We start from the raw sequence: 144,179 nt of genomic DNA, 5'->3' as shown, positions 1-144,179 counted from the left end.
ATACAGTGTGACCTAGTTGTCAAGCACTTTCCAAGTGATGCTAATCGCCTGGAAAGTGCTTGTCAGTCCGCATGCGGAAACGCATGTGTTAACGCATGTGAATCCGCATGTATTCTGCAGGAAAAACGCATACACAATCTGCATGCGTTTTTTCTGGCAAGGGAGATACAGAAACGCTGCAGAAATTTTCTGCTTCATTTCTGCATCGTGGGCACATAGCCTTTCTGGTTTTTTTTTACGGAAAAAAATGCCAAAAGCAGGATAATACAGAGATTTGAACCGTGGAACTGCAAAACCACAGTTCTAGTTATCTGGCCTACACCAGACTCTTTTAAACATATATATTGGTGTCTGAACAGTCTCAGACACACTAATTTTTTTTTTTTTTGGGGGGGGGGAATACCAAAAGGTTAATAAGACGCGTATTTGTACAGTCTGACTGAGGAAAAAAAAAGACAGGATTTAGATGAAAAAAAAAGGATTTTTCCTGGTCCCTGAGCCCCGGAGACCAGGGAATAAGTCTAGCAATTTGACCAACAGGAGCAGCACACGGGACTGTAATGCAGCGTTTGTTGGTATAACCACTGCGTCTCCTATACAGCCTGCCTGCCTGATATCTGGGATGGATATTAGTCCTGAGAAGGACTGTTTGTTTGATTTGGCAGGCTTTAGAGACCCTACACTAACTATTTCGGAGTATAAGTCTCTCCCTAGCTCAGCAGCACTGACCCTACACTGGCTGATCCGGAGCGACTGTGTCCAAGATGGCGGCGCCCGGTTTTAAATACTCGAGGTGATGCTGTGCGGCCAGCCAATTACTGTAATGGCCACAAACAGTGACTGGCTAGCTATCCCTGCATGTTCATTGGCTCTGTAAAGAGTGCCAAATGTGCAGGGCGGAGACCCGAGCTCCCGCCCGAGTAACCCGGAAATGCTCGGTGCTCGCTGAACATCCTGAGTAGTGAGATGCTCGGGCGAGTACCGAGCAGTGTCGAGCATGCTCGCTCAACACTAGTAATCACATACCGCACACAGACTGCACACTGATACCATCCGTGCTGTCTTACTTTTATGGACCCATAGACTTGTGAGGGTAATTTATATATTTTTTTATAGAAAGTTCCAGCTCACTCTCCACCAGGTGCACGGATCACACGGTCTGTATGCAATGAGAGGAAAATGAAGAAACATCCAGCTCCCACAATCCAAATAAAATAATGGATGACTTTATGGAAAAATCCACAAAACATGAAAAAGACACAGAGTGTAACACGTTTCAGATCAATTATTATCCTTCTTCATGGCATGAATCATACACAAACAATGACGTTTAAATATACACCAAGCCTCATGTTCATTGGGTGTCAAAACCACATGGAACAATTCAGGTGCGGATTTAATGAACAAGCCAATGAAGGGAGTGTGCAGTCATAGTACAAACAATCACAAACAAGTAAAGCACCACTCCAGCTATTTGTTTTGTTTAAAATTATCAGTGCTGGAATGGCACTTTAAATGTAAACCCCCTGACATGTATTGAGAAGTGACCTCCAGAGCGCTCCATGAAACACCGGAACAGCCGGCAGGTCATTTTTCGCCTGAGACCGACGGGAACGACGCTGGGAAAGGATGAAATTGGCGGCAGGTGAATATAAAACAGGGGGCAAGGGATTATCATATAAAGCACCACTCCAGTGGTGCAATAAAAACAAATGCTGGAGTGGTGCTTTAAAATACAATATAAAAAACATGAGATCGAAACAAAAAGAACATATACGCTGTTGTAAGTAAAAAGCAATAGTGCATTTAAATAACATATTGTACTTAGTAAACACTGTTTTTGATTTAAAAAAAAGCATAAAAGCCATCGCCCCAGCGACATGGTGTACCCAATTGGAACGGTCCTACCCTCTAGCATTAAAACCTTACCAAGTGACAAAAATGACCTCAATGTGAATAAGGGCCAAGCAGGACCGGGGCCCAACTATGGACACCCAGCAATGGTAAGCTTAGCTATATAAACGTAATGTCCAGCTCAAAGAAACGGAGGCAGCGCCTTTGTGTGTACTGACTGCAAGAAACTAAAGCAAAACAGAAAGAAATGAACTGGAGTATAACTTGGTATACATGCAACGTGTAGGAGCATGTTCACACTGGCCATTAAACAGACAAAACCTAGGATAGAAAGAAATGAACATATATCCTGCTGTAAGTAAGCAAAAGCAACAGTGCATATAAATAACATAGGGTACTTAGTAAACACTGTTTTTGCTTAAAAAAAAAAAAGCTTATAAGCCACCAGCAACAAGGTGTACCCAATTGGGACGGTCCTAACCTCTAGTATTAAAACCTTACCATGTGTCAAAAATGAACAAAGCAATTAAAATACAAAACAGTACTAAAACAAGAAACATACAATAACTCCAAAAAGGCAATCCAATTAATAATGTAATAATAGATCTTGTTTTTGATTTAAACAATAGGGTGTCTTGTTCATTTTTTTTTTGTGGATTATTCAATACAGCCATCCATTATTTTATTTTGATCGTGGGAGCTGAATATTTCTTCGTTATCCATTAATTTACATCTGTGACGTGGATCAAAAACGACCATCTCTCTGTGATTATTTTGTAAACACATAGTTTGGAAAAAAAGGACAAAATTAAGACAAATTTATAAAAAGTATGTGCCATTTGGCCATGCAGTAATTAGCTTTGTGGTACACTACACCAAGCTTCTTTAATGAGACCAGCCAAAAAGATTGTATATTTGAGTTCCATATTAAAAAAATCAACAATAGACTTGCTTTTCACTGGGAATTTTAGCAAGTTTTTATTGCAAATTTAAACCACAATTCCAAAAACTTCATCAGTACACACTAGAAATACACTGTATATATGCATTCTATTTTTTAACAAGATTTAACAAAAAATGTGTTAAAATCACTATAAGAAAGTTTAAGCTTGAAGCTTGCACATCTTTAGTTTTCCAAACATATAAGTGGGTTTTTCCACAGAGAGGTTGGGTAGAATCAGGTGTAAACCCATTGGTTGTTCACTCTGCTAACACTTGTCTGTTGTTACTGTCGGTAATCACTATGTGGCATATGTAAAGATAAGCCTGGCTCACTCAGATCGTCAAACATTGATACTGGCAAGTGCCAAGTGAATAAATATGAAATATTTGTGAATGAATGTAACTTGACTGCATTGTCCAGCCATGAAAATCTGTAACCAGTATTCTCAAACCTTTGGAGTTGCAGTCACCCTAGACTTGCCAATGGATTCTGGCATAGCAATCACTATGCTTTCTACTGTTGTTAATGTGGTTTTGTAGTGTACGCACATATGAATAGACCTGATAGGATTGTATACATCAAAGGACTTGTTTAAAATCTGATCAACATTTTTTATCTTGACTACATAAAACTTTGTTTCATAACTTATTTTCTTCTCAGCAAGATCAGAACATTTTGCAAACAATATTCTAAACATTTAGTTCCACAGACTACAGTGATGTGAAAAAGTGTTTGCCCCTTTTCTGATTTCTTATTCTTTTACATGTTTGTCACGCTTAAATGTTTCAGATCACAAAACAAATGTAAATATTAGACAAAGATAACACAAGGAAACACTAAATGCAGTTTTTAAATGACGGTCTTTATTATTAAGGGAAAAAGTAATCCAAACCTACAGGGCCCTTTGTGAAAAAGTGATGGCCTCCTGTAGCGTCGGCATCCTCTGCTCCTCTGGCTGTGCGTGCCCGGGGTGCGGGCACCATGCGCAGATACCCGGGCACTGAGCTTAGGGTGTGCGCGTGCTCCCTGCTTCTTAAAGGAGTCACGCGCGCCGTCCTAATATGTCCCTGGCCAATGGCCAGAGGACAGTCGATATTTTAGGCATCGCCTCCAAAATGGAGGTGCCTGTGCAATGTTGTAGTTTGTGTGCTAACACTCTCTCCAGCCCTCAGGTCCCAGTGCTGCCCGCCAACCTGTCTATCAGCCGTGCCCGTCAATCAGCCTGCCAGCCAAGCCTGTCCGTCAGTCAACTCCATCCGCCTGCCTACCAGCCATGCACATCTGTCTGCCCATCTGTTGTGCCAGTCCGCTTCGGCTATCAGCCCCGTGGGAGTCGCCTGCTCTCACATGAGGTTGGTCCCAGAGTGGCACCTGGTTCACCTTCCAGGTCCCTCCTTGGTTCACGGAGTTGACTAAGCCGCTGTGTAGCCAGGGTCGGTCCGTCTAGGCACCTAGTTACGCCCCTCTGGTCCCTCCTTGTACCATGGCACAGTGGCTCCACCATCCGGACCCGTAACCCCCCCCCTTACACCTAATAACTGGTTGGGCCATCCTTAGCAGCAACAACTGCAATCAAGTGTTTGCGATAACTGGCAATGAATATTTTACAACGCTCTGGAGGAATTTTGGCCCACTTGTTGTAATTCAGCCACATTGGAGAGTTTCCGAGCATGAACAGCTTTTTTAAGGTCATGTCACAGCATCTCAATTAGATTAAGGTCAGGACTTTGACTAGGCCACTCCAAAGTCTTAATTCAATTTTTCTTAAGCCATTCAGAGGTGGACTTGCTGGTGTGCTTTGGATCATTGTCCTGCTGCATATCCCAAGTGTGCTTCAGCTTGTGGTCACGAATATATGGTGGAACATTCTCCTTCAGGATTTTTTGGTAACATAGTTTTTAAGGTTGAAGGAAGACTAAGTCCATCTAGTTCAACCCATAGCCCATGTTGATCCAGAGGAAGGCAAAAAAAACTGATATGGCAAACACTAAGCTCCACATTGGGGGAAAAAATTCCTTCCTGACTCCATACGGCAATCAGACTAGTTCCTTTTCAAGAAAGGCATCCAGGCCCTTCTTAAATTTTAGCAGTGAATCACTCATTACAACATCATGCGGCAGAGAGTTCCATAGTCTCACTGCTCTTACAGTAAAGAATCCGCGTCTGTGATTATAATTAAACCTTCTTTACTCCAGATGTAGAAGATGCCCCCTTGTCCCCATCACAGGCCTCAGAGTAAAAAGATCAGGAAAGGTCTTTGTACTGTTCCCTCATATATTTGTACATAGTAATAAGATCACCCCTAAGCCTTCGTTTTTCCAAAGTAAATAACCCCAAGTGTAATAACCTGTCTTGGTATTGCAGACCCCTCCAGTCCTCTAATAACCTTGGTCACTCTTCTCTGCACCCGCTCTAGTTCAGCTATGTCTTTCTTATACACCAGTGACCAGAACTGTACACAGTATTCTAAGTGTGGTGACTAGTGACTTGTATAGAGGTAAAATTATGTTCTCCTCATGAGCATCTATGCCTCTTTTAATGCATCCCATTATTCTATTTGCCTTTGCAGCAGCTGCCTGACACTGCCCCCAAACGTGAGCTTGTCGTCCACCAATACACCCAGGTCCCTTTCAGTGACAGTTTTGCCCAGTGTTTTACAATTAAGCATAGAATTATACATTTTATTTCCTCTGCCCAAGTGCATTACCTTACATTTATCCCCATTATAGCTCATTTGCCATTTATCAGCCCAAGCTTCTAGTTTACATAGATCCTCCTGTAATATAAAATTGTCCTCCTCTGTATTGATTACCCTGCAGAGTTTAGTGTCATCTGCAAATATTGAAATATTACTCTGTATGCCCCCTACAAGGTCATTAATAAATATGCTAAAAAGAAGCAGGCCCAATACTGACCCCTGTGGTACCCCACTGTTAACTGTGACCCAGTCTGAGTGTGTTCCATTAATAACCACCCTTTGTTTCCTATCACTGAGCCAGGTCTTAACCCACTTACATATATTTTCCCCTGTCCCCATTATTCTCATTTTATGTATCCAGCTTTTGTGTGAAACAGTATCAAAAGCTTTTGAAAAGTCCATATACACAACATCAACTGCATTTCCTTGGTCCAGTCAGCAGAATTCATGGTTCCATTTACCACAGCAAGTCTTCCAGGTCCTAAAGCATTAAAACAGCCCCAGACCATCACACTATCACCACCATTTTTTACTTTTGGTATGATGTTCCTTTTCTGAAATGCTGTGTTACTTCTACTCCAGATGTAATGGGACATACACCTTCCAAAAAGTTAAACTTTTGTCTCTTTAGTCCACAGAATATTGTACCAAAAGTCTTGGCGATCATCAAGATGTTTTCTGGCAAAACTGAGACGAGCCTTTATGTTTCATGGTTACATAGTTACAAAGGTTGAATAAAGACCTAGGTCCCTCAAGTTCAACCTTCCTTCCCCAATTGTACAATTTGTCACTAATTTAACTATAGATGTATCAATGAAATCATCCAGCCCTCTTTTAAAAGCTGTTATAGTGTCAGCCATTACTACCTTTTGTGGTCGGCATTCCACCGTCTGACTGCTCTAACTGTAAAGAACCCTTTCCTTTTTAGTTGCTGGAATCACCTTTCTTCCACCCCTAATGAATGCCCCCTGGTCCTTAGTGTGGTCTTTTGAAGGAATAAGTCATGTGCTAGTACTTTGTACTGACCACATATATTTGTACATGTAAATGAGATCTCCTCTGAGGTGTCTTTTATCTAAGCTAAACAAGCCCAACTTTTTCAACCTCTCATCATATGAGAGGCCTTCCATCCCTTGTAATAATCTAGTTGCCCGCCTTTGAACTGATCTAACTTTTGAATATCCTTTTTAAAATGTGGAGCCCAAAACTGGATCCCATATTCTAGATGTGGCCTCACCAGTAATTTATAAAGGGGTAACTGTACGTTGGGATCGCGGGATTTTATTTCTCTTTATATACATCCTAAAATCTTTTTTGCTTTTGCGACTGCTGCTTGACATTGAGTACTGCTGCTCAGCTTATTAGTAACCAGAATACCCAAGCCCTTCTCTTCTTCTGTAGTACCAAGTATACTTCCATTTAATATATATGCAGCAATATGATTACCCCATTCTAGGTGCATTACTCTATATTTATCTACATTAAACCTCATTTGGCAAGTGCATGCCCATTCAGACATCTTATGCAGATCGTTTTGCAATATTGTAATGGCAAGATTCGATTTTAATATCCTACATAGTTTGATGTCATCAGCAAAGACTGACACTTTACTCTCAATCCCATCCACAATGTCATTAATAAAGAAGTTAAAAAGAATTGGTCCTAGCACAGATCCCTGCGGTACCCCACTGCTGACTATATCCCATTTAGAGAACATACCATTTATGACAACTCTTTGTTTCCTGCCATTTTGCCAATTCCTTACCCATCTGCGTATAGTTTCCCCTAAGTCCTTGCTTCTGTAGCTTCAGTATAGGCTGTTATGTGGTACAGTATCAAATGCCTTTGCAAAGTCCAGATTAATCACATTAGCTGCATTACCAACATTCAGATTTGCACTTACCTCCTCATATAAACCCCGAGTTTGCGGCGGTGGAGGAGTGGTGGCACCCGCAGTAGCCGCTGCCGCAGCTACCACGTGTGCCCGCTGCTAAAGGGAAATGAATATTCCCTCTTCTCCACTCCCATGGGCATGGAGAAGAGGGAATACTCATTCTCTTTAGTAGCGGGCACGGAGGAGCGCTGAGCTGCGGCTCCTGCTAACAGTGTCCGCTACTAAAGAAAATGTATATTCACTCTTCTCCACGCCCATAGTCCCGGTGTGGAGAAGCGTGAATATGCCGGCAGCAGCAGCTCACCTCGGCATCTGAGAGCATGCGCTGCTCAGATGCTGACATGAGCTGCCTGGCAGAAAGGACAAAGCATCGCTGGAGCAGAGGTGAGGAAGGAAGGTGAGTATAAGTGTTTATTGTTTTATGTGTGCAGTGATTGGGGGATGAAGGGGCCACACATACCAGGATTGGGGGATTGAGGAGGCCACACGTACCAGGATTGGGGAATTGAGGAGGCCACACATAACAGGATTGGGGGAATTGAGGAGGCCACACATACCAGGATTGGGGGATTGAGGGGGCCACACATACCAGGATTGGGGGAATTGAGGAGGCCACACATACCAGGATTGGGGGATTGAGGGGGCCACAAATACCAGCATAGGGGATTGAGGAGGCCACACATACCAAGATTGGGGGATTGAGGGGGCCACACATACCAGGATTGGGGGATTGAGGGGCCCACTCATACCAGGATTGGGGGATTGAGGAGGTCACACATACCAGAATTGGGGGATTGAGGGGGCCACACATACCAGGATATGGGGATTGAGGGGGCCACACATACCACGATAGGGAAATTTACCAGTAGCTGCTGCATTTACCACCCAAGGCTTATACTCGAGTCAATATGTTTTCCCAGTTTTTTGTGGTAAAATTAGGGGCCTCGGCTTATACTCGGGTCGGCTTATTTAAAATATACAGTATTTTAAAATCAGTGAGTAAGTGGTGCCCATAATACTGCAGAGCTGTGGGGTGCATTATACTAAATGGAGGCTGCATTTTACCCTATGGTGTGGCTAATATACTGTATGGAGGACTATGTAGAGTGCATTATATTCTATGGAGGTCCATGGGAAGTTCATTATACTATATGGAAGATTATGGGGGGCGCATTATACTATATGGAGGATTATGGGGGGTGCATTATACTATATGCAGAATTATGGGGGGGCGCATTATACTATATGGAGGATTATGGGGGCGCATTATACTATATGGAGGATTATCAGTGGTTTATTTTACTATATGGAAGGCTATGTGGGGCAATTATAATATTTTGAGGGCCATGTGGGGGGCCATTATACTGTATGAAAGCAATTATATAGTGTGAAGGTTTGTCCATTATACTGTTTGGAGGGCTGTGTGGGGGCCATTATACTGTTTGGAGGGCTAGTGCGGGTCATTGTACTGAATGTAGGCCCATTATACTGTATGGAGGGCTAGTGCGGGCCACTATACTGTATGTAGGCACATTATAGTATATGGAGGACTCTGTGGGGGTCACAGTTGGGGATTATATTGTGTTGGGGTCACTATACTTTGCCTTGGGAGTTGAAGTGCGGTACAATAGGGTCATTATACTGTGCATGTGGAGGCCAATGTGGAGGAATGCACCATGGGGGTATCATACTGTATTTGGGGGGCACTTTTGTTGGCATTAAACTTTATGGGGCAATGAAAGAGGAATCTAGTACTTCAGCAGGAGGAAAATTACTATGTAAAGGCTGGAAAGTTGTGAGATCTGCTCTTCTGTGACACAGACAAATATTTATTTATTTTTTGTGGGGGGGCCCAATTACAGTTTCTGCTATGGGGCCCCATGTTTTCTATGTACGCCCCTTATAGGATCAGTAGGGTAGCTTGAAACTCTTGGGCCCCTAAGCAAAATCTCCAATGGAGCCCCTATCTATAGATCTTTAATAGTATTTATCTCTTCATATGGAGCAAAGTGGTCTGTTGGGTTCTCCTAGACTCCAGGGTCCATGTGTGACTGAAATCCTGGCATCAATTATAATTACAGTACTGTCTGGGAATTCCTAAGAAGTGGAAGTGCAGAACTGTACTTTAAAACATATAAACACCTTTAAAGTCATTTTTACTTAAACGCATGTATTTTTGTATAAAAATGTGAAACCGTTTTGGCTTCTACAGCCTTTATGTGTAAGTGAACATAGCAAACTGCAAAATGAGTTGACAATCAAATCCATCAGCTTAGAAGATTGTCTGAAACTATCGAAACACTCTTATAAAATGCTACCGCAGAAATGCTTTTTAATCCAAAAATATGCATTTAAGTAAAAAAAGCCCCCCCAACGTGTCCATATCCTTTATCTTGTTGCCAATGTATGTCGAGTATGCCAATATGCCATGTTTAAAAGATCTAAGCTAATAATAACTATAAGGAATGAATTTAAGTAAAATACATTTTCAAAAAGTAATGTTAAAAAGTAACAGCAAAATAAAACATCTATAACCATTTTCTTTTTGCAATTAATAAGCTTAACATTATACACATATTGGTATCGTCACACCCATAACCACCTACAGAAGGTGAATGGGACAAAAATTTGCTACATATGAACCTACCCTGAAACTCCCATACACTATAAATATGTAAAGGTGCACTGTCTGTGGAAGGCTGGCAGCTCTTAACAGAGCTTCTATGGACAGGCTATGTATCAGCCACTTTGGACAATCCTTATACAGTGATCTGAACTTAACCAGGTCCCCCGGGTTAAATTCACAAAGTGGCTGCAAGCAAGTAGACAGCAAAGAAAAGTGGTGATGTTGAGTCAGTATCTAAAGATCTAGGTCAGGGACAAAATGGTGAGCCAGTTGGGAGGTCAAAATAACAAGCCAATATCAGAAAAAAATAATAAGAATGCACAAGAGGATGGAACTAAAATAAGCAGTAGACCACGGTAAGTAAACTTTATAACTGGCAAATCTCGCAAGCAGCAAAATAAATAGAGAGTGGCTCAACCCTCTATTTAACAAAGGATCTTAACAAATATTTATGTTGCCTCTTGATTCTTAAAAAACTTAGAATGTAGAATCACAATCAAGAAATCCATATGATCAATCATACAGTATTTTCCATTCTTTGAAGGGCATATCCAAGAGGGACATACAACCTAACAACGTCTGGAGAAAAAAATCTCAATTGGTTGCAGTTTCCTGTAATACCATACATTACATCTCTTCCTACACAAGTTTTGATAATTAATCCTAGTTTATTTTTATTATAATTCTGTAAAACATCCTTTATAAAAGTGCAATAAGTGTATTTTCTGAGAAAAAAAATGAACTTTTTAGAATTTACCAAATGGCTGCAATGAAACAAAGAGTGAAAAATTTAAAGGGATCTCAATACTTTCCGGAACCACTGTATATTGTCATTTTAATGGTGTTATGGACCTAATGTTATTAACAACATAACATTGACCACACACCTAACATACTGTTACAAGTGTAGTCATACCTAAAGCCAGAATATTTAAAATTTAGGGAATGTGATGTCCAGACTCACAGACAATCATATCATACCCAGAAGCTTTTAGGAAGCTTTGCAATTGGACGCCTTGTGGCTGCCTCAATAACTGGATGATTGGTAGTTTGAAAAATTGTGGTCAAGCAAGCAACTGAGTGGCATTTCTACCAGTACGTTTCTCGGTAGTTGAGTAAGTAGTATCCTTGCTGCTTAGACGTAGGTCTCATTGAGAGCCTTGTAGAGGCTGTTGTAGGACAAACATGAGTAAACACATAGATATTTATAAAGGGCATTATACGTATTAAACAACCTCTTTAAATCCAATTTATCAGACCTGGGCGGACATTACAGCAGCCAATTTCAGTGTTTGGTGGCCCTAAAAATAGAAGTTGTTGACAGGGCATCTTCTCATGCTGCTGAAAAAATGTTTAGCCCTATAAAGCCATTTACGCTTGCCTCAGCCATGTAAAAAGGTCTTAACCCCTTTCCAACACAGGACATACTTGTAAGGCTCAGTCTAAGGAGCTGAGACGGCTCCACACACAGCAGATGTGCCTGTGTTATACAGTCGGCACCTGCCTCTAACAGCAGCGATCGGTGCTAGTTCCATTCACTGCAGCTTAACCACTTAAATGCTTCTGTGAACTCTTGACAGCAATATTTAAGTACCATAACCCTGTTTTCTCCAATTAAGTGTGTATCCTAGGGGTCATGTATGGTTTGTTTCTACAAATAACTGTTTCGCATTCTTCTTTTCTGTGCCAAAAAAGGGGTCTAAATGATGTGGAAAACGACAGATATTCCTCCGTTGTCTCATTAGCTTAAAGGGGTTGTCCACTACTAGAACACCCCCTTCTCAATCAGCACATTTGTCCCCGCAAAATAACAACACTTAGGCCAGGATCACACTAGCGTATAACACGGCAGAGTGCTATGCGATGTTTTATAGGTTAGCACTCAGCCCAATTTTATACTATGGGGCAGAGCACATCAGCAAATATTTTCTCATGCCGAATTGGCATAAAAGAACAATCGCAGCATGCTACGAATGTCAGCGAGACTTGGCTCACATGCACCCATAAAACTGTATGGGTGCGTGTCAAATAATGGACTGCACTTGGATGTCATCTCAGTGGAGTCAGATATATGCTGAGACAGGCAATGAAGAAGATGGAGAAACAAATTTTAGAGGGTATAGTGTCTGGCTTGTGTCTGAGGCTTTAATTGCTGTTGCATCCCCTTTAATTATTAGCTAACTGGCTTTATTGAAGTTATTATTTTACTTATTGCACTACTTTCGTCTAGGTTGGAAGTGGAGGAGTGAAAAAATTAGTGGGTGTTAGTGTGTGGAAGAATAGATGTCTTTGAATTTTTCTGAGCGCCTTTAGAAATGTTAGCTCTTGAATTACACTGTGGTAACTGTGAATCCTCCATTACTCCTGGATTACTTTAATATTCTCCTCTGGATGGTGGCCTACGTGTTTTCAAGATGTATATTTACTCCATTTGTCTATATCTTGCTGATTACATTGAGTTCCTATGAAGATCTGAGGTTGTGAGTTGTAATAATCACTTAGGCAGGTTAATGATGTAACTATTTTATACCTTAAGTCCACGGTCTTACGGCAACTCCGGGTAGATGGCCACAATGAGATGCCCGCAGTCCACAAGATCCCAATCAGGGGCCAGTAGTTCCACTGCCCCCGTACCAGGTGATACACACTTTCTTCCAACTTTTGGTTGGCCCACAGCTTTTGTATCTCCTGCCGGTATAGTCTGCAGTCACATCCCATGATCCTCCAGACAATGGATACCATGACCGTGGCGCATATATCCAGCTCCAGCCAGCAACAACATATTGTACAGTCCCAACCTGGATGATCCCATGTCTTCATGGGTTCAGTAATGGGCAGTGGAGCAGATCTGTATTCTACCAACTGGAGCTGTTGTTCCATGGGCTGATCTCCTGTAGAGCCTCTCTGAAGAGGGAGACAGGCCCCTTTTATACCCACAGCTTTCATTCAGGGCATTCTCCAACAGGATTAAGGAAAGGTGCGGAGAGGTAATACCTCATTGTTCAATTAAAGCTTCATATTTGTCCTTTAAATTGTGCAGACAAGTAAACTGCAGAGGCTATTACAACATGTAACTAGCTAGTATTCCACAAGTTAACAAACACTGATTGTTCAATTAACCTGCGTATTTTTCCTCATACAACAAGACTCAAATTACAGGCTCAAATGAACAATGGCTCATTTCCTTTGACCTGATGAACAATACGTCTGGCATAATTAAGAATGAACACTAAGTCGTCACATTCCTATTACCATACTGTTAAAATGACAAATCAGGCTTTTGTAGTTAATTCATATCTATGTTTCACTTTTTACCTCCTTGTTTTATATATATTATAACAAATAAAGACTTTAAAAAAAAGTTAAATTATCCCATTGGGGTGTCTATTTGGGCACCCATTGTCCCCCTAACCTGCAATTGCATGGTGCCAATAAGTTGCCTTTGCAGCCAGGGACTCTGTTGCCATAATTTTGGTACTCCTGTGAAGCTCAGCCCCAGGATAAGCTTCATAAAAGACTATGATTTTCACTGCAATACTGAAGTTGTGTCCATAAAAGTCTTATATATACAGTACAGACCAAAAGTTTGGACACACATTCTCATTTAAAGAGAACTCCTTCAAGATTGTTGGAAGACCATTTCCAGTGACTACCTTTTGAAGCTCATCAAGAGAATGCCAAGAGTATGCAAACCAGTCATCAAAGCAAAAGATGGCTACTTTGAAGAACCTAGAATATAAGACATATTTTCAGTTGTTTCACACTTTCTTGTTAAGTATATAATTCCACATGTGTTAATTCATAGTTTTGATGCCTTCAGTGTGAATGTACAATTTTCATAGTCATGAAAATACAGAAAAATCTTTAAATGAGAAGGTGTGCCCAAACTTTTGGTCTGTACTGTATATCTACATATAAAATTATTTTTTCCCTTATGGTAAATGCCATTAAGAAAAAAAAATGAAACCTTAAAATTGTCTTTTTTTTGTCACTGCACCTCGCTAATAAAAAAGAGATCAAAAATCTTAATAACCTTAAAATCGTGGGGGATGTGGGGGGGGGACTTGAAAGTGCAAAATCTAAAATTGGCCACTGTGGGAAGAGGTTAAACAAGCTCCAGTCAACCTGCATATAGTCGATCTGCACAACTTTACAGATTCCACCTTAATATATTGATCTTATTTCATGTATACATTCCTTAAATCAAGACATGGCACTCAGATGAATGATTGATTATTGAGTTTTTTTATTAAGTGACTGCAATCCACAAACTTAGATGTTTTGGTCTATACGCCAGACTTTCATCAGTAAATGGATTGCCCAGAGAGAAACATGTCAGGAAAGTTAAGTGTGGCGCCCCTGAGGGTTCGACCGCCACAGGGATGCTGCACTTCTCTAATGGAGTGTAGTGTTCCTCCTCTGAGGTAAGGCCAGTGTGATAGTCGTGACCCAACCTTTGCATCCAACACCACACTTCTCCACCAGAGGGGGCTAGTATGCACTAGGTGCTGCTCCCCTGGTTACAGGGAGACTGGGGAACCAAGAGTTAGGGGAACCAGTTAGTGAGTGAGGGTGGATGACCTACAAGTTAGTTACACTTTAAATTTCATATTTAATAAAAAGCCATCTTTGATCTTGGTTCTTTGGCTGTTCTCTGTGCTGTCAAATACTGTGTGTAATGTGACCTCCCTCCCGGGGCGCAGATCTTGTGTGGGCCTGCACCGGCAAGGGACACAGCCCTCGTACCCCGGCCTTGGGTCGAGGGGCAGGTTGTAGATCAGGAATGTCTCAACCCGGCCAAGGACCATGACCAAGAAGGCCCAGAGCTTAAGATTGTGGCTCCACAGCAAATGGATCCCAGGCAGGATGCAGACGGAGCGGTGTACTCCACCTGTCCTCGCCATGCTGATATATTCAGAGGGATTCCGGCTGCAAGAGGGGTACCAGCCCCCGACACCCGACCTTGCTACTCTATGTCCTGGACGGGAAAGCCCGGTAGGCCCAGAGGATCTCACCGGGTATCGGACGGAGCGGAGCTGCCACCCGTGCCCTTGTTCTGAGAGGAGCTCAGAGGGAGTCCCGGCCTATTTGCACACACACGGACAGGAAAGGATTCGGTCTGTAGTTTAGGAACACTCTGCAGTAGGGTCCCGACTGAATGCTGGACTTACTCGGAGGTTGTCGGACCCCCGTCCCTGGTGACCGCATGACTCCGTGGGGAGCAGGGAGTCGCCTTCCTTTGCCATCTATGTGAGTAAAGCCTTGGAAGTTCACCCCTCTGGCCTCCGGACTGTTCATTCTATGCCACACTGCGAGACGCAAAACCCGCAATCCTCTACTACTACCCCCTCCATCCTGTCCCTCTGCCCTGAGGCCACGGTCTGCCTGTGGGGAGTAGTAATAACTTTGGCCGCCATAACACCATGCCTCAGCGGACTGCAGCGGCGCTGGTGGCCCTTCACCAGGCACCACAGGTGGCGTAGTCGTTAATTAGCCACTCAACCCGGATAAGCCCACACCATCTCCTTTTAATGTGACGGCCCTGAGCACGAGTCGGGTCCGGATCACGGCTGCATCCCATCTCTCCATCACAGGACCCGACTCCGAGTCCCCCATCACCCAGGGTAAACTAAAGGGCTTCCACCGGAGAGGACGTCACATAAGCACAGAGGTATGTGAGCAGTATGCACCGCTATAGTCATGAGAAAGTGCTTTATCCTGACTGTTGCAGTGGATACCACTCACATACCTAGTTGCACAGGATCCCTGCCTTTACCTCTTAACCCCTATGAAGGGATGTGGACTTAAACAGGGGCCCTGGGTTGAGTCCTCGGAGTAGTCACTGGAAGGTGGTGCAGGCCAGTAGGAATTGTCAGATCACCTGTTCAGAGCCAACAGGTATTGATAGGAACAAAAATGTCAGGCAGAAGAATGGTCATTAAATGAGCCGAGGTCTGAAATAGGAATATCAACCAGAATTGCTAGAGCTGAGAAGAACGGGAGTTAACTGGAGCTAAAATGGGCAGCACAGTGGCTCAGTGGTTAGCACTGCAGCCTTGCAGCGCTGGGGTACTGGGTTCAAATCCCACCAAGGACAACATCTGTAAGAAGTTTGTATGTTTTCCTTTTTTTGCATGGGTTTCTTCTGGATTTTCTGGTTTCCTTCCACACTCCAAAGACATACTGATAGGGAATTTAGATTGTGAGCCCTAATGAGGACAGTGATGATAATGTCTATAAAGCGCTGTGGAATATACAAAGAAAAACAAATTACATGAGACCAATCAGCTCACTGAGGGAAAAGGAAAATTAGATTGAGGGACACAAGTCCCAGCAGAACCAGAGTTGAACAGAAACAGTGGCAACTATGATGTCAGTGTCATGTCACCCAGTGACACGGGCAGACGTGGCAGGAGCATGTCCAGACAAGTATGTTACAAGATAAAAGTGAAAACTTTTTTACTACCCATTATGCCTAGTGCAAATCAGATATTGTGCTCCACATCAAGAACATCTTACTATAATGAGGGAGTGTTATAGTGTGGGGATGCCGTGCTCCTCACGATCTGGACAAATCATCTTTTCATAAAGAAATCCTCCTATCAGTTGAAACTATTTCAGATTAATATTATGCCCTATGTAAGGGTAACACATTACATCTACATATCTGTACTCCAAGTAGCTAAAATGGCTAAAAATAAATTCCGTAAACTCATAGTCTCGAATCTGGTAAAGATAAGTGTGGCACCCCAGGAGTCCGGATGCCACATTGGCCTTGCCTCCCTCACAGGGGTTGATGCCATGCCTGGAAGCAAGGAGGGGTCCCCTTATCAGGTAACACCAGCATCCAACACATTTCACAGCTTCAGACCAAAAGTGGGAGCTCCTCCCCTTTAAATTGGAGCCTGGAGGTGGAGTTTAGAAAAAGTCAGTTGGAGACAGGAGAGTGACGAGGGAGAACCTGGGGAAGGGAGCTGTGACTAAGCTCGCCCCAGAGAGAAGCGCAAGAAACAGGACTGCAGAGTCCGTGGTTGTTCCGGTACTAAAGTCCTGACAGATAAATCCGGAGGGCAGGAGACTGCAGGTCTCCAGGCTCTACCGTGTGCCGGCGGCTCAGCAGCATCCTAGGGCCCATATAGCCACATACAACGGGTGGTGTCACGAACATTATCCCCAAACCTTTATTTCCACAAATTGACTTTTACTTTTCCTTTATTTGACCGCCCGGGGCCACGGACCGGGTCACTGCCACCGTGACTACCCCGGAAAAGGACCGGCCCGGCTACCGAGTACCCCACGGCCCCAGGGGGCGCATCAAACTTCGCGTCACGAACAGGATTGTCGTAGCCCTTTATAACCGAGTACTGTGTGCCATAGACTTTGCTGAACTGTATAATCACGTCATTTGACGTCAGCTGAGGGGAAGAAGGAGGCCCTGATATGGAACCGCCGGGTAAGTGTCGCGCCCAGGGGATGGGGACGACTCGGCGCCCGGGCCTTGTTGTTGCCTGATCTCGGGGGATGTCGCGGTGGTCGGCTCCCGGGCCCGTACCCTGGGGTCACTCTTAAAAGAAGGGGGAAGTTATGTGGGATAGGGGAATGTTCGTGACGTCACCCGTGGTGTCTGGTGAGGATCACCAGTGCTGCGACAGTCCTCTGAGGCCGGTGTTAAGGCCGCTTAGTTGGTACGACTCCCCATAGGTGGAGCGGGGCCTCAGGGCAGTGTAGGAGAAGGGATGCAGGACAGAGGGGACTCAGCCGGGTCAGAAGAAGGATAGAAGAATTGACACGCACACCAGAGTTCACTTCAGTACCTTTACTGGTGGTGTTTCAGGCACGATCCAGGGCACTTTAGGGTGAAGGGTGCATGTCAGGACTCTCCGCAGTGAGCGGGTGTGGGGCCTCCTGTTCCTTGCCTTTCCTTGATAAGTTTCTGACCTGCCTAGAGCTAGGCCTAACTTAGTCTCTGTCTTGCACCTGCTGACCTGTTTGTAGGGCCTTCTGTTGGAGATCACACTCCCTGGTCTCTTGGGCCTCCGTGACTCCTGACCCTGGTACGTAATCAGCTTTTGGTGTTCCTGGGACATATAGTTCGCCAGGGGTTCCGGTTGTTTCTGCTGGATGTAAGGAATCCCTGCAGACGCGGACCCGGTGTCTGGTAAATGGTTTTGGCGTGAGCTGGTTAAGTTCCTATGCCCCCTATGATGCTTGCTTACTCCACTCGCCTTCGGCCATGCTCGGGGCCCTCACTAAACTTCACATGGGCGGTAGGCCTCACTACTCTTCACCGCTCTTTTGGCGTCGGCACGCCCTAGGCTCACTAACTCGAGCTCTCTGAGTGTGGACTGAACTGACTGAGCTCCACTGCCAGCTAGCTTTTGCAGGAGCTCCTCTCAACAGACTGACCGCCTAACTCCACCCTCCAGTATATATATCCCTATCCGGGCTTCCTGTGGTGGTCTTAGGTGGTAGGGTGGAGGTGTGTGAATGCTATGAGGGCCTCTTGTGGAGAAGTCCGTCAATGCACCTCTCTGGGATCTGTGGTACCAATGCGCAGCAGGGCGCCACATTCCCCCCTAGCAAAGCTCAGTACTCCCGGACTGAAGTAATTTTTATAACAGGTAACAACAATAACTCTTCCCTTTATGGGAGGCACTTTGCCTGAACGTTGCATAATAAAACTTATAAATAATAAATATATACATACATACAATAAGCAACCTCAGAATTTAAGTCTGTTCCGGTGAGGTCCCCTGACAGGGTGTCCATCTCACGGGTAAAGTACAAGGTAGCTTGAGGGACCTGTCCAAAGCAAACCCTCAACGTAGGCCCTGGGGTGGCTGCAGGGCATGGCAATCCTGAGCTGGACCTCCACTTCTGCCACGCCAGACAGGTTTTTGTTCAGAGGTCACCTAAAGGGGCACTCCAGGGAGTGCAATTATTTACAGCACACAGTTTTTGGGCTGCACACAGTCCTCAGCCACAAAGTTCTTTATACACCCTTATGGGTAACTAGAGATAACAAGGGAAGTGTCCATATGACTTAAATTGTCCATTAGTAAGGCAAAGCACATATCAAGATACACATACATGAAAATACACAAGACAATACCCCAGGGGCAACTATCTACACTGTCAGAGTTTTCTTTTCTATTCTCTGTATCTGACAGGGGTCTGACCTCGTGTGCTACGTGTCGACCTACGTGGTACTGGGATGCGTGAGGCACTAGTGTTTGCACTACCTCCCATTCTGTCAGTTCTAAGTGTTGGGGGACTGCAGGGTTGCCTTAACCTCTCTACGGGACTGGCAAGTATACCATTGGCTGGGCCTTCTTGCTCTGCTCCAACCGGGGATCCTTCTTTCAGGGATTCTTCTTGAGCAGGCTCTTCTGAAGCACTTACAGATTCTACTTGCTGTGGAGGGTCTTCTGGCTGTTGAAAGAAGTGTATCACAGGTATTATTACTGCTCCTCCTAGTTGAGGCCAATCTGCCGGGAAATCTCCTAAATCAGTATGGAGTACTGCTTCTTTAGGCTCCTCCGGTACGGTGAGAGGCACTTCTTCTTGGGGCTTTAGCAGGTCTGGACACAACTTAAGATGGTCTCTAGATACCGTTGCAGTCGTTATTCCTCCGTCTTTTCTAATCAAACAAGTCTTCTTGTTATCAAATCTTGAATTTAACACAGTGTAGGGGTCTCTCTCCCACTGGTCATCAAGTTTGTGGTTTCTCCTTTTCCTCTTTAACACCACTTCTCCTGGTGTGAAGGGTTCTGCGGGCGCATTTTTATTGTAGTGGGCTTCCTGCTTGTCCCTTACCCGAGTGAGACTGTCTTCGACACAGGCCTGTACTCTTCTGTACTGCTCCTGTCTGGTCGTGTCCCAGTCCTCAGTGGACATATCTGATTCTGGTTCTACTACACCAAGCTCGAGGTCCATGGGCTACTTCCCGGGTCTTGCTCGCATGAGATATGCTAGAGTACAATTGGTGGAACTCAAAGGTATGTGGTTGTACAGATCTACCAGGTCAGGTACTAGGTCTGGCCACTGATTTCTCTCCTCTAGTGGTAAGGTCTTCAGCAGGTTGATGACGATGTTATTCATCTTTTCACAGAGACCGTTGGTTTGGGGGTGGTACGGTGTAGTCCGGATCTTTTTACACCCGTACAGATGGCAGAACTCCTTGAACAATTAGGCTTCAAAGGCTGAGCCTTGATCTGTCAGCACCTGCTCCGGGTATCCATGGGGCCTGCAGAAGTACGCCTGAAACATCTTCGCCGCAGTTTCTGCGTCAGATCCTTGACGGGGGCGACCACCAGCAACCGGGAGTAGTGATCCACCATGGTCAGGACATAGGAATATCCTGACCTGCTGGGTGACAGCTTGACATGATCCAGGGCCACGATCTCCAAGGGACGAGTCGTCTTGTTGGGTTGCAGGGGTGCCTTCTGGCTGCTGTAGTCATTTCTTCTGAGGCTGCAGGGTCCACAATTCCGGCACTACCTCTCAATGGAACTGCACATTCCTACCCAATAAAACCGACACTTCAGCAGGGTTTCTAGCTTCTTCCAGCCAAAGTTCACTGCCTGATCGTGGTAGGCTTCCAACACCATCTGGATGTCTGTCTTGTGCACCACTATCTGCCATATCATCTCATGGGTTTTGAGGTTGACGTACCTCCGGCACAGTTTCTCTGTATAAATGAACAGCCGGCTTCTCTCATTCCACAGTTGCTTGGCTTGTGGAGACGCGTCCTTCTCCAGGGAGGAACCTTCCTGGGTTATCAGTTCTTTGATACGGCTGACAACCGGGTTGCTGTCCTGGGTCTCCTTCCAGCTATGGTGAGGCAGGAGGTTTAACGTCTTACCGCGATACCTCCTGGAGGCTCGTTGCTCGTGGACCATTCCATTCCGATGAAAGGCAGGTAGTTCGATCTCCTCCAGGTCATCCACTTCTTCCTCAGTGTCCGACTGGTGAGGCATCCTAGACAGGGCAGTGAATTGGTAGTTTGACAGCCGAGCCATCCATCGTTGTTCCATGGCTCCTAGCTTGGCTGTTTCCAGATGAGTCAAGGTGTTGTTATCAGTGAAGGCAGTGAACTTACTGGAGGCTAGGTAGTGCTTGAATTGATCAGTGATGGCCCAGACCAGGACCAGGAACTCCAACTTGAAGCTGCTATAGTTCTCTGGGTTCCTCTCGGTCGGGAGCTTCCTGCTTGCATAGTCGTTCACCTTTTCTCCACCATTCTGCTTGTGACTTAACACAGCTCCTCATCCCTCGTTGCTGGCATCAGTGTACAGCAGGAACGGTTGGCTGTAGTCAGGGTAGGCTAGGATCTCTTTGCCGGTCAGGATCCCCTTCATTACCTAAAAGGATTCAGCTTGCTCCTTACCCCACTGGAACGGGGGGCTTCTGCCTCTCCCGGACTGTCCTACCAGGAGATCGTGCAAAGGCGCCGCTTTCTTGGTATAGTCCTTCACAAACCTCCGGTAATACCTGACTAGTCCCAGGAACTGATGTACCTCCTTGAGGCTCTTCGGCTCCAGCCATTTCTGGATGGCAGTGACCTTCTCCGGGTCTGGTGCTACTCCCTCTGGACTAACGATGTGCCCCAGGTACTGTACCTTTCGCTTGAGCAGGTGGCACTTTGAGGGCTTCAGCTTCATCCCATACCGGGAGAGCAACTCAAATACCTCCGCCAGGTGCTTCAAGTAGTCCTCATATGTTTTAGAGTACACTATCACGTCGTCCAGGTATAGTAGTACAGTCTCGAAGTTGCGGTGTCCCAGGCATCAATCTCTGGAACATTCCGGGGGTGTTGCAGAGTCCAAACGGCACACTATTGAACTCGCAGAGTCTCATCGGGGTGGTGAAGGCCGTCTTCTCCTGATCCTCCTCAGCAACAGCTATTTGCCAGTACCCACTAGTGAGGTCAAGGATGGAGAAGTAATTTGCAGACTTTAAGGCAGCCAGGGATTCCTCTATACGTGGTAAAGGGTATGCATCCTTATGTGTAATGCGATTTACTTGTCTGTAATCTACACACATTCTCATGCTTCCGTCCTTTTTCCTGACTAGAACTAGGGGAGCTGCCCAGGGACTACAACTATCTCTTACTACCCCTGTCTTCTTCATGTCGTGCAACATCTCCTTCGCCTTCTGGTAGTGTGCTGGTGGTATAGGCCTGTAACGTTCTTTGATGGGTGGATGGTCACCTGTGGGTATATGGTGTTGTACCCCTTTAATCCTCCTAATGTCAAGTGGGTGTATACTGAATACCTGCTCATATTCCTGAACCACCCGGGATACACCCTGCTTCTGATGGGCAGGAGTGGTGTCTGTCCCAACATGGAGCTGTTGACACCAATCCTCCACCTGGGTTCCCGGGTCATTATCCTCCACTTCGTCTGGTGAGGTTAAGGACTCCGCCGTGTGTATGGAGTTGTTATTTACTGTGTACAGCTTGGCAACAGTGGCGTAGCGTGGTAATCTAACCTCATCCTCCCCATAGTTTAGGAGGCGTATGGGCACCCTCCCATTGCGTACATCCACTACCCCTCAGGCAGTCAAGAGTGTAGGTCTATGCTCCGAGCTAAGGGGCTCTACTACCGCCTGGTAGCTTCGTCCTTTGAGACCTATTGCTGCTCTACACCAAATCAGCATCTCACTCATCGGGGGAATCACAATGGGTACTGGGTCTGTCACCCGTACATTACCAATTTCATCGCCTGTTAGCTTTACCTGTTGCTGGTACATAAGGGCTCGGATCTCTTTCTGGAGCGCCCTTCTCTGCCCTGGTCGGGCAGTGTCAGCTATCTGTTGGAGCAAGAACAACACTTCTCCCAAACAGTTACTAATAATATTTGTGCCAAGTACCATATACAAGTCTGTATCATCGGGATTAGTCTCTACTACAATTAGTCCCTGGTTCTTCAGCTCCACTCTTCCCACCTTTACTGCCACATCCTTAACCCCAACTAGGTTAAGGGGGAGGCCATTTGAGCCGTACATGGAAAGATTTGGATCTGGTGGGTGAAGTTCGTCTATGGACCAAAACCTTTTGTAAAGGACATCAGGCATGATGGTTACCTGGTATCCTGTGTCCAGCAGAGCAGGTGTCGCGATGCCGTACAGCACAATGGACAGGAAAGGTCTTCCTCCCATGAACCGGCGGTACCAGTTTGATGGGCCTGAGGGGTCTACTCCTGGGTGTCGGCCCTCGGCCCCAGGGTTTCCTCATTTAAAGGACAGCTCCGGATGGCGTGACCTGTCTTGTGTCAGCAGTGGCAGACAGGGTCCTTCAGTGGGCGGCGTTGGTCACTGGTCCTCCCAGGGGGTGGCGTTGTCCTCCTCCTCCTTCTCATCCAGGGGACATCCTCAGGGCTGTCGGCTAGCAGGACCCTCCCTTCCTCCTCGGCTATCTCCGCAGCTGCAGGGCAGTGGTCAGGGTTTTGCTCAACTGACGCACTTCAGAGCGCAGGCTGTCCAGCTCACTAGGGGACGTTGCTGGAACCTTGGCTTCAGCAGCCACCGGGGAAAAGATGGACCCTGCAGGCACTCGGGTGGCCCCACCCTGGTAACATTGGATAGCAGTTGTTTCCAGGGGCTGCAGTCCTTTTATTAGGTGGCATCTGGATGATCCAGGGATCACTAACGCAGAGTCCTGCTCTCCTCTTGAGACCTCAGTCCCTGGATAAACTGTTCCTTCAGCATTTTATTTTCATTATTGATGCTGCTTGGACTAACCTGTTTCAGAGCTCGCAGGGCCCCTTGTAAACGCCAGGCATAGTCCCGAACACTGTCCTCCAGTTGCTGAGAGCAGTTGTAGAACCTCATCCGGAGGACTGTCTCAGTACGATCCTCAAAGACAGTCTGTATCTTTTTAAAGATTGCGTACACTGACTCCTGGTCTGCGGTCGACCAGGTTTCTACTTCTCGCTCCGCAGCACCAGTCAATTGTCCCAATACAACAGCGGCTCTTTGCTTGCTTGTGTCACGGGTGTGTCGCCACGAAGATCGTCACGATTACACAGCCTGACTTCTCGCAGCTGAGTTTTTGGTGTTTTGTGTTTTTCGGCAGTGAGGGAGTTAACTCTCTCTCTCTGTGCTAGACGAGGTTCAGCCTCGCCCAGCTGCAATCAATGCTGCAGTAGTGGGACTCCTTCATATGCCTGCCAGTCTGTTAGGGAAGTGTCGGTGAAAGCATTTCATACAGACTAACAGAGCAGATCGTGGTATTTTGGAGTTCTAAGCTAAGTGTATTTGGTGTGGCTTTTCCCTTCCTCGCTTTATCATTTATCTCCTTTCCCGGTGGTGTTCCCTCTGTAGTTGTGGTGTAGTTTTTGTATGCAAGGTGGTTTATGGTTTGACCCTTGTACTGTCTCGTTCGTCTAAGTACTGAGTGTTGGCATATTATTTCCTGTCCCCTATTGTTGTGATCGGGGTCCTTCTCAGGACTAGATTACTGAGGTGCAGGGATCCTCAGGAGGTAGGGGTTAAGCTAGCGGCCTGGACCTCTGTACCTTTAACAGTACCTCCAGGTAGAGGGATTAGTCAGGGCCCCAGCTTAGGGTCAGCTTAGGCCCCTGACCTCCTGTACGCAGAGTCAGTGTGACATTTTCACCGACCCACTAAGATTCTCTCCAGCTGCCATGGATCCAGTAGCCAGTCTAGCTCGGCAGTTGCAGAGTTTGTCCATGGAGCTGGCGGACGTTAGGTCCAAGGTTTTGTATCCCCAGGAGCAAGCCGGACCAGAACCTAAAGTAGCTCTCCCTGACAGGTTCACTGGGGGGCGGGACAAGTGTTTTGTTTTCCGGGAGGCATGCAAGTTGTACTTTCGGCTGCGGCCTCGGTCGTCGGGGAGTGAAGAACAAAGGGTGGGAATTGTCATCTCGCTCCTACAAGGGGACCCACAATCTTGGGCGTTCTCTCTTCCCCCAGGCTCCCCGGCTCTCCAGTCAGTGGATAGGTTTTTTGCAGCTCTGGGTCTCGTATATGATGACCCGGATCGGATCTCCCTTGCTGAATCTAAGTTACGTAGGATCCAGCAGGGAGATCGTCCGGCGGAGGAATTCTGTTCGGAGTTCCGTAGGTGGGCCACGGACACCCAGTGGAATGACCCGGCTCTTAGGAGCCAGTTTTGTCAAGGTTTATCCGACAAATTAAAGGATGTGTTGGCTCAGTATGACCCTCCCGTGTCACTGGAAGCCGCTATGGCCCTTGCTATTCGCATTGACAGACGGCTGCGGGAGAGGTGCGGGGCAACTCCGCCCCCTGTGATGTCTCCATCTTCTACAAGGGTTCCTTATATGGAGGGTCCCCTGGTCCGTCCAGAGGAGCCTATGCAATTAGGAGGGACATCATTTCGGGGGAGGGGACCGGTGGTGCGCCATAAGACAGGAAGGTGTTTCTTCTGCGGGAGAAAGGGACATTTTATTGGGGGCTGTCCATCCCGTCCCTTGCAGAGTGAAGAGTCGTCAGAAAAATGTTGATCCCAGGTTGTGTGGTGGACGGCAATCTGGGAGTAGGTATTTCGTCCCTAGGTTCATCTCAGTTTCTTGTACCGGCGGAGGTGGTGGTGGGTACGAGAACTGAGAGGATATCTGTTCTTCTGGATAGTGGGGCCGGGGCTAATCTGGTGGATGCTCGGTTTGCCCGGGTTCAAGATATGCGATTGAGTGAGTTGGCTAAACCCATCCCCATATTCTCGATCGATGCCAGGCCCCTCGGTCAGGGAAGTTTTTTGCAAGCTGTGCATAACGTAAAACTTCAAGTGGGGGCGATACATAAAGAACTGTTGTCTTGCTACGTGTTGGAGGGTCTTCCCACTCCTATAGTGTTGGGCCTTCCTTGGTTAACTAAGCATAACCCGGTTATTAATTGGCAATCTAGAGAGATAAGCCAATGGAGTAAATTCTGTAATAAAAACTGCATGAATACGGTCATTGGTGCGGCTACTCCTAGGGTCTTACCTCCGTTTCTGGCGGACTTTGAGGATGTATTCTTGGAGAAAGGGTGTCAGGAACTACCTCCTCATCGCGAGTATGACTGTTCTGTAAAACTGCTCCCTGAGGCCAAGTTACCTAAAGCTAGGTTGTATAACCTTTCTGATCCTGAGAGGCAGGCCATGAAGGATTATATTTCTGAAAGTCTGGCTAAGGGGCATATTAGACCTTCATCTTCACCGGTGGCCGCGGGGTTCTTCTTTGTGAAGAAGAAAGATGGAGGCCTACGCCCTTGCCTGGATTTCCGCGAACTTAATCGGATAACGGTCCGAGATCCGTATCCGCTCCCACTTATTCCCGATCTCTTTAATCAGATCGTGGGCACCAAATGGTTCTCTAAGTTGGATCTCAGGGGGGCGTACAATCTGATTAGGATGAAGGAGGGGGATGAGTGGAAGACGGCGTTTAACACTCCGGAGGGGCATTATGAGAACCTTGTCATGCCATTCGGTCTGACTAATGCCCCAGCGGTGTTCCAACACTTTGTTAATGACATTTTTCGCCGCCTGGTGGGACAGTTTGTTGTCATATATCTGGATGATATCTTAATTTACTCGCCGGATCTGGTGTCTCATCAGGAGCACTTTAGGCAGGTGTTACAGATCTTGCGGGATAATAAACTGTATGCCAAATGGGAAAAGTGTGTGTTCGCCGTACAGGAACTCCAGTTTTTAGGCTTCCTGGTTTCAGCGTCCGGTTTTCGTATGGACCCTGGGAAAGTGCGGGCAGTTCTTGAGTGGGATCGGCCAGAGAATCTTAAGGCACTACAAAGTTTCCTGGGGTTTGCTAATTATTACCGGAAGTTCATTCGTAATTTCTCGTCCATGGTTAAACCTCTCACAGACATGACAAAAAAGGGGACGGATTTTTCTAGGTGGTCTGGCAAGGCTTGTCAAGCTTTCTCCTCCTTGAAAAAATGTTTTGCCTCGGCACCCATACTCATTCAACCTGATGCGTCACAGCCATTCATTGTAGAGGTAGATGCTTCCGAGGTAGGGGTGGGAGCAGTATTGTCACAAGGTTCGTCCCCTGGTAAGTGGCATCTGTGCGCCTTTTTCTCTAAAAAATTGTCGTCCGCTGAGAGGAATTACGATGTCGGCAATAGGGAACTCTTGGCCATTAAGTTAGCTTTTGAGGAGTGGCGCCATTTTTTAGAGGGGGCAGTCCATCCGGTCACCGTCATCACCGATCACAAGAACCTGCTTTATCTGGAGTCCGCAAAACGTCTGAATCCCAGACAAGCCAGGTGGTCGTTGTTTTTTACCAGGTTTAATTTTGTCGTTACATATCGTCCTGGGTCAAAAAATGTGAAGGCGGATGCCTTATCTCGTAGTTTCCCTGGGGCCGGGAATACGGATGATCCGGTTCCTATCCTTCAAGAGGGGGTGGTGGTGTCGGCAGTATGCTCTGAGCTTGAGGAGGAGGTATTGGAGGCTCAGGGGGATGCCCCTGTTGGACCTCCAGGGAGACTGTTTGTTCCAGATCAGCTACGACAAAAGGTGATCGAGGCACACCATAACTCAGCTTTGGCAGGACACCCGGGGAGTAAAGCAACTGTGGATCTCCTCTCGGGTCGGTTTTGGTGGCCTAACTTACATAAGGAGGTGGTAACTTTTGTTGCGTCCTGTGGGGTTTGTGCGCGCTCTAAGACCCCACATACCCGTCCGTCTGGGGCCCTCTTACCTTTGAAGATCCCGGAGCGTCCTTGGACTCATCTGTCTATGGACTTTATTACGGACCTCCCGCCGTCTTCGGGTAAAACGGTCATACTCGTTGTAGTGGACAGGTTCAGCAAGATGGCACATTTTATCGCTCTTCCTGCTCTTCCTAATGCTAAAACTCTTGCGCAGGTGTTCATTGGGGAGATTGTGAGGCTTCACGGGGTACCCTCCGCTGTGGTGTCAGATCGGGGGTCTCAGTTTGTGTCCAAATTCTGGAAGGCATTTTGTACACGGCGGGGGATGCATTTATCGTTCTCATCGGCTTTTCATCCTCAGACCAATGGTCAGACGGAACGTATGAACCAGAGCTTGGAGACATATCTCCGGTGTTTTGTGTCAGAGAACCAGGAGGACTGGGCTTCTTTCTTACCTCTGGCAGAGTTTGCTCTTAATAATAGGCGGAGCGAGTCCACTGGTATGTCCCCGTTTTTTGGGGCATATGGTTTTCACCCCCAGTTTTGTACTTTCAGTAGGGGGGGCTCTTCGGGGGTTCCTGAGGAGGAACGATTTTCCTCATCACTCGCTTCAGTATGGAGAGGGGTGCTGAAGAATCTGAATACTATGGGGAACCGATACAAACGTATGGCTGATAGGAGGAGAGTGTCTGGTCCGGACCTAAGTGTGAACGATTGGGTATGGTTGTCTACCAGGAATATAAAACTTAAGGTTCCCTCCTGGAAACTGGGTCCCAGGTTCATCGGGCCGTACAGGATCAGTTCTATAATTAATCCGGTGGCATTCCGTCTTGACCTCCCCCCTACGTTTAAAATTCACAACGTGTTCCACAGATCGTTGCTTAAGAGGTATGTGGCGCCGGTGATACCGTCACCTTTACCTCCCCCTCCAGTGGTGGTCAATGGTAACTTGGAGTTCCAGGTATCGAAGGTCATCGATTCACGCTTTAATCGCCGGTCCCTTCAGTACCTGGTTCATTGGAAGGGGTATGGTCCTGAGGAGAGGATGTGAGTTCCTGCGTCGGATATTAACGCAGACCGATTAGTTCGGGCCTTCCACACGACTCACCCGGATAAACCTGGCCCTGAGGGTCCGGAGGCCCCTCGTAGAAGGGGGGGTACTGTCACGGGTGTGTCGCCACGAAGATCGTCACGATTACACAGCATGACTTCTCGCAGCTGAGTTTTTGGTGTTTTGTGTTTTTCGGCAGTGAGGGAGTTAACTCTCTCTCTCTGTGCTAGACGAGGTTCAGCCTCGCCCAGCTGCAATCAATGCTGCAGTAGTGGGACTCCTTCATATGCCTGCCAGTTTGTTAGGGAAGTGTCGGTGAAAGCATTTCATACAGACTAACAGAGCAGATCGTGGTATTTTGGAGTTCTAAGCTAAGTGTATTTGGTGTGGCTTTTCCCTTCCTCGCTTTATCATTTATCTCCTTTCCCGGTGGTGTTCCCTCTGTAGTTGTGGTGTAGTTTTTGTATGCAAGGTGGTTTTTGGTTTGACCCTTGTACTGTCTCGTTCGTCTAAGTACTGAGTGTTGGCATATTATTTCCTGTCCCCTATTGTTGTGATCGGGGTCCTTCTCAGGACTAGATTACTGAGGTGCAGGGATCCTCAGGAGGTAGGGGTTACGCTGGCGGCCTGGACCTCTGTACCTTTAACAGTACCTCCAGGTAGAGAGATTAGTCAGGGCCCCAGCTTAGGGTCAGCTTAGGCCCCTGACCTCCTGTACGCAGAGTCAGTGTGACAGCTTGTCATAAAGTACATGTCCAGTATACCGCATATTTTCCTTTTGAATCCAGACAGGGTATCTGGTTTGCCACTGTACTGGGGGAGCCACCTCGCTCCAGGGATGTACGGTAGGGCCATGGGTATGACAGGGGTTACAAGCCCTGCTGGTGGATCGGCTGCTCCGGCCTGCTCGGCACCAGTCGCGGGTTGATCATCAGGGTCATTAACCGGTACTCCGGCGTTGTGCTGTTCTTCGGACATTCTGGCGCCCCCCTAGTGAACCTTGGCCTACCTTCTTTTCTTTTCTTCCAGTAGGCCGCAGGTCCGCCAGGTGACGGTCTTCCTTCAGGACCTTGCGTCGCTTGCGTCCTACGTCAGAGCGTTCACCGGGGCTCCTTCCAGGACCTGGCGCTTCCTGGGTTGACGTCGAGGCGTGGGGCGTGTCCGGGGCTTCGTGCGCTTCAGCAGGTATGCCTCTCAGTTTCCCGCGGTTACGCCCTTCTTCCTGCTCGGCGGCACAACAATGGCGGCGGTCTTCGCCACAGTTAAATACACAGTTCTGATTAAAGGCGCACAGTACCCGGTGGCAACGAGCACAACACTCCGTCGTTGCAGCAGGCACGGAATCGTGTTCGTGACGCCAGGAAGAGATGACTCACCCAGGGGATGGGGACGACTCTGCGCCCGGGCCTAGTTGTTGCCTAATCTCGGGGGATGTTGCAGTGGTCGGCTCCCGGGCCCGTACCCTGGGGTCACTCTTAAAAGGAGGGGGAAGTTATGTGGGATAGGGGAATGTTCGTGACGCCACCCGTGGTGTCTGGTGAGGATCACCAGCGCTGCGACAGTCCTCTGAGGCCGGTGTTTAGGCCGCTTAGTTGGTACGACTCCCCACAGGTGGAGCGGGGCCTCAGGGCAGTGTAGGAGAAGGGATGCAGGACAGAGGGGACCCAGCCGGGTCAGAAGAAGGATAGAAGAATTGACACGCACACTGGAGTTCACTACAGTACCTTTACTAGTGGTGTTTCAGGCACGATCCAGGGCACTTTAGGGTGAAGGGTGCATATCAGGACTCTCCCCAGTGAGCGGGTGTGGGGCCTCCTGTCCTTTGCCTTTCCTTGATAAGTTTCTGATCTGCCTGGAGCTAGGCCTAACTTAGTCTCTGTCTTGCACCTGCTGACCTGGTGGTACTGCCTTCTGTTGGAGATCACACTCCGTGACTCCTGACCCTGGTACGTAATCAGCTTTTGGTGTTCCTGGGACATATAGTTCGCCAGGGGTTCCGGTTCTTTCTGCTGGATGTAAGGAATCCCTGAAGACGCGGACCCGGTGTCCGGTAAATGGTTTTGGCGTGAGCTGGTTAAGCTCCTATGCCCCCTATGTTGCTTGCTTACTCCACTCGCCTTCGGCCACGCTCGGGGCCCTCATTAAGCTTCACACGGGCGGTAGGCCTCGCTACTCTTCACCGCTCTTTTGGCGTCGGCACGCCCTAGGCTCACTAACTCGAGCTCTCTGAGTCTGGACTGAACTGACTGAGCTCCACTGCCGGCTAGCTTCTGCAGGAGCTCCTCTCAACAGACTGACCGCCTAACTTTACCCTCCAGTATATATATTCCTGTCCGGGCTCCCTCTGGTGGTCTGAGGTAGTAGGGTGGAGGTGTGTGAATGCTATGAGGGCCTCTTGTGGAGAAGTCCGTCAATGCACCTCTCTGGGATCTGTGGTACCAATGTGCAGCAGGGCGCCACATTAGCGATCCCTCTCGCCTGCAGAGCAGCAGACTGGTACGCCAGCAGAAACCCAGGACCTGGCTGAGGTTCACTAGGGGGAAAGGAAGATGCCCAACCTGGAAGAGGATCCAGCTGCGTGCATGGCCACTGCCACTGTAATGCCTTTATCCATGCCGTATATTCCAGAGGCGGCGTGGTTGCCCCAGTACTCAGGGGAGTCGCACACCCTGAGCGAATTTGAGGAGAGACTGCGCAGTTTGTTCCAAGTATACCCCCTGTCTGAGGAGCAAAAAGTCAGCATCCTTATAGGCCAGCTAATCGGTGCAGCCCAGAGGGAGGTGAAGTACTGGCCGGGCAGGGACAAAAGCACTGTTAAGCAAATTCTGGCCAGGTTGAAGGATACCTTTGACACCCGTACAGCAGTGGAGATTAAAATGAAGTTTCACGGGTGCACACAAAGGGTGCAGGACAGTGTACGGGACTATGCTTTAAACCTGCAGGAGGCGCTGCGGGCCATTAAACAGGTAGACAGTGTGAGAGACGAGGACAGATTGATAACCGAACAGTCTATCGAGGGGCCCCTGTCTAATGTTCACTGGACACAGCTGTGCATTATGGCTCTGCAAAACCCTGATTTGGACTTTGCGCAATTTAAAGACTGGGCCATCCGGATGCTGCGAGAATCAACCCCAAGTGGCACTGCATCCCTTCGGCGCCCAGCTATCACATACCACCAGGAGGCGGCGTTCTTTTCCCTGGCACCTGTGGACGCTGACGTGCAGACCCTAGATAGTGACCCCTCTGCCGACCTACGCCTTCCGATCCAGGAGCTGACCAAAAGTGTGGCTACACTAACCAAAACCGTGCAGGCCATGCAAGTGTCTCGAAAGGAAAGGATCCAGCTGGTTTCCAGTCCAGATGACATCCCGTGGCGACGGCAGAGAAGAATTCCACCGACCAGAGGGAGAGACAGAGATCGCTACGGCCAGAACGGACAACCCATTTGCCGCCGCTGTCAAAAGGCGGGGCACTTCGCAAGATTCTGAAATTTAAACGAGCAACCCCTGGGGCAGAGGGTCAACCCCCAGGAGTAAGACGACCAGGCCCACAAAGCAGGAGAGACAAGTACTTGGAAGGACGACTGATCCTACCTGTAGTGCTTGATGGCATCCCGATGAATGCATTACTGGACACTGGTTGCCAGATGACAATGATGCCATATATCCTTTTTAAACGATAACTGGGCTGATTCAGACATTACCCACAGTACAGATAAACACTTTAACATCTTTGCCAGCCATGGTCAGCCCTTGCCTCAGGTGGGGTATAAAGAGGTGACCATAAAGGTTGGTCAAGTAGAATTGCCATCACAAGGGTTGATTATTGTAGATATTGATCGCTGAGAAAGCCACGCTATGATAACCTTAGGCACCAATGTGATAGAGAATTGTCTTGGGGAAATTATCGTTTTGTTGCAACAGGTCGCGGAGACTGCCAGTTCCATTCAGCAGCGAGTTCTGCAGAATGAGATCAAAGCCCTGATGCAGAGACAACAGGTAGAGCTGTCTGGTGGAGACGTCGGCAGTGTCAGAGTGAGTGATCCATTCCCCATTGCAATGCCCCCTAGGAGTGAAATGTTCATATGGTGTCGGACAGCAATAGGTCTCAGGGGTCAAGATTATCAGGCCCTGGTAGAACCTGTATATTCTGATAGTAGGCCCACCATCTAGATGGCCAGGGGGGTAATCGATGTCCGCAAGGGGAGAGTACCGATACGCATCCTGAATTGTGGGGAGAAAGAGGTCCCGTTACCCCGGTATGCCACCCTTGTTAAGCTGTTCACTGTCAGTAACAACGCAATAAAGGCAGTGGAACCCTTGCCTTTGTCTGAACAGGCCGAAGACAATGGATCCAAGGAGCAGAAGGAGGATTGGTGTCAGAAGCTACACGTACGCACTGGCTCCACCCCTTTGCACCAAAAGCATGGGGTGTACCGGGTGGTCCAAGAATATGAGCAAGTATTTAGCAAACACCCACTAGACTTTGGGCAAGTAAAAGGGGTCCAACATCATATCCCCACAGGAGATCATCCACCCATTAATCCCTTTCTGACCCAGGGCGTACTAATATCTTTCTGTGCCCTGGGCCTTATGGGCCTGATACGTATTGGTACGCCCTAGCAATTTCGCCCGCACACAAGCAGTGCGGGCGAGATCGCCGCCGGGTGTCAGCTGATTGTTACAGCTGACACTCGGTGCTATGTGCAGGGAGCAGTCCCGCACCACTCCCTGCACATTAACCCCCGAAACGCAGCATTCCGGTGGCAAGAGGAGGTAAGCGCTATACTTCCCTTCTCTGTCGGCGTCCCGCGGCGTCTGAGTCCGGTCCCGGGTGTTGCCATGGTGACCCGATGTCCTCAGAAGGCATGAAGTTGCTTTGGTCATGTGCAGTGCATGACCAAAGTAACTCCTCCCGGTGCAGCGCTGACGTCCCATAGTGGGACAAAGTGTAAAAGTAACAAAAGTATCAGAAAGTGAAAAAAAAAAAAATTGTAAAAATCTAAAAAAAATGAAAGAAATAATAATAAAAAAATATATATATTGTACCCATAAATAAATAATCTTATGAAAAAAAATAAACCAATAAAAGTACACATATTTGGTATCGCCACATCCGGAACAACCTGACCTATAAAACTGTCATGCTAATTAACCCCTTTAGTGAACACGGTAAAAAAAATAAATAAAAAACGAAACATAAAGCAATGTTTTATCATCATACTGCCGAACAAAAAAATGGAATAAAAAAGTGATCAAAAAGACCAATGTAAATAAAAATGGTACCGCTGAAAACGTCATCTTGTCTCGCAAAAAACAAGCTGTGATACAGCTCCAATGGCCGAAAAATAAAAAAGTTATAGCTCTCAGAATAAAGCGATGCAAAAACAATTCTTTTTTCTATCAAATAGTTTTTATTGTGTGAAAGCGCCAAAATATATAAAAAATATATAAATGCGGTACCGCTGTAAACGTACTGACCCAAAAAATAAAGCTACCTTATCAATTTTACCAAAAAAACAATTCCTGAATTGTTGTTTTTTGTTTATTCTGCCTTCTAAAAATCAGAATAGAAAGCGATCAAAAAAATGTCACGTGCCCGAAAATGGTACCAATAAAAACGTCAACTTGTCCCGCAAAAGACAAGCCATCACATGACTCTGTCGGCCGAAATATGGAAAAATTATAGCTTTCAAAATATGGCGATGCAAAAACTAGTCTTTGCAAAAAAATGCGTCTTTTAGTGTGTGACAGCTGTCAATCATAAAAACCCGATATGAATCTGGCATCGTTGTAATTGCACCGACCCGAAGAATAAAGACGTCTAATCACTTATACCGCACGAGGAACGGCGTAAAAAATAAACTTTAGGGTTAGAGTTGTGCTAGGGTTAGGGTTGTGCTAGGGTTAGGGTTCAGCTAGGGTTAGGGTTGGGCTAGGGTTGTGCTAGGGTTAGGCTAGGGTTAGGCTAAGGTTAGGGTTAGGTTAGGGTTAGGCTAGGGTTAGATTTGGGCAAGGGTTGGGCTAGGGTTAGGGTTGGGCTAAGGTTTGGGTTGGGGTTGGGATTTTTTCAGAAGTAAAGAGAAAAAAATGACGACGATATGGTGACTAATGTTGAGCGCAAGTCCGCGCTACTTGATTTTGCATTGGGTGCTCAGGTATGCACTGAGTATAGCGGGTGCTCGAGTGACATGCTCGAGTCTCCGCCCCAAATGTTTTGCTGCTGTTATACAGCCAAAAAAACCTCGCGAGGATTGCCTGCCATGCACGAGCGATCCCCGCATGTTTTTTTTGGGTGTCTAATAACCGTGGAACATGCGGGGAGGGGACTCAAGCATGTCACTTGAGCACCCGCGATACTTGGTGCATACCCAAGTACCCTATGCATGCTCAAATAGCGAGCACTTGCACTCAAGACTAATGACAACTTATTCAATATGATGACCTAATGTTATCAAATTCTGTGTCGTACCTCTGGGTTCAAAATATTCACTAAACCCCTTGATAAAATCCTGGAGGGGTGCAGTTTCCAAAATGGAGTCACTGGTGGTAAGAGGAGGGGTGGTTTACACTATTTAGGCACATCAGGGACTCCCCAAATGCAACATGGCGTCCACTAATTACTCAAGCTAATTTTACATTCAAAAAGTCAAATAGCGCTCCTTCCCTTTCGAACCCTGCCGTGCGCCCAAACAGTGGTTTTCCCCCACATATGGGGTATCGGGTTACTCAGGAGAAATTGCACAACAAATTGCATGGTGCAATTTCACCTGTTACCCTTATGAAAATGCAAAATTGGGGGCTGAAAAACATTTTTGTTGAAAAAATGTGAAAATTTCATTTTTATGGTTCAATGTTATAAACTTCTGTGAAGCACCTGGGGTTTCAAGGTGCTCACCACACATCTAGATAACTTCCCTAAGGGGTCTAGTTTCCAAAATGGGGTCATTTGTGGGGGGTTTCCACTGTTTAGGCACATCAGGGGCTCCCCAAACGCAACATGGTGTCCGCTAATTATTCAAGCAAATTTTACATTCAAAAAGTCAAATGGCGCTCCTTCCCTTCCGAGCCCTGCCATGCGCCCAAACAGTTGTTTTTCCTCACATAAGGGGTATCTGCGTGCTCAGGGGAATTTGCACAACAAATTTTGGGGTCCATTTTTTCCTGTTAACCCCTGCAAAAATAAAAAAAATTGGGTCTAAATAACATTTTTGTGAAAAAAGTTAAATGTTAATTTTTTTCTTCCACATTCCAAAATTCCTGTAAAGCACATGAAGGGTTAATAAACTTCGTAAATGTGGTTTTGAGCACCTTGAGGAGTGCAGTTTTTAGAATGGTGTCACTTTTTGGTATTTTCTGTCATGAAGGCCCTTCAAAGTCACGTCAAATGTGATGTGGTCTCTAAAAAAATGTTTTTGTAAATTTTGTTGTAAAAATGAGAAATCGCTGGTCAACTTTTAACCCTTATAGCTCCCTGATAAAAAAAAAATTTGGTTCGAAAATTGTGCTGATGTAAAGTAGACATGTGGGAAATGTTATTTATTAACTATTTTGTGTAACATATCTCTCTGATTTAAGGGCATAAAAATAAAAATTTTGAAAATTGCAAAATTTTCAAAATTTTTGACAAATTTCTGATTTTTTCACAATAAAACGCAAGTGATATCGAAGAAATTTTACCACTATCATGAAGTACAATATGTCACAAAAAAACATTCTCAGAATCAGCAGGATCCGTTGAAGCTTTCCAGAGTAATTACCTCATAAAGTGACAGTGGTCAGAATTGTAAAAATTGACCTGGTCATTAACGTGCAAACCACCCTCGGGGGTAAAGTGGTTAAACAGAGGTACCGCCCTGTACCCCAAGCTCACTATCAATGTGCCAAGGGAATGTTACGGGAGATGAAGGAGGCTGTGGTGATCAGAGATAGATGTAGCCCCTGGGCAGCTCCATTAGTCCTCGTTAGAAAGAAAGATGGTACAATGAGGATGTGTGATGATTATAGGCAAATTAACCACATTACATATAAGGACGACTACCCATTACCCAGAATTGAGGAATCATTAGCTGCACTGAGATCCGCTAACTATTTCTCCACTTTGAATCTCACCAGTGGGTATTGACAGGTTCCTGTGGCAGAGGCGGACAAAGAGAAGACCGCGTTTACGACACCAATGGGCCTCTGTGAGTTCAACTGCATGCCATTCGGGCTCTGCAATGCCCCGGGAACATTCCAGCGGTTAATGGAGTGTTGCATAGGACACAAAAACTTCGAAACTGTTCTTCTGTATGACGTAATCGTCTACTCAAAGACATACGAAGACCACCTGGAGCACCTGGCCGAGATGTTCGGGGCCCTATCTGGTTTGGGCCTGAAAGTAAAGCCGTCCAAGTGCCACCTGTTGAAGCCCAAGGTGCAGTACCTAGGCCATGTGGTAAGCGCCGAAGGTGTAGCACAAGACCCTGAAAAAGTCACCGTGATCAAGGACTGGCCAAGACCCTCCACTCTCAAGGAAGTGCGACAGTTCCTCAGGCTGGTAGGCTACTACAGGAGATTCATCAAAGGTTTCACCAAGATAGCGGCACCCATGCAGGACCTCTTAGTGGGCCAGTCCAAGAAGGCCAAGAACCCGAATCCTCCGTTCGAGTAGGGTAAAAAAGAAGAAGAATCCTTCACCCAGCTGAAGGTGGCTCTTACGGGAGACGAAGTCCTGGCCTACCCTTTATACACTATACGGATGCCAGCAACGTGGGATTCGGAGTGGTGCTGTCCCAGGTACAGCAGGGCAGAGAGAGAGTGATTGCCTACGCCAGCAGGAAGCTCCGTCCCACGGAAAGGAACCTCGACAACTATAGTTCCTTCAAGTTGGAAGTTGGAGTTTTTAGCCATAGTCTGGGCTGTAACAGAGTGCTTCAAATACTACCTGGCTTGAGCGAAGTTTACAATTTTCCCAGACAATAATCCGCTGACCCACCTTGAAACGGCAAAGCTAGGTGCGCTGGAGCAGTGCTGGACGGCCCGGCTGTCCAACTATGAGTTTACCATCAAGTATCGGGCGGAGCATAAAAACGCTAATGCTGATGCGCTGTCCAGGATGCCCAACTTGCCAGATGGGGGAGAAGACCCGGAAGAGCTAAAGGAAATAGAGCTACCGGCTTTCCATCATCAGGGGGTGACCCAGCTCTCCCACTGTGTGAGGGACAAATGCTCCGCCAACAGAGAGGCCACGTTTAACCCATTGCCCCACCATGGATGGGCAGAGACGCAGGATAGCGACCCGGCTGTACACCTAGTAAAGGAGTTGCTGACGCAAGCTGACTCGCACCCTGGTCCCGATCCTCCACAGGAGACCCAACAGTTTTGGAAGGAGAAGGGCAAGCTCTTCATCTATGAGGGAAAGCTGTGTCAGAGGAGCATCAACTCCCGGTCACACAAACTGGTCTGGCAGGTGGTAGTCCCGAAGCGGGATGTGCACGATGGAGCAGGACACTTCAGGTGGAAGTAGTTGGAAGTTCTGCTATGTGAGCGATTCTACTGGGTTGGCATGAGAAAGGCAATCGAGAGATGGTGTCGAGAATGTGGTCCATGCAACCTGAGACGGAAAGACCATGATAGCCAGAGGGCTCCCCTGCAGCCCATAATCAAAAAACAACCACTTGAATTGGTAGCTTTGGACCACTTGAAGCTAGCCCCATTCTGGTCAGACTATGTATAAGCTCTCACCATAGTAGACCACTACTCCCGGTTCCTAGTAGTAGTGCCAGTGAAGGATCAGGCGGCTAAGACGGCAGCCAAAGAGTTTCAACAACACTTTTGTCACCTGTACGGTTACCCTGAACGAGTGCTTATTGACCAAGGCCCAGCCTTTGAAGCAGAAGTGTTTCAGGAATTCTGTAACTTGTATGGCTGCAAGAAAATAAGGACGACGCCGTATCATCCCCAGACCAACGGGTTATGCGAAAAAATGAACCAGGTAGTAATAGACCTGTTGAAGACGTTGCCCCTTGATGAACGTAGCCTGTGGCCAGAGAAGTTACCGGATTTGGTAGACCTATATAACCACATCCCGGTGAACTCCACCAACTGTACACCTGCCTACTTGATGAGGGCAAGACCTGGCAAGTTACCCATTGACTTAGACATGGGAGTTTTAACACATGAGACAACATCACCAGGTGCAGATTGGGATACGGAGCGGTAGCAACAATACCACAAGGTGCAAGAATGTGTAGAGAGAAGTTTGTCCCAGGCGAGACAGAGGCAGGGAAGAACTTATAATTAGCACACACCTGCAGTTCCCTTGTCACCTGGAAAACAAGTACTCAAAAGGAGGAGACGAGTTCACAAATTAGACAATCAGTGGAAGATTGCGCCATACACCGTCTTACCTTCAATTTCGACAACATCAAGGTATTGTTATGATCTGCAACATGTACTAAGGAAAGATAGGGGAAAGCTGTCCCTACAGTAAGACTAAGCTGAATCCCTACGATGTAGCGGGCTGCCTGTTCCTAGTGAACAGACCCGCCTTAGTCCTCGGCTAGTCTGAACGAAGACCTATAGAATAAATGGAGGGGTCCCTAAAATAACTAAGGACTGGGACAAAAATGGGACACCTCCTACAAAGAAGTAGTTGCAGAACACAAAAAGACAAACTGACAAAAAGTACTAAAGGTCCCAGAGGACCAAGCGAACTTGACAGAGAAAGGCACAGAAGCACCTGGCTAGAGAGACAGTAAAACACTGAAGTCCAGCACAGCCAGAAGGGTGGAGCTGGAATATAAAGGCAGATGGTCACGTCACCGCAAAACACAAGATAGAAAAAACAAACAGGAGGGTTCTAACAGGTATGCCTCATCAGTAAAAATGGAGGAGAGACTTCAGCGGCAGTCTCAAGAGACCACCTGAAGATGTGCCCTGATCAATTGAGACACAAAGAGGAGGACCAAAACAGCCCCCATCACACAGAAAAGGTGGAAGAGACGGTTCAAACCATCCTTGGAGAATTTCCCCGGTCTTGGACGCAGGTGAACCAAGCAATCGTGGTACCTGTCCTGATCTTCCCCAAGTAGCCTTACCGGAAGCCGCAGAGACTCCAGAACAGCTGGGAGACCAGACGCCCCCAGCAACAGATGCCACAACCGCAGTGGAACAAGTGAATCCACCCCCTGCTAGCGGTGAATCTGTCGTGCCCATGGTGAGTCAAAGAGGTCGTAGAAGACTACCAAGCCTATCGGTGTTACGTCAGACTAACTGTAGTGTAGTCCATAGTGCTCCCACCACACCAGCGGTAGACACTAGAGACCCGGGTAGGTCATTGGCAATAACTGTACTGTGTAGGTCAACCTGTAGTACCAGAGGTCAGATCCCTGCCCATTATAGGGACTAAGGTGTAATAAGATAATAGTGTATAGTATATAATTGCAACCGTTAAGCATGAGAGCCTACAGAGACTTCCTGTAAGAACCTTTAAGCAATTGTGAGTGTATATAGTTATTATATTTATGGCAAATGGACTACAGGACTAGATGTGGTCAGAACAATGTTGAGAAAAGTTAATTGTTGGCCTTGAAAATAAACCGCAGGCGTGGGTGAAAACCAGGCCCACCAACAGAGTGCCCTGAAGCCACGCCCAGGGACGATACACAAAGTGGGTTGAGGCAGTTCCCACCAAGCAACCTTCAAGTACCGGGAAAAAGACAATTCCCGGATAGCGGCGTAAAGACTAAGCGCCGCAATGACGGCTCCCAATTTTTTTTTTTTTTTGTTCTGCAATTTTTGCCTTTCTGAGACTTTGTAATTTTTTTGGAATATAAATCATTATTGTTGTTAATTGTTTAACTCCAAAGGGTGTCCTCAGTCCGGGAGTACTGAATTTAACTAGGGGGGAATGTAGCACCCCAGGAGTCCGGATGCCACATTGGCACTGCCTCCCTCACAGGGGGTAATGACATGCCTGGAAGCAAGGAGGGGTCACTTATCAGGTAACACCAGCATCCAACACATTTCACAGCTCCAGACCAGAAGGGGGAGCTTCTCCCATTTAAATTGGAGCCTGGAGGCGGGGTTTAGAAAAAGTCAGTTGGAGACAGGAGAGCGACAAGGGAGAACCTGGGGAAGGGAGCTGTGACTAAGTTCGCCCCAGAGAGAAGCGCAAGTAACAGGACACCGGAGTCCGTGATTGTTCGGGTACTAAAGTCCCGACAGCTAAATCCGGAGGGCAGGAGCCCGGAGGGTCAGCAGCATACTAGGTCCCGGCGCTGCCACGAAGGAGCAACACCTGAAAAGGGCTTGAGCCGCCTGCCATACGGGTGAGGAATAGACGTTTGCTCAGGAACGAGGGCCGGAGCATAGCTTTAAGCAGCAGGGCCAAAGAGGATAGTGCAGAGGGAAGGCCTACAACTCCACCTGGCGAGGTGGATCCCCAAATTGCTTCTAGGCCACCCGGATCTCCATCACCAGCTATTACCAGTGTCCCGGTCTGCTCCGTCAAACCTCAAGTGAAGGTAGAGGAAGCTGCCATTAATGTGTTGTCTGGACATTATCTGCGCCCTCAGCCCTGCACGACACTGTCCCTGCCGACAACATCTACCTCATCATCTACACTGCCCTGGAGCTTAGCTCTGCCCGTGGAGAGCTGAACCAACTCTGCTGCGTCACCATCAGCCCCAGTGGATCCTCACTGCAGTGGCGGCCCCATATAGCCGCATACCACGGGTGACGTCACGAACATTATCCCCAAATCTTTATTTGCCCAAATTAACTTTTACTTTTCCTTTACTTGACTGCCTGGGGCCACGGACCGGGTCACTGCCACCGTGACTACCCCAAAAAGGACTGGCCCGGCTACCGAGTACCCCACAGCCCCAGGGGGTGCGACATAAGCAAAAAGATTCAAACTACCCTGACAACCAGACCAGGGCAAATGTTCATTTTTCCTCTGTCCAGCAACCTAGTCTCCTCCGCAGATTACTATCTCCCGTAATGTCATGACCATTAAGTGACAGAATTGAAATGAAATGGTCCAGCTGCCATGGAGGACTAGATTCTGGATCTGAGTAGTTTGAATCCTTCTTCTCACCTCTTGTCTGGTCTATTTAAGAGGGCAGCGAATACCCCTTCTCTATTTACTCTGAGCTCAATGACATGATCCTGTGCGTGCAGTTGTGACTTTGACTCCTCTGTATACTTTCGAAGCTTCTATGAGCTAAACAATACAAACAGTTTTGCGCCATTTCGCCTACCAAGAGTATAGACCAGTACCTGTGACATGCTGCATTTACACAAGTCAGCATATTGGACTCATGGATTTGCTTTAATGTGAATTTCCAGACGTCCATATGTAAAATGTATCGAAAACCTAATAGAGTAAAACAATTCATATCAATACGAAGAGGAAACTCCCCCACCATAAAAAGGCACGCATTAGATAAGTGTTCCATTGAGGTATTTGGGATTTTTTGGTCTCCTCTCCATTCTTCCCTTGTTATTAATGTGATGTAGACTTAACAATCTTTGAGTCGCATAATGTTACTCAAGTGCTGCCAAATTTCAAAGTCTATTTGGCTGGCACCAAATTATAGATAAAGACTTGCCCATAGCCTGTATGTCTATCCCATCACTGCTCTCGCGCCTATAAATTACCATGTAAAGGGGAGTTTTTACATCAGAACCAGGGAGGTAAGTGACGCTCGGTATTTGCAGCAGGGACTGACCATTGATTGACTTTTCATACTTTCATGACTATTCCTACTTTTTGTATTTCCAGATTTCTAAAGATGAATTTTCTACATATAAGTACAGTGTTATTAGTATCAGTGATATTGATACAGACAAGTGCTACTCCCAACCAAAGTAAATTACATAATTACATTATTGTTAGTATTAGTATGAAGAGAACACGTTACCAGCAAATTAGGAAATACAATGTATTTGTACAATCTCAGTATTGGAGCCGCTCTCTTTCTTTAGTGAATTATATCTTTCCTAACAGGATTCTATCATTATAATGAATTGTTTTAAACTATTGTTGCTCACACAGGGCTATAACCTCATAAGAGTTCATAAGGGAGCTATATACATCGTAGAACTGCTTTAACCTTTGTTTTACCTGTCTACGGCATGGAGGAGAACTGTGATAATTCAGCAATTGCTTCAGCGATTATAAACACCTCTTACGCTCCGTGACATGCATCATAAAAAAGGTTAATAATATTTATAACATATTATATATACTATGTGCAGAGTTGTGCACAACAGACAATTAGGTTCCTGTGGCCCCACACTGCAGAGCTGTACAAACTGTGTATGTATGTATATATAAATCAATATAAGTCCATAATAAGTATAGTGTCATAACTAGTGTTGAGCGATACCTTCCGATATTGGGAAATATCGGATTGGATCGGACCGATACCGAAAAAGTATCGGATATCGCCGATTCCGATACCAGAAACCAATGCAAGTCAATGGGACAGAAATATCGGAATGAAAATAAACCCTTTCTTTCCTTGTAGGTTAATTCTACTTGAAGGAAAATAACTAAGAATAATGTAGAATATATTGGGGGAGGTGGGGGAGACAATAAAGGCATAGAGGTTTAGTACAATCAAATGGAATAGCAGGAATTTATATTTTTTTTAAGACGTTCTGAGTTACGGAAATATTGACTATGTTAAGTATTTTTATATTTTGTCAGATATTTATGTTTCACTACTTCCATGCTCTTCACCTTTTTTTTTACTTCTCCCACACTTTCTCCTTAATCATCCTCAGCATCTTTTTCATCCACTTCTTCTTCACCTTCTTTATCTTCTTCTGTCACGCTGTCTCTGTATACTGGAGGTAGGGGGCCTAAGCTGACCCTAAGCTGGGGCCCTGGCTAATCCCTCAACCTGGAGGTACTGTTAAAGGTACAGAGGTCCAGGCCGCCAGCGTAACCCCTACCTCCTGAGGATCCCTGCACCTAAGTAATCTAGTCCTGAGAAGGACCCCGATCACAACAAAAGGGGACAAGTAATAATATGCCCACACACAGTACTTAGACGAACGAGACAGTACAAGGGAAAAACCAAAACCACCTTGCATACAAAAACTACACAACTACAACAGAGGGAACACCAACGGGAAAGGAGATAAATGATAAAGCGAGGAAGGGAAAAAACTCTCCGAATACACTTATCTCTGAAACTCCAAATACCACGATCCGCTCTGTTAGTCTGCATGAAATGCTTTCACCGACACTTCCCTAACAGACCATCAGGCATTTGAAGGAGTCTCACTACAGCAGCATTGATTGCAGCTGGGCGAGGCTGGACCTCGTCTAGCACAGAGAGAGAGAGAATTAACTCCCTCACTGCCGAAAAACACAAAGCACCAAAAAGTCAGCTGCGAGAAGTCAGGCTGTGTAATCGTGACGATCTTCGTGGCGACACACCCGTGACAGTACCCCCCCTTCTACGAGGGGCCTCCGGACCCTCAGGGCCAGGTTTATCCGGGTGAGTCGTGTGGAAGGCCCGAACTAATCGGTCTGCGTTAATATCCGACGCAGGAACCCACATCCTCTCCTCAGGACCATACCCTTTCCAATGAACCAGGTACTGAAGGGACCGGCGATTAAAGCGTGAATCGATGACCCTCGATACCTGGAACTCCAAGTTACCCTTGACCACCACTGGAGGGGGAGGTAAAGGTGACGGTACCACCGGCGCCACATACCTCTTAAGCAACGATCTGTGGAACACGTTGTGAATTTTAAACGTAGGGGGGAGGTCAAGACGGAATGCCACCGGATTAATAATAGAACTGATTCTGTACGGCCCGATGAACCTGGGACCCAGTTTCCAGGAGGGAACCTTAAGTTTTATATTCCTGGTAGACAACCATACCCGATCGTTCACACTTAGGTCCGGACCAGACACTCTCCTCCTATCAGCCATACGTTTGTATCGGTTCCCCATAGTATTCAGATTCTTCAGCACCCCTCTCCATACTGAAGCGAGTGATGAGGAAAAACGTTCCTCCTCAGGAACCCCCGAAGAGCCCCCCCTACTGAAAGTACAAAACTGGGGGTGAAAACCATATGCCCCAAAAAACGGGGACTTACCAGTGGACTCGCTCCGCCTATTATTAAGAGCAAACTCTGCCAGAGGTAAGAAAGAAGCCCAGTCCTCCTGGTTCTCTGACACAAAACACCGGAGATATGTCTCCAAGCTCTGGTTCATACGTTCCGTCTGACCATTGGTCTGAGGATGAAAAGCCGATGAGAACGACAAATGCATACCCCGCCGTGCACAAAACGCCTTCCAGAACTTGGACACAAACTGAGACCCCCGATCAGACACCACCTCGGAGGGTACCCCGTGAAGCCTCACAATCTCCCCAATGAACACCTGCGCAAGAGTTTTGGCATTAGGGAGAGCCGGAAGAGCGATAAAATGTGCCATCTTGCTGAACCTGTCCACTACAACGAGTATGACCGTTTTACCCGAAGATGGAGGGAGGTCCGTAATAAAGTCCATAGACAGATGAGTCCAAGGACGCTCCGGGATCTTCAAAGGTAAGAGGGCCCCAGACGGACGGGTATGTGAGGTCTTAGAGCGCGCACAAACCCCACAGGACGCGACAAAAGTTACCACCTCCTTATGTAAGTTAGGCCACCAAAACCGACGCGAGAGGAGATCCACAGTTGCTCTACTCCCCGGGTGTCCTGCAAAAACTGAGTTATGGTGTGCCTCGATCACCTTTTGTCGCAACTGATCTGGAACAAACAGTCTCCCCGGAGGTCCAACAGGGGCGTCCCCCTGAGCCTCCAATACCTCCTCCTCCAGCTCAGAGCATACTGCCGAAACCACCACCCCCTCCTGAAGGATAGGAATCGGGTCGTCTGTATTCCTGGCCCCAGGGAAACTACGAGATAAGGCATCCGCCTTTACATTTTTTGACCCAGGACGATATGTAACGACAAAATTAAACCTGGTAAAAAACAATGACCACCTAGCTTGTCTGGGATTCAGACGTTTCGCGGACTCCAGATATAGCAGGTTCTTGTGATCGGTGATGACGGTGACCGGATGGACTGCCCCCTCCAAAAAATGGCGCCACTCCTCAAAAGCTAACTTAATGGCCAAGAGTTCCCTATTGCCGACATCGTAATTCCTCTCAGCGGACGACAATTTTTTAGAGAAAAAGGCGCACGGATGCCACTTACCAGGGGACGAACCTTGTGACAATACTGCTCCCACCCCTACCTCGGAAGCGTCTACCTCTACAATGAATGGCTGTGACGCATCCGGTTGAATGAGTATGGGTGCCGAGGCAAAACATTTTTTCAAGGAGGAGAATGCTTGACAAGCCTTGTCAGACCACCTAGAAAAATCCGTCCCCTTTTTAGTCATGTCTGTGAGAGGCTTAACCATGGACGAGAAATTACGAATGAACTTCCGGTAATAATTAGCAAACCCCAGGAAACGTTGTAGTGCCTTAAGATTCTCTGGCCGATCCCACTCAAGAACTGCCCGCACTTTCCCAGGGTCCATACGAAAACCGGACGCTGAAACCAGGAAGCCTAAAAACTGGAGTTCCTGTACGGCGAACACACACTTTTCCCATTTGGCATACAGTTTATTATCCCGCAAGATCTGTAACACCTGCCTAACGTGCTCCTGATGAGACACCAGATCCGGCGAGTAAATTAAGATATCATCCAGATATATGACAACAAACTGTCCCACCAGGCGGCGAAAAATGTCATTAACAAAGTGTTGGAACACCGCCGGGGCATTAGTCAGACCGAATGGCATGACAAGGTTCTCATAATGCCCCTCCGGAGTGTTAAACGCCGTCTTCCACTCATCCCCCTCCTTCATCCTAATCAGATTGTACGCCCCCCTGAGATCCAACTTAGAGAACCATTTGGCGCCCACGATCTGATTAAAGAGATCGGGAATAAGTGGGAGCGGATACGGATCTCGGACCGTAATCTGATTAAGTTCACGGAAATCCAGGCAAGGGCGTAGGCCTCCATCTTTCTTCTTAACAAAGAAGAACCCTGCAGCCACCGGTGAAGATGAAGGTCTAATATGCCCCTTAGCCAGACTTTCTGAAATATAATCCTTCATGGCCTGCCTCTCAGGACCAGAAAGGTTATACAACCTAGCTTTAGGTAACTTGGCCTCAGGGAGCAGTTTTACAGAACAGTCATACTCGCGATGAGGAGGTAGTTCCTGACACCCTTTCTCCGAGAATACATCCTCAAAGTCCGCCAGAAATGGAGGTAAGACCCAAGGAGTAACCGCACCGATGACCGTGTTCATGCAGTTTTTATTACAGAATTTACTCCATTGGCTTATCTCTCTGGTTTGCCAATTAATAACCGGGTTATGCTTAGTTAACCAAGGAAGGCCCAACACTATAGGAGTGGGAAGACCCTCCAACACGTAGCAAGACAACAGTTCTTTATGTATCGCCCCCATTTGAAGTTTTACGTCATGCACAGCTTGCAAAAAACTTTCCTGACCGAGAGGCCTGGCATCGATCGAGAATATGGGGATGGGTTTAGCCAACTCACTCAATCGCATACCCTGAACCCGGGCAAACCGAGCATCAACCAGATTAGCCCCGGCCCCACTATCCAGAAGAACAGATATCCTCTCAGTTCTCGTACCCACCACCACCTCCGCCGGTACGAGAAACTGAGACGAACCTAGGGACGAAATACCTACTCCCAGATTGCCGTCCACCACACAACCTGGGATCAACAGTTTTCCGACGACTCTTCACCCTGCAAGGGACGGGATGGACACCCCCCAATAAAATGTCCCTTTCTCCCGCAGAAGAAACACCTTCCTGTCTTATGGCGCACCACCGGTCCCCTCCCCCGAAATGATGTCCCTCCTAATTGCATAGACTCCTCTGGACTGACCAGGGGAACCACCATATGAGGGGACCTTGTAGGAGGTGGAGTCATCACAGGGGGTAGAGTTATCCCGCACCTCTCCCGAAGCCGTCTGTCAACGCGAATAGCAAGGGCCATAGCGGCTTCCAGTGACGCGGGAGAGTCATACTGTGCCAACACATCCTGTAATTTGTCGGATAAACCTTGACAAAACTGGCTCCTAAGAGCCGGGTCATTCCACTGGGTGTCCGTGGCCCACCTACGGAACTCCGAACAGAATTCCTCCGCCGGACGATCTTCCTGCTGGATCCTACGTAACTTAGACTCAGCAAGGGAGATCCGATCTGGGTCATCATATACGAGTCCCAGAGCAGCGAAAAACCTATCCACTGACTGGAGAGCCGGAGAGCCCGAGGGAAGAGAGAACGCCCAAGATTGTGGGTCCCCTTGTAGGAGCGAGACGACAATTCCCACCCTTTGTTCTTCACTCCCCGATGACCGAGGCCGCAGCCGAAAGTACAACTTGCATGCCTCCCGGAAAACAAAAAACTTGTCCCGCCCCCCAGTGAACCTGTCAGGGAGAGCTACTTTAGGTTCTGGTCCGGCTTGCTCCTGAGGATACAAAACCTTGGACCTAACGTCCGCCAGCTCCATGGACAAACTCTGCAACTGCCGAGCTAGACCGGCTACTGGATCCATGGTAGCTGGAGAAAAACTAAGTGGTCGGTGAAAATGTCACGCTGTCTCTGTATACTGGAGGTAGGGGGCCTAAGCTGACCCTAAGCTGGGGTCCTGGCTAATCCCTCAACCTGGAGGTACTGTTAAAGGTACAGAGGTCCAGGCCGCCAGCGTAACCCCTACCTCCTGAGGATCCCTGCACCTAAGTAATCTAGTCCTGAGAAGGACCCCGATCACAACAAAAGGGGACAAGTAATAATATGCCCACACACAGTACTTAGACGAACGAGACAGTACAAGGGAAAAACCAAAACCACCTTGCATACAAAAACTACACAACTACAACAGAGGGAACACCAACGGGAAAGGAGATAAATGATAAAGCGAGGAAGGGAAAAAACTCTCCGAATACACTTATCTCTGAAACTCCAAATACCACGATCCGCTCTGTTAGTCTGCATGAAATGCTTTCACCGACACTTCCCTAACAGACCAGCAGGCATTTGAAGGAGTCTCACTACAGCAGCATTGATTGCAGCTGGGCGAGGCTGGACCTCGTCTAGCACAGAGAGAGAGAGAATTAACTCCCTCACTGCCGAAAAACACAAAGCACCAAAAAGTCAGCTGCGAGAAGTCAGGCTGTGTAATCGTGACGATCTTCGTGGCGACACACCCGTGACATCTTCTTCTTCACCTTCTTCGTATTATTCTTTTTTTTTACATTCTTCATATTCTACTTCTTCATCTTCTTCATATTCTTCTTCTTCATCATATTCTTATTTGTGATTATAAAAGATTGGACATTACACCTTTCGTTCTGCGCGTCACAAAAGATTTACAACAGGATTTGTCCGCGTTCAGTTTGGCCTGCAGCAGCAGGTCTTTTCCAGGGGCACCACAAGGAGGAACGGACTCACCCCCATACACTGCTTAGTCATCTTCTGCTTATAATTTAGATATTATCTTTTGCTCTGATTTTTAGTCTTATGCTTAATGTTCTTCCGCTTTTTGTTCTGCAGCTTTTTGTATTTCTGCTTCTTGGTTTTCTGTCTCTTGTTCTTCTGTATCTTGGTGCTTGTCTTCTCTTCTTTGTCCTCTTGGTCAACTTCTTCAGGGTCATCTTCTTGGTCTTCTTCGGGGTGGTCTTCAGGGTCGTCGTCTTCGGGGGTCCTCGTCTTCGGGGTCCTCGTCTTTTTTGGGGTGGTCTTCAGGGTCCTCGTCTTCTTCGGGGTGGTCTTCAGGGTCCTCGTCTTCTTCGGGGTGGTCTTCAGGGTCCTCGTCTTCAGGGTCGTCGTCTTCGGGGTCATCGTCTTCTTCGGGTTGGTCTTCAGGGTCCTCGTCTTCAGGGTCCTCGTCAGGGAGATCCAGAGTGATTACCAAGAACCATTTCAAAAAGCTTGAAATTGGAAATGTAGCAGAAGGTACAAGAAGGCTGAGGAACTACCGAGGACCAGCTGACGGTACTGGAACCCGGATGGGTAGCAGAAGGTACCCATGTAAAAAAAAGTTTCAAGGCCGCGAGCCGGCCGCAGTTACCAAAACCCACAGTCCTACAGGGGGTGCTTGTCCTATTGGCACTATGGAACCAGCCTTCATTGCCAGATCCCGCAGCCCACATAGTAGTCACCTAAACTGCAGGCACCATAGAGTCGGCTAACCCGACCGCAACACGACAGGACAACGCATTGGAGGCAAAGTGACGTTGACACTACCCGGAAACAGCTGGCGTGCTGGAACCAGGCTGGGCAGGAGGGAGTACCCGTGCCAAAGACACTCCCGAGAACCAGCTGACGGTACTGGAACCCGGATGGGTAGTAGAAGGTACAAGAGCAAATGGAACTACCGAGGACCAGCTGACGGTACTGGAACCCGGATGGGTAGCAGAAGGTACAAGAGCCAATGGAACTGCTGAAGACAAGCTGACGGTACTGGAACTCGGTTACTAAGCAGGAGGTACCTGTGCCAGAAAGCACTACCAAGGACCAGCAGACGTTGGTGGAACTTGGATACTGAGAAGGAGGCACCTAATCCAAAGGCACTGCCGAGAACCAGCTGACGGTACTGGAACCTGGATGGGTAGCAGAAGGTACCCATGTAAAAAAAGTTTCAAGGCTGCGAGCCGGCTGCAGTTACCAAAACCCACAGTCCTACAGGGGGTGCTTGTCCTATTGGCACTATGGAACCAGCCTTCATTGCCAGATCCCGCAGCCCACATAGGAGTCACCTAAACTGCAGGCACCATAGAATCGGCGAACCCGACCGCAACACGACAGGACAACGCACTGGAGGCAAAGTGACGTTGACACTACCCGGAAACAGCTGGCGTGCTGGAACCAGGCTGGGCAGGAGGGAGCACCCGTGCCAAAGACACTGCCGAGAACCAGCTGATGGTACTGGAACCCGGATGGGTAGTAGAAGGTACAAGAGCAAATGGAACTACCGAGGACCAGCTGACAGTACTGGAACCCGGATGGGTAGCAGAAGGTACAAGAGCCAATGGAACTGCCGAAGACCAGCTGATGGTACTGGAACTCGGTTACTAAGCAGGAGGTACCTGTGCCAGAAAGCATTACCAAGGACCAGCAGACGTTGGTGGAACTTGGATACCGAGAAGGAGGCACCTAATCCAAAGGCACTGCCGAGAACCAGCTGACGGTACTGGAACCCGGATGGGTAGCAGAAGGTACCCATGTAAAAAAAAGTTTCAAGGCCGCGAGCCGGCCGCAGTTACCAAAACCCACAGTCCTACAGGGGGTGCTTGTCCTATTGGCACTATGGAACCAGCCTTCATTGCCAGATCCCGCAGCCCACATAGGAGTCACCTAAACTGCAGGCACCATAGAGTCGGCTAACCCGACCGCAATACGACAGGACAACGCATTGGAGGCAAAGTGACGTTGACACTACCCGGAAACAGCTGGCGTGCTGGAACCAGGCTGGGCAGGAGGGAATACCCGTGCCAAAGACACTGCCGAGAACCAGCTGACGGTAATGGAACCCGGATGGGTAGTAGAAGGTACAAGAGCAAATGGAACTACCGAGGACCAGCTGATGGTACTGGAACCCAGATGGGTAGCAGAAGGTACAAGAGCCAATGGAACTGCCGAAGACCAGCTGATGGTACTGGAACTCGGTTACTAAGCAGGAGGTACCTGTGCCAGAAAGCACTACCAAGGACCAGCAGACGTTGGTGGAACTTGGATACCGAGAAGGAGGCACCTAATCCAAAGGGACTACCGAGAACCAGCTGACGGTACTGGAACCCGGATGGGTAGCAGAAGGTACCCATGTAAAAAAAAGTTTCAAGGCTGCGAGCCGGCCGCAGTTACCAAAACCCACAGTCCTACAGGGGGTGCTTGTCCTATTGGCACTATGGAACCAGCCTTCATTGCCAGATCCCGCAGCCCACATAGGAGTCACCTAAACTGCAGGCACCATAGAGTCGGCTAACCCGACCGCAACACGACAGGACAACGCATTGGAGGCAAAGTGACGTTGACACTACCCGGTGTAGCGCCGGCGTCCCTGCCCTCTGCTAGGCAGGGACGCTGTTCCCCTCACCTCTCTGCTCCGTGCCCGGCGTCCTCCTCCCGCTCTGCTGGCAGCGCGCGCTCCTTCCCGGCCACTTTGCTTAGGGCGCGCGCGCGCGCTCCCCCTCCCTCTTAAAGGGGCCGCGCGCGCCGTCCTAAGGAGTCCCCGGCCAATGGCCGGAGGACTTCACCATATATAAGGCACCTCCTCCAAAATGGAGGTGCCCGAGCAATGTTGTTGCACTGTTCACTACTCTGCTTCAGCCCTCAGGTCCCGTTGCCAGTTACCTGCCAGATACCTGCCAGATTCCTGCCAGCTTGCTGTCTTATTCCTGCCTGATATTCTGCTACCTGCCTGCTAGCCTGAGGTCCGACGGTCTGCCTTACAACTCCTGTCAGTCTGTCTAAGGACCAGCTTGCCCGCTCACCTGGGAGCGCACATCAGCTACCTGCCTGCTTGCCTGAGGTCCGACGGTCTGCCTTCCAACTCCTGTCAGTCTGTCTATGGACCAGCTGGCCCGCTCACCTGGGAGCGCACATCTGCTACCTGCCTGCTAGCCTACCTGGAGGCTCCGCCGTCACGTGCTGTGACCACCTGCCTGTCCAGTGACTCCTGCCCGCTCACCTGGGAGCGCTCATCTGCTGCCTGTCTGCTAGCCTACCTGGAGGCTCTGCCGTCACGTGCTGTGACCACCCGCCTGTCGAGAGACTTCTGCCCGCTCACCTGGGAGCGCTCATCTGCCGCCTGTCTGTTGGTCTTCCTGGAGGCTCCGCCGTCACATGCTGTGACCACCCGTTTATCCAGAGACTCTCGCCTGCTCACCTGGGAGCTCACGTCTACCATCAGCTGCCACAGGTCGTACCAACCCTTTACCCAGAGACTGCCCCGGTCACTTGCCGTGACCTCCTGCCCGTTCATCCAGAGACTGCCCCGGTCACTTGCCGTGACCTCCTGCCCATTCATCCAGAGACTGCCCCGGTGACTTGCCGTGACCTCCTGTCCGTTCATCCAGAGACTGCCCCGGTCACTTGCCGTGACCTCCTGCCCGTTCATCCAGAGACTGCCCCGGTCACTTGCCGTGACCTCCAGCCCGTTCACTCAGAGACTGTCCCGGTCACCTGCTGTGACTGCCTGCCCGTCTTCCCTGGTCGCCACCCGCTCCCTTACAAGGACCGCCCCTTTGTATAGTAGCTCAGAGGTTCCGCCACCCAGACCCGTTACACCCGGAAACAGCTGGCATGCTGGAACCAGGCTGGGCAGGAGGGAGTACCCGTGCCAAAGACACTGCCGAGAACCAGCTGACGATACTGGAACCCGGATGGGTAGTAGAAGGTACAAGAGCAAATGGAACTACCGAGGACCAGCTGACGGTACTGGAACCCGGATGGGTAGCAGAAGGTACAAGAGTCAATGGAACTACCGAAGACCAGCTGACGGTACTGGAACTTGGTTACTAAGCAGGAGGTACCTGTGCCAGAAAGCACTACCAAGGACCAGCAGACGTTGGTGGAACATGGATACCGAGAAGGAGGCACCTAATCCAAAGGCACTGCCGAGAACCAGCTGACGGTACTGGAACCCGGATGGGTAGCAGAAGGTACCCATGTAAAAAAAAGTTTCAAGGACGCGAACCGGCCGCAGTTACCAAAACCCACAGTCCTACAAGGGGTGCTTGTCCTATTGGTACTATGGAACCAGCCTTCATTGCCAGATCCAGCAGCCCACATAGGAGTCACCTAAACTGCAGGCACCATAGAGTCGGCTAACCCGACCGCAACACGACAGGACAACGCATTGGAGGCAAAATGACGTTGACACTACCCGGAAACAGCTGGCGTGCTGAAACCAGGCTGGGCAGGAGGGAGTACCCGTGCCAAAGACACTGCCGAGAACCAGCTGACGGTACTGGAACCCGGATGGGTAGTAGAAGGTACAAGAGCAAATGGAACTACCGAGGACCAGCTGACGGTACTGGAACCCGGATGGGTAGCAGAAGGTACAAGAGCCAATGGAACTGCCGAAGACCAGCTGATGGTACTGGAACTCGGTTACTAAGCAGGAGGTACCTGTGCCAGAAAACACTACCAAGGACCAGCAGACGTTGGTGGAACTTGGATACCGAGAAGGAGGCACCTAATCCAAAGGCACTGCCGAGAACCAGCTGACGGTACTGGAACCCGGATGGGTAGCAGAAGGTAACCATGTAAAAAAAAGTTTCAAGGCCGCGAGCCGGCCGCAGTTACCAAAACCCACAGTCCTACAGGGGGTGCTTGTCCTATTGGCATTATGAAACCAGCCTTCATTGCCAGATCCCGCAGCCCACATAGGAGTCACCTAAACTGCAGGCACCATAGAGTCGGCTAACCTGACCGCAACACGACAGGACACTGCATTGGAGGCAAAGTGACTTTGACACTACCCGGAAACAGCTGGCGTGCTGGAACCAGGCTGGGCAGGAGGGAGTACCCGTGCCAAAGACACTGCCGAGAACCAGCTGATGGTACTGGAACCCGGATGGGTAGTAGAAGGTACAAGAGCAAATGGAACTACCGAGGACCAGCTGACGGTACTGGAACCCGGATGGGTAGCAGAAGGTACAAGAGCCAATGGAACTGCCGAAGACCAGCTGACGGTACTGGAACTCGGTTACTAAGCAGGAGGTACCTGTGCCAGAAAGCACTACCAAGGACCAGCAGACGTTGGTGGAACTTGGATACCGAGAAGGAGGCACCTAATCCAAAGGCACTGCCGAGAACCAGCTGACGGTACTGGAACCCAGATGGCTAGCAGAAGGTACACATGTAAAAAAAAGTTTCAAGGCCGCGAGCCGGCAGCAGTTACCAAAACCCACAGTCCTACAGGGGGTGCTTGTCCTATTGGCACTATGGAACCAGCCTTCATTGCCAGATCCTGCAGCCCACATAGGAGTCACCTAAGCTGCAGGCACCATAGAGTCGGCTAACCCGACCGCAACACGACAGGACAACGCATTGGAGGCAAAGTGACGTTGACACTACCCGGAAACAGCTGGCGTGCTGGAACCAGGCTGGGCAGGAGGGAGTAACCGTGCCAAAGACACTGCGGGGAAACAGCTGGCGGTGCTGGAACCCAGGGTAAATACTAAAAACAGAGTGGAGCCAGAGGCGTAATTGGAGCAACTTTAAAATCTGTAGTAGTGTGAATGTGGACAGAGCAGGAGAATTTGCCGGACACACAGCAGGGGAACAGCTGACGTTACTGAACCCCAATAACACTGGAGCAAGCATTGACTGTGCAGACGGCACTTCTGAGCAGCAACTAGCGGTATTGGAGCCCAGGGTAAATACTAAAAACAGAGGAGCCAGAGGTGTATTTGGAGGAGGTTTTAAATCAGTAGTACAGTGGATGTGGACAAAGCAGGAGAATTTGCCGGACACACAGCTGGGGATCAGCTGACGTTACTGAACCCCAATAACACTGGAGCAAGCATTGACTGTGCAGACGGCACTTCTGAGCAGCAACTAGCGGTATTGGAGCCCAGGGTAAATACTAAAAACAGAGGAGCCAGAGGTGTATTTGGAGGAGGTTTTAAATCAGTAGTACAGTGGATGTGGACAAAGCAGGAGAATTTGCCGGACACACAGCTGGGGATCAGCTGACGTTACTCAACCCCAATAACACTGGAGCAAGCATTGACTGTGCAGACGGCACTTCTGAGCAGCAACTAGCGGTATTGGAGCCCAGGGTAAATACTAAAAACAGAGGAGCCAGAGGTGTATTTGGAGGTGGTTTTAAATCAGTAGTACAGTGGATGTGGACAAAGCAGGAGAATTTGCCGGACACACAGCTGGGGAACAGCTGACGTTACTGAACCCCAATAACACTGGAGCAAGCGTTGACTGTGCAGACGGCACTTCTGAGCAGCAACTAGCGGTATTGGAGCCCAGGGTAAATACTAAAAACAGAGTGGAGCCAGAGGCGTAATTGGAGCAACTTTAAAATATGTAGTAGTGTGAATGTGGACAGAGCAGAAGCATTTGCCGGACACACAGCAGGGGAACAGCTGACATTACTGAACCCCAATAACACTGGAGCAAGCGTTGACTGTGCAGACGGCACTTCTGAGCAGCAACTAGCGGTATTGGAGCCCAGGGTAAATACTAAAAACAGAGGAGCCAGAAGTGTATTTGGAGGAGGTTTTAAATCAGTAGTACAGTGGATGTGGACAAAGCAGGAGAATTTGCCGGACACACAGCTGGGGATCAGCTGACGTTACTGAACCCCAATAACACTGGAGCAAGCATTGACTGTGCAGACGGCACTTCTGAGCAGCAACTAGCGGTATTGGAGCCCAGGGTAAATACTAAAAACAGAGGAGCCAGAGGTGTATTTGGAGGAGGTTTTAAATCAGATGTCTTGATCATCCATTGACTCCTCCTCATTCTCCTCACAAAGTGTCCCCTGCCTAGGCCTTTGTGAGGAACCACGTTGCGCAGACTGTAGAGAAGCAGATGGCATTTGTGACTCCTCATCCTCCACCTCTTCCAAAACCTCGTCCCTTAGTGCTTGCAGTGTTTTTTCAAGCAGGCAGATAAGGGTGATAGTCATGCTGACTAGTGCATCATCTGCACTCGCCATCCGCGTGGAATAATCGAAGGCACGTAAAACGTGGCAAATGTCCTTCATAGAGGCCCACTCAGTGGTGGTGAAGTGTGAACGGTGCGCACTGCGACTTGTTTGCGCCTGCTGCAGCTGGTACTCCATTACTGCTGCCTGCTGCTCACACAACCTCTCCAACATATGTAACGTTGAATTCCACCTGGTGGGTAGGTCACATATGATGCAATGTTCCGGAAGACGTAATTGGCGCTGCAGAGCTGCAATGCGTGATCTTGCGTTGCTGGAATGCCGCAAGTGAGCGCACTCTATGCGGACCTTGTGAAGCTGTGCATCAAGATCCGGATAGTCCCTCAAAAACTCTGCACGACCAAGTTGAGCACATGTGCCAGACATGGGATGTGAGTGAGGTTGCCTAGGCCCAGAGCTGCCACCAGATTTCGGCCATTGTCACACACTACCATGCCTGGCTGGAGATTCGCTGGCACAAACGACACGTCGCTCTGCTGCTTGATGGCATTCCAGAGCTCCTGCGCTGTGTGGCTTCGATTCCCCAAAGAAATAAATTTTAATACGACCTGTTGACGTTTGGCCACGGCTGTGCTCATATCGGTCATCATAACAGGTAACCCGTTCACGGGTCGATGTGGAGGTAGACCGTGACGGCTCCTGCAGCGCTGATTCAGAGGAACTGGAGTATGAGGAGGAGTCAATGTGTACAGACTGGATTCCTGCAATCCTTGGAGTTGGCAGAACACGTACAGCGCCACTCTCAAGATCTGTACCCGGCTCCACAACATTTACCCAATGGACAGTGAAGGAAAGGTATCGTCCCTGTCCATGCTTACTGGTCCACGCATCGGTGGTCAGGTGGACCTTGCTACTGATGGCGTTTTGTAGCGCATGTTTAATTTTTCCCTCCACATGATGTTGCAGGGCAGGGACGGCTTGCCTGCTGAAATAAAAGCGGCTGGGCACGTTGTATTGTGGGACTGCCAATGCCATAAAGTTACGGAATGTGTCAGTCTCCACCAGTCTGAATGATAGCATTTCAAGGGCCAGTAGTTTAGCAGTGCCAGCATTCAGAGCCTGTGCTCGGGGTGGTTTGCCGAGTATGGGCGACTTTTCTCCCATGCTTGTGCTAACGATGGCTGTAGACTGGCCTGGGAGTGTGAGGATGACTGGGAAAGTGGTGCTGTGGGTGGAATTACACTGTGTCTCTGTACAACAGTGCCAGAGATTCTTCCATGGCGATCCTGTGAGGAAGCCGAACCAGCTGTGTGTGAGCTGGAGGAAGAGGCTACAACATGAGCTAAAGAGGTGGTAGGTGGCGCTGTAGGTTGGCCTAGGTCTTCAGTGTGTTTTTGTAACTCCACCACGTGCTTGGTCCGCACATGTTTCTACATATTTGTGGTATTGAGGTTGCTGACACTTTTCCCTCTTTTCACCTTCTGATTACACAGCTTGCATTTGACAAAGCAAATGTCATCTGCAACTGTGTCAAAAAAGGACCAGGCACTGCAAGTCTTGGGAGCGCCCGCTTTGGATTTTGGAAGAGCCATGCTCCTAATGGGTGCCGAAGTGGAGGCTACAGGCAACCAAGTCTGCCCCCTCCCTCTCCCTCCTTTTTGGGCTGTTCGGGGAATCTCTTCCTCAGAGCTGCTCCCACCACCTTCTTGTCCCTCACGCCATGATGGGTCAAGGACCTCATCATCTACACCACCCTCTTCAAACAACTGCTTCTCCTGGGTAGTCTCGACAGCACAGTACGCACCAGAAAGTGGCACCTGAGTCTCATCATCAGATGCGTACTGAGGTGTGCTGCTGACCATAGGCACTGGCCAACCCGCCTCTTCAAATTCAGAGAGACAAAAAGGTTGCGCATCACTGCATACTACCTCTTCTTCAAATTCTGGAATTCTGCTTGGCTGGCCCCCTCTTTCCAAGCCAAGAGCTTCAGAGAACAGAAGTAGAGATGGCTCCTGTCCAGGGCTCTCTGACTGCCTGAGCAATTTGGCAGGTGGTGAAGAGACAGATGAGTGCTCTTCAGTGCTCAGGACCTGAGAGGATCTGGAACTAATTGAAGTCGATGCGTTAGCTGCCATCCATCCGACAATGGCTTCAATTTGGTCCTCCCGCAGCAGTGGGGTACGGCTAGCTCCTACAAAGCTGCGCATAAAGGACTGTTCCCTGGTAAAACTGGGGGATGCTGAGTCACTGGTGCCCGCAGCAGGCACAGAATCCCCACATCCTCTCCCTGCAGGCACAGAATCCTCACGTCCTCTCCCTGCAGAAACTCCATGCCCACGCCCACGACCACATGCCTTACTCCCTGCCTTCTTCATCTTGGTAGACTGATAAAGATAGGCAGAAAAGTACTAAGGGCTTAGTATGCTTATTCCTGAACAGCTGCTAACAGGTATAAGAAACACTAATTTTATAAAGTGTGGACTAGACTTTAATATGAGCTAATGTGGCCTACACTACTGTAAAGTGGAGTGTTTGGTGAACTTTATTTTGTTATTTTTTGTCACAAAAAGACACTGGATGTGCCTAAAGATGTAATACCGATAGTATCACAAACTTTTTGTAGCTATTACAATGTAGGAAGGTAACCTACAATGCAATAGATGAGGATACAAAAAATAGGCTAATACTAATCTGGCTGGGGCTGCAGGGCCCAATGCTGCAGAAAGGCTCCTCTAACTACTCCTATATAGTGTGTTTGGAACCAATTTAGCTGAATACGGATGGAACCACCACACTAATAGGAGAAATCAGGAAAAATTATGAATTGGCAAAAAAGGACAATGTATGAGGCAGTGACACACACTGAGTGCACTACAACCAGACGTGGCTGAAGCACACACTACAGGGTGAGCTGCACTCACACACACAGACCTTGCAGACAGCGGTGAACAGTGCAGATGCAGAGCACTGTGCACTAGCGTTGCAAGACCAAAAAAATTTCTCTATCTACTCCTATATAGTGTGTTTGGAACCAATTTAGCTGAATACGGATGGAACCACCACACTAATAAGAGATATCAGGAAAAATTATGAATTGGCAAAAAAGGACAATGTATGAGGCAGTGACACGCACTGAGTGCACTACAACAAGACGTCGCTGAAGTACACACTACAGGGTGAGCTGCACTCACACACACAGACCTTGCAGAAAGCGGTGAACAGCACAGAGAACTGTGCACTAGCACTGCAAGGCACAGCGATTTATAAAGTAGCTTGGGTAAAGCAGAATAGACCAAATAGGTAGCTAAAACTGTCCCTCAGAACAACAGCGTCCTATCCCTAACTGAATTCACAGCAGAGTGAGCTCAAAATGGCGGCGGCGGCTTTTATAGTGCATCATGACATCATTTCAGCAGCCAATCACAGCCATGCCATTAGTTAAGATGCCTACATGCCTAACAGGATGTGCCCACACTTCTTAGGATCCTCATTGGCTGAATAAAATGAAAATGGCTCATTGCATTATGGGAACTTCTGATTCCGGAATACGATATTGCAAAAGTATCGGAATTAAGTATCGGGATTCCGATACCGCGAATATCGGCCGATACCCGATATTTCAGTATTGGAATGCTCAACACTAGTCATAACCAAACCATCAAATCAAAAAATGACATCCCTAAACCAAAAAACATGGTGGGATAATCAAAAACATGACCAATTTAGCTAATATTAAAAATATTTTTTTATTAAATTATAACAAAATATTAAAAATCAAGGTACCTCAGTTGTGAGGGACAGCCTACTGCAATACCCTTTAATGTAGATCAAAAAAGGCTCTAAATATCATGGATACAGATCTGGCAGTTATAAATAGGCAAAAAATTCATATATTCATAAATAACAGCTCATGAGGCATCAATAAACAGGATAAATATCCAATGCCTAGATAAGAGCCCAGAATAACATATGTAAATCACCAATAATAATGTTCCATTTAATGAGGTAAGCATCTACAATACTGCGAGATCCAAAAGATGAATAGAACAAAGTGCACAGTACAATCAATTCATAGGTTGTAATTCCAGCATATCTCTAAACCATAGGGAATTAATTCAACCAATGGAACCTGGGCCCATAATTAAATAAGATACAGTACTCTATCACTTTAGGATACAAAACAGCATGGAGATAAAGTACTTAAGCAGCAGTGGAACTGTGAACAGGGCAAGCACGCGTCCCTCAACCCCGACGCGCGTTTCGCTGGCTCTTCCTTAGGGGGCGTGTCATATGTATGAATATATACACTACAGTTCAAAAGTTTGGGGTCACCCACACAATTTTGTGTTTCCCATGAAAACTCATACTTTTATTTATCAAATGAGTTGCAAAATGAATCGAAAATATAGTCCAGACATTGACAAGGTTAGAAATAATGATTTTTATTTGAAAGAATAATTTTCTCCTTCAAACTTTGCTTTTGTCAAAGAATGCTCCCTTTGCAGCAATTACAGCATTTGTTGATCTTTGGCATTTTAGCTGTTAATTTGCTGAGGTCATCTTGAGAAATTTCACCCCATGCTTCCTGAAGCCACAAGTTGGATTGGCTTGATGGGCACTTTTTGCGTACCATACGGTCAAGCTGCTCCCACAACAGCTCAATGATGTTGAGATCTGGTGACTGCGCTGGCCACTCCATTACAGATAGAATACCAGCTCCCTGCTTCTTCCCTAAATAGTTCATGCATAATTTGGGGGTGTGCTTTGGGTCATTGTCCTCTTGTAGGATGAAATTGGCTCCAATCAAGCGCTGTCCACAAGGTATGGCATGGCGTTGCAAAATGGAGTGATAGCCTTCTTTATTCAAAATCCCATTTACCTTGTACAAATCTCCCACTTTACCAGCACCAAAGCAACCCCAGATCATCCCATTACCTCCATCATGCTTGACAGACGGCGTCAGTCACTCTTCCAGCATCTTTTCAGTTGTTCTGCGTCTCACAAATGTTCTTCTGTGTGATCCAAACACCTCAAACTTTGATTCGTGTGTCCATAAAACTTTTTTCCAATCTTCCTCTGTCCAATGTCTGTGTTCTTTTGCCCATATTAATCTTTTCCTTTTATTAGCCAGTCTCAGATATGGCTTTTTCTTTGCCTCTTTGCCCAGAGTCGCCTGTCAGGTTTAATAAGCGGGATTTCTTGCTTTATAAATGGGGTTGGGACCATCAGTTGTGTTGTGCAGAAGTCTGTTGGATACACAGCTGATAGTCCTACTGAATAGACTGTTTGAATTTGTATTATGGCAAGAAAAAAGCAGCTAAGTAAAGAAAAACGAGTGGCCATCATTACTTTAAGAAATGAAGGTCAGTCAGTGTGAAAAATTGGGAAAACTTTGAAAGTGTCCCCAAGTGCAGTTGCAAAAACCATCAAGTGCTACAAAGAAACTGGCTCACATGAGGACCGCCCCAGGAAAGGAAGACCAAGAGTCACCTCTTCTTCCGAGGATAAGTTTATCTGAGTCATCAGCCTCAGAAATCGCAGATTAACAGCAGCTCAGATTAGAGGCCAGGTCAATGCCACACAGAGTTCTAGCAGCAGACACATCTTTTCAACAACTGTTAAGAGGAGACTTTGTGCAGCAGGCCTTCATGGTAAAATAGCTAATAGGAAACCACTGCTAAGGACAAGTAACAAGCAGAAGAGACTTGTTTGGGCTAAAGAATACAAGGAATGGACATTAGACCAGTGGAAATCTGTGCTTTGGTCTGATGAGTCCATATTTGAGATCTTTGGTTCCAACCATCGTGTCTTTGTGCGACTCAGAAAAGGTGAACGGATGGACTCTACATGCCTGGTTCCCACCGTGAAGCATGGAGGAGGAGGTGTGATGGTGCAGGGGTGCTTTGCTGGTGACACTGTTGGGGATTTATTCAAAATTGAAGGCATAATGAACCAGCATGGCTACCACAGCATCTTGCAGCAGCATGCTGTTCCATCCGGTTTGCTTTTAGTTGGACCATCATTTATTTTTCAACAGGACACCTCCAGGCTGTGTAAGGGCTATTTGACCAAGAATAAGAGTGATGGGGTGCTACACCAGATGACCTGCCCTCCACAGTCACCAGACCTGAACCCAATCGAGATGGTTTGGGGTGAGCTGGACCGCAGAGTGAAGGGAAAAAGGTCAACAAGTGCTAAGCATCTCTGGGAACTCCTTCAATATTGTTGGAAGACCATTTCCGGTGACTACCTCTTGAAGTTCATCAAGAGAATGCCAAGAGTGTGCAAAGCAGTCATCAAAGCAAAAGGTGGCTACTTTGAAGAACCTAGAATTTAAGACATATTTTCAGTTGTTTCACACTTTTTTGTTAAGTATATAATTCCACATGTGTTAATTCATAGTTTTGATGCCTTCAGTGTGAATGTACAATTTTCAAAGTCATGAAAATACAGAAAAATCTTTAAATGAGAAGGTGTGTCCAAACTTTTGGTCTGTACTGTAAGTCTAGCAATTTGAGCAGGAGGAACACAGAGGACTGTAATGCAATGTTTGTTGGTATAACCACTGCGTCTCCTATACAGCCTGCCAGCCTGATATCTGGGATGGATATTAGTCCTGAGAAGGACTGTTTGTTTGATTTGGCAGGCTTTAGAGACCCTACACTAACTATTTCTCAGTATAAATCTCTCCCTAGCTCTGCAGCACTGACCCTACACTGTCTGATCCGGAGCAACTGTGTCCAAGATGGCGGCACCCGGTTTTAAATACTCGAGGTGACGCTGTGCGGCCAGCCAATCACTGTAATGCCCACAAACAACACGGCTGCGGCATTACAGTGACTGGCTGGCAATCCCTGCATGTTCATTGGCTCTGTAAAGAGCGCCAATCGTGCAGGGCGGAGACCCGAGCTCCTGCCCAAGTAACCCGGAAATGCTCGGTGCTCGCCGAACATTCCGAGTAGTGAGATGCTCGGGCGAGTACCGAGCAGTGTCGAGCATGCTTGCTCAACACTAGTAGTCACCGGAAATGGCCTTCCAACAATCTTAAAGGAGTTCCCAGAGATGCTTAGCACTTGTTGGCCCTTTTTCCTTCACTCTGCGGTCCAGCTCACCCCAAACCATCTCGATTGGGTTCAGGTCTTGTGACTGTGGAGGCCAGGTCATCTGGCGTAGCATCCCGTCACTCTCCTTCTCGGTCAAATAGCCCTTACACAACCTGGAGGTGTGTTTGGGGTCATTGGCCTGTTGAAAAATAAATGATGGTCCAACTAAACGCAAACCGGATGGAATAGCATGCCGCTGCAAGATGCTGTGGTAGCCATGCTGGTTTAGTATGCCTTCAATTTTCAATAAAACTCCAAAAGTGTCACCAGCAAAGCACCCCCACACCATCACACCTCCTCCTCCATGCTTCAAGGTGGGAACCAGGCATGTAGAGTCCACCCGTTCACCTTTTCTGAGTCGCACAAAGACACGATGGTTGGAACCAAAGATCTCAAATATGGACTCATCAGACCAAAGCACAGATTTCCACTTGGCTGGTGGAGACAGAATCCTTCCGCAACCTTATGGCGGTGGCCGTCCCTCGGTACTCGGTCCCCAGCTGACACTATTTTGCCCGGTGTGCCATCCCCACACTACACAAGCACGTGTCCCAAAACATCTGCCGTGCCCTCAACAACGCAGTTGTCTACCTGACAACGAACACGTGGACAAGTGCTTGTGGCCAGGGACGGTACATCTCCCTGACGGCACACTGGGTAAACATAGTGGAAGCTGGGACCCAGTCGGACCTTGGGATGGAACACATCCTCCCCACACCGAGGATTGCGGGCCCTATGTCAGTCAGAGTTTCCCCCACAGTGTACAGCTCCTGCGCATCATCCTCCTCCTCCTCCTCCTCATGTTCAGCCTCCATCTCAGATATCTCCACATCAGTTACAAGCTGGAAGCACTGCAGTACTGCCTCAGCCAAGCGGCAACAGGCTGTGCTGAAAATCATAAGCTTAGGTGATAAACCTCACACTGCTTGTGAGTTGTGGACAGCTGTGAAAGAGCAGGCAGATCTGTGGCTGAGACCGCTGAACCTACATCCAGGCATGGTCGTGTGTGACAATAGCCGTAACCTGGTGGTGGCTCTGAGGCAAGGCGAGATCACACACGTACCATGCCTGGCTCATGTGCTTAACCTCGTGGTTCAGTGGTTTCTTAAATTGTTCCCCGAGTTGCCAGATTTGCTCGTCAAAGTACGCCGCCTGTCAGCTAATTTTCGGAAGTCGGCTACAGCTTCCGCCACCCTTGCTGTGATGCAGCAGCGTTTGCAGCTTTCGGCACACCAACTGGTGTTTGATGTCCCCACACGTTAGAACTCTACCCTCCACATGTTGCAAAGCATTTGTGAGCAGAAGAGAGCAGTTGTGGTGTACCAGCTACAACAAGGCCGTCGTCGATATTCAGGTCAGACTCCACACATAAGACCTCAGGAGTGGACCTGAATATCTGACATATGGACGATCCTGACAAACTTTGAGGAGTCCATCAAGATGGTGAGTGGTGATGACGCCGTCATTTACGTCAGCATCCCACTTGTCTGTCTTTTGCAACGCTCTCTGCAGAGAATTAAAGAGGAGGCATTGCAGCCAGAGTGTGATGAGATGGATCAAGAAGCCGTAGCGGTAGATTACACACAGCCCAGCCTCATCTCATCCCAACGTGCATTGGGGGACAATGAGGGAGAGGAGGAGGAGGAGTAGGAAGAACAGGAGCTGGTATCATGCGCTGTAGACAGTAGTACCTGTACAACTGTCGTACCGTCGGTTCAGCATGGGTGGCCTGATAACAGGGGGGGGGAGGAGGAGGAGAGCATGGTCAGTCGTCATCTTTGTGAGGACACGGAAGTCTTGTCCGTTACCAGTCTGGCACGCATGGCTGACTTTATGTTACGCTGCCTCAACCGTGACGCTTGCGTTGTCAAAATGTTCGGTGACAGTCATTACTGGTTGGTGACACTTTTAGACCCCCGCTACAAGGAGAACTTTCACTCTCTTATTCCTGAGGTGGAGAGGTCTACAAAAATGGGGCAGTACCATAAGGCCCATGCTGCTGAACTGTTAAAAAAATTACCATCTGAACACGCTAGCAGCAGAGGTCACAGTTCGTTGCCCAACTAAGGCATACAGGCGAGAGAGACGCAACTCCAATCCAGCAGAGGCAGGGGAACACTGTTAACGTTCTGGGACAGTTTTCTGAGACCTGCCCAGCTTACAGGCCCTGAGGCGTGGGGTACTCTCACAAGGAGTGGAAAGTTTCAAAAGATGGTGAGGGAGTACCTTGACGACCATACTAGCGTTCTCCATAATTCCTATGTGCCTTTTAATTATTGGGTATCCAAGCTGGACACTTGTAATGAACTCGCTCTGTACGCCTTGGAGGTCCTGGCCTGCCCTGCCGCTAGCGTGTTATCAGAGCGTGTTTTTAGTGCCGCTGGGGGAATTATAACTGATAAGCGCACTTGCCTGTCAACTGACAATGCTGACAAGATGACCCTTATCAAAATGAACAAGGGCTGGATTGGGCCAGACTTCTCATCACCACCAAATGACAGCAGAGTAACATAAAGTCAAATCCACTGTGTTGTTTCGGGAGATGTATTCCCATGCACCGCTTCACACCCACACATGGGTATAGGCTTCCTCATTTTGGCTGTTTTTTGCTCTTCTCCTTATCCTCAGCTTCCACCACCACTATACCACCAGGGTGACCGTGGTCCGTGTTGCCAGCATTGCAAGTTTCTCCGTCCTAATTTTTGGCATCTTTTGCTTGGAAGGCATAGGCAAAGACTATGGGAGACCCACTCCCCCATAATGGGAATAATGTTTTTAATATGCTGTACTGCATGGCTCTTGTACGGGGCATTGCAAGTTCCTCCGTCCTAATTTTTGGCAGCTTTTGCTTGGAAGGCATAGGCAAAGACTATGGGAGACCCACTCCCCAATAATGGAAATAATGTTTTTAATATGCTGTACTGCATGACTCTTGTAAGGGGCATTAAAATCGTCTTGTTAAGCTACTGTGACCCCCACGTCTCTTCCACGGGGCATTGATATTGTCTTTTTATTCCACTGCGACCTCCACCACTCTTCCAAGGGGCATTGATATTGTATTTTTATTCCACTGCGACCTCCACCACTCTTCCAAGGGGCATTAAAACCATCTTGTTAAGCTACTGTGACCTCCACGTCTCTTCCACAGGGCATTGATATTGTCTTTTTATTCCACTGCGACCTTCACCACTCTCCCAAGGGGCATTAAAACCGTCTTGTTAAGCTACTGTGACCTCCACATCTCTTCCACGGGGCATTGATATTGTCTTTTTATTCCACTGCGACCTTCACCACTCTTCCAAGGGGCATTGATATTGTCTTTTTATTCCACTGCGACCTCCACCACTCTTCCAAGGGGCATTAAAACCGTCTTGTTAAGCTACTGTGATCTCCACGTCTCTTCCAAGGGGCATTAAAACTGTCTTGTTAAGCTACTGTGACCTCCACGTCTCTTCCATGGGGCATTGATATTGTCTTTTTATTCCACTGTGACCTCCACCACTTTTCCAAGAGGCATTGATATTGTTTTTTTATTCCACTGCGACCTCCACCACTCTTCCAAGGGGCATTAAAACTGTCTTGTTAAGCTACTGTGACCTCCACGTCTCTTCCAAGGGGCATTAAAACAGTCTTGTTAAACCACTCTGAACTCCACAGCTCTTCCAAGGGGCATTGAAATGTTGTTTTTAATTACCTGTAACCTCCACGACTCTTCCAACAGGCATTGCATTTCCTCCTAATTTTAGTCAGCTTTTTCTTTTCAATGCATAGGCGAACACTAAGGGAGACCCACTCCCCAATAATGGGTAAAAAGTATTTAGTATGCTGTAATCCACGTCTGTTTCAAGGGGCATTGCAGTTCCTCATAATTTTTGGAAAGCCTTCCATTCATTGCTTAGGCCAACAGTGTACAGGAGACCCAGTTGCTATAAATAGAAAAAACAGTTTAGTTAAGGCCCTCTGACCTCCATGTCACTTCCAAGGGGCATTGGAGTGCTTCAAAATTTTTGGTAGGCATTGCAATCACTGTATGCCCTATAACTGTGTAGCTGAACTGCTCCTTTTGGTACAGAAACATATCCTACAAGACATGTGTGGTTGACTGGCCTGATATTGATGTGAATGGTCCCTGTTCCTTCTGCTCTTTCTCCTTTGCCACCACCTCATCCATCATTCATCACCTGAAGCTTTGTTTTAAGTCATAGAACTGGGAAAGTAGCAGGAAAACATCTAGCAATCCTCGGAGGAGGTAGGATATGCGCCAAAACGCTGACCACCTCAGGCCTAGCCGCTACTACATACATGCGCTTGCATTCCAAGGAACAGAAAGCTAAGGAGATGGATGGCCTCATGATCATGAATGATTTACTCGTTGTGTAGGAGGCCGACCACTGCTGCTGTCTACCTTCTGAACTTTGTGTTGAAGCATGATTGACCCAGGACCCGCAATCCTCTATGTCTGGAGGACGTGTTGCATCCCAGTGTCCAACTGTGTCCCGGATTTCACAATATTAACCCAGTGTGAATTCGTCAGTGAGATGGACCATCCCTGGCCACATTCACTTGTCCACGTGTTTGTGGTTAGGCTGTCCTTCCCACTAAATGCACTAAGGAGGGCACAGGTAATGTTTTGCTATGCGCGCTTGTGTATAAGGCGCACCGGGACAAATAGGGGCAGCTGGGGACCATTTATGGACACCCGACCGCCCCCAGGCGGCTGGGGACCGTGTGTGGGCACCGGGCCGCGGGGCGGCTGGGGACCGAGTATGGACATCTGTCCGCCCCCTGGCGGCTGAGGACCGAGTGTGGACACCCGGCCGCCGGGCGGCTGGGGACTGAGTATGGATACCAGGCCACCGACACAGCCATGACATGGTGGCCGGCGTCTGCCTCCACAAGTCTAAAAGGCCTCATTTCAAGTGCAAGCAAGCTAGCAGTATGGTATTGCAGCCTGGGGGTGGGTAGGTGGCAGGTTGCACACTTACACTTGCATTCCAAGAAAACAAAGCAGATGCTAACTTCTATCATCATCATCATGCTCCTCACCTTGGCACGCTCAACTCCCCTGTTGGAGAAGCCAGAGCCCACCGGAGGAGTCTGGTTGTCTGGTGGGCTCGGCCAATGCTGCCCTAAAGCAGGCCAGGCTTAGAAAAGTGTGGGAAAGATTACCGGGACAAATAGGGGCGGCTGGGGACCGAGTATGGACACCCGGTCGCCCCCTGGCGGCTGGGACCAAGCGTGGACACCCGGCCACCGGGCGGCTGGGGACTGAATATGGATACCAGGCCGCCGATGTGGTGGCCAGATTCCGCCTCCACATGCCTAAAAGGCCCAATTTCAAGTGCAAACAAGCAATCAGTATGGTATTGCAGCCTGGGGGTGGGTGGGTGGCAGGCTGCATACTTGCACTTGCATTTCAAGGAATGGGGGAAGTACAATTGAACACTGCCCTGGGACAAGGACTTGCACGGGGATAGTTACAAGTCTGCATCTTCTGATGCGGCAAGGATCACTTCTGATGGGCACACTTTTAGGCATTGACCTGGGTGTCAGAGATGCTTCCAGGGGTCTTCCCCATGCTGTTCCCATGTCTTTTCAGCACTGTATGCATGTGTCACACAGCACATGGCCAGATAAGGTTGTAAAATGTTAAAATGACATTTCCCGGTGAATGCATTTGTCACGGTTGAAAGCAATACAAAAGTGAACATAGCCCAAGGTGTGGAGGAGTATTTTTGTTTTTGGTTATTTATTTTACCTTATACACAAGTCTTTAACCTGGAAAGGAAGTTCCTTAACATATTTCACAGGAAAACCAATTCAGTTTAGTTTTTGAATGTTTTATTGTGAGCCTGTAAAAGTTGCTTAATACCTCTGACCAGGTTGTTGACAGCAGTGACCTGGGGGTCAGAAATGCTTCCTGGGGCGATCCCCATGTTGTCCCCGTGTCATTTGAGCACTGTCACTATTGTTTTGGGCACTTTGTAGGCTTTCTACAGACTGCCGGGGGTGCCGCCGCAAAAATGCTCGGGTCTCCCATAGACTAACATTGGGCTCGTTGCTCGGGTCGAGCACCCGAGTATCACGGTGAGCTCGGCCCAAGCTTCGAGTACCCGAGCATTTTAGTGCTCGCTCAACACTAGTGACTACCTCTTGAAGCTCATCAAGAGAATGCCAAGAGTGTGTTAAGTATATAATTCCACATGTGTTAATTAATAGTTTTGATGCCTTCAGTGTGATTGTACAATTTTCATAGTCATGAAAATACAGAAAAATCTTTAAATGAGAAGATGTGTCCAAACTTTTGGTCTGTACTGTATATATAAAGTATATTTATATATATACTGTATATGCACTTTTTCATTATATACTTTTTATATATACTTTGTATATATAAATCAAACAGTATAAATGTTTGAATTACTCACCTTTTCCCATCCAAGAATAAAAAAAAATAAAATATAGGCATATTTCACTACATTCAGAAAGTTAGAATCAACCAAAATATAAAATTATGTAAGGTAAATACCGTAGACAAGGAAAAAAATTGAATTTCCAGAATCACCATTTTTTAATTGCTGCAAATCCCCTCAAAAGTGCTATACAAAAGATTCAAAACATTTTATCTACCCAAATTGGTAGATACAGTTAATATAGCAACTTAACACAAAAAAAAATCAAGCCCTTATAGAGGTTCCAAACTTTTTTAAGCCACTAAAACTATAAGTAAACTATGTTTGGTATTGTTGAAGAAAGATTTTACAAGTTGATTTACTGCACAATGAATCTTCTAAAGTAAAAAGCCAAAAAACAATGGCATAATTCCATTTTTTCCCCTTTCATCTGTTTTTCATTAGCTTAAATGGTAAAATAAATGGTGTCACTCAAAACTACAACTTGTCCTGCAAAAAACAAGCCCCAATATAACTATGTTTACGGAAAAATAAAAAATGGTCATGGAGGCAAAAATGAAAGTGAATGAAAATTGGCGGCCTCCTTCAGGGTTAATACAATTTATCTATAATAATATGGGCTTACAATGTTGACCACTTTGAAACTTTTCAAGTACAAGTGTTACAGTTATTTGGCAAAGTCATAAGGTTCTTGTGGTTTCACTACATATATTCAGTCACAGGTACTGTAAAGCGTAAACTATTATTATTGTTATTTCTTTTTAGAGCACCATTGATTAGATGGTGCTGTACACGTGAAAAGGGCTTTACATACAAAATACATATATAAATTACTATGAACAAAATAACAACGACAGACTGGTACAGTGAGGAGAGAACCCTTTCCTTGCAGGCTTACAATCTACAGGGTAATAGGGAAGGAGACAGTAGGTTTGGGGGGTTGCGGCAGCTCCGGTGGTGCTGATTTGACAGTGGGGTCATTGCACACTGTAAGCTTTCTTGAAGAGATGGGTTTTCAAGTTCTGTGTGAAGGTTCCAAATGTTGGAGACAATGTTCTGGAGAACTCTTGAAAGCAACAGTGTGAGGAACATATGAGTGGAGATGAGAAGGAGGTCTTGTGAGAACCAGAGATGTGAGAAGATATCGGGAGATTAGTTGTGAGATACATGGAGAACACAGATTATGGATGTCTTTGTAGGTCAGTGTTAGTTTAAATTAAATCCATTAATAATTTGAGAGCCAGTGAAGAGATTTGCAAAGCAGAGAGGTGGAGGAGTAACGAGCATAGAGGTGGATTAATGAATATAGGACTTGAATGGTTACATCATATCAATAGCTAAAACGTCAATTTACAAAATGTTAAAGCAGGTGTTACGTATTACATTAGCAGAACTAAATCTGAGTCAGGCAAGGGAAGTGAAAAAAATAGAGATCCTTCAAAAAGGCATTTTTACTGTCAAAGGTCTCAGAGCTATTGATGGCAAGAATGACAGAACAGATTGGGTTTTCAAGCTTTAGTTCCAAAATAATAATGAGAATTCATCTGGAGGGCATAGTTACGGGCTTCATATACAGAGAAATGCAATGCAGGAGATCAAATTATGGACAGACCAAGAAAATATGATGACCATGTCAAACATTGATGAACAGCCAGAAATGAAAAACAATCAAGATATATTTACTCAGTGATTATATTGATCAATTCATAACCATAAGTTATGTGTGCATATAGACAAAGTCATTGTCAAATTGTGATACATTTATGCCCCACCCCTAGGGGCAGCACAAAAAAAGAGGTGTCATAGCGAAACTTAGAAGTCCTAAAAAGGTACTCTGCCATATTTATTGTAATGTCCACTATCCATCATTTTATCATATACGCACAGGGGAGCTCTGTTTCTTGATAAATTATATAATTATGGTTGCATGCAGCCACCTCAATAAGGCACTGCCTGAATATACAGGGTGGGCCATTTATATGGATACACCTAAATTAAATGGGAATGGTTGGTGATATCAACTTCCTGTTTGTGGCACATTAGTATATGGGAGGGGAAAAACTTTTCCAGATGGGTGGTGACCATGGCGGCCATTTTGAAGTTGGCCATTTTGGATCCAACTTTATTTTTTTCAATGGGAAGAGGGTCATGTGACACATCAGACTTATTGAGAATTTCATAAGAAAAACAATGGTGTGCTTGGTTTTAACATAACTTTATTCTTTCATGAGTTTTTTACAAGTTTATGACCACTTATAAAATGTGTTCAAAGTGCTGCCCATTGTGTTGGATTGTCAATGCAACCCTCTTCTCCCACTCTTGACACACTGATAGCAACACCGCAGAAGAAATGCTAGCACAAGCTTCCAGTATCCGTTGTTTCAGATGCTGCACATCTCGTATCTTCACAGCATAGACAATTGCCTTCAGATGACCCCAAAGATAAAAGTCTAAGGGGGTCAGATCAGGAGACCTTGGTGGCCATTCAACTGGCCCACGACGACCAATCCACTTTCCAGGAAACTGTTCATGTAGGAATGCTCGGACCTGACACCCATAATGTGGTGGTGCACCATCTTGTTGGAAAAACTCAGGGAATGTGCCATCTTCAGTGCATAAAGAGGGCAACACATCATCATGTTGCAATTTCAGATAACCAGTAGCATTGATGAAGAATGGCCCCACTATCTTTAGACCCCATATACCACACCATATCATCAAGATACGAGATGTGCAGCATCTGAAACAACGGATACTGGAAGCCTGTGCTAGCATTTCTTCTGCGGTGTTGCTATCAGTGTGTCAAGAGTGGGAGGAGAGGGTTGCATTGACAATCCAACACAATGGGCAGCACTTTGAACCCCTTTTTTAAGTGGTTATAACCTTGTAAAAAACTCATGAAAGAATAAAGTTACGTTAAAACCAAGCACACCATTGTTCTTCTTATGAAGTTCTCAATAAGTTTGATGTGTCACATGGCCCTCTTCCCATTGAAAAAAATAAAATTGGATCCAAAATGGCCACCATGGTCACCACCAATCTGGAAAAGTTTTCCTTCTCCCATTCTCCCATATACTAATGCGTCACAAACAGGAAGTTGATATCACCAACCATTCCCATTTAATTTAGGTGTATCTGACTCGCCCCCCGGGCCGAGGGGCACCCGGAACCGGGCTTCTGGGGGTCGTAGTGTCCGTGGCGGTGACCCGGTCCCGTGGCTCAGTGTGGTCAGGCCAATGGCGGTATTTTGTGAGGGTTTTAGGTTAATTGTCTGACTACGCCACCCGTGGATTGCGGTTCTCTGCGGGCTCCGGAGCCGGTATCAGAGACTCGCGCGGGGGCTGGGTTTTCCAGGGCTGACCGCTGGTCAGTTCAGCCGGCCATTCCAGCGGCAGTCCATCCGGACCAGTATGGTGGGCAAACAGGTCCACGCCCAGCGGTGGTATGGCAGGGGACCCCAGTCGGGGAGCAGCGCCCGGGGGCACTCGGGCTTGCGACCAGGCCAGTGGTCATCTGCTGGTCGTGCCCCGGAGTGGCGCAGCCAAGGTAGGGGGCGCTGGTGAGGTAGTGGCGCCCGGGTGCACTAGGCCTTGCGTCCCGGCCTGTGACGTCTCTCTCTTTACTGCGCCCGGGTTCAAAGGGCACAGCGTGGGGCGGGGCGTGACAGCGACGCTGGCAGCCTGAGGCCTAGCTGGCTGCGGTGGAGGCGTGGTGTCAGGTACGGTCCCCGGGGCTTCAGGTCCCACAACGGAAGGTGGGGGCAGGCTGGTGGCCTCAGGGTTTGGGGTGATGATGTCCCCGTTACCTGCCTCAGTCTCTGTGGCCTCCTCCGTGGCGGCGTCCGCAGTCGCCGGTCCACCTTCACCGCCCTCGGAGGCAGACGTGCTGCTCGGCCCTGGTGATGTCTCCTGCTGGTGCGTTACGTGCTGCTGGGCCAACTCCTCCTTCCACCCGGCAAACACATCTCACTCTGCCTGGACCATCCTCCAGCGCAGCTCGCGCACACTCCGGGTCTCTGGGCAGCTGCGCCAGCAACTCCGTCAGGCTGCACGGTGGTTCGGCTTGCAGCAGGCTGCGGGCCAGGGTGCTGGTGGGATTTGCGGCTCCTTCCATCTCCGGGTGCGGGGTGTCCAGACTGATCCAGACTGCACCCTGCCCCACAGTTTTCTTTCCTGTCCGCCCCCATGGGGGGTGGTCTTGGGACCACCTGCTGACAATCACCTTCAGGGGCAGCCCCCCACGTTGATGGACATTTCCACAGCCGCACTCATGGTTGTTGGGGGTGGGCTCCTTCTTTGGCGCCATTCTGGGACCTGGCCCACGATGGGAGGTGGTTTCCTGTTGTCTTTTGGCACGCACATTATGGCGCTCGTTCTTCAGGGGCGGGCGCCATCTTTAATACAATAAAACAGTCTCTTTTCAGGCGCGCAATACCTGGTTGTGGCGGGCTGGTAACGATCTTGCCGACTACGCCAAAGCTGACTCGCCCCCTGGGCCGAGGGGCACCCGGAACAGGGCTTCTGGGGGTCGTAGTATCTGTGGCGGTGACCCGGTCCCGTGGCTCAGGGTGGTCAGGCCAATGGCGGTATTTTGTGGGCGTTTTAGGTTAATTGTCCGACTACGCCACCCGTGGATTGCGACCAGTGCGGACCGCCACTGCAAGGCAGACCGCTGGGGCTGATGGGGTATGCAGCTGAGGTGGTGTGACTCCCCACGGGAGGAGTGAAGCCCCAGGGCAGTGTAGTAGAGGATGGGAGTGATGGTGCGGGCGTCCCAGTACTAATAGTGCTGATGCGGTGAGAAAGCACAGAGACAAGGTGTTGCAGTTCAAATGCTTTACTCACAGTTCTCATCCAGGTCACTTGTGCGCAGGTAGGACCGCCCGAGCCGTGCTGCGTCCACCAGGCAAGGGACTCGGTCAACCCCCAGGTGATTCCGGAGTGTGGCCCAGGACTCCCTTCTATTCCTTTCTCTGGCCATGCCCCACCAGTGACACTACTTTTGTCCAGCTGCCTCGGGCCTTCTCCTGGGAGGGCTTCGTGCTCGCTGCCCTGACCCTATGCGGTATGCCTTTCTAGTAGGTGTAGTGAGGGGTCGCACCAAGATATGATAGCGACCGCCGGTCCTTGGCTGAGGATTAGTCGCCTCCACCAACTTGGAATCCGGTACCCTTTTTTGCCAACCCGTCATACGCAATCTCCTGGGCCTTTGGGGTTCCTTCTGCCTTCGTGTCTCTGGGCCTCTCTTGGTGTTCTGTTTCTTTCCTTCTTTCCTTTCTGTTCCTTTCTGTTCCTTGCTGTTACTGTCCTTCTCCTCTGGCTCTGGCCTTCACTCTAGGCCTGCCTCGTGGAGCTGGGCCCTGGCTGAGCCACAGCTCTCTGTGTCAGCCCTCTCTGGCTGAGCTCCTCTCCTCTTCTCCTCCTCTGACTGTCTTGTCTGAACTTCTAAGATGGTGCCCACCTTATATACCTCCCTCTCTGTGTATGAGCCCAGGTGACTTGCAACCAATGGGCTCCTACCTATGCCCAGAAACCCAACCCCTATCTGCTCCTACATCACTGGGTGTGCTTCCCCCTCCCCACTCCAGCCAGGGACAGATGCTGTCGTGCCTGCACTTCTGTCTCGTGGGAGCACCGTTGAGCTGTCCCCCGGAAATGGGGTGTGTGTGCTGTATGCAGCCTACCGAGCCCTGTTTCTCACTCCCTCCTTACCTGGGAGTGGAATACCACACCTCTGGCTGAGGTGCAATACCCCTGTAGCGGCCGAACCCTCGGGGTGCTACATAGCCATATAAATGGCCCACCCTGTAGATATATGGTTAGTTTTGAATGCAATGTGAATTTTAGAAAATAGTATACAACAAGTTCTGCCTAACGGCCATTGCAGGATGCAAGGAAACCAGTACAGTTTCAAGCACCCCACCACCATGGTATCTATGGCAGTTTATGCCTCTGATGGTAGGCGTTAAACTACTTCAGAATGGCAATAAGACATATGGATAGTGCTAAATAAATGGGAACTGTACTTTTAATACATTTTACATAAATCATTAGTGCAAGTAAATAAAAAAAAAAGTTGTAATATATTTTATCAGACCAATATGCTTCTTTCTCCACTCATGAGCCATTTCTTGTACCCTCCCGCCTCCTGATCTCATAATTTACTCTAGAAAAATGCTCAAATACCTCTTGAAGTCTATGTAAAGGGGAAGAGGGTGAAGCAAATGGTACAGATTGTTGCTATTACTGATTCACAGCTATGGTGCTGGATCCACATCTGCACTGCTCAGTGCTTCTGTATAATTTTCTCCATGTCTCTGCTGCTTCTGCCTGTGAGCGCTCAAAAGAAAAGAGCAAGAACCCTTCTTTCTCTGTGTTAAGTGTATGTCAGATAGTCTCTACCCACTAGCTGAGTAGCAATTGCAAATTAGCAAAAAGTTTTGGGGCTGTAAGTTTGATTTAAATACTTTTATGCCCAAAAATGACAAAAGTATTCTCGGAGCGATACCTTTATTGGCTAACCATAAAAAAATATATATATGTATGCAAGCTTTCTGTGCACACAGGCTCCTTTTTCAGGCTGGATTACAAATTAATTAATAAGACGTTAATATGAAGGAGCCCCTGTGCTCTGAAAGCTTGCATATATATAATTTTTCTGGTTAGCGAATAAAGGTATCACTCCGAGAATACTTTTGTCATTTTTGGGCATAAAAGTATTTACACTGAATTTTATGGCTAACACGGTACCACAATATAACTTTATATTGTACATCATGTTAATGGGAGCTGTAAGTGAAACAGCGCTAACACTTGAAGTTAATAGTAGAGATGAGCGTTGTTCGACGCGAACTGTTCGCCAATCTCAAATTCGAGCTGTTTTGGGCGGTGTTCGAGCCGTTCGGCGAACACGAACGATTTGAGAAAAATTCGGCTGTTCGAGGTTATGTTCGATAACTGTTCGTGCACCAAAATCATAACTGGATTTTTTCTCAGTAATGATGAAAATTAATGTTAATACGCAGTTTGAGTGTACAGCGGGGTGGGGGGAGGGGCAGGGGATGGATCTCTGCAGGAACAATGAAGATCTCCATTTTTTTTTCTCTTTCCCGCATTTACAGTGGGGAGGTGCAATCTGTCAGCCTATCAGCAGCGCACACACGGAGCGAAGTGCTATTTTTCACACAAGCAAGGGCATGTGTCATTGGCAGTATATGTCACATGTCCTTGCCCTATAAGACCAAGCCATTTTCCCCGTCGCCACCATTTTCTCACTGCTGCAGCTGCGTGTTAGACGGCACCGCTGTTGCTGAGTGCGCTATACCTTGTTAATTTCAAGCCAATTTTCGCACAAATCTACAGATAGCTTGGGAGTAGGGAATAGTTGTGATTGCAGTCCTTTTAAGGACTACGTTACATAATTTCCTACGACTTTTATCAGGCAGGTCTGTGCTCTTAAATAGATAGATTGTGGGAGTAAAGACTAATTGTAATTGCAGTCCTTTTCAGGACTAGGTTACATCAGTTCCTATCAGTTTTTGCCAGGCAGGTCTGTGCCAGTGCTGTGCAAGTTTTTTTCACAGCATTTGGCTGAATCTAGCAAAGCTAATCCTTTTTGGCCTATTGCAGAGTGTGTTAGTCAGTGGAGTAGCCTATCTGTGTTGCAAGATATACCACCTGTGTATAGAATACCAATTTTTTTACTGCACCTAGTGAAGTAAAATCTTTTGGGCATAGCATCATTCTATTAGTCCATCTATACTGACCTCCATCAGGTTGCAAATTGAATATAATTTTTTTCTGCATCTAGCTCTGAAAAAATATTTGGGCTTCTAGCAGTGTGTGGGACTTGTTCTATTAGTCCATCTATACTGACCTCCATCAGGTTGCAAACTGAATATAATTTTTTTCTGCATCTAGCTCTGAAAAAATATTTGGCCTTCTAGCAGTGTGTGGGACTTGTTCTATTAGTCCATCTATACTGACCTCCATCACGCTGCAAATTCAAAATAATTTTTTGTCTGCATCTAGCTCTGAAAAAATATTTGGCCTTCTAGCAGTGTGTGGGACTTTCTCTATTAGTCCATCTATACTGACCTCCATCAGGTTGGAAATTAAAAATAATTTTTATCTGCATCTACCTCTGAAAAAATATTTGGGCTTCTAGCTGTGTGTGGGACTTGTTCTATTAGTCCATCTATACTGACCTCCATCAGGTTGCAAACTGAATATAATTTTTTTCTGCATCTAGCTCTGAAAAAATATTTGGCCTTCTAGCAGTGTGTGGGACTTTCTCTATTAGTCCATCTATACTGACCTCCATCAGGTTGCAAATTAAAAATAATTTTTATCTGCATCTAGCTCTGAAAAAATATTTGGCCTTCTAGCAGTGTGTGGGACTTTCTCTATTAGTCCATCTATACTGACCTCCATCAGGTTGCAAATTAAAAATAATTTTTATCTGCATCTACCTCTGAAAAAATATTTGGGCTTCTAGCTGTGTGTGGGACTTGTTCTATTAGTCCATCTATACTGACCTCCATCAGGTTGCAAACTGAATATAATTTTTTTCTGCATCTAGCTCTGAAAAAATATTTGGCTTTCTAGCAGTGTGTGGGACTTTCTCTATTAGTCCATCTATACTGACCTCCATCAGGTTGCAAACTGAATATATTTTTTTTCTGCATCTACCTCTGAAAAAATATTGGGCTTCTAGCTGTGTGTGGGACTTGTTCTATTAATCCATCTATACAGACCTCCATCAGGTTGCAAACTGAATATAATTTTTTTCTGCATCTACCTCTGAAAAAATATTTGGGCTTCTAGCTGTGTGTGGGACTTGTTCTATTAGTCCATCTATACTGACCTCCATCAGGTTGCAAACTGAATATAATTTTTTTCTGCATCTAGCTCTGAAAAAATATTTGGCCTTCTAGCAGTGTGTGGGACTTTCTCTATTAGTCCATCTATACTGACCTCCATCAGGTTGCAAACTGAATATATTTTTTTTCTGCATCTACCTCTGAAAAAATATTGGGCTTCTAGCTGTGTGTGGGACTTGTTCTATTAATCCATCTATACAGACCTCCATCAGGTTGCAAACTGAATATAATTTTTTTCTGCATCTACCTCTGAAAAAATATTTGGGCTTCTAGCTGTGTGTGGGACTTGTTCTATTAGTGCACCTATACTGACCTCCATCAGGTTGCAAATTCAAAATAATTTTTTGTCTGCATCTAGCTCTGAAAAAATATTTGTCCTTCTAGCAGTGTGTGGGACTTTCTCTATTAGTCCATCTATACTGACCTCCATCAGGTTGCAAACTGAATATATTTTTTTTCTGCATCTACCTCTGAAAAAATATTTGGGCTTCTAGCTGTGTGTGGGACTTGTTCTATTAGTCCATCTATACTGACCTCCATCAGGTTGCAAACTGAATATAATTTTTTTCTGCATCTACCTCTGAAAAAATATTTGGGCTTCTAGCTGTGTGTAGGACTTGTTCTATTAGTCCATCTATACTGACCTCCATCAGGTTGCAAACTGAATACAATTTTTTTCTGCATCTACCTCTGAAAAAATATTTGGGCTTCTAGCTGTGTGTGGGACTTGTTCTATTAGTCCATCTATACTGACCTCCATCAGGTTGCAAATTGAATATAATTTTTTTCTGCATCTAACCCAGCCAATAGTTTTGGCCTAATACCACAGTTTGGCCACTCAGCTCTGCTCGGTTCCCATCCATTGTTTTTTTGTGCAAACAACTCCAGAGTTGTGAATTAGTTAACAACCAAAATGAGAGGAAAAAGGCCTGCTGCTGGTGGAAAGGGGAATAGGCGTGTTGGGAAGGGGAAAAAAGGTTGTGTCCCTGGGGTAGGTGTTAAAGCAACAGTAACATCTGCAGAAGAAAGACCATCTTCCAGCCAAACTAAAATGTCTACTTCTTTTAGCGGACATTGTGATAAGATCCCTTTCTTACGGCCACGCCAATCGCTACAAATTCCAGATGAGGCACAAAAACAGCAGGTGCTTCAACGGATATCAAGTGCTCCTTTAAGTGGGTTCTCCTCCACATCAACTTCAACATCACAAATACTCCAGTCCTCAAAGGTGTCACCCCAATTGCACTTGCTTCCTCACAGCTCCCAAATCTCCAGCTGCCCGTCTGAGTATGAGGTAGAACAGATGGTTGAGTCTGCAGAGCTGTTTACTCATACTTTAGCCTGGGAATCAGAGGTCGACTCCAGCGCTTCTGTGAATCCAGACGAGGAAATGATCTGCACTGATGCCCAGAATCTTTATGAGTCGGATCCAGGACCAGACGCAGAAGGTTCTGACCATAATGTAGACCCTCATTCCCAAACTGTAACTCCTGTTGGTGGAGACAATGAGGAAGACGATGATGAGACTCAAATACCTGATTGGAGCGACAACTTTAGTTTTTTGTCAGGGCAGGAACAGGTTGGCTCTGAGGACGACGGGTGTGATAACGCACAGGGTGATGATGATGAGGTTGGAGATCCCACTTACTGTCAACCCACAGTCAGCCAAGAGATGAGGTCAGCAGAGGAGGTGGAGGAAGATGCTAGTGACGACGAGGTCAGGTTGCGCCTTCCTGGACAGAGACGTAGTACTGGAAGCACGTCAACAACTGCATCCTCAAACACAACTCTGCCTCTCACCACAAGTCGTGGTGGCTCTTCAGGTCGCATGGGTGCTAAGCCTTGCATAGCCTGGGCATTTTTTCAGATCGATAAAGATGACCCAACTCGTGTTATCTGTAACATTTGTCAGCAAAAGCTAAGTAGAGGCCAAAAAATACATAGTTTGAGTACTTCATGCATGAACCGGCACATGGACATGAAGCATAAGTTGCAGTGGGAAGCTCAGTGTGCTACAATGCGGCCTAGCCGGCCGGGCTAACCACCGTCTGCCATATCTTGTGCATCCGCGGCCTCTTCATCCTCTGTGACTGGGGGGACAGCAGTCACACCTGTTTTGGGGCGCAGACCTGCCACCTCTTTACCCGCAACAGCCAGCGTGATTGGCAGGTCATCATTTTCTTTGGAGGTGGTAACACCAGCTGGTGTTGAGCGCTGTCCGACATCGATAGCACCACCTTTGGATCAAGGCAACCTAACATGTCCGCCTGCATCTTCCTCACAGACCGTCAGTTTGCCGGGGACACCCTTATCAACCCCGTCTAAGCACAATAGCCAGCCCTCGGTCCCTCAGATGTGGACAAGTAAAAGACCATTTCCTCCTAGCCATGAGAAAGCTAAGAGGTTGAATTTCACCATCTGCAAGCTCTTGGCTACAGAAATGCTGCCTTTCCGCCTGGTGGACACAGAGGATTTTCGAGACCTTATGTCCGTCGCAGTGTCCCAGTACCAGATGCCCAGTCGGCACTACTTCTCAAAGAAAGGTGTGCATGTCGCACACAACATCACCGCTTCTTTGAGAAACTCTGTGTGTGACAGGGTGCATTTCACCACAGACACTTGGACGAGTAGGCATGGACAGGGGCGTTACATGTCGCTGACTGGGCACTGGGTAACTATGGTGACAGCAGGACAAGCGGGTGCTGTCCAAGTCTTGCCGTCCCCACGAGTTGTGCGTCAATCCTCTTTATGTCAAAGTTCCTCCACTGCTTCTGCCTCCTCAACCTCCTCTCGGTCTTCCACCTGCACCCAAAGCCTGTCTGGTCATGCCACAAGCTTTCTAACTGTGCAGAAGGGATCCTGCACACTTCCTTACTATGCTGGCAGTAGGGCTCAACGTCATCAGGCGGTTTTTACTTTGAAATGTCTGGGAAATGTGAGTCACACAGCTGAGGAGTTGTGGTCAGCTCTGGAGAACCAATTTCATGAATGGTTGTCTCCACTGGACCTGAAACCAGGGAAGGCCGTGTGCGACAATGCTGCAAACCTGGGTGCGGCCCTTCGCCGGGGCAATGTCACACACGTGCCTTGTATGGCTCACGTGTTGAACCTGGTTGTCCAGCAATTTTTAGCCCACTATCCCAGACTAGATGGCCTTCTGCAGAGGGCACGGTCGCTGTGTGCTCACTTCCGCCGTTCGCATCCCGCAGCTCAGCGACTTACATCTCTACAGAAGTCGTTGGGCCTGCCACTTCACCGGCTAAAATGCGATGTGCCTACCCAGTGGAATTCAACTCTGCACATGTTGCAGCGACTGTGGCAGCACCGACAAGCCCTGGTGCAATACGTTCTGACGTATAGCCTGGGCCAACGAGATCCAGAGGTGGGGCAAATCACGCTGGAGGAGTGGTCTCAGATCAGGGACCTATGCACCCTTCTGCACAGTTTTGAAATGGCGACGAAGATGTTTAGTGCTGACGATGCCATTATCAGCATGACTATTCCGGTGATTTACATGCTGGAGCACATGTTAAACAGAATTCGGAGTCAGGCAGTGGCACAAGAGGAGATGGAGGAAGTAGAGGAGGAGGAGTTGTATGCGGAAGGGCTAACATCTGCAAGGTCCAGACGGTCGGCAGCACCAAGGCGGCAGGCATGTGAGGGTGGGGGAGATGGTTTTACCAGGGCGCATGGTAGCAGCCAAACTAGTGAGGAAGGTGCAGGAGCCCAGGAAGAAGCGGAGGACGAACTGATGGAAGACTCATCAGATGAGGGAGACCTTGATCACATTTCTGTTGTGCGAGGTTGGGGGGAGAGGACAGAGGAAGGAAGCATGATTGTTACCTCGCCACCAACACAACAGGGACTTGGTGCTCCTGGATGCGCAACACACATGAGTGCCTTCTTGCTGCACTACCTGCAACATGACCCTCGAATTGTGAGAATTAGAAATAATCCTGACTACTGGGTTGCCACACTGTTAGATCCCCGGTACAAAAGTAAATTTGAAGAAATTATTCCTGCCATAGAAAGGGATGCACGCATGCAGGAGTATCAGCAGAGACTGTTGCAGAATCTTACATGTGCTTTTCCACAAAACACCAGTGGTGCACGTAGTGAATCTCACAGTTCCAACTTGCCAACCGTGGGACCGTCAAGTGTTCAGCACTCAAACCGTAACAGAACCACAGTATCTGCTGGTAACATCAATTTTGCGGAATAATTTCACCACTTTTTTAGCCCATCCTTTGCAAGGCCACAGGAGACAAGAAGTCTGACACATAGTCAACGCCTAGAGACGATGGTACAGGAGTATCTCCAAGTAAACATTGAAGCCATGACTGTGTCACTGGACCCTTGCTCTTTTTGGGCATCCAATCTGGATAAATGGCCGGAGCTAGCCGCTTACGCCTTGGAGATCTTGTCATGCCCCGCAGCCAGCGTTCTGTCTGAACGTGTGTTCAGCGCTGCTGGTGGTGTGCTGACAGATAAGCGCACGCGGCTCTCCACTGATAATGTAGACAGACTCACGTTCATAAAGATGAACAAATCATGGATCCGAAACGACTTTTCTACCCCTGTGTCATCCTGGGGAGAGTAAAAGCTTGATAATTGGTTAAAATCACCCTACCAACCGTTTTAAGCTTTTAAATTACTAATCATGTTTATCTGTATCTTGGCTGGAAAATAATTTGGGCTTTGTAGCAGTGTGCAGCACTGATTCTATTAGGCCATCTATAATAAGCTCCACCAGATTTAAAATTACTAATCATGTTTATCTGTATCTTGACTGGAAAATAATTTGGGCTTTGTAGCAGTGTGCAGCACTGATCCTATTAGGCCATCTATACTAAGCTCCACCAGATTTAAAATTAATAATAATTTTTATCTGCATCTAGCCCGGAAAATAATTTTGGGGCTCCGAGATGCGCAAGACACATAAGTGCCTTCTTGCTGCACTACCTGCAACATGACCCTCATATTGTCAGAATTCGAAGTAATCATGACTACTGGGTTGCCACACTCTTAGATCCCCCAAACTTTTCGATCAACCTTTTCATTTTAATAAAGACCAAAAAAATGGTCATTTTTGAAATTATAAGCATTAGCAGGTTATTAGAAACTGAAATCAAACAGTTTTCAACTCAAAACTTTTTTCTAGGTGATGTTACATTTTCACATAGGACCCCTTGTTCGAAAGGAGCTTCTGAACTCTCTCGTCCATTGAATTTGTCAGGTTTTGGATGGTTTCTGCTTCAATTGTTTTGCATGAGGACAGAATACCCTCCCAGAGCTGTTGCTTAGATGTAAACTGCCTCCCGCCATCATAGACACTCCTTTTGATGATGCTCCAGAGGTTCTGAATGGGGTAGAGGTCAGGGGAGCATGGGGGTCACACCATAAGTTTGTCCCCTTTTATGCCCATATCAGCCAGAGATGCAAATGTTTTTTGTGCAGCATGAGATGGTGCATTATCATGCAAAAAAATGATCTTGCTGTGAAATACACGGTTCTTCTTCTTGAACCATGGCAGGAAGTGCTGTTTGAGAAAATCCACATACATTATGGAGTTCATCTTTAGCGCCTTCAGGGATCTTAAAGGGGCCGACAATCTCTCTCCCCATGATTCCAGCCCAAAACATTACTCCACCTCCTCCTTGTTGGCGCTGTAGCCGTGTTTGCGTGGGGTGTCCATCAACCAGCCATCCTCCACTCCATCCATCTGGACCATCGAGCGCTGCACGGCACTCATCCGTGAACAAAACAGTTTTGAAATCAGTCTTCATGTAATGTTTGGCCCACTGGAGCCGTTTCTGCTTGTGTGAAGTGGATAGAGGAGGTCGACAGGATGGCGTATGCACAGCTACAAACCTCTGAAGGACCCTGCATCTTGTTGTTCGGGGGACGTTGGAGGCACCAGCAGCTTCAAAAACTTGTCTGCTGCTATGACAAGGCTTTTTTGCCGCTGCTCTTTTAACCTGACGTAATTGCCTGTAGGAAAGAGTCCTCAATTTGCCCTTATCAGCACGCACACGTGTGTACTGTGAATCAGCTACATACTTCTTGATTGCCAAGACACTTCATCCTGATCATCGCACAATGTTGATTGTAGTCATGCCTTGACCTAAACACTCCACAATTTGTTGCTTCTCAGCAGCCGACACATCCTTTTTCTTTCCCATTTTGGCAGAAAATGTAGGCTGCTTAATAATGTGAGACAGCCTTCTTAAGTAGTCTTGCCTTTCATTGGACACACCTGCCAAACTAATTAGCACAGGTGTCTGCAATTGCTTACAGTGATATAAAGAGCCCTGACACACATCACCATCAATGAGTTTAACTGACAAACAAACAAATTCTTCCCTTATCACTCCTAAACACTTTTTGCATAATAATTTGGAACACAGTGTACATGTGCTTTTCCACAAAACACCAGTGGTTCACGTAGTGAATCTTACAGTTCTAACTTGCCAACCGTGGTCTGTATGGAGTTGTTCAATAAAGGGCCCAAAATTAAGATAACATAGATGGGAGAGGTCTCTATGAATAGGAATTCCTAAGTATTTGATACCCTGTGAGGGCCAGGCAAAGGGAAAGTTGGACTGGATGGAATCCTATATGGATTTGGGGAGGGAGACATCGAGGGCCTCAGACTTCGCTGCATTGATTTTAAAATTTGACCATGTAACAAAGTGATCTATTTCAGCCATAACAGCATGGATGGATATATGTGATTGAGTGATATATACTAGGACATCATCAGCAAATAGAGAGCACTTGTACTCGGTGCCTCCTACCTCAATCCACCTAATATTGGGGTTATGGCGAATTGATGAGAGCAGGTGCTCCGTCACTAGGATGTATAAGAGAGGGGACAGAGGACATCCCTGCCTTGTCCCATTGGTGATTGTGAAAGGTGATGAAAATGTTCTGATGCACCCCCTGGGCCTTGGGACACCCGGAGCCGGACCCTTTTTGGTGGATGCTGGTGGTTGTAGTCTTCGTGGCGGCGACCCGGTTCCGTGGCTCAGGGTGGTCAAACCAGTGGCGGAACTATTTATGTGGTTTTGATGTTTAAATGTCCGACTACGCCACCCGTGGATTGCGGTCAGAGTGAACCGCCGCTGCAGGGCAGACCGCTGAGGCTGGTGTTGTGGGTGCAGCAGAGCGTAGCATAGCTCCCCACGGGAGGAGTATAGCCTCAGGGCAGTGTATGCGGAGGATGGGGTTGATGGTGCAGGGCAGCAGCAGTAACGACACGGAGTCAGTGATGCAGTCCAGGGCCTTTACTCACAGTTCTTATTATCCAGACCACGTCTGCAGGTAACGGCTGCCCACGTCGTACTGTTCTCACCAGGTGAGGGGCTCAGACAACTCCCAGATAACTTTGGAGCGCTTCACAGGACCCCCTTTGCGTGTCCTTTGTCTGGCCTTTCTTACCAACCCTTCTGTCCGGCTGCCTCGGGCCTCCTCTTGGTAAACTTGGCGCCAGTTTCCCTGACCCTATGTGGTGCCTTCCTAGCGGGTGTAGCGAGGGGCTGCGCCACATAAAATGTCACAGCCTCCGGTTTCTAGCTGAGGGTCGTTTCCTGCCTCCACTAGTTTCGGGGACCGGTCTCCCCCTTTGGCCTGACCCCTCCACGCAGGTGGATTCGGGCGTGCGGTGCCGACTCGCCCGTCCGCACCCCTGGGATCCCTTCATTCCTCGTTCCTGGAGCCTTCTCTGCTCCTCTTCCTTCCTTCTCCCTCTTCCAGGCCTGGGCCTCTGTTACTAGGCCCGCCTCCAGAGCAGAGCTCATGCAGAGCCCCTGCTCCCTGTCACTTCTGCTCAGACTTCTCTGCACTGAACTAAGATGGTGCCCACCTTTTATACTCCCTTCTCAATGCACCCAGGAACTGCTTCCTCCCTGCTCCTGCACTACAGGGTTCCCCTTCCTCAGTGTTCCCTCCCCCCACTCCAGCCAGGGACAGGGACTGTCGTGCCCATCTCAGAGGCATATTGGTCGCCCTGCCCCACGGCAATGTGGTGTAATGAATGCAGGTGTCGGGTCCTGATCCACACTCCATCCTTACCTGAGAGTGAGCTATCACACCTCTGGGTGAGGTGCAATACCTCTGTAGCAACCAGGCCTCAGGGTGCTACAGTTCCATTTATCTTCAGCCTAGGTGACGTATTGCGATACAGGGCCGTGATTTTGGCTATAAAAGGGTCCCCTAGACCCCTACCCCAAGCTTTTGAAGAGAATCATATATGGCGTGCCAGGAGACTCTATGGAATGCTTTCTCAGCATCCAACGAGAGTATCTAATTACAAATTTTTAACTGCATCTAGCCCAGGAAATACTTTGTGCCTAGTAGCAGTGTCTGCTAGTCAGCGGATTATCCCGGCTGTTAAGCAAGCTACACCACCTGTAGTTTGGACACTTAATTTTTTCAAAGGAAATGCTTTGGGACCACGGGATACTCAGTGAAGAGCATCAGGAGGCACCCCAAGGCATAGGGGCTGGGACTGGCAGTAGAATGCCTTGCGGTGGACAGCCGAGCTCGATCCTTATAAAAGCTTTTTAACTGCAGCAGCTTTAGTGGACGCTACTGGAGCTGGAATTACGCGGCTGCTGGCATGAGACTTGCCCTCCAATAGATCCTTGTAAATGGATTTAAAGTGTATTCATTCAAATTAGAGAGACAATTTAAATTAAAAAGCTTAGAGCTGCCTCCACCACAGGGGGGCTCGCTTGACCCACCAGCGGACAGGCACCAGTATTGGGAGAGGGGGGCTGGCCGTCAGGGTTCACCGCGGCTCTGGCACAAACCCGGCGACACGGAGGTGGCACGGGCAGGAGCGGACTGAACGTGTCGGCTACTCACTTTTTGGATTTTAGAAGGGCATGACATGCCTATATCTGTGTCTCCCCCTCCTTTTACTCCTCCACCTCTTTTCTTTTCGCATGACTATATGTACTTGTCACTTTTCCATGTGTTAGTTGTGTCTTCTGAGCAGTTTGTTAGCTTTTGGACACCTTTGAAGGTGTTTTCTATGTGTTTTTGTTTGCCTGCCATTGGTTTTAACGGTGTTCGAAGGTGTTCGACGAACAGTTCGACGAACAGTTCGGCGAACACACGGGTGTTCGACGAACTGAACCGAACTCGAACACTACGGGGGTGGCTCAACACTAGTTAATAGAGGCGCTCTCACAAAAAGCACCGACTGCCTGTGGGTTCAGAAATAGATCAAATAAATATATACAGAAATGAATGCTCTAATAAAAACTTTTCAAAGCCAAATAATCAGATATCAAAATAAATTTCAAATTATCTTTTGATTTGAACCCATTAAAGTGTATTGTACGAAAGAAGATACCATTTAATAGAGTTGTTCCCACCATGAAGGGGATCTGTTATATAGGTGGAATGTGGCATGACCTTCTTAGATGGAAAAATGTTTCTTTCTTTTGCCTTGAATGGTAAAATATGAGCAAGAGAAGTATCCGATAGATAAGGAAGTTCCCGGCTGGAAGTGTCTTGTTGATCAGACTTCAACTATTAAAGAAAGAGCTTGTAAAGGGGAAAACGGGTGAAAAATGCAGGATACAAATCATATAATGCCCAGAACTAGTGTTAGGGTACATGCCCACAATGAGTTTTACTCACGTTTTTGAAGCAGAGTATTTTACCTGCGTCAAAAACAGAGAATGTTAAAGTACAAGCAAAGTGGATGGGATTAATAGAGATCCCATGCCCAGTGTGCTTCTCTTTTATGCTGCGTAAATTCACCTGCGGTGCGTTTTTCCAAGACACAGCATATCAATTTGTCTTGCGGATATTCCCCATAGAATTGCATTAGATGCGGAAATTTCACAGGTAAAAGACACACATGCTTTTTGGTGCGTTTACACAGCGGGAAAGCATCAAAAAAACATGTAATCCGCCCCTAACCAGGAAGTATCAAAAACAAAGCAGCTTTATTTAAAGCATCAAACACCAAACAGAGACAAAAAACGCAGCATCAGAGTAAAAAAATGCAAGTAAACTAAGTTGCGGAGGTGGTGCAAAAATTCTGCAGCGTCAAAAAAACTGAACGGATATTGATCGTGGGAACATACCCTTATTCTTCATTTAAAGTCAATATACATGGTCCCATGAGAGATCATGCCCCTTTAACTCATTAATAACAGGAAGAAATAGGTTTATAGGATGATTTAGGACTGGCAATTGTCAGATGAATGGTCATTTGGCCAACAAACAATTACATGCTTATGACCAGACCATCATTCATATTAACTGCCTTATAATTTATCCATATACCTAAAAGACTCGCAAGAGTAAACAATGATTAAGTAATGTTTGACTCAAAGCCTCAGATAACAAATCCAAGTGAATACCGATAGAAAAGTAAATTTGTGGTTACATGACGAGCTTTATGCTTTTGGCAGTTTTACTCATACAATAGTCTACACATAATGGCTGATATCTTGTGTACTCTGGATTGTAAATAATATATTGTATTACTGTATTTGTTGTTGCAATTTTTCTTATATAGATGCAGAAAATATTTTTAACAATGATGTTATTGTGAATGCTGCCAAAGAAGCCAAGAAGCTGGTGGATAAAGCATACCTCCAGACTAGGATGAAGTAAGAGCAGCAGAGAAGACAATGATTAACTACAATAAAAATAATTTGTCATAGAATCCTAGAATGTTAGAGGAGACCTCCTGGGTCATCTGGTCCAACCCCCCGCTCAATGCAGGATTCACTAAATGTAAGAAAGTCCTTACTAGGAGCTGAAAGAGCCTCGGAAAACAGCGTAGACAATTCTTCAAAGCAGAGAATGAAGTTTATTCAGAGGTACTCGGCAGAACAGTTCAGAAAGCAGGCAGGGAAAATACACTTGACACTCGCAGGTGTCTAGATAAGTAAAGCGGCATAGAGATATCTAGCGATGGTCTGGCCATGTTGTGGCTTCAGTCTGGCGATGGTGTGGACTTGGCGGTGGACGGCCTGTAGATTGGTGATAGAATGGTGATGGAATGGCGATGGAATGGCAATGGAATGGCCCCGAACAACAGTATCAGAGCCTTTTTATGCATAGCTTAAACAAAGGAACTACATATTGCGGCAAAAGGCGTATACATGATAACATCATACTGCAGGGAGGATGTGCATTTTAGAACAACAATGTGATAATGCAATATGACAATATTCATGAGTATTTTTTATCAAACTCCATTAAATCCATAAATCCCCATGTCCTTACTTAAGAAATGACATATTGACAACTATATTGTCCTAATTTCTATACCACAATTACAATAACATTATTTACTACCCTATAACACCACTTATTTACTCTCACATTGACCTGCAGCTGCTGCTATTAACCTTTGTGTATACCACTATACCTGCTAATGGCACTGACATCATTTTATCGATCCATTGTGAATAGGACATGTGTAGGACATGAATCTCATTAGCTGCAAAACTCAGTTCTCAAACTTGTGAACAAGATGGCTGCTAGGTTTAACATGGCTGCTCAGAATATTAGGACTTCTCATTCTCTTACACTAAACAGGGCCGTAACTACAACCGGGGCAGCCGGGGCACTGCCCCGGGGCCCCAACCACCCAAGGGGCCCCGAACTGATGGTAAAAAATTGTATTTTAATACTTTAATTTCTCATAAAATACCCAGCTCCTATATTTCTGTCAGACAATGTCACCCGGAGGACAGGAGAGACTATCATTTCAATAATTTCCAGGAGCTCTGCCAGCTGTCAATGAATGGAAACCTGCACTGGCCTGGAGAGTCTCATAGCACAAGATTTGTAACAATATGTTAGTCTGGAGATCACAGAGAGTTGGCAAGGCAGGCACAGTGCACACTGACTGTAACAAACTCTCAGCATCATTGAGAGGAGAATGTCTCAGCAGACACAAATACAGTTAGGTCCATATATATTTGGACAGAGACAACATTTTTCTAATTTTGGTTCTAGACATTACCACAATGAATTTTAAACAAAACAATTCAGATGCAGTTGAAGTTCAGACTTTCAGCTTTCATTTGAGGGTATCCACATTAAAATTGGATGAAGGGTTTAGGAGTTTCAGCTCCTTAACATGTGCCACCCTGTTTTTAAAGGGACCAAAAGTAATTGGACAGATTAAATAATTGTAAAAAAAATGTTCATTTCTAGTACTTGGTTGAAAACCCTTTGTTGGTAATGACTGCCTGAAGTCTTGAACTCATGGATATCACCAGACGTTGTGTTTCCTCCTTTTTGATGTTCTGCCAGGCCTTCACTGCGGTGGTTTTCAGTTGCTGTTTGTTTGTGGGCCTTTCTGTCTGAAGTTTAGTCTTTAACAAGTGACATGTATGCTCAATTGGGTTGAGATCTAGTGACTGACTTGGCCATTCAAGAATATTCCACTTCTTTGCTTTAATAAACTCTTGGGTTGCTTTGGCTTTATGTTTTGGGTCATTGTCCATCTGTAATATGAAATGACGACCAATCAGTTTGGCTGCATTTGGTTGGATCTGAGCACACAGTATGGCTCTGAATACATCAGAATTCATTCGGCTGCTTCTGTCCTGTGTCACATCATCAATAAACACTAGTGACCCAGTGCCACTGGCAGCCAAGCATGCCCAAGCCATCACACTGCCTCCGCCGTGTTTTACAGATGATGTGGTATGCTTTGCATCATGAGCTGTACCACGCCTTTGCCATACTTTTCTCTTTCGATCATTCTGGTAGAGGTTGATCTTGGTTTCATATGTCCAGAACTGTGCTGGCTTTTTTAGATGTTTTTTTTAGCAAAGTCCAGTCTAGCCTTTTTATTCTTGATGCTTATGAGTGGCTTGCACCGTGCAGTGAACCCTCTGTAATTTACTTTCATGGAGTCTTCTCTTTATGATAGATTTGGATTTTGATACGTCTACCTTCTGGAGAGTGTTGTTCACTTGGTTGGCTGTTGTGAAGGGGTTTCTCTTCACCATGGAGATTATTCTGCGATCAACCACCACTGTTGTCTTCCGTGGGCGCCCAGGTCTTTTTGCATTGATGAGTTCACCAGTGCTTTCTTTCTTTCTCAGGATGTACCAAACTGTAGATTTTGCCACTCCTAATATTGTAGCAATTTCTCGGATGGTTTTTTTCTGTTTTTGCTGCTTAAGGATGGTTTGTTTCACCTGCATGGAGAGCTCCTTTGACCGCATGTTTACTTCACAGCAAAACCTTCCAAATGCAAGCTCCCCTACTCTTCTTCCTCCACCCACACCCACTACTGGTTCCCCCTACCTTTGGTTCCCCCCACTCCCGCCAGGGACAGGGCTCAGCACTGTGCACATACTTCTTGCCCCTCCTGCCGGCCTGGAGCAGTGTAGTGTTGAATGTGGGTGTTGGGGTTCCAGGCAGCACTCCCTCCTTACCTGAGAGAAGGAGACACCACACCTCTGGGTGAGGTGCAGTACCTCTGTGGTGACTGAACCATCAGGGGCACCACACTCCCCCCTGGTAAAACACAGCACGTCCACGGGCTGAAACTGAGCAAAACACGGTATATTAGACATGCAGTTTTTTTTAGAATGCATTCGCATATAAGATTGTAACAGAAAAACATTTCTTTCCTTTATGGGAGGCACTTCTCTTTAAACGTTACAGGTCATCATTACACTATAAAACACTTTTAATAACATTCTGTAACAGGTTACAGCACATTCTGTAACCGGGTGTCCATTTTCCTTTTCAAACAGGTGCAAAAGTAGCAGCATGAGGGACCCGTCCGCAAACCCTCAACGTAGGCCCTGGGCGGGCTGCAGGGCATAGGTGATCCTGGTGCTGGACCACGTCTTCCGCCATGCCAAACGGGTTTTTGTTCTGAGGTCACTTGGTTGCACTTATGAAACCTTCCAAATGCAAGCACCACACCTCAAATCAACTCCAGGCCATTTATCTGCTTAATTGAGAACGACATAACGAAGGGATTGCCCACACCTGTCCATGAAATAGCCTTGGAGTCAATTGTCCAATTACTTTTGGTCCCTTTAAAAACAGGGTGGCACATGTTAAGGAGCTGAAACTCCTAAACCCTTCATCCAATTGTAATGTGGATACCCTCAAATGAAAGCTGAAAGTCTGAACTTCAACGGCATCTGAATTGTTTTGTTTAAAATTCATTGTGGTAATGTCTAGAACCAAAATTAGAAAAATGTTGTCTCTGTCCAAATATATATGGACCTAACTGTATTTGTGTCTGCTGAGACTGTCTCCTCTCAATGATGCTGAGAGTTTGTTACAGTCAGTGTGCACTGTGCCTGCCTTGCCAACTCTCTGTGATCTCCAGACTAACATATTGTTACAAATCTTGTGCTATGAGACTCTCCAGGCCAGTGCAGGTTTCCATTCATTGACAGCTGGCAGAGCGCCTGGAAATTATTGAAATGATAGTCTCTCCTGTCCTCCAGGTGACATTGTCTGACAGGAATATGGGAGCTGGGTATTTTATGAGAAATTAAAGTATTAAAATACAATTTTTTACCATCAGTTCGGGGCCCCTTGGGTGGTTGGGGCCCCGGGGCAGTGCCCCGGCTGCCCCGGTTGTATTTACGGCCCTGTGCTAACTTCTCTAGCAGCTCGCTCTTCCACCTGGTGACCGCTGCTTGCTGGGCCCGTTCCACCTGCTGGCTCAGCTCCAGGATCTCACGTTGGAGGAATTCCGTATCCTTCAGGGACAGTTTACTTGATTCCCCCCTCCAGGGTGAGTGGGGTCGCTTTCTGCTGCAGGCCAGTGGCTGAGGCTGGATCCTTGCTTCCGTCCATGCTGGCTGCCGGGTGCGGTCTGTCTAGACTTGTTAAGGCCACACCCTGTCTCGATTCCTTCTCTTTTCCTCCCCTCCCCTTTCGGGGGCAGTCCCATGGCAACCTGCTGTCAGTCACTCCCTGTGACATCCTCCCTGCCTTGACGGACACATCTATGCGGACAGTCACAGTTGCAAGGGGCAGGTTGTGCTTTTGGCGACATTCTGGGACCCGGCCCACGATGGGAAGTTCCATATTGTTGTTTTTGATCATGCACATGATGGCGCTCGTTCTTCTGGGGCGGGCGCCACATTCAGTAGAATAACACAGTTCTTTAAGGCGCACAGTACCCGGTGATAACGGGCACGCAATCCTGTTCGTGATGCCAGAAGTTGACGCGCCCCCTGGGCCGTGGGGTACTCGGTAGCCGGGCCTATGGATGCTGGGGGTGTATGTCACAGTGGCTGGCCCTGTCCGTGGCCCAGGGCGGTCAAACAAAAAGGGGATTGTAACTTGGATAGAAAATAAAAATAAAGTAAATAGTTTGTGACACCACCTGTGGTACCTGGTAATGATTACCAGCGCTGCTTCAGACCTCCGGGGGTGTTGGGATTGCAGCTGAGGTGTTTCTGCTCCCCACAGGTGGAGCGGGCCCCCAGGGCAGTGTGGAGTTTGATGCTGTGGTGATGCTGGGACTTGTAGTGCAGTGGGAGAGATGGCGCAGCTGAAATAATGGACGGAGGTGGTGCGGTGCAGTCATCAAAGTCTTTACTCACAGTTCTCATGTACGTTCCACTGGTACAATGCGCGGGTGCCAGCCTCCCGCGTCGCGCTGCATCCACAAGACCGGGGGTTCAGCTCTTCCTCAGGTAGGTCAGAAGCTCCTGACGGAACCCCGCTTTCTTATGCTCCTCACTAGACCGACTTCACGCTGGGTCTTCTCCCTCCTGCCCTGCGCTTCCCCACTCACAGTCCCGTTCGGGTGCTCTGAAGTCCCTCTGGGCAACTTGGAGTTCCCGGACCTGCTTGACCCTCACGGTGACTAGGATGAGGCTTTGGCAACTGCACTATGAAAGCCAGAAGCCTCCCGTTTTTCCAGCCGAGACCAGGAGTAACACGGCTGGTCCAGGGGCCGGTCCACTTCTTGCGGCCTGATCCCCCTGTCTTTTGACAGATTTGGGGCATACGGGTGCCATCCTGTACTCGCCGTACCCCCTGGGATCCCTTCAATAGAACGGAGCCTTTCTCCTCTGCTCCCCTCCTGGGCCTCTATATCTAGGCCCCACTTGTGGAGCAGAGCTCCTACCGAGACTCTGCTCCCTGACTGCTCTCACTCACTTCTTCACTGACTGACCATTCTGTTCTGCCACCCTATGATGGCTTCCCTTTATATACCTCCTACAATTGTGCTCCCCTACTCTGCTTCCTCCACCCACACCCACTACTGGTTCCCCCTACCTTTGGTTCCCCCCACTCCCACCAGGGACAGGGCTCAGCACTGTGCACATGCATCTTGCCCCTCCTGCCGGCCTGGAGCAGTGTAGTGTTGAATGTGGGTGTTGGGGTTCCGGGCAGCACTCCCTCCTTACCTGGGTGAGGTGCAGTACCTCTGTGGCGACTGAACCCTCAGGGTCGCCACACCAGCAGGAAGGAGATGATTCACATGGCTCACGTCTGGTGGCCACAGAATATTGATGTATCCACTGTATCAGGGTACTGTAAATCGATTCACAGATCACTAATAGACATTCAGTTATATATATGTAGCGCCCCGAGGGTTTGGCCGCTACAGGGGTATTGCACCTCTGCCAGAGGTGTGATATTCCACTCCCGGGTAAGGATGGAGCGTGGACCGGGACTCAGTTAGCTCCATGCATCACACACACCCCATTTCCGGGGGACAACTCAACGGTGCTCCCATTAGTACAGTAATGCAGGCACGACAGATCATGTCTCTGGCTAGAGTGGGGAGGGGGGAGGAAAACCCAGTGATGTAGGAACAGGAGGGGACGGTTTCTGGGCATAGGTAGGAGCCCATTGGTTGCAAGTCACCTGGGCTCATGCACAGAGAGGGAGGTATATAAGGTGGGCACCATCTTAGAACAGGGGTCCAGTCCAGTGAGGAGAGGCTCTGCAGGAGCTCTGCTCCAGGGCCAGGCCTAGAGTAGAGGCCGAGGTCCGAGAGAGGAGAGGAGAACAGGAAGGAATGTAAGAAGGAACAGAACACCAAGAGAGGCCCAGAGACACGAAGGCAGAAGGAACCCTAAGGACCCAGGAGATTACGGGTGACGGGTTGGCAGAACAGGGTACCGGATCCCAAGTTGGTGGAGGTGACTAATCCTTAACCAAGAACCGGTGGTCGTGATCATTTACTTGTGCGACCCCTCACTACACCTACTAGGAAGGCACACCACATAGGGTCAGGGAAGTGGGCACCCAGCCCTCCCAGGAGAAGATCCGAGGCAGCTGGACAGGAGTAGTGTCACTGGTGGGGCACGGCTGACGAAAGGATAGAGGGGGGTCCTGTGCCACACTCTGGAATTACCTGGGGGTTGGTCGAGCCCCCTGCCTGGTGGACGCAGCACGGCTCAGGCGGTCCTACCTGTGCACAAGTGACCTGGATGAGAACTTTGAGTAAAGAACCTGAACTGCAACACCTCGTCTCTGTGCTTTCACACCGCATACAGCACTACTAGTACTGGGACGCCCGTGCACCATCACTCCCATCATCCACACTTACTGTCCTGAGGCTATACTCCTCCCGTGGGGAGTTATCCCATTCTCTGCTGCGCACACAACACCAGCCTCAGCGGTCTGCCACGCAGTGGCGGTACACCTTGACCCCGATCCACGGGTGGCGTAGTCGGACAATTAACCTAAAACTTATAAAAGACCGCCACTGGTTTGACCACCCTGAGCCAAGGGACCGGGTCGCCGCCACGGAGACTACAATCCCCAGAGACCCGGCACCGGGTAACCCACACACGTGTACATGTGGCCCAGGGGGCGCGTCATATATATATATATATATATATATATATATATACATATATATGTATATATATATATATATATATATACATACACGTGGAATATGAGAATCAAAAGACACACTATGTTTTCCTGTTTATAAAGGTAATTTTTCCTACAAGGAATGCTTCTAAGACATATGTAAAGTCATGCTTAAGGAATGTACCCAAAACTGTGCATACTCTATATACACGGCTCTGTTGTGTGTACATGGAGTAAAACATTGCAGACTTTACATGTTCCTGTACAATATTCAGGTTTCCATCCCATCTGTCAGAAGAATGTATGGATGTATGGAGAGTATGGGGCTGTATGAATTCTTTCTGATGTCATTGATCGGTCAATTTCACTGAATTCTGAGTCAAATATTTTCACTACTAATTAATTTACAATCTAATTTTAGTTTAAAGACACGATTGAAAAGGGAATCTGCACATTTTCATGACATTTTAGCATATGTCAAGCAACCTGTGGGAATGACCAGAAATGTTATCCGATCAGCAGATTACTGGGATGTGACTATTCAGCTTATAAATGAGAAGTTGAAGATGACCCATCCTGGCATGTTCAATGTTTCAGGTAATAAATATGGGGACAGGGGTATAGCAGTAACATTAACAGTCGCACATGGGCCATTATGCCTCACAAAGGGCTGTTTGCCACATACGAAGACACAATAAATGGAACATGGCATGTATGTATGTTTATACAGAGTTTTCATAGTAGCCCAGAAACTTCAAGGTACATCTTTGATGAGGGATTATAACTACAGATGAGCAAAAATATTCTCATTACTCTGGTTTGGTGTTTACTTTGGTACTCCAGGAAAGCTGGAGCAAGGCAGTGCAAATCTTTTTTAGTCTTCTCTAGAAGTAACATCAACTATCTAGTTCAATCCCCCACCTAAATAACTCCAGTCTTCTCCTCTCTGATCATAACATTCTCTCTTTCACGCTCACAAATCCTCGCCCGCCCCAGCACACTCCTACCTATCACACATTCAGAAATCTACAAGCCATTAACCCTCATACACTTACAGACTCCCTTCACTCATCACTGTCTCCAATCTCCTCTTTTTCCTGTCCTGATCTGGCTGTAAACCACTACAATAACACTCTCAGAAGCACGCTGGACCAAGTAGTACCCCTCACCCTCAGAACCTCTAAACACAGAGGAAAACAGCCCTGGCTCACACCGCAAACCTAACCTGATTTCTCCAGCGTTGCTCTAGAAGTGCCGAACGCCTATGGAGGAAAACTCGCACACTAGAAGACTTTATCTACTACAAATTTATGTTAAAAACATATAACTCTGCCCTTCACCTCGCCTAACAGACCTATTTCACCACCCTGATCTCCTCACTATCCAACAACCCCAAAAAACTCTTCGATATCTTTCACTCCCTCCTCAGTCCTAAAGCGCAGGCCCCCATCACGGACATTTGTGCTTAGGACTTGGCCTCCTACTTCACAGAGAAAATAGACACCATCCATCAGGAAATCAGCTCCCAGCCACCAAGTGCCGTGACTCCCATCCCTCCCCACATCCCCTCTGGATCACTCTCCACATTTGACCCAATCACAGAAGACGAAGTCTCCAGGCTCCTCTCTTCTTCCCATCCCACTACATGCACCACTGACCCCATCCCCTCACATCTACTCCAGTCTCTTTCTTCAGTCGTCACTACTCACCTAACTAAAATCTTCAACCTCTCCCTCTCTTCTGGTATCTTCCCCTCCTCCTTCAAACACTCCATCATTACTCCATTATTAAAAAAGCTCTCTCTTGACCCTTCCAGCACAACTACAGACCAGTCTCCAATCTTCCCTTCATCTCTAAACTCTTGGAGCACCTGGTCTACTCCCACCTTACCAGTTACCTCTCCACTCACTCTCTTCTAGACCCATCACAGTCCGGCTTCCGCCCCCTACATCCTACAGAAACTGCACTCATCAAAGTAACCAATGACCTTCTGACAGCAAAACGTAATGGTGACCACTCTCTGCTCATTCTTCTTGACCTCTCTGCAGCCTTTGACACGGTTGACCTTCACCTCCTACTCTCTACGCTCCACTCAATCGGCATAAAGGACACTGCTCTCTCCTGGTTCTCCTCCTACCTATCTGACCACTCTTTCAGTGTATCGTTTGCTGGCTCCACTTCTTCCCCTCTTCCTCTCACTATTGGAGTTCCTTAGGGTTCAGTCCTTGGCCCTCTTCTCTTCTCTCTCTGCACAGCCCCAATTGGACAGACCATCAGCAAATTTGGTTTTCAGTACCATCTTTATGCTGATGATGCACAACTATACACCTCATCCCCTGACCTTACCCCCGCAGTACTACAGAACACCAGTGACTGTCTGGCCGCAGTTTCTAACATCATGTCCGCTCTCTACCTGAAACTCAACCTTTCCAAAACTGAACTTCTGCTGCTCCTGCCGTCTACTCACCTCTCGAAATCTGACTTCTCTCTCTCCATGTGTGGCACCACAATAATGCCGAGCCAGCAGGCGCGTTGTCTGGGCGTTGTGTTTGACACCAATCTCTCCTTCACCTTCCACAAACAATCTCTTGCCCACTCTTGTTGCTTGCACCTGAAGGACATCTCTAGAATCCGCCCCTTTCTCACCTTGAAAACAACAAAAACCCTCACTGTTGCCCTGATCCACTCCCACCTTGACTACTGTAACTCTCTATTAATTGGCCTCCCCCTCACTCAACTTTCCCCCCTCCAGTCCATCCTTAATGCTGCAGCCAGGGTCATCTATTTAGCTAACCGTTACTCAGACTCCTCCGCTCTGTACCAGTCATTGCACTGGCTGCCCATGAATTATAGGATCCAATTTAAATTGCTTGTTCTCACCCACAAAGCTCTCCAGAGTGTGGCACCCCCCTACATCTCTTCCCTCATTTCTGTTTATCGGCCTACCCGTTCTCTACGCTCCGCAAGCGACTTTCGACTAACATCCACACTAATCCGTACCTCCCACTTCCGGCTTCAAGACTTCTCCAGAGCTGCACCTATTCTTTGGAATGCTCTACCCCAAGAAATTAGGATGAACCACAATTTACACAGTTTTAGGCGCTCCTTAAAAACACACATGTTTAGGGCAGCTTATCACCTTCCCTAATCGAAGTCCTTTTATCTTCTTATAGCCCATCCCTTATTTCTTCACACATAACTCTCCACCGAACCAAAAGGCACCACAAATACTGGCTAGTGATGAGCTCATGCAGCCTTTATCTATCCCTCATCCCCTCAAGATGGATGGACCATCCTTGTAAATAAGCCATTGTACTTTGTGTCACCCCCACCTCATTGTAGATTGTAAGCTCTTATGAGCAGGGTCGCCATTATATTTGCTGTAATTATTGTATTATCTTTAGCTATGTTACTTATGACTGTTGTATATTAACCTGTGAATTGTTAAGCGCTGCGGAATATGTTGGCGCTGTATAAACAAAGATTATTATTATTATTATCTATCTGGTGTTATTTTCGGGATTAGTCATTAAACTACTGAAAAAGTAAATTTCAGTCCCAGCAACCCAACCAGTCAAGTTAATACTTTTTTCTTGCTTTTTTATGCTTCAAAGTTGCCAAAATTAAAGGCTATGTCAACTTTGTGAAGAGTCTTGATTTGTCATTAAAGATGACCTGTCACTTGCACAAATAAATTGAGTTAAATTCTTTGTCAAAATTCCTCAGATCCCTTGATTCTGCCACTATTTTCCATTTTGTACTGCATTTATTGCTTTTGGAGCACAGGATGGGAAATCTCTGTTTGTAGTTCAACTGGGTGTTTCTTCAAAGTTTTCTCTGGAAGTGTGTACTTTCACCCCTCCTTCCCAGTCACTGTCAATCACAGTATTAGCAGTCTCAGACACTGCATTTGGGAGGGCGTGGTGAAAGCGCATGCCCCTATAGATGACTCTGAAGAAAGTTGAACTACAAACAGAGATTTCACATATAGTGCTCCAAAAGCAACACAAGTGAATATCGCTGAAATGGAGTGACACAGCACAAAATGGAAAAAAGCAGCAGAATCAGGGGAGCTAAGGGATGTTTACAGGGTATTTACCTCATTTTTTTAACAAGTGTCAGGTCCTCTTTAAAACGCACATCACGAGAACATTAGGATATTTTTAGTCAAAGCTAAGAGATCAATTGAAGCAAAAAATGGTTACAAATTTGGATATATTTTTTAAAAGCATATTAGATCATTATCAGATTGTGATAAATTTTGCATTAAGTACCGAGATTGTAAAGCATAGTGCACAAATGTTCGCACGCTTGCTGAGTTTTCTTGTTTTGCCTTTTGAAATAGATAAATTGTAATATCAAATGATGAAATGAAACCTATTGTATGACCATGTTAGTTTTATAGAAATTACATGTAATCAATAATATTCTCATTAAACTCTACAGATGTACTAACTGCAGAGCAAAATCAAATCATTTCGCAACTCACTGGATGCGCCTATCAGTACCTGCCAAAAGTTTGTGAGCCTTCACCGTACCGCAGCATTAATGGAGAGTGTAATAATAGGTAAGAGATGTCTTCACAGACAGAAGAATAATGACCTGCCTTATACAAACCATCTGCCATAATTAAATGTGACACATATATGTGCCCTTTGTGATGGCAGTTCACTGATCTGATGTTTATTACCTACAATCATTGTAGTGCATGCATATCATGAGTAGCTGGCCGCACACTTCACATGGAAATAGTAGTATGACTATATAGACAGTTGTCCAATAATAAAAATGATACATTGTGCCGGTCATGAGAAATTTAGCCTAGAAGTCATTTGCAAATCAGGATGAAAGTGCACTAGGGGCATGTAAATGCTCTTTGGCTACTATTAACGCACCCCTAACGCACTTCCAGCCTGATTTGCTTATGGCTTCTAGGCTAAATTTCTCATTATCTGCCCCTCAGATTTCTACAGAAAGGTATAATTTTTATTAGAGGGAATTAAATATATAAAAGGTTCTTCTCTGAAGAGGCTATTTGCATATATAAATTCCCAGAAGAGCGTTGCATTCCCTATAAGTCTCCTTACACCGATTTAGCACTCTCCATAAGGTGAAATGTTCCCTATTAGGGGACAAGCATCTATACTTCCATAGCACTACTTCCATATGTAAAAACATAGTGACAGTTTTTCTTTATATTGTAATTCTGTCACAGAATAAATTACTTTTGGTAATTCTGTTATCATTTTTACAGAAAGAAACCTATTCTTGGTGCATCCAATCCTGGTTACAAACGTCTTCTCAAGCCAGAATATGAGGATGGAATATCACTGCCACGAGGCTGGACTAAAAGCCTTCCCATCAATGGGTTTACTCTTCCCCTGGTAAAAATATCTTAGCAAGATTTTTTTACTTTCCAATTACTGCCAGTAGCTTCATAAATAATTTGGGTTCTGATTAAATAGTGTACATTTTTACACCCCCTAAAATTTCGGCTGACAACTACCATGTTGATACTAACATGGTTTGCATCCAGCTCCCTTTACTCTGTAATACATTATAATGTGATCATTAGCACTAGATTCTCCTTGACAGTGTATACAGCCCTGTGTCATGAATGGTATGTATACAGTGTCGGACTGGTTTGTCTGGGGCCCACAGGAGGAATTGATCCTCGGGACCCACTCTATAGCAATATGCAAGTATCTGATGGCCGATATCCTCTTTATAGTGGAGCGTCTGCTGTAAATCACAGGTGGCTACGGCACATCTACCTTGCACATGCTATAACTGGGATGTACAATTACAGCAGTTTGCAGTAAAGGGGTTCTTTGGTTAAAACAAGTTATCACCTAACCAAGGGCTCCACAGAATAGGTGATAACTTACTGATCGTTTGGGTCTGAACATTGGAAAACACACCGATCGGGAGAATGGGGAAGTTTTATCCCTGACAGGACACTTATCCCCATTTTACAATGCAGCGGCAGGTGGGACGTCTGACCGCAGCTCCATTCATTCTCTTTGGGGTTTCCAGAAAAAAAACAAGAACAGCCACTGAGGGAATGAATGGATCAGTGGTCTAGTCGCACATGAGCTCCAGTCTAATGGGGATAAAAGCTCCACATTCTACCAATCGGTGCGGGTCCCAGCAGTCAGACCCCCACTAATCAATAATGTATCACTTATCCTGTGGAGAGGTGATTACTTGTTTTCCCTGGAGAACCCCTGTAAATTCATCTTGTTCCAAGTATTTAATCACTAATGGAAATAAAGAAGCTTCTCCTAATTAATATCAGAGAGAACAAATGACCGCCATACACAACACAATCCACTGTACCAACACAAATAGTACCACATATAAGAGAGAAATACTGCCACACTATGACTGGACTACATATTACCACCACATAGTGACCGAAAAATACTACATACAAGGGAGAAATACCACCACACCATGACCAGACCAGATATTACCACCCCAGAGTGACCGAATAATACTACATACAAGGGAGAAATACCACCACGCCATGACCAGACCACATATTACCACCTCATAGTGACTGAATAATAGCACATACAAGAGAGAAATACCACCACACCATGACCAGACCAGATATTAACAGCATATAGCGTCCAAAAAATTCCCCATCATTTCTCTCCCCCACCTCCATAATTGCTCCCTCACATCCCCATCATTGCTCTCCCCCCACCTTCTCCAAAATTGTCATATCTCCCCCACCTTCTCCATCATTGTCATATCTCCCCCACCTTCTCCATCATTGTCATATCGCCTCCATTATTGCCATATCTCCCCCCACAACCTCCATCGTCATTGAGATATCTCCCCCACCACCTCCATCATTGCCATATCCCCCCCACCTGCTCCGTCATCATTGCCATATCTCCCCCACCTGCTCTGTCATCATTGCCATATCTCCCCCCACCTCCTCCGTCATCATTGCCATATCTCCCCCACCTGCTCCGTCATCATTGCCATATCTCCCCCCACCTGCTCCGTCATCATTGCCATATCTTCCCCCACCTACTTCATCATCATTGCCATATCTCCCCCCACCTGCTCCGTCATCATTGCCATATCTCCCCCACCTACTCTATCACTAATGCCATGTCATATCTCCCCCCAACCTCCTCCATCACCATGCCATGCATATCTCCCCCCACCTCCTCCATCACCATGCCATGCATATCTTCCCCTACCTCCTCTATCACCATGCTATGCATATCTCCCCCCACCTCCCCCATTGCCATGCCATATATCCCCCACCATGTCATATCTCCCCCACCTCCCCCTTGCCATGCCATATCTTCCCCCTCCATGTCATATCTCCCCCCTCCTCCCCCATTGCCATGCCATATCTTCCCCCACCATGTCATATCCCCCCCACCTCCCCCATTACTATGCCATATCTCCCCCCACCTCCTCCAACACCATGCCATGCATATCTCCCCCCACCTCCCCCATTGCCATGCCATATATCCCCCACCATGTCATATCTCCCCCCACCTCCCCCATTGCCATGCCATATCTTCCCTCACCATGTCATATCTCCCCCACCTCACCTATTGCCATGCCATATCTTCCCCCACCATGTCATATCTCCCCCCACCTCCCCCATTGCCATGCCATATCTCGCCCCAGTGAAACCACCTCCTCAATTACCATTGCTCTCCCTCCAAAAACCCCCCCAAAAATGTACCTCTCAGCGCTCTCCCCCGCAGCACCGTGCTCTGCTTCCTGCCCGACATCTTTCTCCCTGACACAGGCCCGTGCTGCATGATGTGTCAGGGAAGAAGTGCCGGGCAGGAAGCAGAGGACGGATCCCTCCAGCTCCGCTGCCATTTTCCTCCTGTCGGTAGCGGAGCTGGAGGGATCGCTCCCTGCCTGCCGCACAGGATGAGGGCAATCTGGCCATGGGCCCCCCGGAGCCTGGGGCTCCAAGAAGCAGGCCAGATTGCCCTCATCAGCTACACTGCAAGGGCCCTCCTGACCCTCCGGGCCCTTGCAATGCGGAGCTCAGGTGGCCATGTTAACCCTGGGCCCCTGTGCATCCTGCTCGGGGGCCCGCTGAGGACCAGGGCCCACCGGAGAATTCTCCGGTGTCCCGGTGCCCCTGTCTGACCCTGTGTGTGTATACCTCATTCACTCATGGTGAGTTAGAGGTGAAGTTTCCTAAAAAATTGTCATGCTATGCGGTAACCTGTCAGGAGCTCTATGGTTAAAAAAGCATTGGCTGCGCCAGTTCGGGAAGGAAAGCACAGGTGCAAATGTGGCACCCCAGGGGTCTGGTTGCCACAGTAATAGAGATATTATGTCTGAGAGCAAGTGGGAGGTTTCTCTGGTCAGGAGCCCTAAGCATGCAACACGGTCCGCCCAGACCTGGGAGGGGAGGAATCTGCCCTTATAAACTGGGTCTGGGGTGGGATTAGTGAGTGAAGCTGCAGACAGAGAAAGAGTTCAGTTCCAGACACAGGGAAAGATACATCAGGAGCTCTGTAGGAGCAGCAGCTGAAGACCAGGGGCTGGAGCTGAGCAGAGATATAGCTCGCCCTGGCTGAAGTTACTAAAACCGGACACAGGAGTCCGAGGCTGTGGGGACTGATATATATACCCAGCAGCAGAAACCAGCCGGCAGGGGATTCCAGGTCCTCTGGCCATAGAAGCCCGGAGGCTCAGTCACAAAGAAGGGACCAGCGCCGCCATCCAGGAGCGGAGGCTAACAGAAGGCCCCAAGTCACCAGCCATACGGGTGAGCACCACACGGTATACTCAGGGGCGTGGGCTACTTGTAACCGCTGACAGCAAGGTAGCCAGGAAGAGTGCAGATAAACGGGGAGGCCTACAACTCCACCTGGCCAGGGGAACTCCTGCATGCTCACAGACTGACCTGGCCCCTTATACTAGCCAGTACTCCCGGGAGGGTCTGCCTTGTACCACCAGTAAAGACCCCGAACTGCACCACACGTCTCTGTGATTCCTTGCCGCACCAGCACCATTAGCACTGGGACGCTCACACCATCACCCCCATCATCTCTCACATTAGCTGCCCTGAGGCAATACTTCTCCCGTGGGGAGTTATCCCATACTCAGCTGCGCAAACAACATCAGCCTCAGCGGTCTGCAGCGCAGCGGCGGTCCCCACTGACCGCAATCCACGGGTGGCATAGTCGGACATTGTTATTACCTAAGACTGCCACTGGTTTGACCACCCTGAGCCACGGACCGGGTCACCGCCACACTGAGACTACAACCCCCAGCATCCCACCAGCGATCCGGCTCCGGGTATCCCCTGCACAGCACAGGCCCAGGGGCGCGTCAACTTTGGCGTAGTCGGCAGGATTTCGTGCCCGCAACCACCGGGTACTGCGTGCCTGAAAAAGACTTTTGAACTTACCTGTGGTGAAGTTTCCCGCCGTCCGGAGTCGTTTCCCGCCATCCGGAGCCGATTCCCGCCATCAGACGCCATCTTGGACCGTTTCCCGCCGTCTTCTGCCTTCTTCCCGCCATCCGCAGTTGCTTCCCGCCTTCGGACGCCATCTTCGGGACGCCGAGCAGGAAGAAGAGGGGCGTGGACGCCGAAAGCGCGCGAGATCCGAAGCTCCGCCCCACGCACCGACGCTGCGCAAGGTCCTGGAAGGGAGGAAGAGCGACGCTGACGTCATCGGAGCGCGACGCCAGGTCCTCAACCCCGACGATCGACTGCGGAGCCGCGGCCTACGGAAGAAGAGCATCGCAAGGTAGGCCACGGTCCACTAGGGGGGAAGGAGGATGTCGGACACCGAGGGGAGCTCCACTGCCACAGCCACCGCCAGCGCAACCGCTGCAGCAGTCATGCCATTCACCATGCCCTATATCCCGGGGGCAACCTGGTTACCCCAGTACTCAGGGGAGTCACATACCCTAAATGACTTTAGAGAAAGACTGGATAGCCTCTTCCAGGTGTACCCCCTCACAGAAGAGCAAAAAGTGAGCATCCTGGTGGCCCAATTAATCGGGGCAGCCCAAAGGGAGGTAAAGTCCTGGCCACCTAGGAGGAAGAGGACTGTCAGAGAGATACTAGCCCGGCTGAAAGACACATTTGACACCCGCACCTCAGCCGAAATACACATTTGACACCCGCACCTCAGCCGAAATAAAGCTCCGATTTTACGGGTGCAAACAGCGGGCACATGAGAGTATAAGAGACTATGCTTTAAACCTACAAGAGGCCCTGAGAGCCATTAAGCAGGCAGACCCTGACAGCGTGGGAAATGAAGATAAGCTGTTGACTGAACAATTTATTGAGGGTCTACTGTGCAATGCCCACCGGACCCAGTTGCGGGCAATGGCCTTACAGGACCCTGACCTGGACTTTGCACAGTTCAAGGACAGAGCCATCCGGGTGCTCCAAAAACCGGCACCAGGTGGCGCTGTGACCCACAGGCGCCCTGCTATCACTTACCACCAGGAGACGGCGCTCTTGTCTGCAGGGCCTGTGGGAGCTGATGTGCAGGCTTTAAACAGTGACCCGGCTACAGACCTGCACCATCAGGTCCAAGAGCTGACTAAGAGCGTTGCCGCGCTAACCAGAACTGTGCAGTTTTTACAGGTCTCTTCTCCAGGAAAGATCCAGCTGGCATCCGGACCGGAGGACGTCCCGTGGCGCCGACTGAGGAGGACCCCACCGGCCAGAGGAAGACCCAGCGACAGATACAACGAGGACGGACGACCCATCTGCCGCCGCTGCAATCAACCCGGACATGTGGCAAGGTACTGTCATTTAAACGGGCACAACCTGGGGTAAAGGGCCAACCCCCAGGCATAACACCATCAGGCCCATCAAACTGGCGTGATAAATACGTAGGGGGACGTCCAATCTTGCCTGTGGTACTGGATGGCATTCCTATGAGTGCCCTACTAGACACTGGGTCACAGGTGACCACCATCCCGTACGTGCTCTTTAAGCAGTACTGGAATGACTCGGACATAACCCGCTACCCAGATGACGACCTGAGTATCATCGCCAGCAATGGTCAGCCCGTGCCGCAGGTGGGATTCAAAGAGGTGACCATTAAGATCGGTAAAGTCGAACTGGCGGCACAAGGACTGATTATAGTGGACATAGACCGTCATGAGAGTCACCCTAGAATAACCTTGGGAACTAATGTGATTGAAAATTGTCTTGCAGAGGTGATTCTCATTTTACAGCAGGTTGCCAAGAACGCCAGTTCCGGCCAGCAGCGTGTGCTCCAAAAAGAGATCCGGGCACTGATGAAGAGGCAACAGGTGGAACTATCTGCTGGTGAGATAGGTAGCGTGAGAATGTGTGACCCGTTCCCTATTGCCATGCCCCCAAAAAGTGAGATGATGATTTGGTGCCGGGCAGCTATTGGTCTAAGAGGTAGAGACTACCAAGCAATGGTAGAACCCGTCTACTCAGACAGTAGGCCTACCATTTTGACAGCACAGGGGGTGGTCGATGTACGCCATGTGAGGGTGCCCGTTCGCATCATAAATATCAGGGAGAGAGAAGTATACCTGCCCCGGTATGCCACGCTAGCCAAATTGTTCACCATAAACCAGAATTCTTTACAGGCCGTGGAACCCTTGCCTCCATCTCAACCAGAGGAAGGTAACGGCTCTAAGAAACCAATGGAGGACTGGTGTCAGCAACTGCATTTGGGTACTGACTCCACTCCCTCACACCAGAAACAGGGAGTCTATCGGGTGGTTCGAGAGTACGAGAGAGTGTTTAGTAAACACCCGCTAGACTTCGGGCGAGTAAAGGGGGTAGAACACCACATCCCCACGGGAGACCATCCTCCCATAAAGGAGAGATACCGACCCGTACCCCCGGCACACTACCAACACGCCAAGGGGATGCTTAGAGACATGAAGGAGGCTGGGGTAATCAGGGACAGCTGTAGCCCCTGGGCAGCTCCACTAGTCTTAATGAAAAAGAAAGACCACACCATGAGAATGTGTGTAGACTACAGGAAGGTCAACCGTATCACACACAAAGATGCGTACCCGTTACCAAGGATAGAAGAGTCCTTAGCTGCATTAAAATCTGCTAACTTCTTCTCTACTTTGGATCTCACTAGCGGGTACTGGCAGGTTCCTGTAGCAGAGGCGGACCAGGAGAAGACCGCATTCACCACCCCGATGGGTCTCAGCGAATTTAACTGTATGACGTTTGGGCTCTGCAACGCACCAGGAACCTTCCAACGGTTGATGGAATGCTGTCTGGGACACCGGAACTTCGAGACGGTCCTGTTATACCTGGACGATGTCATCGTCTATTCCAAGACCTACGAGGACCACCTGAAACACCTGGCAGAAGTGTTTGAAGCTCTGGCAAACTACGGCCTAAAGGTGAAGCCCTCCAAGTGTCACCTCCTGAAACCAAAGGTGCAGTACCTGGGACACGTGGTGAGTGCTGGCGGAGTGGCTCCTGACCCTGATAAGATCACCGTGATTAAGGACTGGCCAAGACCCTCCAGCATAAAGGAAGTGCGGCAGTTCCTCGGATTGGTAGGCTACTACCGAAGATTCATTCCCGGTTTCACCAAAATGGCAGCCCCTATGCAGGACCTCCTGATAGGTCAATCTCGGAAAGCCAAAAACCAGAAGCCGCCCTTTAGGTGGGAAAAGCTGGAAGAGGAGTCCTTCTGCCAGCTGAAGATGGCCCTCACGGGGGATGAAATCCTGGCATATCCAGACTACAGCCAGCCCTTTATCCTCCACATGGACGCAAGCAACATCGGGCTAGGAGCCGTACTGTCCCAGATCCAGCAAGGGAAAGAACGGGTAATCGCTTACGCCAGCCGGAAGCTACGGCCCACAGAGAGGAACCCTGAGAATTATAGCTCATTCAAGCTGGAGTTCCTGGCAGTAGTGTGGGCAGTGACCGAACGTTTCAAGCATTACCTTGCCTCCTCCAAATTCACCGTGTACACGGATAACAACCCGTTGACACACCTGGACACTGCAAGGCTCGGTGCCCTGGAACAGAGATGGATGGCCCGCCTGTCCAACTTTGAATTCACCATCAAATACCGGGCAGGACGCTCAAATGCCAACGCGGATGCCCTGTCTAGAATGCCGAACTTACCGGACGTAGGGGAAGATCCAGAAGATCTGGAAGAAGTTGAGCTCCCTGCGTTCCACCGTCATGGGATTACCCTGTATTCCCACAGTGTGAAAGACAGGCGCTCCGTGACGTTCAATCCCTTGCCCCACTACAACTGGGCGGAGACGCAAGACAGTGATCCGGCAGTCCGTTTGGTGAAGGAAATGCTGACCCAGGCCGATGCCCGTCTTGACCCAGATTCTCTGGAGGAGACCAAGCAACTGTGGAAGGAGAAAAGTAAGCTGTTCCTCTACAGGGAGAAGCTGTGCCGGAGAATGGTTAACTCTCGAACACATGAGTTGACCTGGCAGGTAGTGGTCCTAAGACGAGACGCGGCTATGGTTCTGGAGGCATACCACAACGGAGCAGGGCATTTCGGATGGAAGAAGCTGGAGTTCTTGTTGCGTGAACGGTTCTACTGGGTAGGCATGAGAGGAGCCATCGAGAGGTGATGCAGAGACTGTGGCCCGTGCCACCTGAGAAGAAAAGACCGAGCCAGCCAGAAGACTCCCCTGCAGCCCATCATCACCAGACAGCCACTGGAACTGGTAGCCCTGGATCATGTGAAACTGGCTCCAAGCAGATCTGGGTATGTCTACGCCCTCACAATCGTAGATCATTACTCCCGGTTCCTGGTGGTGGTCCCGGTCAAGGACTTAACGGCTCAAACAGCAGCTAGAGCCTTCCAGCAGCACTTCTGCCGTCCATACGGGTACCCGGACCAAGTGTTGACAGACCAAGGACCAGCCTTCGAAGCGGAGGTCTTCCAGGAGTTCTGCAACCTGTATGGCTGCAAGAAGATAAGAACAACGCCCTATCACCCTCAAACCAATGGACTCTGCGAGAAGATGAACCAGGTGGTGATAGATCTGCTAAAAACATTGCCCCTGGAAGAACGCAGTCTGTGGCCTGAGAAACTGCCCGATCTGGTGGACCTGTATAACCACATCCCTGTAGGTTCCACCAACTCTACCCCGGCTTAGCTAATGAGAGCAAGACCTGGTAAGCTGCCTATTGACCTGGATATGGGAGTCCTGACGCCTGAGGACACCTCGCCAGAGGCAGACTGGGATACAGAACGGCAGCAGCAGTATCGGAAAGTACAGGAGAGCGTCGAGCGAAGTCTGTCTCAAGCTAGAGAAAGGCAAGAGAAGGCTTATAACCAGTATGCTCCCGCTGTTCCCCTGGTACCAGGAGAGCAGGTCTTGAAGAGGAAGAGGCGGCTCCACAAGTTGGACGACCAGTGGGAGAAGGACCCGTACACCATACTGCCATCAAGCCATGAGAACCCAAAAATCTGCGTAATCAGTAAGGATGGAGGAGAAACCACAGCCATTGTCTCCAGAGACCACCTGAAGAAGTGTCCCGAGCAGCTGCAAAGCCCTGAAGAAGATCAAGAAAACCCTCAACCCGCAGAGGAAAGGGAAGAAATGATCAGTACTGTACTCGGAGACTTCCCCCGGTCTTGGACACAAGTAAACGGCGCTGTCGTGGTACCCGTCCTCACCTTTCTCCAGCCAGCCCCGCAAGTGCCTACAGAGGAACCGGTAGAGCTGGAAGAGCAGCCGGCCCAAGAGGCAGAAGAGTCCACACCAGCAGTACAGGAGGATCAACCCTCTGCTAGTAGTGAGCCTGCCGTGCCCCTAGTGAGCCAAAGAGTGCGCAGACAGCTGCCCAGCTTACCTACAACCTCCCCTACACCCTGTAGTGCAGAACCAGTTAGTGAGCTCCGTAGGTCCACTAGAGTCACTAGAGGTCAGATTGCCCGCTCGCTGGAGAATCTAAACTAATGCACTGTGAATTTATCTGTTAACTGTTTATGGTTTTTGTTGTTGCCTGTTACTAATTATGTTTCTCAGTTACCCTGCAGATTTAATTGGACTAACAGGTTATGGACACTGGATAACCGGAACAGTTTTGTAGATAGTTGCACCTTAGTGCCTCTTGCGAAGACGGCCGCGGAAGAGAAAACCTGTCTGGCGTGGCCTCCTTGCGGCCCAAAGTAGCTAGCTCCAGCCTTGCAGCCACGCCCAAGGCCAACACAAGGGGTTTGCTTTGGACAGGTCCCCTACTTCGCTTAAAGTTTCACCTTGGGTGACATGGACACCCTCTAGTTTCAAAAACTTCACCTTGGGTGATATGGACACCCGGTTGTGGACATGCCGTGACCTTTAAAGAACTAAAGCTTCTTGTTAATATGTTATCGTATTATTGTTTATACCCTGTTATTATGTTTTAAAAATGTGTTAGTCCCGGAGTACTAAAATTTACTAGGGGGGAATGTGGCACCCCAAGGGTCTGGTTGCCACGGTAATAGAGATATTATGTCTGAGAGCAAGTGGGAGGTTTCTCTGGTCAGGAGCCCTAAGCATGCAACACGGTCCGCCCAGACCTGAGAGGGGAGGAATCTGCCCTTATAAACTGGGTCTGGGGTGGGATTAGTGAGTGAAGCTGCAGACAGAGAAAGAGTTCAGTTCCAGACACAGGGAAAGATACATCAGGAGCTCTGTAGGAGCAGCAGCTGAAGACCAGGGGCTGGAGCTGAGCAGAGATATAGCTCGCCCTGGCTGAAGTTACTAAAACCGGACACAGGAGTCCGAGGCTGTGGGGACTGATATATATACCCAGCAGCAGAAACCAGCCGGCAGGGGATTCCAGGTCCTCTGGCCATAGAAGCCCGGAGGCTCAGTCACAAAGAAGGGACCAGCGCCACCATCCAGGAGCGGAGGCTAACAGAAGGCCCCAAGTCACCAGCCATACGGGTGAGCACCACACGGTATACTCAGGGACGTGGGCTACTTGTAACCGCTGACAGCAAGGTAGCCAGGAAGAGTGCAGATAAACGGGGAGGCCTACAACTCCACCTGGCCAGGGGAACTCCTGCATGCTCACAGACTGACCTGGCCCCTTATACTAGCCAGTACTCCCGGGAGGGTCTGCCTTGTACCACCAGTAAAGACCCCGAACTGCACCACACGTCTCTGTGATTCCTTGCCGCACCAGCACCATTAGCACTGGGACGCTCACACCATCACCCCCATCATCTCTCACATTAGCTGCCCTGAGGCAATACTTCTCCCGTGGGGAGTTATCCCATACTCAGCTGCGCAAACAACATCAGCCTCAGCGGTCTGCAGCGCAGCGGCGGTCCCCACTGACCGCAATCCACGGGTGGCATAGTCGGACATTGTTATTACCTAAGACTGCCACTGGTTTGACCACCCTGAGCCACGGACCGGGTCGCCGCCACACTGAGACTACAACCCCCAGCATCCCACCAGCGATCCGGCTCCGGGTATCCCCTGCACAGCACAGGCCCAGGGGCGCGTCACAAAGATACTTCTGTAACCACTGTAGGAAAACCAGGTAGGACTGGGTTAAATCCTAGCACTGCAGGTATTGACTATATGCACCTGATTAGCTTTGACTGAGAACCAGGGCATGTGTTCACATGGGAGCTCTCAGTCTGCTGGGGATGTGTGGAGTGTGTTGAAGCTGGCGAGTGACCAGCCAAAAAGGGTGCTGTAGCTGAGAGGGAGACAAGACCAAGTCTTTATCTGAATGGAGACTGCATGGGTCAGCTATGAAAGCTGAGCAGTCTGGGTGTTGGAGCTGTAGAGTAATGTGTGAAAGCTGTTCGGGTGAGCTTGCACTCTTATATAGGTGCCTGCTGAATGAAATGTTTATTTGATGTTATACCTTTGTGCCCAGAAGAGGTTGTTTTTGGTTTTGAATCCCTTAGAGTTTTATGAAAACAATAAAACTGCACATGTGTGGACCAAAGCGCATTGCATGTGTGAATGCTACCTAATGCCTACCTGACATTTTCCAATCGAGTGAAAATGTGCTTTGTTCTGTTATGCTAGTGAGGTGACAAGAGCACCAAGCGAGGTCTCAATCCCTGCTATTGCTCCAACTCTCCAATGTACAGTAGACCTCCACTAATGCTCTCCATTGGCCTTGTTTGAGGTCTGTAATGCTCTGCAATGCCCTCCCTTTGTTAGATTCGAATTGTAACTAATCAAATTAGTTGCAAATTTCCTCCCCCCAAATTAAAGTTTGCTAAAATCCAAATTTTTCAATTTGCATAAATGCAGCAAAAGGGTAGAAGGCCAGTTGCCATTTTGTTGGATTCTTTAAAAGACAGGGAGTGAGTTAAAATAAAAAAAAACTTTATATTTAACTCGCCTCACCTGTTCTTATGACGCCTCCATGGCTGTTGTATTCTGGTGCTGACTGAGGCCAATCTAATGCTTGCTCCTGGCCTTACATAGTCATGTGAGTGGTGGGGGCAATGCACATCTGCCGGAAGGGAGATATTTTAACCCCTTCTGTCCACTCTTAGATATATTGTAATGTCAGTTTTGATTTGGATCAAATTCATTCAAATCCACACGAATCTGGCAGTTGAATTTTAGTGAATCAGCCAGAATCAAATTTAAGAGATTCACTCATCTCAGTTGTATCACTTTCTTCCTGAAATTCTCCATGTTGGTACAGGTAATAGTATTTGGTCCATTCTCCAACAATGTCTGAATGCTCAATTATTCTGCTGAAAGCTGAAATCTGCAACAGCCATCACTGTGAAACTTGTGCTGTTTAAAGGGAACCTGTCACCAGATTTTCCATATATTAATAATATCCACTACTCTTCAGTCGTCTTTAAAAGCGATCCTGCATCCTCTTCATATGAGCCCAGCTCCCACACATACCTAAAAAAGTACCTTTTATAATTGTCCCACACCATTCTTGCAAAAATTTTAGACAGGTGTTGAAAAATTACTGCAAATTAAGAATGCTATGTTAATTTGTGACATTCTGTCTTAGCCAAATCTCCAGACCAGGGGTCCTCAAACTTTTTAAACAGGGGGCCAGTTCACGGTCCCTCAGACCATTGGAGGGCCGGAATATAGTTTTTTAAAAAAACTATGAACAAAAATCTTATGCACACTGCACATATCTTATTTTGAAGTAAAAAAAACAATACAGGAACAAATACAATATTTAAAATGAAGAACAAGTAAAGTTAAATCAACCGGTATTTCAATAGGTAGGTAACTGTACCCAATAGGCAGCATAGGTCCCCAATAGGCAGGTAAATGTCCCCAATAGGCAGCATAGGTCCCCAATAGGCAGCATAGGTCCCCAATAGGCAGCATAGGTCTTCAATGGGCAGGTAAATGTTCCCAATAGGCAGGCTGCTTCCCCCTTATAATGCCAGATGCAGGCTGTTCCCCCCCTTATAATGGCCCATGCAGGCTGTTCCCCCCCTTATAATGCCCCATGCTGGATGCCACCCCCCCATATAATGCCCCATGCAGGATGTCCCTTTCTCACACCATATAATGCCCCATGCAAGATATCACTCCCCTGTCTTTATAATGTCCCATGCAGGATGTCCCCTTTCCACCCCATATAATGCCCCATGCAGCATGTCACCCCCCATATCATGCCCCATGCAGGATGTCACCCCCCATATAATGCCTCATGCTGGATGTCACCCCCCCCCATATAATGCCCCATGCAGGATATCACTCCCCTGTCTTTATAATGCCCCATGCAGCATATCACCCCCCATATAATACCCCATGCAGCATGTCACCCCCCATATAATGCCACATGCAGGATGTCACCCCCCATATAATGCCTCGTGCAGCATGTCACCCCCCCATATAATGCCCCATGCAGCATGTCACCCCCCCCATATAATGCCACATGCAGGATGTCACCCCCCATATAATGCCCCATGCAGGATGTCACCCCCCCATATAATGCCCCATGCAGGATATCACTCCCCTGTCTTTATAATGCCCCATGCAGCATGTCACCCCCCCATATAATGCCCCATGCAGCATGTCACCCCCCATATAATGCCCCATGCAGCATGTCACCCCCCATATAATGCCACATGCAGGATGTCACCCCCCCCATATTATGCCCCATGCAGCATGTCTCCCCCCCATATGCCACATGCAGGATGTCACCCCCCATATTATGCCCCATGCAGCATGTCACCCCCCCCAATATTATGCCCCATGCAGGATGTCACCCCCCATATCATGCCCCATGCAGGATGTCACCCCCCATATCATGCCCCATGCAGGATGTCACCCTCCATATAATGACCTATGCCTCCATACATTAAAAAAAAAATCCAATACTCACCTCACTTCTCACTTGCTGCTGCTGCTCTACTCTGGTCTGGACTCCAGCGTCGCGGCGGCGTTGTCCCGCTCTGCGCTGCCTGTGACAGCACTCGGGAGGGCGCGGTGTAAAGACGTCACAGCGCCCTCTGACCTGAGACGTCACAGGAAGCGCAGAGCAGGAAGACAGTGGATCTGCGGAGGCACGGGGAGAGGTAAGTATCCGCCTGCCGGGGCCCTGAGCAAGCGGGGGGAAGGGCGGGCAATGGCACCGCTCTCCTCTCCTCCGCCCATAGCCCGGCGGGCCGGATGAAAGTCCTCCAGACTGTGCTTAGTTCCTCCTATTTGCGCGCAATGCCGTTCACCTGCTATGATTGATGTGGCTGACGTCTCTTTACATCATCCATAGAGTCTGTTCAACTCTCACGCCTGCGCAGTAGGGAACAAAAGCGGCGCAGGCACAACAGATTGATTGAAATGGCTGACGTCATCAACACAATCAGGAGAACCCCGATTGCAGGGACTTAAGAGATGCCAAGCATGGTTCAGAGATGCCCACCAGACCGGATGGTGCCAATTGGCATACTGTAAAAGACAATTATAAAAGTTATCTTCTTAGGTATTTGGGGGTTTTATGAAGGGGTTGCAGGAACACTGTTAAAGATGACTAAAAGTTGTTGAGTATAGTTTTTATTGCAAAAACCTTGTGAAAGGTTACTTTTAATAATTCCTACTACTCATCTATAGGAAACATTTATAGGAATTGTATATTACAAAACACATTTACCTGCAGAGCATATTACATGAAAGAAATATTGATAGTGAAATATGAGTTTATGAATTCCCCTGAAATATGTAACAAATTCTTCAATAGGCTCGTGCAGTGTCAAATGAAATTGTGAAGTTCCCCACCGAGTCATTGACCTTGGATGAAAGTAGATCGCTCATGTTCATGCAGTGGGGTCAGTGGCTGGATCACGATACTGACCTCTCTCCTGACACTCCCGTAAGATCGACATTCTTTCAAGGAGTAGATTGTGAAAAGAGCTGCATGCAGGCGTACCCTTGTTTCCCATTAAGAGATTTTCTAAATCTGGTCATCTTCTTAAGGATAAGCGCACAGGAGAGCATAATAAATGTGTCTGATTTTCATCCAGAAAAAATTGACAATTTTTCATCTGTATTGTGTCACCTGTATGCCATGTGTTTTTATGCATCATTAGTTTTTAACATTTACAAGACCAAAAACTGTTTGCTATGTTAAAGAGGACCTGTAGTGAGGTCAAAATTGGCCAGTTATTGCCATGATTTTATTCCCGTTCCTCCCAGTCCTTATCATTTGTTTTTACTATGTTCACGTAGCTATAAAAATGAAATAGCAACTTAAGTCTATGAGTCAATTTAATTTTGGTGATGCCAAATTTGCAAGGTTTTTTTCTTACTATTTAAAAAAAATTGCTTTTGTTTGTAGATTTGCATAGGGTTTGTTTTTCTTGCAAATAGCAATAGTTTTTATTATTACCATTTTGGGGTTCATTTTTGGGGAAGGTGATTTCTTTTTGAGATTTCTTTTGATCTCTGTTTTATTTCCATTTTTTGGGGGAAGGGCTAATAGCAGCATATATTGCACTATGTAAGCAAAAAAAAATTGCTGGGGAGTAGCTAAATTGAAATTATTTTCACTTCTACCATTTTAATATGTGCGTTATATGTTCTGTTTTCATATTGTTAAGGGTAAGGCACACATTATTAAGTGAGTCTTAAAATGTCCACTCCTGATAACATTGCAATTTCTTTTTTATATTTTAGATTCCATCAAATGATCATCGATACGTTAATGGCTCTGAATGCATCTCGATGATTCGCTCGGCCCAATGTGTGTAATTTTGTAACTCCAGTTCGTGAACAGATCAATGTTCTAACGTCCTATGTTGATGGAAGCCAGGTGTATGGCAGTGACATCAAAATAGCCACCATTCTGCGGAACAACACCAACCAACTGGGTCTATTGGCCATTAATCAGCAATGTACAGACAATGGTTTCCCATTCCTGCCTTTTAATGAAAATCCAGATGACCTGTGTGCAAAGGCAAACAAATTATTAGGAGTTCCCTGTTTTCTGGCAGGTGAGGTTGAGTATGGTTCTTCAATGTTCTTGAAAAGATTCCAATATATAGCCACTGGATTTCTTAGTTAAGGTTTGAATAGTTATTAACCCCTTACCAACATATCACGAATAGTTACATCATATGTCAGCTCCCTTACTTTGATGCGGGCTCAGGAAGTGAGCCCACATTTTTACCGACAGATGATGTCTGTGCTTTCTGACACCTGACACTGCCATCGATCAGCTGCTATCAATTCTGGTGGTGGCTGAATGTAAACAGTGTATGGAGCAAGAATAATTAAATAGGATCCGAGTTGCGCCGGCTCCTTACATTGTTTACATCTTTCTGCTGCCGGAGTTGATCACAGATGATGGATGGTGTTACCACATGTCAGACCCTCGCTACTCTGATATTGATTATCATCACGGTGCTGGACAACTAATTTTATCCAAATTTGAGTTTATGTCCTTTAGCGCACTATGGAATATGTTGACGATATATATAAACATTGGGTGAGTAGCAAATAAATAATTGAATATTGAGGCTTTCAATTTATATGGGATAAAAAAAACTAACAAATACCCTACTGTACGTGAATAAATAAAAAGTAATAGTACATGTAAAAAACATAGGGAACTTAGTTGACACTGACTCGCCCCCAGGGCCGTGGGGTGCTCGGCAGCCGGGCCTCTGGTTGCCGGGGCATATCACGGTGGCTGGCCCGGTCCGTGACCTAGGGCAGTGAGTGAAAAGGGAAACTTGTATTATATGGGGTTTTTGGGATTTTTCGTGACGCCACCTGTGGTGTCTGGTGAGGATCACCAGCGCTGCAACAGTCCTCTGAGGCAGATGTTAGGGCAGCTTGTGATGGGACGGCTCCCCACAGGTGGAGCAGGCCTAAGGGCAGAGAAGATGAGTTGAGGGGCGCTGGGCGTTGTAGTGCAGGGAGGGAAATGGCACCGGCGAAAGAAAGGAACAGAGGCAGCTAAGTGCAGTCATTCCAGATTTACTCACAGTTCTTAGACAGTCCACAGGTGCACTGTACTGGTGCAAGCCTCCCGCGTCACACTGCGTTCACCGGGCAGGGGTTCAGTCCTTCCTCAGGCAGCTTGGGTGTACCTGGCAGAACCCCACTTTCTTATGTGCCTCTCTAGACCGACTTCACGCTGGATCTTACGCCCTCCTGCCCTGGGCATCCCACTGTGAATCCCGTTCGGGTGCTGCGAGATCCCCCCTGTCCGTCGGAGTTGCACAGACCTGCTTGACCTTACTTGGATTGAAGTGGGAGTTTGGCTCCTGGCTATAGAAGTCAGAAGCCTCCGGTTTTTCCAGCCGAGGCTTGAAGCTGCACGACTGGGCCAGTGGCCGGTCCGCTTCTTGCGGCCTAGATCCTCCTGACACGTGGCAGGTTCGGGGTGTACGGGTGCCGCCTGCACTCGCCGTACCCCATAGGATCCCCTCTTCAGAACGGAGCTTACTCCCTGCTCCCCTCCTGGGCCTCTGAGCCTAGGCCCTGCTTGGGGAGCAGAGCTCTGACAGAGACTCTGCTCCCTGACTGTCTTCACTCTCTCCTCTCACTGACTGGACTGCACTATTCTAAGGATTCTTTTTATATCTTTACTGTAAGAGTGCTCCCCTAAACTATTTCTGACGCGCCCCCTGGGCCAGTGTTGTTTGGGGGATACCCGGAGCCGGATCAGATGGGGGTTGTAGTCTCCAAGTGGCGGTGACCCGGTCCGTGCCCAGGGTGTCAAGCTCAGTGTGTGGCAGTCCTACAGATGTTGCTGGATGTTCTTTTGTGTCGACTACGCCACCCGTTGAATTGCGGTCAATACGGCCGCCGCTGCAGCAGGGTCCGCTGAGGCTGGTGATGTGTGTGCAGCTCAGGTAGTATAACCCCCAACGGGAGGGGTATAGCCTCAGGGGGTCAGGTGTAGAGGATGGTGGTTGTGGTGGTGCAGTGAGGATGGTATTAAGACTCAGAGTCGGGCTGTGCAGTTCAGGGTGTTTACTTACTGCTGTTGTTCTGGTCACTCCGGCCTTGAGTGACCGCCCGAGCCGTGCTGCGTCCACCAGGTCCTGGACTCGGCCAACCCCCAGGTAGTTCTGAGCTCCCTTTCTGACGTTCCTTTTCTCTGGCCTTCCCCACCAGGGATCCACCTATGTCCGGCTCCCTCGGGTCTCTTGGTGGGTACACCTCCTCTGGGTTCCCTGACCCTATACTTGGTCTGCCTTCCTGGTGGATATAGTGAGGGGTCGTGGCAGATCCTGCCCACAACCTCCGGTCTCTGGCTGAGGATTAGTGCCCTCCACCAGCTTGGGATCCGGTACCCTTGTGCCAACCCTTCACCCTGTTGCTTGTATTTGGGCTCTTGGGGTTCCCTCTTCTTCCCCTCTGGGTCCTTCTGACTCCTCTCTCTCTTCCTTCAGGACTGCTTGACCCTCTACAACAGACTGACTAGTAGCTGTCTGCCTGTCTGACCCTGATCTAAGATGGTTCCCACCTTATATACTCCCTCTATGTGTGAGCTCAGGTGACCAGCACCCAATGAGCTCCTAGCATTACCCAGACTGCTCCCCCTATCTGCCCCTACACTACTGGGATGTTCCACCCCCCCTCCCACTCCAGCCAGGGACAGACACTATCGTACCTGCACATACACTGGTGGGAGTACCGTTGATCTGTCCCCCGGAAATGGGATGTATGTAGTGCGTGCAGCCTACTGAGCTCAGTTCCACACTCCATCCTTACCCGGGAGTGGAATATCACACCTCTGGCTTGAGGTGTAATACCCCTGTAGCAGCCGAATCCTCAGGGTGCTACATTTCCTCCATCCACCTCCACTACTGGTTCCCCCTACCTTTGGGTTCCCCCCACTCCAGCCAGGGACAGGGCTCAGCAGCTGCGCTGTGCATGTCGCCCCTCCAGCCATCCTGGAGCAGTGTAGTGTTGGATGTGTGTCACCCCAGGCGAGTCAGATGCAGGTGTTTGGGGTTCCGTGCACCACTCCCTCCTTACCTGAGTGAAGGGAGGCACTACACCTCTCAGTGAGGTGCAGTACCTCTGTGGCGACTGAACCCTCAGGGGCGCCACAACACTTTTGATGAAAAGGGCATTAAAGCGATCCCGCCTCGACAAGGTGTACCCAATCAGGATGGTCCCCAACTCTTATAGTTCACTTTGCTATGTGTCAGCAGACATTGCACTTATACCAACACGTGTTTCAGCTAATTTCTTTGGTTTTGCTTTAGTTTTTTGTACTTTGTACATACAGAGGTGTGGCTCCCCCTTTTTGGGCTGTGCATCTTGTCTATATAGCTTTCCACGGGCAGGTGCAAAACAGTAAGGTCTGGGCTCTGCTCTGCCTTTGTTTATTTGTAGGGCTGCTGGCACAACGTGAGGTGAGCTACAAGAGTTAGGGACTATCCTGATTGGTTACACCTTGTCATGATGGCATGGCTTTTATGCTCTTTTAATCAAAATAGTATCAACTAAGTACCCTATGTTATTTACATGTACTATTACTATTTATTTATTACTTACAGCAGGGTATTATCTCATTGTTTTTACCCTAGGTTCTGTCTGTTAAATGGCCACAGTGTGAATGTGCATCTACACATTGCACTTATACCAACAAGTGTTACAGCTCAGTTCTTTGGTTTTGGGTAAATTGTGTCAAATAAGCAAGATATGAGGTTACACCTTCTATATAGACAATATTGATAAATAAGGTCATAATCTTCAAGTAGAGTTATTGTTGACTTTTATACCACAATTTATGAGAATAACACCATAATCTAGTTTGGTAATGGTTTGAATTGATTTCAGGGGATGTTCGCGTTAATGAACAACCTGGGCTGACAGTCTTCCATACTCTCTTCTTGCGAGAACACAACCGTATCGCTACAAAGCTGCACCAGTTAAACCCAAGTTGGTCAGGAGAGACACTATATCAAGAAGCTCGCAAAATAATAGGAAGTGTCCTGCAGGTGCAGTATATGCATAATTTTGCTAAATACAAGCAATAATTGCATAATGCCCTTGTTCTCACGTGTGGTCTACAGGGTCTATAATCCTCCAGAAGTGGGGGTTCAGGTGTGACTGCAACTTAGGCTCCTTTTACAGCTACACCATTGTTCCATCTGTTAAATTTATATGTGCATTACATCTTTACTTTTGGTCTACAGAAAATAACACACAAAGATTGGCTGCCGCTGCTGCTGGGTGAAGAGATGTCAAAGGTTCTTCCTAGATATAAATCTTACAATGAAGATGAAGACCCATCTGTATCAAATGTCTTTACCATCGCCTTCCGAATGGGTCATACCCTAATTCAGCCATTTATTTACAGATTAGCAGAAGGCTACTGTCCCTATAACCCAGAGCCAGTAGTTCCTCTCCATGAGACTTTCTTTACCACATGGAGGGTGATTAGACAAGGTAACCCATTCCTAGTTGGCTTCTGAATATACATATTGATATATTTGTTCAGTAGTGGATTATCTTCGACGCTCCCCCACACCCTCCCCATATGAAAGCCATTAGACTGAATAAGTTAGAAAGCTCGAGGTGCAGAAGAGCCCCAGGAGTGAAGACCCCAACTGAGATTATGGCACATTTGCACTTTTTCTTTCACACTTTTTAAGCACACACACGTTCTCTGGGCCTTCTGGCTAGGATGGAGGAATCTTTAAATTTCCTGGCTAAAGGTCCTGTCAGTATTTACCCTGAAAACTCATTCACTATTTATTCTAATTGTTATGCACCGTGTGACACTTTTTCCATGTGTCCTGTCATGAGGACCTTTCGATACGTGTGGTTTCCTCCTGATCGGTCTAGGGTTGGAGTGTGTGGTCATCAGGTTCCATTTTCCCCTGCAAACGCCTGGCTCTCCTTAGGAATGCTGAAAGCATAACCGTCTCACCCTATGCTTTGGCGAGGGGAAGCGACCGATCCCTATCGTTCGCTGTAGCCTTCTGATCTGAAGAGATAGCAAAAGGTTTATTGGGGACTTTCCTCCTTTTCAAGCGGACTGCAATAGACCGCATGCCTGTGCACTTTCTTTTAATGCGAAACCATCACAATTTTCAGAGCAATTGGGTACAGAGTACGATCTTGAGCTTTCAATAGAGTAAAAAAGGGGATCATTTTCTTGTATGTAGTCCCCTACTCTACTAATATACAGTATATTGTATCCTTCTTGCAGGTGGGATTGACCCTCTACTCCGTGGTATGATAGCCAATAAAGCTAAACTAAACCGCCAGAATCAGATAATGGTTGATGAACTGAGGGAACGTCTCTTCAAGATGATCAATCACATTGGTCTTGACCTAGCTGCTATTAATATACAGAGGGGCCGAGAACATGGATTACCAGGTAGAGTAAGAATATTGCAGCAATCTTAGTTTACAAAAAAGCATAATATTTTTTTCTACAAGGTTGCAATAGATGACAATTCCATAGGAGAAAATGGAAAGGTTCATAGAAACTCAAAATACCCCTCTAATTCACCCTAATTTGATGCCAAAATCGAATTAACTCAAACCCTACCATAATCCATTGCAGTGTACACACATTCTTATGTGGCAAGGGTCTGGGACAAAAATATTTTTAGTATGGCTTACACCTTTTATGGTTCCTTTCACCTGTATAAGGTAAAGTGCAGTGAGTATAGAAGACTTAAATTTAGCATATATTATACGTAATTGTACTGAGCTTGGCTTTACTTGAGGAATATAAAAAGCTTGTTTTCAGAGTAGTGGTGTGTATACACCATGGATAAAAAAGACACATTCTGAAGTTTGACCCTTTTCTGCCCATTTTAGCCATGAAAAGTAAAACAATCCTTATTGGAATAATAATTTCTGTCTCAGAGGGATCTAAAAATATCATCCTTCTTGCAACAAACTCTGCATAATAATTCTTACCGGATTATGCCCATTTGTGATTTTTACTTCTACTATCTGTGGTATTACTATGTCTGTGGTAGATATTGGTAATATAAAAATCTTATTTTCCTGTGTATTTGAGTAGTCATCCTTTTCTTTACAACCCAAGGATACAATGCATGGAGAAGATTCTGTGGCCTTTCTGCACCACGAAACGTAGATGAATTGGCCACCGTACAGGAAAATAGGAAGCTTGCAGAAAGCCTAATACAATTGTATGGGACACCTGAAAACATTGATATCTGGGTTGGAGGAGTCTCTGAGCCTTTGGTTCCCAGAGGAAGAACTGGAAAGTTGTTAACATGTTTAATTGGAGATCAGTTCCGTAGAAGTAGAGATGGAGATCGGTAGGTATCCATTTTCCACATAGTAAAGGAACATGGAAATATTTCTATTTTATATAATTTAAGGACAAATTCTTAAGTTAGGGTACCATTTAGACATCCGTTTAAAAAAAATGAATTGTAAATGGGGCTGGATATTAATAGATGAAGCATGTAGTCTGGACATATTGTAGGAGATGTAAGAGAGTTTGCTTCGAGAACCTGAACACAAATTGAAGAATACATGGAAGCCTATATTTCATTTTTCAAGTTGGGTCGAGTAGAGTTGAAAGGGTTGGGATCATAACTTGTACCATAATGTGACAAAGATACACTTCTCGATAAATTTGGTGCTGCATTTTAGGTTAAAACTGAAGTAAGAAATGACAATCTTAGTAAATTTCACCCAATATGTTTGATTATTATTCCATCCTTGTTTTTAGGTTTTATTCTGAAAATCCCTCCGTACTCAGTCTGTCCCAAAGAAGATCAATAGAGAGAGTGACTCTGGCACATATAATATGTGCTAATACCAACATTAAAGAAGTCCCTCAAAATGTCTTTGTCGTTAATCAGTACCCAGGAGGGTTCATTAAATGTTCCAGTTTGCCAGCAATGGACCTACAACCTTGGAAAGTTGTTGTCAGAAATAGTAAGTACACGTCTATGACGACAAATTGTTTAAATGACATAGATACATCTGGGGCAAATCTGGAGTTACAGAAACAGCATAGTTCAGGTGCCCTTGGCTGTTTATGCAACTCCACCTCCAATGACCTTTGCCTGGATAGAGTCTTTCTCTTCTCAGCTATAAGTGGCTGACGGTGGTATAACCCTTTAAAAACAGGTCAATTCACTTACACAGAGCATCCAGGGAGCAAGTCTGTTGTTCTTCATACTACAGCTGACCATTGCTTATGATCAGAGTTAACTTAAAAGGAGTCTGTTAGCCCTGAAATGCAAAGAAATAATATAATTAAACCCTTATATAGGACATATAGCCTTCATGAAAATCACACAAGCAGTGTATATTTCATTGCTCTCATCACTTTTACCATTTCACCCCCAGCATATTTTCACCTTCCTGACCAGGCCAATTTTTTCATTTCTGACCACTGACACTAATTTTTTTTTTAATACCGATTGTAATCTAAAATATATATATATTGCCAACATTTAAAAAAAATGCATTTACCACAAAAATTTGAATTAAACAATAGATCATTTTTGGATGATACATATGATATATGAGGCACCATTTGTTATGTTAGACTACACACAGCCACACATTTTGGCCTGACAACTGCTGCAAAGGCTACAAAATAGCTTGTATCAGTTGCCATATCAAGTAACTGGCTACTAATCAAATTCATAATCACCTTCTTTCCACAATGTGAGGCCCGGCTTCCCTCATATGTATGAATCAGCGCTGCCAGGTTATACGCCTGTTGAGACACAGGTCCCCACACCGTACTCTCAGGACACACTCACAGCCCTTTGCGGCAGCACACACTGTACGGCATACATAGAGCTACCATTGAATGAGTGCTTAAACTTGTTTTATCTTGCAGGACATCAGACGGCAACACCATGTTTGCAGAGAACAGAAAGGGGAATATAATCACTATTCCTTCTTCAGTGACTTTTGGACATTTGTATACTCTTCAAATATATTCTCGTTAGGCCTCATTCACACATCAGGATTTTTTTCTTTTACATGAAACATAGACCTTGTTTTTCTAGAGTGCTGGGTCCCTTTTTGGACCATGATTTAGTTTTTACAATCCATCTGTCATCCATTTTTCTTGGATTAAATTGGATCACAGGTAGATGACATCCAAATGCCATCCTTTTTTCACGAATCCATTCACTTTAGTATGAGCCTCAAATTAGATCAAAATAGGACAAGCCTCCAACTTTTTTGCGGACTATTGGTTCACAAAAAAACGCAAACGTGAGTATACCAAATGAAATTAATGTGTCCGTTTTATGACCATTAAAAAATGGACAGAACATGCAGGACAAAAACTGATGTGTAAATGAGCCCCTATTGTGATTTCACAGTCCAAACTCCTATAGAAAATAAGAGTGATAGAAGTAAAAAGAAAGTAACAGATTTATCTAACAATGAAAGTATGTAAATACTTATCCTTCCGCTATTAAATAAAGGATTAAAAATTCTACTACACATTCTTGTTCTTCTTCAAGCATCTAGTTTGTAATTTGTGTTGGTGGTCTATAAAGGAATTGGCACCCACATGTATCAAAGATGAAAGATGGGAGTCACGGCATTTCCACTTCTTTAAATCTTTCTTTGTTTATTTAGCAGTCCAGAAAAAAAAATACATTTAAAAATTGGTATTCCAAATAATAAGGACGTCTGTAGGCCAGAAACGTGTCAGTCTGAACCACACGTGGAAAACCGTTATATAAATGGATTTTTTTAATGAATTGCTAAATAAAGAAGGTCTTAAAAGGTTTGTCCGGCCTTCGGGTGCAAGTCTGCGGTTACTCTATGTGACTGCAAATAGTAATCGCTCACATCACAAGCACTACGTGCTGTGAAGAGTCTATGTTGCCGGAGCTGGCAAGTTGGTATCCAACTTGCATATGTGTAGTCACGTGCCAACTAGACATTCACTCAATACACGATTATTGAGTAAGACTGGATACAATCTAGTCGGAATGTGGTTGGAAGTATGCAAATCACATACTTGCGGTCACATGACCGGCTGCTCCTGGTGCTGGCACAAGAGAATCTACACAGCGCACAATCCTGGTGTTCTGTGGAAAATGCCAAGCGTCCTCCATGGTGTTGGGCTGTGAGCATAACCCCCATCTGTGGACGTCGGATCCTCATACCACCCTCATGGAGTCGGTTTCTAACCGTTTGTGGAGACACATGCACATTTGTGGCCTGCTGGAGGTCATTTTGCAGGGCTCTCGCAGTGCTCCTCCTGTTCCTCCTTGCACAAAGGCACTGGGTTGTTGCCCTCCTACGGCCCCCTCCACATCTCCTGGTGTAATGGCCTGTCTCCTGGTAGCGCCTCCAGCCTCTGGACACTACGCGGACAGACACAGCAAACCTTCTTGCCACAGCTTGCATTGATGTGCCATCCTGGAGCAGATCCCACAGGAGACCATTCTCAACCTCATCTGGAGCATGCCCAGGCGTTGTAGGGAGGTCATACAGGCACGTGGAGGCCACACACAATACTGAATCTCATTTTGACTTGTTTTAAGGACATTACATCAAGGTTGGATCAGCCTGTAGTGTGTTTTTCCACTTTAATTTTGTGGATGACTCCAAATCCAGGCCTCCATGGGTTAATAAATTTGATTTCCATTGATGATTTTTGTGTGATTTTGTTGTCAGCACATTCAACTTTGTACAGAACAAAGTATTCAATGAGAATATTTCATTCATTCAGATCTAGGATGTGTTATTTGAGTGTTCCCTTTATTTTTTTGAGCAGTGTATATATGACTATGGGGTGCATTATACTACATGAATGACTATGAGCTGTGCATTATACTTTATGGATGGCTTTGGGGTGTGCATTATACCATATGGAGGACTATGGGATGTGAATTATACTACATGGATCACTATGGGCTGTGCAGTATATTATATGGAGGACTATGGTATGCATTACACTATATGGAGGACTATTGGGGGAACATTATACTTCTGCTATGGAGTCCCCTTACTTCTATGTACACCCCTGGTGAGTATAATGGTTTATTTTTTTCTATGCATTAAAGAACAGTGACCGAACGGGGACATATACCAAGTTGGAGGGCATATATGCCAGGATGAGCGACATATACCAGGATGAAGGACATATATAGCAGGAAGGAGGGCACATATATATAATTTATTCAGGATGGGGGCCCCCGGTCCAAATCTTGCACCGGGGCCCATCAGTCTCTAGTTACGCCACCGACTTTTGGTCCAGTCCAATTGGCGTCATTTTCTCGGCGTCTGTGCTGTCTCCTTTCCCCCAAAAGATGTCCTCCGGCTCTGATTGATGTGGATGACATGTCCAGCGTCATCCACATAACCAAAAGAGATCTCACGCCTGCGCATTAGCACCATCGGCTCACTTTGGTGTGCCCTACTGCTGGCAGAGCACAAAGCGTAACTGCGCATGCGCCCGGGAAACGACGTTCCGGTAAGAAGGCGCCTTGCATATACTAACCACCAAGCTCCCATTCAGTAAAAAACTTATGCTTGAATGGTGGTCTCCCTCATTGAACTGTCAAGCATCTGTTTCTGGCAAACCAACAACATCGGTTACATCCGGCCTTCATCACAAGTCCTTACACCCAGCCAGGACCCCCACTTTCATGTAGCGTGATTTGGTATTTGGTCAGTATTTAGCTTAGTATTTGTAAGCCAAAACCAGGAGTTGGTGATAAAAACAGAAGTGGTGATGTGTTTCCATTATACTTTTCCTCTGATTGTTCCTCTCCTGGTGTTGGCTTGCAAACACTGAGGTAAAAAACTCACCAAATACTGAACGTGTGAACGTGGCCTTGAAGTCAATTTCTGTCCCTGAACATGATTTTGCTTTTGTCTTTTTATTTTAGCTGATTTACCATTCTGCGTAGAATAATTTTGGAATTTATCTTTATAGCAGTCAGAGCTTTGTTTTTCTGATACAGTCCACATCCTTCACTACCTGCAGTCACCACCAGAGGGAGCATGGTAACCTACATGTTTGATCCCACCAGACAGAATGCAGCTCTCATACTCCCTCTAGTGATGAGCACAGAGAATAACAGGAGAATACCGTGAACGTAATTTTTTTATTTTTTGCAATAAGAAAGTTTAAGGTTATCAGACAATTCTAATAAAACAGTATATAAGTCACATCAGACTCAATTAACAAAAAAATCATCCAATAACGTCATTTTTTAATTGGTGACAAGAAAAGGTTAAAGAATTGGATTTAAAATGTCTTTAGAAAACTGGATGGTTACCTTCTAATATATTTTTATTCATTCACTTAATTTACTGCAAAATAATGTTCCCAGTATTATTTGTTTCATTATTTATTTATTTAGCAGACAAATAACTTTGGAGTTTCCTGCCATTTGAGTTACATAATATATATGGCTGTTTTTGCTTTTCTGTGAGGACATCATATTATGTGTAGGGAATGTGGGGACCATTACACTGTGTGTGGTGGGAGCTGTAGGCACATGATGCTGTTTATGAGGAGCTGTGGGAACATCATATTGTTTATAAGGAGCTGTGGGAGCATCAGACTGTGTGTGGGGGAGCTGTGGGAACATCATACTGTTTATAAGGAGCTGTGGGAGCATCAGACTGTGTGTGGGGGAGCTGTGGGAACATCATACTGTTTATAAGGAGCTGTGGGAGCATCAGACTGTGTGTGGGGGAGCTGTGGGAACATCATACTGTTTATAAGGAGCTGTGGGAGCATCAGACTGTGTGTTGGGGAGCTGTGGGAACATCATACTGTTTATAAGGAGCTGTGGGAGCATCAGACTGTGTGTGGGGGAGCTGTCGGAACATCATACTGTTTATAAGGAGCTGTGGGAGCATCAGACTGTGTGTGGGGGAGCTGTGCAGAGATCATACTGTTTATAAGGAGCTGTGGGAGCATCATACTGTTTATAACGAGCCATGGGAGCATCATACGGGGGGGGAGATGTGGGCACATCATACTGATTATAAGGAGCTGTGGGGCATCATACTGTTTGTGGGGGAGCTGTGGGAACATCATACTGTTTATAAGCAGCTGTGGGAGCATCAGACTGTGTGTGTGGGGAGCTTTGGGAACATCATACTGCTTATAAAGAGCCATGGGAGCATCATACGGTGTGGGGGGAGTTGTGGGCACATTATACTGTTTATAAGGAGCTGTGGGAGCATCACACTATGTGTAGGAGGAGCTGTGGGAACATCATACTGTTTATAAGGAGCTGTGGGAGCATCATACTGTGTGTTGGGGAACTGTAGGTACATCATACTGTTTATAAGGAGCTGTGGGAGCATCAGACTGTGTGTGGGGGGAGCTTTGGGAACATCATACTGACGCGCCCCCTGGGCCAGTGTTGTTTGGGGGATACCCGGAGCCGGATCAGATGGGGGTTGTAGTCTCCGAGTGGCGGTGACCCGGTCCGTGCCCAGGGTGTCAAGCTCAGTGTGTGGCAGTCCTACAGATGTTGCTGGATGTTCTTTAGTGTCGACTACGCCACCCGTTGATTTGCGGTCAATACGGCCGCCGCTGCAGCAGGGTCCGCTGAGGCTGGTGGTGTGTGTGCAGCTTCTGGTAGTATAACCCCCAACGGGAGGGGTATAGCCTCAGGGGGTCAGTTGTAGAGGGTGGTGGTTGTGGTGGTGCAGTGAGGATGGTATTAAGACTCAGAGTCGGGCTGTGCAGTTCAGGGTCTTTACTTACTGCTGTTGTTCTGGTCACTCCGGCCTTGAGTGACCGCCCGAGCCGTGCTGCGTCCACCAGGTCCTGGACTCGGCCAACCCCCAGGTAATTCTGGAGCGTGATCCTGAGCTCCCTTTCTGACGTTCCTTTTCTCTGGCCTTCCCCACCAGGGATCCACCTATGTCCGGCTCCCTCGGGTCTCTTGGTGGGTACACCTCCTCTGGGTTCCCTGACCCTATACTTGGTCTGCCTTCCTGGTGGATATAGTGGGGGGTCGTGGCAGATCCTGCCCACAACCTCCGGTCTCTGGCTGAGGATTAGTGCCCTCCACCAGCTTGGGATCCGGTACCCTTGTGCCAACCCTTCACCCTGTTGCTTGTATTTGGGCTCTTGGGGTTCCCTCTTCTTCCCCTCTGGGTCCTTCTGACTCCTCTCTCTCTTCTTTCAGGACTGCTTGACCCTCTACAACAGACTGACTAGTAGCTGTCTGCCTGTCTGACCCTGATCTAAGATGGTTCCCACCTTATATACTCCCTCTATGTGTGAGCTCAGGTGACCAGCACCCAATGAGCTCCTAGCATTACCCAGACTGCTCCCCCTATCTGCCCCTACACTACTGGGATGTTCCACCCCCCTCCCACTCCAGCCAGGGACAGACACTATCGTACCTGCACATAAACTGGTGGGAGTACCGTCGATCTGTCCCCCGGAAATGGGATGTGTGTAGTGTATGCAGCCTACTGAGCTCAGTTCCACACTCCATCCTTACCCGGGAGTGGAATATCACACCTCTGGCTTGAGGTGTAATACCCCTGCAGCAGCCGAATCCTCAGGGTGCTACATTCCCCCCTGGTAAATCACAGCACGTCCTCGGGCTGTAAGAGAATAAACATCCATAAACATACAATTTTTTTTCATAAAACATAAACATATAAAACATCATATATACTATCAGCATAAAACTTTTTATAAATAACATTCTTGTTCCTCCGGCCACGGTGCAACTTGTGACCGGGTAAAGTGCGACAGTCTCTTCAAGAAAAACAACAGTTTCCTATAAAACCGGTAGGGGGCGCCTTAGGAAGCGCAACTATATACAAGGGGATATGGCCGCTCTCAGTCCTCGGCCAGGTATAAGGAAGGAATGACCGCTCTCAGTCCTCGGTCAGTTGGATTAAGGGACACACAGGTTAACAGTTTACACTTGTCCCAACGGGGACATATTTAAAGCAGCAACAGTTCACTGTACCCCGACAGGTAACTATTTACAGTCTCTTTACCGTACTTTAACGACGGCGTCCTCCTGCTCCTTCTTTGTCTTCAGACCCGTCCGGGTCCTCTTGCTCCTCCTCACACCGCAGCTCCTCCTCCGTCAGGCGATGCACATGGAGGGCGTAGGGTCCTTTGGCACACTTGTGCCGGGTGAACGTGACCTCGTCCCCTACGTACAGGTCACGACCTCTGTGTCCCTCCGGCAGATGGCTTTCTACGTCTCTGCGGGTTACAAAGACGTCGCCGGGGGTATGATGGTCTCTTATGAAGCCCCACCCATGCTGCAGGTTGAATTTAATCACAGTCCCGGTGGTACGGGGACCATGAGCTGCACGGGGGTTCCTCCTGGTCCGGCTCTTCTGCCCTGCGCTCTGTTCTTGCAGCCGCTGCTCTCGGACCCGCCTCTCTCTCCGTTCTCGCTCGAAGTCTGCCAACTGCTGGCGGCAGCACTCCACTCGCTCTGCTGCGGCTGCCCGCGTTTCTTGAGTGAACCCCATGAGATCTCCTCCGGTGGGGTCCCACTCGAATTGTGCTTCTTCTAGCGGGAGCGGGGTTCTCCTGACGGGCTTCGGAGCCGGAATCAGGGGCTCGCACAGGGGCCTTGCTCTTTGGAGTTCCAGTTGGTAGTACTCCTGGGGCCATACAAAGGGCTACCCATCCGGGCACGTGTGCTGGGCAAATAGATCTTCGCCCAGGTGCGGCACTCGAGATGTTGAGGGCGCGGTGGTGGAAGCGGCGCCCGGATTGACCAGGCCTTGCGACCAGGCCTGGGGTACCCTGAACGTAAAGGGCACCGTGAAGACGGCGGCGCCCGGGGGTACTCGGCCCTGCGACCAGGCCGGTGGCTCCGCGGAGGTAGGGGGCGCTGTTGGATTTGCGGCGCCCGGAGGTACTAGACCTTGCGACCAGGCCGATGGTATTTCCTGTTTGGTCGCGCTCAGGGTCGAGGCGTGTGACGTCACAGGGGTCGCGGCCGCGGCTTCTGCTTGAGGCCTAGTCCGGCACGGTGATGATGCAGCGACGGGCACGGCAGGGGGAATTTCGGGCTCTGCGACGGGGAGCTGGGACAGGTACACGGTTTCTCGGCTCGGGGTAGAGACGTCCCCTTTACCTGCCTCCGTCCGTTCAGCTCCCTCCTTGGCGCCGTCTCCGGCCTTCACTCCTCCTGCACCATCCTCAGAGGCGGTCTGTCTCCTCGTCTCGGGTGGCGTGCTCCGCTGACGGGTTCCGGTCTGCTGGGCCATCTCACGGCTCCACTCCGTCAGCGTGTCTTGCTGCACCTGGGCCATCCTCCGTGCGAGGCCCTCCAGCGCGGTCTGTGCACACTCCCGGTCTCGGGGGAGCTGTGCTAGGATCTCCACTAAGCCTAGTGGGGTTGTTGCTTGCAGCAGGCTCCTGACCACTGGGTCGGTGCTGCCTGTCTCTCCCTCCATCTCCGGGTACGACTTCTCCGGAGTCCTCTCCAGACTTCTTGTCTCCGGGTGCGCTCTCTCCAGACTCCTCCAGGCTGCACCCATCTTCTCTGTTTTGTTCCGTCTCCGCCCACATTGAGGGTGGTCCTGGGGCAACTTTGTGATTGTCAGTTCCAGGGGCAGTTCTCTCACACTGATGGACACTTCCAGCATCACAGTCTCTGTTGGTGGGCGCGGTTTCCGCTTTTGGCGCCATTCTTCGACCTGGCCCACGATGGGAGGTGGCCTTTTGCCACCCTCTGGCACGCCCATAATGGCGTCCGCTCTTCCAAGGCGGGAAATCTTTGGAAATGGCGGGAATCGTCTCCCAGTGGCGGGAAACTCCATGGATGGCGGGAAAAAGCTGCAAATGGCGGACAACCGGCGGGAAACGACCTGTGATGGGGTCCGTTGGCGGGACCCTCCGGAACCGGCGGGAGACTTCTTTTTAAGGTAACGATGAACTTTTCTTCAGGCACGCAGTACCCGGTTGTTGCGGGCACGTAATCCTGCCGACTACGCCAAAGTTGACGCGCCCCCTGGGCCAGTGTTGTTTGGGGGATACCCGGAGCCGGATCAGATGGGGGTTGTAGTCTCCGAGTGGCGGTGACCCGGTCCGTGCCCAGGGTGTCAAGCTCAGTGTGTGGCAGTCCTACAGATGTTGCTGGATGTTCTTTAGTGTCGACTACGCCACCCGTTGATTTGCGGTCAATACGGCCGCCGCTGCAGCAGGGTCCGCTGAGGCTGGTGGTGTGTGTGCAGCTTCTGGTAGTATAACCCCCAACGGGAGGGGTATAGCCTCAGGGGGTCAGTTGTAGAGGGTGGTGGTTGTGGTGGTGCAGTGAGGATGGTATTAAGACTCAGAGTCGGGCTGTGCAGTTCAGGGTCTTTACTTACTGCTGTTGTTCTGGTCACTCCGGCCTTGAGTGACCGCCCGAGCCGTGCTGCGTCCACCAGGTCCTGGACTCGGCCAACCCCCAGGTAATTCTGGAGCGTGATCCTGAGCTCCCTTTCTGACGTTCCTTTTCTCTGGCCTTCCCCACCAGGGATCCACCTATGTCCGGCTCCCTCGGGTCTCTTGGTGGGTACACCTCCTCTGGGTTCCCTGACCCTATACTTGGTCTGCCTTCCTGGTGGATATAGTGGGGGGTCGTGGCAGATCCTGCCCACAACCTCCGGTCTCTGGCTGAGGATTAGTGCCCTCCACCAGCTTGGGATCCGGTACCCTTGTGCCAACCCTTCACCCTGTTGCTTGTATTTGGGCTCTTGGGGTTCCCTCTTCTTCCCCTCTGGGTCCTTCTGACTCCTCTCTCTCTTCTTTCAGGACTGCTTGACCCTCTACAACAGACTGACTAGTAGCTGTCTGCCTGTCTGACCCTGATCTAAGATGGTTCCCACCTTATATACTCCCTCTATGTGTGAGCTCAGGTGACCAGCACCCAATGAGCTCCTAGCATTACCCAGACTGCTCCCCCTATCTGCCCCTACACTACTGGGATGTTCCACCCCCCTCCCACTCCAGCCAGGGACAGACACTATCGTACCTGCACATAAACTGGTGGGAGTACCGTCGATCTGTCCCCCGGAAATGGGATGTGTGTAGTGTATGCAGCCTACTGAGCTCAGTTCCACACTCCATCCTTACCCGGGAGTGGAATATCACACCTCTGGCTTGAGGTGTAATACCCCTGCAGCAGCCGAATCCTCAGGGTGCTACAATACTGTTTATAAAGAGCCATGGGAGCATCATACGGTGTGAGGGGAGCTGTGGGCACATTATACTGTTTATAATGAGCTGTGGGAGCATCATACTGTGTGTGAGGGGAGCTGTGGGAACATCATACTGTTTATAAGGAGCCATGGGAGCATCATACGGTGTGGGGGGAGCAGTGGGAACATCATACTGTTTATAAGGAGCTGTGGGAGCATCTTACTCTGTGTGTGGGAGCTGTGGGCACATCATACTGTTTATAAGGAGCTGTGGGAGCATTGTACTGTGTGTTGGGGAACTGTGGGTACATCATACTGTTTATAAGGAGCTGTGGAAAGATCATACTGTGTGTGGGAGGAGCTATGGGAACATCATACTGTGTGTGGGGGAGCTATGGCGACATCTTACTGTGTGTGGGGGGGCTGTGTGGACATGATACTGTGTGTGGGGAGCTGTCGATCAAAGTACATCTATAACTATATATACTTAACCAGGAGCAGTATAATTTGCTGCTTTTTATGAACTTCATAAAAAGCAGTAACTTATGTGGTGATTCGCTGATACAGGTAAGAATATACAATACACCCTATGATAACACGTATTAGCAGGAGAAGCAAGTCAACATACTTAAAGGGGTTGGTTTTAGATCAAGTCTGTAGACACTCTATGTCACTGCAGGCTTCTGAATCGTGACAGTAAGCTGTGCACACTCTGCCTCGATCCCCTGGTATCGAAAAAAAAAAAGCTACTGAAGATGTTTGGGCACTGTGCCCAATAGCCTGAAATGTCGACTCCATATACAAAATAGATGGACTGCAAAATCGGTACCAAACTATGAGGAACTGGTGGATCATAAAGCAATTAGCAGCCCACCCTCACTGGTCGAGAGCCCCCACATGTACAGAGTCTGTATTAGAATATAAAAAAGAACATTCTTCATACTGAGCCACGTTTCAATAATTTATTAAAGAACATTAGCATAGCATTATTGACTTTTAAAGGAAAACTTCATATTTTAAACCGCAAAATTACAGTTATACTCAATGTAAAATGGTAAAGAGCATGAATTACACAATGTTTTCCATTCACATCTAGAGGGAAATTAATAATTCTGTTTGTATTCTGCTAGTAGTGCATTGTGAGAAGAGAAAAGGATGCTACACAGTTACTGCCCAGCTGTCACATTACTCACATAAGCGTAAAGTGGAGGTAAACTCTTGTCTTCTCTCAAGGGCAGGACCAAAAGAATTGAGCCAGAGCATATGTTGGTATAAGTGCAATGCATAGCTGTGCATTCACACTGTGGCCATTTAACAAGCAGAATAAGCAGAAGGTTCTCAAGGGCAGGAGTAGAGAATAGCTACTATGTGCTCAGCATTATCATATGACAACTAGAGAGTTACTAGCAATAGGACTTTAGCACAATGGTCTACTCTACTGGCAAAATGGTCTACTCTACTGACACAATGGTCTACTCTACTGGTATCACACAGTTGCCTTCTCATGCTGCACGCTCCTTGTCCAATGTCAGATCGTAACTGGAGCTACACTTAAAGGGAACCTATCAGTGGATTAATCCCGCCCAGGCCACTGACAGCATGAATCTGAGACTGTCTCCATTATTGCAGCCAGAATATTTCAGTCTTCTGAGATAACATTCTTTGAACAAGCAGCAGAGGAGGATGCGAGTGGGATGACTAGTCCAAGAGGCAGGACATCCGGCTTCTCTCTGACGCACTCGCCTGGACTGATAGGTCTTTCATTATCAACACATAGAAAGAGACCTGTAAGTCTAGGGAAGCCACAGGGGACCTCCAGCCCCTTGGACTTGTCATCCGAGTTGGATGGTCCTGGCCACCATTTCAAAATATGTTTTATCTTTAGAGTAATACATACCTGCCTGCAATAAAACAACCGATGTCTGGTCCATGCTGCCTGTGGTTCTGAATCAGTTGACATAAACATAACATATACAACATATAACCTGTGAGGACATACAGTACCTGTTGTAGTGCTTCATACAGGCTAATAAAATGTACTTTATTTCATCTCAATGTAAATTCATGCATATATTTTATAGTCAAAAAGTGAATAGGTAAATAACAATGACCAGCAGTCATTAGGACATATTTTTGTTATTTTATGGGGTAATGAAATCAGCGTAGAGGCTGTAGAGTAGTGTTAACCGAACATGCCTGATTTGCCACGCTGTCACGCAGATGTTATCGTGTTCGTGTTAGGGTGAACAAGTCGGAACCCCGAACATGAACCTGAATTTGAAATGCCGAACAAATTCGCTCAACACTACTGTAGAGGACTCTGTGTTTCGCCATACAATGCTCCATCAAGTGTATGAACCTTTACACAAATAATGTGATAAGTGCTGGATCCTCACACATTACGGAGCTGTCATTCTTTATGTTAGCCTGCAGATGCTCTGTGTTCTTATGAAGATTTGGCAAGTGATTTACGTTGCCCTCCATGAGCACTGCTTATTTTTTACGCTGTATTCAATGGGGCTGATTTAGTAAAACAGTGTAATATTTAGACAGTGCAAACTCAGGCTGGACAGCCATTAAAATGCAGCAAATTTATCAAAGTGGCTCATGCAGAATAATTGATTTGGTGCATCTTCTAACTGTCCTCGCTAAGTTTACACCATCTATTAGTTAGCTTACTTTGTGGTTTCAAATTTAGGTCACCCCCTTTTCCCAACAAGCCTCGTCCCTGTAGGTCACGACTCACGACTCCTTAATAAGAGAGTTAGGAAAAAAGTTTCTTAAACACATAGTAAATGTGATACAAGGCACGTAAGACTGTTTGTAGCTCAGATTAAACCAGACTTTGGTGCATTTAGCTTAGTAAACTTGCTCCAATGTTTCTGTAAAAAAAATCTACATATAGCTTCTAATGCAACATGTTGCAATTTCTCTGCATGAAATGGGAGAAGATTGGAGGCACAGTAACACCCCGTGCACTTCTATCGGTGCTAGAGTTGAGCAAAAACATTTGCAGGACCCTGTTCCAGCAACTTCATCAGTAGTTTGTTGCTGCCGGACCAGAGCAGTGCAAACCTCCTCCTACCTGCCGGCATGCTCGGCTCCTTCTCTGATTAGTAGATTCAGCACAAGGTCATGTGTGCATTGTCCCACAATGATGATATTGAACTGGGCCTACAAAGCAGAAGAGTCACTGGGAATGACGTCAAGAAGGAGAAGGTTCACAGGGCACAAGTCCATCAGCTATTCACTACCAACATGGCTAATGGACCTGGGTCCTACGAATCATTTTGATCAACTCTAATAGGTGCCCTATGTCAGTTCCATTTAAAAAAAATAAAAGGAGCGTTCTATCAATGTGCCAATAAAAAGGAAAGAGTGGGTCAAACTCTACCAGTGATTGTCTATGAGAGTATATGAGGTGTGGACAGATTCAGCCTTCATATTCACAGATACGATTCTGCCAGTGATCTCCACCTTCCAGCAACCGTCTCAGTACTCCGGAGGCAGTAAGCATCAAGCGCCCCATGCCATTCAAAGCTGCTGACAAAACTCGCAGAAACTCCCTGACAGAGAAAACATTACAGAAATATCAGAAATCCAACAAATACTCATAATTTGACACAAAGGTGAAATATTTCCAAGCATTAAAATCAAAACAGTAATATCTAAATGAACAAGTGACGACAGACGATGTCCTTTAAGTTTGTGTTATAAATCTGCTTCTTGCCTTTAAGAGGGTATTTTTGTTTCTGAAATCACATTATATTATAAAAAGCTTTTCTAGCCCAGTTTGAGAAAAACACAAAAAATAATCCCATATTAATGACTATCTGAATATCTCCCAACACTACTGGCATGTTCTAAGGATCAGTGGCGTTGTGTGGAATGAGGGACACAGGAAAAGTTGCACCATGCCAAAAATTATAAGGGGTGCCAAATTTCAAAAGAAAAAAAGTAGTAATTTATTTTTTATTTTTAAATTTTGCACTCATAAGGAATAAGTAACGCAACCACTGACGTTCGAGAGCCGTGAACATTCAGTCCGGATGCTCAGGATCTCCACGCGTGCCATTTTGAACTAAATGCCACAGACTCACTGACCCACCACTCTTCACTTTCAAGGTCTGCAAATTGCTGTAGGCCTATAAAATGTCAGCGTCCTGGTGCAGGTGGCTCAAGGATGTTACTGTATTGTGCCAGCCTATTCTCAGTGCAATAGAGAAGAGGACTCAGTTGCTCGGACTAGGTGAGTATAAAGTTTAATTTTTTTGTTGGAGGCGGCACAAAGTTGGCGTTATTACTTTTGGAGGTCTGGGGGCATGATTACTTTTTAAGTGGGCACTAAGAGGGCATTAATACTTTCTAAAGGAAGCGCTGAGACAATATATTTTGTTTTAGGCCACGGCCCCATTATCAGTATTTGGTCAGTATTCGGTCAGTATTTTTTCTCAGGAGTGGGAGCCAAAACCAGGAGTGGGTGAAAAATTCAGAATTGGTGACTTGTTTCTATTATTCCTTTTCTCTGATTGTTTCTCATCTGGTTTTGGCTCCCACTCCAGAGAAAAAGTACTGACCGAATACTGACCAAATACTGATAGTGGGGCCATGGCCTTAAGGCGACAATAAGGAGCTAATATTACTGGTTAAAGGGCGCAATACTTGTCTTACTACGGACGGTGGCAACACATGATATGCCATTGCTGTGGATTTTCCATATGGATTTGCTATTAAAGTAGCAGAAAATGAATAAAATGGATTAAATCTCATCTACACACTAGGAAAAAAAGTTCTGCTCCATGGCAATTCTTTTTGCGGCTTTTCACTCTAAGCAGTTCATAAAACCTGCAACAAATCTTCAAAAACATCTGCACAACATACACATGTATTGTTGTCCTTACTAAAGGGAGTTTCTATATACCCACTTTGTCTCTTTAGAGAGGAAGAGGACTAGAACTCTAGTGCCACATGACTTAGTATTAAAGCCAAAACCAAAATCTCAGTTTGCAGACACTGTGTTTCGGGGTACTGCCCCTCGTCAGTGCAAAGTGTGAGATCTGGTTTGGCTGGATGAGAGGCGTCTGACCGGGATCCAAAAGAAATGTTACCCTTTATATATCCACTGACATAAAAATGCAGTAGTTGGCATCCACTAACTGGCACCACTCACTAATACCCTGGTAAAGGGGTGCTGTTTTTGGCATAATACTGATTCCCTTCTTAAAGATTTGTAAACCTAATAATGTCCCTAAAAAATCCCATTGAAATTGGAAACTTATTTAGTCATTTTCACATAGTTTTCTATTCATCCTACTTTCTGACCTGATCACTTTCTTTGGTCCCAGGCACTGGAAGTCACAGCTCATGGAGTATAAGCCGTAGAAGGTGGCCTTTATATTCAGACTGCCAAACAGATCGCGAGGGTTCAGCTTGTACACATCAAATGTGATTTGTGCGATATCCCGACTGTTCTTTGGTTTCTCTTGTTTCAAAGAATAAGACATCACTCCCTGTGAGAAAGACAGGGTATTTATAGAGAATGGTTCAATTGGGCTGCAAATTGTTTCTGGTCATAATATTCACACCTTTTTTGGTTTCCATTTTTGTCCTCTTTCCAGAACCATGATAACGGAACCATCTTCAAGGGTGTCAAAGAAATCTTCTGAATCCAGTAATGTCCCATCATCCTCCAATATTAAGGTCACAATACCTGTTAGAAAGAGGGCATCCATAGCCTGGCAGAGGGGAAAAGTGAAAATTATTCATCATGTACAGAAATTTATCAAAGCCATAACTTTTATTGGTGCTTTATTTGGAGGACCCTGAATCGTGTGAGAAAACACTTTTCAGGTTACTGCTATGTATCCATATTCATTGCTTGGACCTTACTTTTGTGAGTTATAGATGAGTCCACAGCACGGACCTATACACTGAGTACAGATTAGTAGCAAAGCGGGTGCTCCTGAACACATTTCCACAGAATTGGGGCAGTCAACAAAGTGCACGGCAGACTTGTTTTGGAATGTGAAGTTCTTTCTTGGGCCCACATTGACTACACATAAATACTGTATAAAGTACTAAACCTGTTGCCCAATTTACCCTTTTAAGGACGCAGCCAATTTTCGTTTTTGTGTTTCCATGTTTTACACTTCTTTTTCCAATAGCCAGGTTACTGAGAATTTATCGGAGAATAGCTGATAATCCTGATTAACTATAAGTCACCAGAGGAGAAATGTGACATCACTATTAGAAATTGCTCTTAGATATTAATTGATAATGCTACAGTTATGTTCAATAATATCAATGTAATAATATGCAAATTAATAAATTGTATAATAAAAAAATAAACTGAAACACCCTTAGGGCGCAGACAGACGGCCGTATTTCTCGTGCGAGGATCACATCGCAATCCTAGGACTGACCATTGGCTCTCCTGACCTGAGCGTGACATCTGCATAGAAATACATCATGCTGTCACGCTCAGGACAGGAGAGGTGCCGGGCCAGTCCGTGCACTGCAATGCGATCCTCGCCGGAAAAATATGGCCGTCTGTCTGCGCCCTAAGGGTGTTTCAGTTTATTTTTTTATTATGCAATTGATTAATTTGCATATTATAACATTGACATTATTGAACATAACTGTAGCATTGTCAATTAATATCTAAGAGCAATTTCTAATAGTGATGTCACATAATGACATTTCTCCTCTGGTGACTCATAGTTAATCATATTATTATCAGCTTTTCTCTGATAAATTCTCAGTAACCTGAGTCACTCCTCTTATAATTGTGAGCAATTCAGGGAATAGGCAAACCAACCAAAGAGGTATCAAAATCATTCCTGCGATCCTTATGTCTGTACATCCGCTCAGGGTATAAATTGACCAGAAAAAAAAAAGCAGGGAATGGGGCAGTGGTGGCTCAGTGGTTAGCACTGCAGCCTTGCAGCGCTGGGGTCCCCGTGTTTGAGTGGGTTTCCTCTGGGTTCTCTGTTTTCCTCCCACACTCCAAAGACATACTGATAGGGAATCTAGATTGTGAGCCCCAATGGGGACAGTGATGATGATGTCTGTAAAGAGCTGTGGAATTAATGGCGCTATATAAGTGAGTAAAATAAATAAATCAACGGCCAAATCTACATACAGATTTCTGCTGTGGATTTGCCACAGATTTAACCCTAAGGCTATGGGCACATGGTGCGTTTTTCCCCCGCAAAGAATTGGCCCCAAAAACGCATGTTAATCCTTATGCCATCATTGCGTATGAGAATTTTGAAGATCTGTGCACATGATCAGGAATTTTCCTGGCAGGATTTCATGTGCGTTTCAATCTGCAGCATGTCAATTCTTTTGTGTGTTTATGCCTGCGTTTTTCCTATGTAATGCAAAAACGTATGGCCAAAACGCACCAAATGCCAAGAGGTGCAGAAACGCTGCAGAAATTTCTGCACAAAATACTGATCGTGCACACATACCCTTTTAGGCCATGTTCACACATTCAGTATTTGGTCAGTATTTACATCAGTATGTGTAAGCCAAAACCAGGAGTGGGTGATAAATACAGAAGTGGTGACGTGTTTCTATTATACGTTTCCTCTGATTGTTCCAATCCTGATTTTGGCTTACAAATACTGAGGTAAAATACTGACCAAATACTCAACGTGTGAACGTGGCCTAAAATGCTTTTAGTGCATAAATTGACTTGCTGCAGATTTCTTAATAATACTAGATCACCATGGATAATGGATTTTAATTTCTTTCATCACCTTCGAAACATGGTATTAACTTCAAAAGCAGTTTAAATGACCATGGAGATTCCAGTTACACTAACTACTAAACCTCCCAGTGTAAACACATGTGCTATAATCCATGTAGAAAACTGGAAAAATTGTTTGTAATTAGAAAATGGGGAAATTTACTGTCTCTATCATGGATACTAACACACATGTCACACCCTAACGCCACATTCATGCGTCATTGATTTTCATCAGTGTTGGGTCAGTGTGTCAGTTTTTACTATTAGTTTCATCAGTGATTTTATGAAAAAATAAATGAATAAATTGCAAAGCTTTTCCTATTTTTTGCAATATGAATAGTGGACAGTACATGCATGTAATCCGTGTCCTGTCCGTGATTTTTCACTTACTCATAGACTTGTATAGTGTAGGTGGTTTTAATCTGTCACTGTTATTTTTGCAGACACACAGGGCCTGATTCATCAAAGGTTTTACAAAAGAATTCTAAAATAAAAAGCTTTGAAAAGTAGCAATATTTTGGCACAACTCAAGGTTGTACTAAAATGTTGTAACTTTTGCATTCTCACACCATGATCGTCTAATTTCTACAGAGTGTAGGTGGGGTAGGATGGAGGCGGCGTGACTGCCACTCATCAATTCATGATGAGTAGCGGTGTCCACTATGCCATAAATCTTACTCCAGCAAGGACTGGAGTAAGATTTGTGGAGAGGCGCACACCAATCATCAGACACTCCTCGGGAGCCTCATACTCCAGCCCGTGCCCTCATCTAGACTGGCGTGAAGATTTCCTTTATTGAAAAATCAGGGCCATGGTCTGCAACAAAATCACAGCCATTTGAAAAACACTATAGATTATAATGGGTATGTGTTCTAACTTTGAAAACCACAGATAGAACACTAATAGGACTAATACATCTGTAACTCACCTTTGCAACAAGCTCTCGCAGGGTACCAGCAGTTACTCCTTTACGTATGGATCGGTCATGACTACACACACGGAAAGGTCTCTGTGGTGGTGCAGAGGCTGTTTTCACTCTCCGAGTTATCTCTGACCCTACAGATGAGACTGACCTAGAAAACACAAGTAGAGTACATCATCATTACTGACACTTTATGGGGTCTGCAGGAAAAGTAATTTAACTAAGACATGATTACAAAACTTTGCAGAAATTAAATTTAGGGAGTTACACGGGTTTGGACATGCCAGTTACCTACAGTCATACGCTGTCACTTATGCATAGGTTCCTATTATGTAGATGTGAACAAGTGTCCTTAGCTTACATTTAGAGGGCTTGTATTTGGACCCATTGCATCATGATACTGAAAAGCTACTACACTT

At 47.3% G+C, this 144,179-nt stretch overlaps 1 protein-coding gene and 1 pseudogene across 1 annotated transcript in view; one reads left to right on the top strand and one right to left on the bottom strand.

Annotated features, from left to right (window-relative positions):
* The first annotated feature begins 42,052 nt into the window (after positions 1 to 42,052).
* On the top strand, positions 42,053 to 126,340 carry LOC141248016 (myeloperoxidase-like; annotated as a pseudogene).
* Positions 126,341 to 136,033: 9,693 nt separating this feature from the next.
* Positions 136,034 to 144,179, bottom strand: part of CIDEB (cell death inducing DFFA like effector b) — a 9,927-nt gene continuing 1,781 nt past the window's right edge. The window contains exons 2-5 of the mRNA XM_073667834.1: positions 143,767 to 143,911; positions 140,671 to 140,820; positions 140,408 to 140,595; positions 136,034 to 138,651 (exon numbers count right to left, since the gene is read on the bottom strand). Of these exons, the coding sequence (XP_073523935.1) occupies positions 138,519 to 138,651; positions 140,408 to 140,595; positions 140,671 to 140,820; positions 143,767 to 143,911 (616 nt within the window). The 3' untranslated portion in view covers positions 136,034 to 138,518. The remainder of the gene's footprint in view (positions 138,652 to 140,407; positions 140,596 to 140,670; positions 140,821 to 143,766; positions 143,912 to 144,179) is intronic.

Source organism: Phyllobates terribilis, unplaced genomic scaffold, assembly GCF_046119375.1.
Source record: "Phyllobates terribilis strain yellow unplaced genomic scaffold, ASM4611937v1 Scaffold_2__4_contigs__length_985480577, whole genome shotgun sequence".
Lineage (NCBI taxonomy): Eukaryota > Metazoa > Chordata > Amphibia > Anura > Dendrobatidae > Phyllobates > Phyllobates terribilis.
This window is presented reverse-complemented; position numbering and strand designations above follow the sequence as displayed.